This window comes from Ammodytes marinus (genome assembly GCF_949987685.1).
Source record: "Ammodytes marinus genome assembly, chromosome: 2".
In the NCBI taxonomy this organism is placed as follows: Eukaryota; Metazoa; Chordata; class Actinopteri; order Uranoscopiformes; family Ammodytidae; genus Ammodytes; species Ammodytes marinus.
This window is the reverse complement of record NC_137231.1, coordinates 24,001,527-24,145,342: the sequence shown is the minus strand read 5'-3', so window position 1 is coordinate 24,145,342 and position 143,816 is coordinate 24,001,527. Positions and strand designations below refer to the sequence as shown.

The window sequence follows — 143,816 nt, the reverse complement described above, 5'->3', positions numbered from 1 at the left end:
TACACTCAAAATCCACATCAGGTAAAATGGACGATCCATAATATCAGAGTGCAGCTTTAATTTGTGAATTTTTACAAAACTCTTTCTGTTTGCCAAGAAAATAAACATGCAAATCCTGCACCTGCTCCATTGACAGCGTGTTGTCTGTTGTACAGATTGTAAAGCACGCTGAGGAAAATGTGTTTGAAATGGCTTACCACTAGAATATAGGATGAGGTTTCTGATGGGCTTTTCATAGCAGGAAGCATTTCTTTCTTGATTAGAAAGCTTAAAGCCACACATATTTGGCATTTTAGCATGATAAATGACCTGAAGCAGGGACCAAAATAAAATGTAAATTAAAATTAGTTTCAGTCAAATTGTTATTTAAATTATGTAGCCCAAATTTACACATTTCCCCCCAAAAAAGGAGGAAACTTGAGAAAAGCGACAGAGAAGGAATCCTTCAGTTGGGACTATGGACAGAATAACATTCAAGAGACATTATCCATACAGAATCTACAGAAGTAGTCCTGTACAATAACAATATTGAGAATCAATAGTACATAAAGCTTGTTCATTGACTAATCACTTAAGTAACAAACAAGCTCTGTATTTAAAGATAATTCAATGTAGTATGATTCCTTTATTAATTTACCAAAGCTATGAAGCTTGTGCGTCTATCTTGGTTTAGGCGTTACTATGACTTCTGGGATAGGTGTTTGCTTATTGTCAAAGTGTGTAAGAATATGACATGACCATTTAACCCTTTTGAATCCAGACGTAGGAGAACACGGCACCTGAGAAAATAACTCACTGGCAAAGTTAAAATGGGCAGCACAGTGAATGTGATAGGTGGAGTAGAACACACCCAGAAACTGTGCTGTTGGGCCAGATTGATCAGCCACATTACAAAACATCCCTCCTCCTTCCTCTGCAACCCCTACTTTCTGCTCCCACCTCTTCTGATAAAAATGTATTGATCCCTGAACCAGTCGATGGGTTGCTTCTCTGTGATCTGGGCCGGGCCAATTACTTCAGTGAGTAATAGTGATTAGTTTGTGTCTAGATCAATCACCACTGATACAGGTAGAGGGGCTGCGGACGGGGGCCAGGGGAACCACTGACTATTCACATCAACAGCACATTTGCAAAACAACAATAGTGTCCTTGCAGGATCCTGTGCTTAGTATCTTGATTGGAATCGTTCTATCATGCCATCGAACCTCCACAGAGTACCTATTTACGTGCATGTAAATTCACAGCCTAAAGAGTGTTTTTTTATTATTTTTAATTTGCAACTTTTTCTCACAAAGAAATAGAGAAAGAGTGAACAGAGACAACAATACGTCCATTTCTTATAGCCCATACCAAAAACACACTTGCACAAACAGGTATCCGTCACGTATACAGTTAGTGCTAAAATCTCAGCCTGTGGCATTGGTTTGACATTGTACAGGTCATTAAAGGAAAACGCGTGCTAATGTCGAAGGCAAATCTATTTATGTTGATAGTATTCATGGGCAATCTTTCCATTACATTGATCAACACAGTTTGTCTAATAGGAAAATAATAAACAATTACTCCTACAGACGAGAAGGGTAATTGATTTTCTTCTGTAAATTACTACCGCCATCAGGCCTGCGTACACAGAAAGGTGATCATCTGCATAAAATCAATGGGATATGATCCTATCTGTATGATAATCATGGACTGTAACCAAGGAGCCTTCATTAGCTTCAGGGAGAGAAAGGAATGTGGAGGGTAAAACAAAGAGACGGACAACGCAAGCAGCAAGACTTCAAAAACAGATGTGAAGACAGCTGCCTCTTTCAAATATAGTCTAATGTCATTGCCGGTGAATAAATCTTCAACGTGTTTGCGCATCAGAAGTTAGAGGATGGTCTTAACTCTAGAATCAATGTTGTATGCATTGTATATGACATTTTACAAAATGGTTAAGCCGCTTTTGACCAAATCTAATCATCGTAATACTCTCATTTGTTGAGTTCTCTTGAAAACTGCACATTTCAGTCACACAGTCACACTCCAGCAAATGTAATGCTTGTAAGAATAATGTGAGAACCATACCGAATCCTGAAATAGCAGTGACTAAGGCTGCATGAATCTCTACTGATTCATTTTCAATGGGTGCTAACACCACCCCTGGTGTTCCCAGCAAGACACTGACTTATGGTGATGTGTAAGCCCACCACCAGACAGCTGTATGTATGACTGTGTGCAGGCCTCCTAATCGATATCACCAGCGATATTAATATCGCCCCACACTTCAGCAGGCGTGTATCTGCCTGACACGAGGACAAATAATTAATGGAATGGATATGACTTACTAACGCCATCAGTGACTTGATTCACAACAAGACCAGGACAATCATTTTATATGTGGCTGTCTTTCTCAAAAGAAGTCACTAGAAAAATGACAGCATTGGTAATTTGTTAAAACGTTTAAAAAAGGCTTGTGTATAACGCAAACTTTGATTTTTTGTGTTAGTATTGCACTGTAATAATAATATGACAGGATTATATTTCACCTAGAGAACAGGTAAACAAGTACAACGTACTAGGCATGGGCTGATAACCGGTTTCCAGGTATACCGTGGTTTGAAAAGTCAAAGTTTGAAAACCGCATACAGTTTAATGGTATTAAAATAAATAATACAATTATTTATTGTATCATGTTATCATGCAAGTTTATTTATGGTCAGATTCAGAATATTCTATATGTTGTTTAGAGAAAAAAAGATTGTGTTCAGCCGATTTTTTATTTTTTTTACCCAGACTTTTCAAAATAACACATTTGAGAGCTGTAATCGCAATGCTGTGATATTTTTCTGCTCAGAATATCATACCGGCACATACCTGCTGTATTTTTATGTCCTTTACGCTAAAGACATTAAAATACTTGAATTATATGTTTTATATAGTACTTTCATCGATGGAAATAATTGTCCAAGAAATTGGTTGTTTTAAACTTGACCTTGACTCAGGCAATGATTTAAGACTCATCCCCACTAAAAAACAAATGATAAACAGTGAACATAGGGCTTACCTTGGATTTTTAAACCAGTATTCAGCCAGTCCAGTCCACAAGGTCTGAAACTACAATATGGTTTGAACAGACTACAAGACAACTGACCGAGGAAATGATGGGTGCCACAATGGAGCCAAACCTGCAGCAAGACAGAAGGCTTTTAGTGTGATTACTTTACTCTACCTCCCTGTCTCTGTGCATGAATCACCGTCAGTACCTCCTTTCTATTTAGAAGCCAAACACAGGCATACTGTATAATGAATACATGTTAGGCACCCGCAGCACTCAAACCCTTTTCATTCTGTGTTCACAGAGGAAAATCTGGATCACAATTTTTTTACGTACCCTAAAACCGAATAGAGACCTTTTCAATAATAATGGGTATGGGCTTTTAGAGCTGAAAGAATGAGGAGCTGGAGACATAGCAGGAAGAGGCTTTCAGTATATTAGCTTCTCAAATCAAATCACTGTGAAGGGAAGACAGAACCAGCATTTAACATAGTAAGGAGCCATGGACACAGTCGAATAAAGTGAATGCTCTGTTTGAATCTGTCCTCCCTTCATAGATTTTAATGGCCCATGGTAAAGTGAAGTGCGTTAACACTTGATAACTGCATTAGCCAGGGACTATCTTTTAAAAGTACAAAGAGGGCTTAGCCCATTTACCAATTCCATTTGCATTACTGCTGTAAATTCAAAAATTGAAATCAAAACCTAAGGCACCAAGGTCTGTAGCCTATTATCAAATTATATTGATTTATTAAAACTAGTTAATTTGAGACACTAAGTGCAAATAAAAGCCAACGACTGATATGTAGCCGCCAGTATGCATAGCCAAACCGTTACATCACACTGAGGGCAAGTTTGGAGGTTTTGTTATAGCAAATGTACAGCTGAATTATAGTTGTTGAAGAAGTAGCTTTGCTCAGATTGATGTCCTGTTTCCGTCATGACCGGCTGGAAGGCTGGGATCACTCAATACTTATCAACAGGCTGGACACGAGCTGGTCTTTATCACTTTGTCCCCTTTATATGACTCCCAACCTTGGCTATGCGACCAGTTGCCTGATTTCTCATTTTGTTGCACTGCGACTGACAGTGAGCGGCCCTGATTGAGGGGATCCATTAGGGATCAGCCTAAGGAAAGCCTGTTTGATGGATGAGACCAGCAGTCACCTTCAGAGCTTGCTAACAACACCTGTATCCTCTCTGTCACACACACACACACACACACACACACACACACACACACACACACACACACACACACACACACACACACACACACACACACACACACACTTTTGCTGACATACAGCAATTCACATATAATGTACTGTGAAGGGAGTAAGCAACACAGAGAGATTTAAATAGATGAAAATCTATATTGTCATATCAGCAGGGACTGTCAGTTCAACTACACAAAGCTACTTTGGAGCAAAAAATCTAAACACAAAGCCTGATTTACATATTACAGATCCCTTAAAGATTTTTTTTTCTATTTATTAAATTTTAAACAGAAGTCCAACAAGAGCAAATAATATTTAAGACCTTTTAGTGAATTCGAAGAAGGTAAGATGAGTTTTCCGTGTAAATATTTCCTCATCATCTCAAAAATTAGGTTTGAGGGATTTCTACAACAATCAAATTTTCCTGTGCTACTACACACTACATACTACATATTTCAGAGACGTAGGGGAGAACGGGGGAATCTGAGGCATCGGGTAATGTGAGCCACCTCCTGTATCTAGGCAACGGTGTGGTCATGTGAGATATATGTTTTCAAGCCCCTCTCATTTCCCCATGGCCCTGAAAGAGAGGACCTCATGGTGCTGTGGTAAGCATGTTTTTTTCACCAAAATAGGTATTTTGCATGTAAAAGTAAATTTTCTTGCTGTCAACTTAATCAACTGTTGTGCCAAAGCAAATGTATTCACGTAGAAAAACTTCTATCATACGTGTTGATGAACTACCAACATATAAAAACCATGTGATGATATTAGCTAAAGATTAGCCTGAAATGCTAAGAGAGGTAGTTTTTTCTCAAATTGTGGTGGTGGGGGGAAAGTGAGCCAAATGCTGTGGGGGAAAGTGAGCCACTGTCTCACCATGAGGCACAAGTTAAGTTTAGTCTTAAACATATTTTAATGTAATATTAGGTAACACTTTACAATAAGGTACACACAATTGTAGTACCTACTACATAGATATGTGTTACCTACTACATAGGTTTTTTTTGTGTTACCTACTACATAGGGTTTTGTTGTTGTTGTTGTGCTACCTAACACATAGGTTTTTTTTTTTGGTGTGTTACCTACTACATAAGTTTTTTTTGTGCTACCTAACACATAGGGTTTTTTTTGTTTGCTACCTAACACATAGGGTTTTTTTTGTGCTACCAAACACACAAGGTTTTTTTTGGTGTGTTACCTACTACATACGTTTTTTTTTGTTGTGCTACCTAACACATAAGTCAGGATGGTGAATCTTATGTTCATCTTGTGTTAGGTAGCACACAAAAAAAACCCTATGTAGTAGGTAACACAAAAAAATAAACCTATGTAGTAGGTAACACATATCTGTGTAGTAGGTATACTACAATTTTGTGTACCTTATTGTAAAGTGTTACCTAATGTTACATAACATATGTTTTATTTTAATGTCATACACATTGTAGAAAAGCCATCATGCCAAGGAAATACACCAGGAAGACGACCTGGGGCAACCACACAGAAAAAGCACCTTCTCTTCTTTCCCTGTAACCTTCAGGGCTGGAAAGTAGAGTAGGTTGACAGGCTGATGTTATAATCCAGTTGGGATTCTTCTCCTGTGTTCTGAGTCCCAGGCTGTTCTCGCTGGTTCTGATTTTCCTATGCTTTGACCCCCAGACACAAGCTGGCTCTAAGGGTCCTGTGTTCTGACCCCCAGACTGTGTTCTAATCTAACTGGTTCTATCTTTCATTTGAATCTTATTAAAACCTTTTGAATTATAATATGTTGTATTTGATTTTGTTCAGAGTTACTTTCAAGTGTTTAGAAAATTTGCTTTGCTTAATTGACCAAACCCCATCATTCTTTTACTAGTCCGACATTAGTTCTGGAATGTGTGGCTAGCTTTCAGGATTCTAACTGTTACAATATGTGTTGTTATGGTAGTTTCAGAGTGGGAAAAGTAAGTGGATCAGTTTACCCCTAGCTGGTTCACTTTACCCCCTTGATTTTTCTGGTCCGTCTCAGTTTACCCCACAGCTGGGGTAAAGTGAGCCACATGACAACTTTTTTTTAAACAATCGTATTTTCACTGCCCTTTGTCTTGAAAGAATTCTGCTAATGCCCATTTCTAGGAAACATCCTGAATTAATGGGAAATGTGTAAATTTGAGTGATAAATCATTTTAGCTCGCTTAGAGGGGAGCAAATGTAAAAAGTGGCTCAGATTACCCCGTTCTCCCCTACAGTACGTCTCATAAACATAGACACTGGAAACTTTCAACTTATCCGATGAGGACTGAACACATACTTGTAAACAGCCATGCCCTAAAGATGCTGTACTTCCAACAACAACAAAAGACGTATTACCTCAAAGCTTTAAATTAGGAAGTCAACGGAATCAACAACAACAACAACAACAAGAAAACATCACAATCCTGTTGGGTTATAACTATAAAAACTAAATGTCAAATCCCTGACCACATTCAGTAACAGATTCAGGTTACCAAAATGCACCACAGGAAGTCCTTCCTCCCTGTGGCCATCAAACTGTACAACTCCTCCCTCATTAGACTGACCTGGACTGTTCACTTTCACCCTTCAGAATTATTATTCATAATCTACTTCCAAGTGCAGCATTTCTTCAGTGCAATAATTTAACTGTACACATCACTAATTATTATTACAGCGCCGCTGTTATGGTATTATGGATATCATGCTATATTTATACATAACACTTTCTGATGTCAATATGTGTACATAATATTACATATTTCATATGCTCTCTGGTCTAGATATTTCCAGTACTTACACTATAACACTTTAATGATGTCAATATTTGTATATAACATATCTCATATACTCAAGTTATTTCCAGTACTTACATTGTGTACATATTGTAGAATAATGTTCATACTTATTTACTTCTTATTTTTATATTATATAGTAAGCGTTTTATTGTTGGTTAAACCTTGTGGCCTTAAGCATATCTTTTTTACACGTTTCTCTCTATGTGTGTTTTTATTCTTAATTGGAGCAACTGTAATAAAGCGAATTTCCCCCTGGGAATCAATAAAGTATTTCTGATTCTGATTGGATTGATTAAAGGATAAAAACTTCTAACACAATATCAAACAACAAGCACAAATATGTTTCACTAACTGTTCATGTGCCATGTCTTTGAGCTTAATTTGGTATCATTTAGAATAGTCCAATCCTTGCAGCGCCCTATAGAAAGAGGCCGGAATGTGAGGGGAAATGTTCCATTTACTCCAGACAAAAAGTGCAAAAAAGAGGTCAAAGCCGAAAACTATTATATACTGTATGTTGAAGACGGATAATAAACCAGAACAGGTTTGTTTTAGTTTCTGTGGTGGTGGAGGGAGAACTCCCAACAGCCTGTGACAGCAGCAAATAGCAGGTGGGAGTAGGCATACAAAGAGATGTGATGTGTAAACTGCTTAAAACTGGTTAATAGTATTTTGAGTTGTTAACATTGTTGGAAAATGTTTCCTTCTAGTCTTTGCAGCACTAAACTACCACAATGTTTATGCAATAACAACATATTGTAACAGGTTGAAAAAGAAGACAATTGAATTATCACTTCACATTTTAAAAGCAATCTTTCTTTTCTCTGTTAGTTGCAGTTGTTTTCTACAGTTAGCAATTTACCGTACAGTATGTATATGAGTTTACAATTGTCTGTACGTATACACCTGCTGTATGTGTGCAATCTACTTGAATTGATGTGAATAATCTTCTCTAAATCTAGCGGCCTAATTGCTTTCAGCAGTATTATCTCATTAGGGCCAATCAGCATGACATTTAAATACACAATTGCTAAAAGCCTCTCTGCTTATTTAATATTAAAATGACCATCCATCACATTCTCCTGAGAGGGAGAGCAGGCGCAGGCCTTAGTCTTGTTAGCTCCCTTTTCTCCTGACTCCCAGCTTTTGAAGCCCCTATGTAATTTGTTTTCTTAAATCAACAATTGATGCATTTAATAAGCATAATGTTGTTAATAGCTACAGTGCACAAGCAGCATAAAGGGAATAGAGCACAATCATATCGCATGTGCAGTCAATGGACAAACATGAGAAAAAAAGGGGGAGGGGGGTAAAAGGAGGGAATGATGTGATGAGTGAAGGTAAGCAGAAAGGTGATATGGAGGATGAGAAAAGAGGAATGGGAGAGGGTGAAAGAGAGGGAGGAAGGTCAGAAGAGAACCGCTACAGAGGGAAGGGAGAGCCTGATGGGCACCAAATGAACAAATTATGACGGGCTCCATTTTGCAAGATGGGGTCACCCCCCACCTCCACCCCACCCTTCTCCTCTCTCCTCCACTCCTCCTCCTCCTCTCTTCTCTCTCTGACAGTTCAATTTCCCCCGCTCGCCTCCCTGCTCCTGCCTGCTAATTGTGAGTGAAGCCTTATCATTGGGCCCCCCATCCACCCCGCAGCCAGAGGTATCACAGAGTCAGAGAGGAGACTGGAATGTCAAAATGTTATCTGAGACAGCAAACAGTCAGAGAGACGGAGGTCACAAAATAAGACCGGACGTTCATCTGAATGCACAAGCACAGGGAGCGCCTCCTTTCGAGGTGTGCACAGAAGAAAAGACAAGGAGACGCTGTGGAACAATTCTGTGTGGAAGACATAATTCAATAAAAATTCAGGGTTTGAATTCTCTATTTTTTTATTCTTTCAATTTATGAAAGGAATTACCTCCACGTAATGTTTGTAGTGTTCAGTGCCATGAAGTGATTAGTTGCAGTATAGGATAACTGAGTGTCAGGTGTCAGTCAAATAGGCTACAATCATTAGAAAACAACTCCATCACAGTAGGCCCTAGTGACTAGGGGTAATAAGAAAAATGTGATCTGATAGATTTATTTCGAAAACATCTGAGAAATCAAACTCACGCATTCGCGGCAGGAGCAAAATTCTTTGAGCTGGACTGATTCATCTGCTGGACAGCGGTGGATGTACTGGTGTCTCATTTGGTAAAAACTCACACAATCATATACACACACTCCTCTCACTCCAATCTAGGATGAGAGCACTTGACTCCTGTGTGCAAAGTGGAGCTAAGGCAAGTTATTTACAGAACAGAGAAGGACAGGTTTAAATGATACCTTAGGATAAAGCTCATCTCACACCAGTGCTCAGCTCTATGTCTCTACTTTGTCATTTGAAATTGAAGCATTGCCGAAGAGCATTTTACTCATGGTTCCATTTTTTCCCCCTCTTGAGCACTTTCCCTCTTTTCATAAGAAAGAAAGACAGACCGACAAAACAAGCTGAGAGATACAAGGCAATCTTTGCTGTGAGGGAGCAGCTGGCTGTCAGATAGGTTGGGGCTTGAAGTGCTTTAGTGGTCAGCTGATAGGGCTGATCTAAGGTCAGAATAATCTGAATGCAGGAGGAACTATCAGGGGCTACACGGGACAGAATCACTGACCCCAGACGTCCCCCATCACAGGAAGCGAGATGGAGGGTGAGAATTAAATAGAGGGGAGAAGATTCAGAGCAAGAGTGGGAGAAAGAGCGCTCGTCTATATTCCAACGCTGGTAATGAGGGTTAATTCATTGGTTAAGGATTAACACGGTGCAAGAGTATGATAGGCAAGCAGTTGCCTTCTCGAATATAAGTTTAAATCAACCCCATTAGGCCTGATGTAATTTCAGCTCCAGAGCCCCGCCTAGTGGGAAAGTAATTATGCCCAGACTTCAGGGACTCTTCTTAAAGTTAAACCTGAAATGCACTGGCGCAAAGGCGAGGTGGTCCATTCATAAGTCAATGATTTTCATTTTCTCTTTCCTAAAGGAAATCACTTCCTTCATTCTTCAAATCACACAACATCTCAAAATGAAGTCAGAGTGAAGGCTGTTTAACACTACAATTTCTTTTTTACTGCATGAGGGAATGAGATGCACTCATCTTTACATATTACATTTTAATCTCTACTGTATATGTGTGCGTACCTAATATAAGGGGAACATATCACCAGCATCATTACATTACAATATATATTTTTTTTTTCTTATGTGCTTTACCGGATCATCTTGGCAGGACACAGTATAGACGATCCAGGATGGCTTGCAGCTAATATGCAGACAAGTAACATTTGTGATCTACAATCAGTAAGTTTTAAAACTGTAGTCCAGTGTTTTCTTCAGTTCTTTGTTTTTTAATATTATGAGAATTAAATAATGAGTTTTTAATGTTATATTGATTATTGATTGCAAATGAATGTAACGTTTCAGTAATGTAATCTACAGAAGAGTATTAGGGCCATGGGAGAGACAGAAAATCACGAGGAAGTTTATTAGATTATGCACTTTCAGAATAGTCGAAATACAATATCAAGAAGAAGAAAAAATAAATTCTAATTTTAGAATATGGACAAAATACAATATCGAAAAAAAAATATGAGAATAAAGACGAAGCTGAACAGCAGTTAAGGGAAAAGTTAAGGGGGAACTTAACTTACAGGAGTGACTGATTCTCCAAGTTGTAAGTTAAAGATAAAGTAAGCGATTTATTTATGTTAATATAAGTGTGAAATCGCTCTTTATTTGCACAGTGATCACTTATATAGTGTGCGTGTTTCATAAAGCCGATCTCTCAGTCACTCACTCTGCATGTAATCAGCAAATAAACTTTTCGTGGATCCCAAAACTGGTATTCAATCAGAAGAAAGAAAGCTACGGGTGCCGGTGCACGTGCAGAGCGACAGATGGGTGAATGTGTATGCGCCTGCAATGGTGGAACAGGTAAAACTCCTTCCCAATGTCTGTTTTGATGGTTTTTATCATGTTTTATCACACTTATGAGCTAGATAACTCACTGCTTGAAGACCGCATTGCATTAATGTGGTGACGTAGGGACGAGGGAGGGGACCGCTAACTGCAGTAACTGACAGGAAGTTAGCTAAACTGAAAATTCCGCTAACTGAACCTTTAAGTTTCCCCAAACGTTTAAAGAAAAAAACTCTCCCATGGCCATAATGTTCTTCTGTAGTAATCAATACATCAGTCATTAATATCAATATTAGTTTTAGACATACAGTATATAGTATATTTGACTGTTGAAAGTGATGTGACACAAAACTTTAATAAAAAAAACATATATGTTGTATAATTTTTTGTATATAATACTTTTAAACTTATATAATCATGAATATATTAGTATGGTTTAGTAGGATAAAAATATATAAATAAAAATACGTTTTGTTGGCTCAACATTTCAAATATTCTATAAAATTAAAGTTTAACAGTTGAGTCCATCCTCAACTGTTTTTTTTACTGTGTCTCACTTTTGTTGTAAAAACGTCAAAGACATTTAAACATAATACCAATTACAATGTTACAAGTGTCATATTAAACCATCAAACCCTGTTAGTTCTTGTAATTAAAGACAAGTGTTATTTAGGATAGCCTACCGTTTCTGAGTGACAAATCATTATTTTTACAATATTATCTATGTTTGCATCCATTAAAAATTATATCCCAAAGATAAACAAAATAACACAAAATACATTTTTTAAGTTTTATCAATTTAATTACTGTGAGTAATAAGATTACATTAATATCAGGTTGTAATGTGCATTACAGTAAAGAACTGTAATGTGCTTGATTTGATTTTAGTACCTTTGTTGCATGTCATTATTTTTTTTTAACCTTTATTTATACAGGTAAATCCCATTGAGACCGAAGACTCTTTTTCAAGGGAGACCTGTTTTCCTTTCCCACGTTACCATTCACACACACATTCATACACCGATAGCAGGCTAACTATCGACATTCACACGAGGCAAGGTGGGTGAAGTGTCTTGCCCAAGGACACAACAACCATGACACAGGTGGCAGGGCGGGGATCAAACCTCCAACCCTTTGATCATCAGCCGACCCGCTCTACCAACTGAGCCACAGTCGCCCCTATGTCATGTCCCTGTTCTCTAGATATGTTTTCGGTCCATCTCCACACCGTTAACTATAATAAAGGCAAAAAAGGAATGCATGAGGATTATCCAAGCATATAAAAGAAAACAAGAAATGCTCCATTTAAACAACAAAAATAAAGCAATGTGTTAACATTAAAACCAGTCGATCTTAGCAGAAGCAGTCTTCTTCAGGTCAAAACATGCATTTTTACAATCTGCACAAAATTAAGAAATGTCTGTGTACATTTAGGCAATAACTGGGGTTTTATCTCCGTGTGTGAGAAATACGATGGACCTGACCTCTAAGGCAAACCCAGACTAACTAATGACAGCCTTGGCTAAGCTAATATTTCATCATCAGCTATCCGGTGTTGGAATGATCTGGATGCTATTAGCTGACTAATGGCTAAATACTCCGGCGCTACTAAAGAGGAGCCAGCCACTGACACACATAGCATCCGTTGGCTCGCTTAGCATGGACAAATGAACATGTGAAATGGAGACATGAGAAGGATGGGCACCCCAGTGACCCCTACATGCACATATACAGACACATACACAAGCACGGACATGGTGACCCCTACACAGTTGATGAGACGGGAGCTGATATGCGAGTCAGACTGAGCCACATTTGTAAAAAGCGATAGCCAATTACGGCCGCCCGGGCTGGGGGATAATAGCCTGCCTGTCAGTCTCTGTGTGCAGTATGCGAGTGCATGTATGTGTGTGTATGCCTGAGCCTGAGCACGTAGTACCCAAGAGTGAATATCGGGTTCCTATTCTCATTTATTTGCCCTATATCTCCATTCCTTTAGATATTAATTTCAGAGCAGTGCTGCAGAGCAGGGCCCAGGTCGTTAATGTGATTCATCTGGGCGTCATCCACAATGGGCATGAAAAAGGCAGAAAGGAGTAAGCCATGTCTACCAAAATGGGAGGCATATTTCAGTAAGACCATGGAATAATGTGGAGTTTTTAAGCCATAATGTCGTCCGTCTGTGCTATAGCAAATGTTGTAGAAATGAGGATCTTCTCCAATACTGGTTGAAGCAGAGCATACAGACGAACAAAAAAAATTTTGAAAATGAAGAAAGGGTTAAAAAAGCAACATATTTCCGAGCCTTAAAAAGAACAAGTGAAATATTAATAATGGTATATTATCAGAGGTGGGTCGTAACGCGCTACATTTACTCCGTTACAAATACTTGAGTAACTTTTTGAATAAATTGTAATTTTAGGAGTAGTTTTATTGCAACATACTTTTACTTTTACTTGAGTAAATATTTGAAGAAAGAACGGTACTTTTACGCCGTTCCATTTGGCTACGTGACGGTCGTTACCTTATTTTTTTATATATTTTATTTATTACATGCGAGAGCTATTTCTCTCATGATTTCTCTCCCCGGGGACGTCTTCAGCCAACATCTCTATCACGTGACTATTTCAACCAATAAAAACCACATTACAAAAGCTTGCCAATCAAATGCAGCCACTTCAGTCACATGACAAGTGTTGTCATGTTGTCACCATGGGCTCAACAATGTCCGCGGACTTTTTTAAAGGCTGCGGTTCTGCACCGATGTTGTGTCCGTGGCCGTGCCATGTAGGTTAAACGCATATAACGCAGACTCCCACACACTCGCAATTACAGAGAAACTGTTCTTTTTTGACACATGTCCTGTTCTCCCTGTAGCCTACCCACTTCGCATGCCCCAGTCTGGCTGTGTGAGAGTCTGAGAGTGGTCTCTTTGTTCAGCCACTCTGTAGTTTCATACGTTAAGTGAGTGTGCCAGCAGGTTTTGATGTGTAACGAAGTTTAATTTTGTGTGTTTTATATTTTTGGGGCTAAACACAACCTAGATCATTTTCTCAGGGCCAGTGACATATTGTAGGAATTTGTTTTAAAATGTGTATGTGCAAAACAATTGCAACAGTGTTATAAGTGTATTGGTTTTAATTAATATAATTTTGGACAAGCCTAATTTATTATCATTTTATTTGAAGGGTGATGTATTTAATTTGGCAGATAATTAATGTATTATTGTTTGAGTTCAAGGGTTATTCATTTGATTTTTAAATACCTTATTTATTGTTTTATTTAAAATGATGTTATTTAACATATCTTTATTTGAACATTGCTGTTTTATATTATGTTCGTGTCTATTCTGTACCGTTTGTGTTGCTCTGTATATTTCAAAAATAAATCTGGAGTCATTCAGTAGGCCTACTTGTACTCTTGAGTACTTGAGTAGTCTTTTCACTGCATACTTTTTTACTCTTACTCGAGTAATAATTTTTATGAGTACTTTTACTTCTACTTGAGTAATTATAATCTTAAAGTAACTTACTTTTACTTGAGTACATTTTTTGGCTACTCTGCCCACCTCTGTATATTATCACCTACTACGACTTCAAAAGCCTTACAGCAATGCAAAACCATGTATCACTGTTTTTACAAAGCCATGGAACTCTACTGTCAAGACATTGGGAATGAAACACAGCAGATGGACAGGGGAAACAACAAGGGACACTGGTTTGAAAGCTCAAACATCAGTGCTTGTCCTGTACTTTCCACAGACACATGATCTCCTCAAGGACTCGGCGCTGTCAGCCACAGTGTCCAGCCACCTGAAACAGAGGAATGATAGACTATCAGAGGAAGGGAAACTGTTCAAGGGAATTGTGTGGATTTAGTGGTCTAGTGCTGACACATGGCTTTGAGCGTGGAAGAAAAGCACTTTAACTCTTCAGTGCTTTTATCGCACGTACACACTCCATAAAACATGGGTATATGTGGTGGCGTGGCTCACAAGTACAGTAACACACACACACAATGCATACCTAACGCTTGGCCCCGACACAGCAAGGTTGTCAAAAGGAACCAAAATCTTTGTGTCCCCTGTTGTGCCCTCATCTCCACTGAAGGAAATCGATAAGAAGAGGTTGACAGCAGACTGGGACAGACATTCATAAATAAAAAAGCTTGTTATAATGTTGGAACTGTTTAACGCTCAGAGCTCAGCCACTTCAATAGGTTTACACTTTCCAAAATGTCTGTAGAAAGGTTCAAGCTGTCATTTGTTCCTGGTGTAATGCGAGTGTGGATTGAAGATAATGGAGTTTTACCTGACTGTTTCTTCAAGTGTTTTTGTTTTTCTGCGAGCAGCAAACCCGACTGGTATTTCAACTCTAGAACAATTTCGAAGGGTGAGACTTGCTCACACAGAGATTGAGCTGCACAGACACAAAACCAGGCTCCTATATTTTTAGATGCATTGTCCCTGCAGTTGCCGTCAAATAATTTCCATAAAATCTAATCACACTGTAGGTGGAAAAAAAGAAACCCTACAGAATAGATACATAGCCTACTAAAAGCAAAATAAATGTTGCGGTCCTTCTTTTTTATAGCATTATCTGATTGACTTTAATGTAGTTCTCTATAAATATTGATTATCTGAAAATAAGAAAAAAAAATTCAAGGGCTGACACCATACAAACACACAAATTTTGAATCTATTCTGAGGCTGCAAATACTTTGCTCTTGTTCATATTTACTTGAATTGTGACACTGGAGAAAAATGGAGCTACTTTGATGACATGGTGGATTTTAAAGCGTTTGGGGGATATTATTTTTTATCAGCAAGCCCTCTCCTTGTATGTTTATATCCATAATTCATATGTGCTTAAAGAAATCCCAGATTGGGATTTTACTGCAGAAAACAAACAATGAAGTTAGACCGTATCCTATGTGATATTCCCCTCTCTACTATTCATCTCTGTAATAGAGATGCAAGCTCTGTAATGCTCGCTGGGAGCCAAGCATGAGATTGAGGATTTCTCACACACCATGCATTATTCATAGTCCGGAGCAACAGAGTGTGTAAGATGAGAATTACACAGCATGAAGAGAACAGGGGAGAGGGGGGAGAGGGGAAAGAGGGGAGGAGAGGGGGAGAGGTTGGGGAAGGAGAGGGGAGCAAAGGTGAGAGACCGCGTGGAGGAGGAAGAGATAAAAGGAGAAGAGAAGAGGGAAAGATAGTGGACAATGTCAGACCTCCATTTCCTATCCCTTTTAGGTTAACCCCGGGATTGTTTTTTTGGAGTTTGAGAACAGTGGGGCGGAGGAAATGAATATGGAACTGGGAACCCAGTGGCTCCACCAGATTGGCTCGCAATTTGCATTTGTTAAATGTGTGTCTTGTGACTTGGTTTGTATTCCGAGCACAAACTGTGTAGTGAGCAGGAAATTTCAGGGTTCTGTTATGATTCGTGTCCGGCCTTCGTTCTTGATAATGAAAAACAATGGGAAGTAAGTCAGGGTTGGAATTGATTTGTTTAACAATGGAAATGAAACAAAGTAGGAGGCATGGACCAAAATAGGAGGCATGCTTTCTCAAATGAAAGCCCGGGACCAAGAAATTGCAAGATTGCGGCTCATGCAATTTGACAAATGACTTGTACAGAATGATATGGAACATTTTTCATCACAATAATTGGTAGATGGATATAAAAAAAATATTTCATGTCCATTACAGTGTACAATGATCCCTGTGCTGACAAACCTGAGGCTGGCCAATAAACTCTCAGTGCAATTTACAGCACAAAAAGTTATTAGAAAAAAAATTATACAATTTGTTAAAGTAATTTACGAGAACCCATTTTCTGATTGCAATTATTAAATCAAAGCAGGATATGGAATATGAAATAGTATCAATAAAATTGTAAGTATTTCTCTGACGAGCCCATTTGATTAGTCTGAAAGCCTTTCTCAGCAGAAGACTATTCTTATGAGTTTGCCAAGTTAATGGAATATCAAATAATATATTTATTTCTTCCTACTTAAATACATATGAGTGTGTGTGTGTGTGTGTGTGTGTGTGTGTGTGTGTGTGTGTGTGTGTGTGTGTGTGTGTGTGTGCATGTATCCTCACACGGAGCCCTAATGACAAGAATGTGATGGTTACTGGCTTTTTAACTTCTCAGTGATGAAAAGCCAGTATTAATTTAGCCTACAGATTTCATTTGTTCCGAACAGGAAAAACAATATAAATCACTTTTAGAGTGATTAGAATGAGGGTTAGATTAATCCAGGCCTGATTAGGGCATTATGCTGGCTTGTTATGGACACACAGGGTGACTGACGGTAATTACTGTCTGTAATAGGAGAGCACACACTCAGTCAAGGCATGAGCCACGGCATGGTGTGTGTGAATTTATGTGTGTGTGTGTGGTTATGTACGGAGCGCTAGTTTGACTGAAACTAGGGTTGATAATGTTTGCTTTTCACCAATTACACATTGAAATATGTAGACCGTGTGCAATCAGAACACGAGCTGGGAGCAGCCTTGTGTGAGAGAAAAAGCCGGGGATATTGAGAGAGGCTTGCAGAGGGAGAGGTGAAAGAGGCATGGCTTTGTTTATGATTATTGATATCCTTAGACAAACATATTCACCCGGATAATAAAAACAGATGGCACCAGGTAAAGCAAATATAACCCTGCGGAAAATTAGAGGGGTGCTAAATCAGCAAATCGAAACCTCAATGTGCGCATCAGACACACACACACACAAACTCATGCACAAACACCTGAGTCTAATCCATACACACAATATAGGCAACAACTGAATGGAAGTTCTACCTCTACACATATTGTGGCGCCTAAATTAAGGGATATTCTGGTTGGTCTCCCTTTTTTTTTTTTTTTTTTTTTTTTTACAACTTCCACCCTAAAAATAAAAGTCAAATCAAGCACTAGAGGAATACGTTATAGTATTTTCAAGCTGCATTAATACTATAGGTGTCTTGACAGCACTAGAGAGCATGTAGCAGATTCAGCTAAGACTCTATATGCCAATATTGCCATTATTATGGGGAGTTGCAGGTGTTAAAGCTAAATATCTTTTACAGTTTGGCAGCAGACATAAGGCACCCAATGAGATGTGTCCCATTAAAAAGGCATGGAAAATAAGTATGCATATTTAGCAGAACACTGCACATCTATCCTCCTACTGCACTCTGAGTACTCTGTCTCTCCTCCATCCTCCTATTTCTTTTTCTCCCCCTCTCCTCTTTTCTTTCTTTATGGCCGCAATTGTTCCTATTCCTCACATCATTGGTTGAAAGAGAACTTTAACACGCCGTTGGCTCAGCAAGAGCTCTACATGATTTGATAGGATGAGAGGCTCCCCATCGGTCCCTTTGGGCTGTATAACAACGGTCTCCTAGCTTATTTTATGAGTGCACGCCTCTGCTCTTTGCATGTTTATGTCAAACATTTGGAACAAATGGCATCCATTGGCTGGAACAACACAGATAAATCTAGAAAACTCACAGGCAAGGAGAGCAACACAAGCCACTGAGAAAGTGGCCCACTTGATGGCTGACAAGAGGAGTGCTTGCATTATTCAATTAATACCTGAAAGGGGTACATTTTATGCAGCATTTGCTAAAGCATCCACTCGTCACTGTACACATGGCACACACAAATACACAAACACACACACATACTCCCACACAAACAGGGACTTGTGTTTGCATTCTGGGAAAAGACTGGACTCCCCTTCCATTTTGCCAAATCAAATATACAGTGAGAGCAAGCTAAAAGGCACTTTCAATCAGGCGCTCTGGGTCTGTCTGTCAATCTGGGAACAACAACAATCTAGCCTACTTGGAGTGGTCTAGTCAACATCCATTCCCCAATAAATTCAATCAGTGATGCTTTGTGTACGTGTGTTTGTGTGGCCGAGTGTGTCTCAGTGCAAGTGTTTATTAGAGAGCCAGAGTCAAAGACAGAGACTCTTTCTGACAGGGTTGCTTTAAAACAAGAAAGGATCATGTTAAAGTGACGGCTATGTATGGAGGATGTTGAATATTCAAGAGAAACATAGATAGACATCCAGGTTGGGGAAACGTAAAATACATAAGTGAAAGATATTTACTCTGATAATCCTATTCCAATATTCAAAGTGACAATAAGAATATCTAGCTCACCAAATAACCTTAGAAAGCCAAGTAGCAGCGTTAACAGGCCTGAGCTAATGACATTGATGTGGAGGGCTGCACGCTGGAGTGATTGTCTGACTGTTTGAGACCCAAAAGCAGCACTAGCAGGCTCATCATGGACCCGCACTCTCATTATATGGCCACAAATGGAAATGCAAATCGCTCGCTTTGCTGCGGACGCCTCAAATTTATTAAACTAAAAGGTTTAATTTCCATTTTTCTCTGCATCAGCTTTATTTATAAATGTCGTGCCCTATGAAGACCCTGTTTTTTTCTCCCTCTCCTGCAGGCTCTTAACAAATCTGCTCATTAATATGGAAATGGAGAATCAATCGCTTTTTTCCGGCGACAGCGGGCTGTTCCTCTCAGCGGTGTGTAATGTGCTCTGACTGGTCAACAGCACAAACAGAACCCCCCACACACACAATATATAAAGCTATACCTAAATATATACATATATCTGCATCTCCATCCATTTATCTTTTACTTATCTATTTATTTATCTATAAAGAATGAAACGTCTGTGTGTCTGTGGCTCGCATATCTATCCGACTTTAAGTCAGATCGGCCTGAGCTTCCGGATATGGCTTGCACACAGCACAAAGGTGTGCATTTTGAAGTTTTTTGGACCAAATATGTAGAAGTTATCATATTTATATCATGCTGGTGGCGAATACGTGCACACACTGAAGGCCACATTAAGGACGGAACATGAAATAATCCACGCCTAAACCCCTCCCTCTGATTTGATTGGCTGCTGCGACCAAAACTTTCATTGACGAGCAGGACGGCGGGACACACACAGCCTGTTGTTACTTCCTCATTCAATGCACCCAACTTTCCAAACAAAACATTCTTAAACCTTTCCACAGACATCACCAACTCCTCAAACCTGTCTGTTTTAGTGTTAAAGATCGAACGTTACGCTATTTTCATTGTTATACAGTTAATATTTAAACACTTCCGCGACAGTGATGCGAATTTAGCGTAACAATAGCGTTTTCCATTTAAATTAGCACTGTCTCAGATAGCTCTGCTACCGGTGAATGTAAACACGATCGCTTCCACAAAATGTTTTAAATCCGTTAGAAACTAACACCTAAACAAGCTAAAGACTAACTAAGATGCAAAAATGCCATTCAATTTGGTTGCAAAAATAAATGCTGCTGCCTTCAAGCTGCTATTACCAATAAAAAAAAATTTCACCTGATTTGCGAATAAAGAATAGAGGAATATGGCGCAAAAAATATTAAAGAAAGACCAAAAGTGACATTGACGAGTGATGCAACAGCCATTTCAATGACTGTGACACTGCCTATGTGTAGGCTACATCTGTTTCAGTCACCCACTTTCATAGATGGGTTACATTTAAGCATGCATAAGCTACCTGCTTCCTACGGGCACTGCACCGGTTTAATTAAATATGGATAATACATTCTACAGTGTTTTTTACTATGTGGTCGTAACATCAGTTCATTGCTGAATTTTTCAGCCCATGCAGACTACTATCAGACTTTTGCCAGAATGGCACCAGATGTTGCAGCATTAATAACCCATAATATCAAGTCCTGCTTATCCAACCTTTTCGGAGCCCTAAAATAACACTCATAGACCCTAATGAGATCTAATTATGCACAAGGTTCTTATTCGGGGCAATATGATGATAATTGCATCTGCGGCTTTTAACACTTGGTCGTCATGCTGGCCAGTAAATTGCTTTTCTTCTCCTCTCCACCTGTCTGTCTGCCCCCTCTCTCTATCTACTCTGTCTCTTTTCCTGTCTTTCTACAGTCAACAGTGGGGAGTGAACTATCACACATATCCTCTCTGGTCCGCGACCTAATGAACATTTCTAAATGGCCATGACCAGCTGGTTAAGAGACTAATGTTGCAGCTATTAACCAAAGCGGTTGTTTCCACACAGAGACTGTGTGGAAAGCAGCACAAGAAAGGCAGGGGAGAGTGGACAAGGACAAGACAAGGCCCTGTTTTCACACTATTCCTCTCCATACGTTCACACACTCAGACAGTTCATACATCGTACAAGCACGCACACACTGCACAACCTGGCACAGCATGTTTATCTTTCACATTCTGCAGCAAACAAACCATGTGACGTATTGTCAACCCACAGCGCATTAGTGCTTATTAGGTGTGAGTGTATGTGTGTGTCTTATTAGGAAAATTCAGTTTCACTCAAGGTCTTAGCACTGTGGTTGCAGACCACTGGCCATTGATTATTCATAGAGTCTGTGATTGGGTCCATTAATACAAGATTAGGGAAGGAACCGATGCTCATTTTGTGTGTGTTTGTGAGTGAGTGTGTGTTTGTGCGTGTTTGAGTGAGTGAGTGTGTGTTTGTGCATGTTTGAGTGAGTGAGTGAGTGTGCGTGAGCATTTGTGGACAGGAGTTGAATCGCAATGAATACACAGTTTGTGTTTATCTGGAGTCTATCAACATAAAACAGTATATAGGTACACCACAATATTTCAGAAGTAGGAGCGCATTAGCAGGGTAACAAGGTATTTAGTTATTTATTAACTAAATAATATTAATATAAGTTAAAGGCATTAGGTTGTACTGTAAAATCAAAGTAATACAGTGCCTTGGTTTTAAAATTAGCAATAGGATTAAAACAATAAAAGGGAATATTTTAACCTCCACCATTCACCACACTGTTAGATTTCCACCTAATAGCATTTGTTCTTCAATTGAAACTTAATCTGGGTAAATGGTGCTTAAATGTTTAAATCACATTTACAGGCTGTCAACTGATGTGATGTTCTTCACATGGTCACCCTTTGTTTGAATGAAAATAAATTGATGGCAAATGAGAAAGGATTTCGCAAAATGGGTTGAGGAGACCTATTGGATCATAGCTCCCCCAAGTGGCCATTTGGGGAAACTAACAGAGACTCAAAGCCAATGAGGAAAAGCACACACATCTCCGGAGCTCTCAGGGGGTATGATACCTCTTAAAGGGACGAGTGAAATAAAATGATTTCCAACAAATTGTCTGGGATTGCTGCAGCGAAAGAGGTCACTGTTACACACCATGAAATGGGCAGTCTGGGTTTGCCTCTTCAGCTCTTTCTCACAGGCATTAGAGACCAAGCGAGCACCAGACACTTTCATAAATCATCATCCTCATCATCATTAACATTATCATCAAGTGGAGGAGATTGCTGTTGTATTTGACCTACAAGAGCTCAAACACTGTGTCACTGTGGATACAGTTTATGTACAGATTCGAACACAAGGATGATGTAAAAATCAGCCGAGTGAATATTTAGGCGAGTCTCATCCTTGTCTTATTTTGATCATTACAGCCCAAGTAGGGAAAGTTTGCTTTTTAGGTTAAGTTGTGCTTTGAGGGTTTGAGTTGTAAATGTGTATATTTCCTTCAGTGTGCAGTGGATTTGATCCTTGAATAATTTCAGGGTGTGTCTGAGCAACAAATACAGATATAATAAAAGCCGCTATACATTTTGGTTGATATGGCATTCAATTTTAATTCATGGTACCATTGACTTGAAGCTCCAACTACACTGCACGAAAAAATTCTGCAAACAAAATTTCAAGTGAGTGTCATAAGGAAAATGTATTTAAAAAGGATAAAAAGGCAACAAAACGATCCCATCGGAGTGCATTGTATTTTTGGATAATATATTATAATGCCGGATTACTTTGGAAGCAACAAAGCATTGACTGGTCAAAGTAGGCCTTATTGTAACTAAACTTAACAATTGTTTACATATCTTTATAAAGCAAAGTAGGCTATCATTTTGTAAGCTCATATTCTATATCTAAACACTTAACTCTGTTGTGTGGATATTGTATATACCTTTAAATTATGTACGTTTTACAATATTTTGACAAACAGAAAGACACAGAAAACTTGGGGCCAGGCAGTACTAGCCTAGTGTTTCATCATATAGAAGCACTGGCTGATTTCTCAGCCTCATGGGTAAAAATGGATGCTGCCATGTAGTGTGCATTGTGCTTAATGGAAACTTGGTGGCAAGTTAGACATATACAATGTACAGGAGGTGGGAGATGGATGTCAATTGGGGCCCCAGCATCATATTTCTACCCCCAAGGCCCACCAAGTGTAAAATGATGAGTGAATGAGCCAGAGGAGTATCTATTTTTTTTTTTATTCATTTGGAATGCTCGTCATAAATATGTATTTTTTTTAAAGAACTTCCAGCAGAGACTTACAGGGGAGTCCCAGCACACTGTGTCCAGATGTGATGTACCTGTCCGGATGTTATGCTGTCCGCGGTGCTGAAGCAGTGACGTAGCGGACGCCGCTCATCACGCATCCTCTGCTCTCCTACCATTTATGTGCTGCTGGCTAACTTGCTAAGCGAGGGGTCTCCATCAGCAGGAGGCGTAGAAGACTGCGGGCAGCAGAGAGAGGCAGTCAAAACAAGAATCTGTGAACTTTCCCTGGAGAACTGGGGAGCTTTTCCACAGAGGAAATCGTTATTTAAAAGGCTGTATAATGTCGGATTTTGACAGCAACCCGTTTGCAGACCCGGACTTCAGCAATCCCTTTCAGGTAGCTAACTTAGCCAGCTAGCTAGCTAACGTACGATTCAAAGCCCCCAATGAGGCCAGTCTCACTTAGCACCGCTGCTAACTGGCTTAGCTAGTAGCCTGACAGCTGGCTAGACGTCCCTTGGGTCGCAGGACGAGCTATACATTATGCATACATCATATAGCTGTTCACTTTGTTAAAGAAGATATGGAGGCCCGGTTATGCTGCACGTTGCTGCTGGGAATATTTGTTTGTTTTCACGTTGTAATAGCGGTGAGAACAAAGACATGATGTTAGCTAGCTAGCTCTGCCAACCGCCAGTAAACATTTGCTGCCACCTGCTAGCTTGTTTAATAGCTAACCGCCTGGTCAATATCAGTTTGTGTTCACATCAATTTGTTACTACATTTACGCAAGGACAAACGTCTTATGGTGTCATTTATTCCTCGCGTAAACATTGCAGAACACTGTGGTGGAAATAGAAGTCCACCACAACACATAAAATGTACACCAAATGTGTCCTAAAGCATACTTAGTGTGGATTGAAACAGAAACCCAAGTCCCCTTGTTAAACGCACATAACAACACAAACTGATATTAATGTTAGTTTGCTTAACATATTTCATTGCTGTCGTTATTTTGTGTGATTGTTGTGTCCAGCTGGAATACATTCCCCCTCATAAGCCACCCTACCTTTCACCTAGGTCAGACGCTGCCAACAGTCTGCAGTTTCATCCCAAATGAACACCTGCGCGGGTTATTTAAACGTGTAGCCCCTCCCCTAGCAGGTGTGTTAATCAGTGGGTGGAGTCTCGACTTGAATAAAAACCTGCACACTGTTGCACTGTTGACACATGGTCGACAACCCTACCTCCACTCACCTCTTGGTTGAGTAATGATTCAGAAGACAGAATCTTCTATATCACTGTTTTTAAATAGTATGCCTTTTCAGTCCACCTACTAGGAAGTTAGCTACAAAAATTTAAATCATTGCATGTGGATTAGTTTATTCCCAGACATATTATCCCATTGAGCCCTGGGACCATTGATACGCTCCCTTGTTACATATTCATCTTGCCCTTTGTTTCCACCTAACATGTCATCAACACATCAGTAATAACTTGCCAGAACTTGAGGATTGATAGACTCAGTGAATGTGTGGTCAGCTTTGGTTTTTCAGAAAAATTGGACATTGGTTGACAACATTAATAGATGATGATGTGGTAGAGGTTTTTAACCCCCATGATCCTCTCCGTCCTGTAGGATCCCTCGGTGACGCAGGTGACCCAGTCTGTCCCTCCTGGTGGTCTTGAGGAGTATAACCCCTTCACAGACGCCAGAACGGTCAGCCTAAACTAGTATCGCTATTGATGAGTGTGGCATGAATGTGTTGAGTGTCAGTGAGCTCATTTCATTCACTGCTCTCTTTCTCTCTCTCTCTCTCTCTCTCTCTCTCTCTCTCTTTCTTCACCCCTCATTCAGAGGATTTCACTGACAAAATATGACTCTGATTCCACAAATATTAACATAGCTGGTCAATGCTTGCTTACAGGCGGACCCTGGAAATGCCCCCAAACCTACTCCTGCTGCCCCATCCCAGAACACACAACCTGCCATCATGAAGCCGACAGAAGAACCACCGGCTTACTCACAGCAACAGACTCAGGTATGACATACAGAAACATGTTTATATCCATTGGATCACATCTGCTTTTCTTCTGATTTGATAAACTCTCAACATTTCTATTCACAATATAAATACGATATTCGTCTTTGCTTCTGGTTCACATTTCCTCTTGTCCTTCATATACTGTTTTCTGATGGCCACACAGCGGCGTAAGGAGGTACGGTCTTTCATCTGATGTTTTCAGTACCCTTTCCTGTGGCTGTGGCTTGAGTAGTATGAATACATTAAATGCCTTTTCCCCCACTTGTAGCTTTCCTCTTGCAGTGCAATTTTAGAGCTAATTTATTACTGAAAAAGACAAGAGAGTGAACAACAGCTGATTGCTTTTCCAATCGTGACCTTTTTTCCACCCTTCTAAAACTAACACACCTAAGCTGACCTGAGTGGAAGAAAACCTATATAACCTACCTGATTGAATATCATAATTAAAATGTCAGATGTTGGGCAGTGAATTTTGAAGAACATTTCTTCTGTGTCTGTGTTAGGACCAAGCACGCGTTCAGGCAGAGTTGTTGAAAAGGCAGGAGGAGTTGGAGAAGAAGGCAGCCGAGCTCGATCGCCGGGAGAGAGAGTTACAGACCCAAGGAATCGGTTAGTCAGTCAGTCCGTCAGTCTCTCTGCTCATTGGTTAACTCACTTTATTCACTCACTGATCTTGTTAACCTCAGGGTCTAAAGGCTCAGTCAAAATTAAAACATCTGAAATTCATGACAGTGTGAATTTATGATGAATACTTTACCCCTCGTGGTCATAGTTTACATACACACGAAACAATGTTCATTTATGTATTAAGCAGTCTATGGAAGCACCATTATATATTCTGAAGCACTCTACCTATCCAAGTATGTTATTTACTATGCACTGTGCCTAAAAGATTTACAACACTGTGTATTTTAAAATGATTGGTTACAATTTAAACAAGTTTATTTTATAATCAGAATCAGAATCAGCTTTATTGGCCAGGTTTGCGTAAACAAACAAGGAATTTGACTTCGGCAACCATTTGCTCTCCCAAGTACAACATTCACTAAAAACTAAAACATTAAAAATACTGTTAAGTAAACAATATTACAAATGAACAAAAACGAATACACAACAACAATTCAAGAGATGGAAGAAATGGTGCAATCAGTCAGTTAGTGATTAAGAATTAAATAAAAATATAAATGTATATATATACGGTATATATACACGGTCAGATTTAAGAATTACAATATAAATATAAAAATATAAGTACAGTGCAAGGCAGATCAGTGCAGATCAGTGCAGAGGTAGTGTTAACAATATTTGAATTGTAAGTTTGAAAATATACATGAGGTACATCACAATTGTTAATGGACCCAATGGACCTTATTCAGCGACAGGATGTGGGAGTTCTGAGAGTTCAACAGAGTGACTGCTTGGGGAAGGACTGAGGTAACTTAGGGTGAAAACTCTGGTGCCTAATCATCCAAACACTTGCCTTTGTCCACACAGGGCGTAAGAACAACTGGCCTCCACTGCCGGAGAAGTTCCCTGTTGGCCCATGTTTCTACCATGATATTGCAGTGGACATTCCCATAGAGTTCCAAAAGACTGTCAAGATCATGTACAACCTTTGGATGTGTAAGTGGGTCTTTTGACACCGCCCCCACCCCACCCCCCCAAATGTGCACTATTGCCTCCATTGCCAGTCAATATAATCAATGTCACACATTTTAAATCTCTCACACACTGCTTATAAAATGTGGGTTTATAAGATGAACTCAGGTGTGGCCCTGCAACATATCTCACTTTAGAATCATCATCAATTTAGCAGGAACTTCAGTCAGTTTTTTATCAAACACATTTGCCAGCCTTGGTGTGTCTGAAGACTGCAAGAATGTGGATGGGTGCTTATTTGCTTATTTTACTGAGAAAATGTAGGAAATGATTTACTATTACTATAAATTGATTTGCAATCTGTTCAATCTTCTTTTTTTGTGTTGCTCCTCTTAAAAAGATTTAGGATGGTTAAATTAACAGGTGTTTAATGATCTTTCAGTATCGCTTGAAACAATTAAATGAGTTTCTTAATCATCTTGCCTTTTCTTCAGACACTGCAATCAGTAAATATTATTTATAGCTGCTTGATTAATCTGTTCCTTTGACAGAGGGAAATCTGTCCCCAAAGTCACAGGGACTGAACAAATCCGGTACCAGAGTTGATAAACACTACCAACTAACTACTACACTACTTCTTTAATCGTATATGAAGAATGCATTTTAGTTTATCATTAGAAACTTACATTTGAATATATAGCCAGTGCCATACGAGTTGAATTGACTTGATAAGGGGCACAGGGATGTATCAAGTCATCAGTCTATAAAACTAAACTAAAAACACATGATAGCACTAAAGGTCCTCATTTAATTATTTTTCTACCAGTCCATACAGGCACGCTATTTGTGAACATGTTCGGCTGCCTGGCCTGGTTTTGTGTGGATGCGTCACGTGGTGTGGATTTCGGCCTGGCCATGTTATGGTTTCTGCTGTTCACCCCCTGTTCTTTTGTCTGCTGGTACAGACCGCTTTATGGGGCTTTCAGGTAAGCAGATGCATGGAAACTGCCTGCCCTCCTTCCCTTTTCCAATCCTGCACTTACTTATTCCCAAGAATATTTTTCTGTATCGGAAGTGAAACTAGATAAAGATAAAGGCAGATCTTCACAAACTGAGGGAAGTGGGGAAGAAAAGTAAAGCATTAATGTTTATGGAGGCAGAATCAGAAGCAGAGTCTTTATTTCCATTGTATTGCCTCTAATGTTGATCTCTCACTTCCTTGTTCTCTGTCTTCACTACAGGAGTGACAGTTCATTCCGCTTCTTTGTCTTCTTCTTCGTCTACATCTGTCAGTTTGGAGTTCACATTCTACAATCTATTGGCATCACTGGCTGGGGAACATGGTGAGAGTTTTTTTGCGCATTCACCGATCCTCTTACTCTATGAGCGTTTGCCGCAGTTCACTCACATTCTTGTTGTTTTGTTTTTTTGCCAGCGGTTGGATCGCGGCTTTAACTGGTCTGAACACCAGTATCCCAGTAGGCATCATGATGTTACTGATTGCAGCTCTGTTCACTGCATTGTCTGCGGGCTCGCTATGTATGTTCAAAAAGGTAAGCACAATCATAATTACTCCAGTTGCCAGAAGCTGTCCATCTCATTATTGTATTATTGAGACAGCCAATGAAAATATGGTTAGGTAAATTATGCAAATTATTTGAACACAATCAATCAAAATGTTTTATTATTTGAATAACTGAGAGTGGAAAGATGTTCTTAGAGTATCATACTGAAATTGAAATGGCATTTTGCAGGCATTAGCAAATGCCATTATAATTCACAAATTATGTTGAGCCACTCGTCAATGTTGTGATCAACCAGGAAGTGAAACACCTGCCTGAATGCATCATTCAATGCATAACAAAGGCCTTGAGTGAAAATTTAAATGACTTGACTTTATTCAAACCAATTTTTCTTGTCTGTTCTTTCCAGGTGCACGCGCTGTATCGTACCACTGGTGCTAGTTTTGAGAAAGCTCAGCAAGAGTTTGCAACTGGGGTCATGTCTAACAAGACCGTTCAGACTGCAGCCGCCAACGCTGCAGCCAATGCTGCAACCAATGCTGCTCGCGGGGCTTTCAAGGCTCAGCCATAAACTGACACGCACGTACATGCACACATGTTCACACACATCCTAGCATATACACAAACACTCAAAACTTGGAGGTGCACAACTCTGGCTGTACAGGCTCTAAGATCAAATAGATTTTTATTAATGTTGTTGTGCTAAGATTGCCCTGCACACTTTGCTTAAAAAGTGAAAAGTGTCAGAGGACAGAAATAATAAAGAGGTCAGTCAGATAAAATGACCAGAGTTGTCCACCTTCACTCAAAAGACAAGTTTTCAGTAAAAACTCTCCTACATTCTTCCTCTGCTTTTCGGTCAGATGACTTGTCTGCTCACATACCTTGAAACATCCACTGAGTGACTGAAGGCGTGCTCTGAGTGTGTGGGGTTTTCATCTCACACTCTCTTGCTCACTCCTTTGTTTTCTCTGTTCTTTGTCACCTTGTGGTGATCCTAGGTCAGGCAGAGGTTGCATTTCTAGCATACCTTATTTTTGTCATGGTGATGACCCCCCCCCCCCAAACAGCTCCTTGTCCCGGTTAAAGACAGTATAGACTCAGAAAAAAGTGATAATCCTATCATGGTGTTTTTTGCACATAGTTCTGTGTTTTTATCTTGGTCACATACTGAAAGTACAGTGTATGTTTGAATGTCTGGGTCTGTGTGTGAATGTGTACTTCACTTTAAGGTAATTGTGGCTCCGACCTGTTTCTTTTAAATTCTAGTGCTTGGTCATTGAGATTTGAAAGTTAAATTGTACCTTGTCCCCTATCTGTGCTTCTATTCTGAGATTCCTGACAAATATCATCTTGGAAATGTATGCATATAAATTGGAATATGTCGGTGTGTTCTTATGTGAAGGACCCCCAACAGTGATCCACTGACACCTGACACTTGAATAATTATTCCAACATTGTGTGCTACTTTTGATTGGCAGCAGGGCTGGGTCAGCTTTTCTGCGAAATAACCAATATTGGACAGCATGATAAAGACATGCATGTTAAGCAGACTCAAATTAGCTGTTTCTTTTTGGCAAAGTCATTCTGTCCACTATTTTCCCTCGGGTTTTTTGAGAAATGAGCTGTAAAGTTACTGCATGACCTGTTGGCTGTTTGACTGATTGATGATGTTTGGATCTATTTTTGAACACAACCTGAAGACCCAGGTCAGCTGGTCACCAGTCTACCCCAAAACCTACAAGAGGTTCAGTCGGATGCTCATATGGCCTTGTGCATTTTCTGTTACGTATGTGTGACATTAAATGAGTGTGGCTCTCCCTCCGTTGTTATTTGTAGCCCTACACACTTAATTTAAAAACAAACGCTGCTATGAATTGCTTGGTCGTGCCCTCCTGCTGCCATTTTTCCTGTTGAGGAAGGGGGGCGCACAGTACCATACGTAATAGGAAGAAGTGACAGAAGATGACCTGAACAGTGATGAAGCTATGATGTCTCACGAGATTAATCTGCATATATAAAATAGTAAAAACACTGATACTGTGTATATGTGAACTACATAGACTAATAGTCTGTTTTGCATTTTTGAAGACAAAACAAGTGAGTCCATTGATTTTTATCTTTAAGTACTGGACCAAATTCTCTGGCATTAGAGATTTTGAGTTTTCAGAGCAAAATGAACATTAAGATAACAGAGGATTAGATTTGATGTACATTAAATTATATCACTAAGATACATAATTATATACTAAAATAACAGTGTTTATCAACACATATTTGTAATGACTACTGTCAGTGAAGTGAAATTATGGACGTGGGTTATTTTTGTGTCATGCTTTAGCACCTGTGTCTGAAGATATGCATGGTAGATGACTGAAGACTGGTACTGCTGGTATTACAACATGAACATTATAGTGGACAAAATACTTGCGAGTGTTACAACATTGAAGGTCAATCATTTGTGGTGAAATAATGAGCCAACATCTTGGCAGTATTGTTTTTGTTTGGAAATATTTTTGTTTTTAAATTCATTGCACATTTCTTGTTTTACATTGAGCTTAGAGCAAACCTGTTTTTATTTATGGTGTAATTTAAGTTGTTTGCATTTCAATTTGTTTGGTTTGATTTGATGTTAAGTTTTTTGTTGTGTGGTTTTGTAATGACATGATCATAGCATTGGCTAGATTTAAAAAGTAACTTGACCCTGCTAGAGGTGTGCTGGTCTGGAGAGGATGAGTGTATGATTGGTATGAAAGGAACAAAAATGAAATCTCCCTCAAGTGTTATTCTATGTCCTGAAAAGCTGTGAGAAATCTACCAAATGTCAATATAGATTTGTTTTTAAATCTTGGTTTGTGATGTGTCCCCTTTCCATGTTTTACTTTAAGATATAACATAACCTTTCTTTGCTGCAAACACCCTCATGTATCAATAGTGTTAAGCAGTAGTTTCATTATACGAAGCCATTCCACAGTGGGTCATTTCTTTATGTATTTGGAGAGCTGGTCTGCAGTGTAGAAAAATGTCTGCTGAAAAAGAAAACTGTGTTTTTGACCATTGCCCATGTTATTTCACTGAATCAGAGAAAAAAAACTCATTCAAAAAGGGACACTTGTATATTTTGTAAAGTTGAAAAAAAATTGAAACCCATTACCAATCACATGTAAAAAGAAAATGTAATGCACTCTTGTCTGGCCTTTGTTGCATGTGAAATAGTTTGAGTTTTGTATATTTATGGTATTAACATGAAATAAAATTTTAAAATAAATATTTGTGGATTTTCAGAAAACCATTATAACATTACATTTGTCTGCTCTGTAGCTGTGTCAATTAATGTTAAATAAGTTCACCATTTCCTCATCATTTTCAACTTCTGACCCTTAAAAATTGGCAAATTCTACTTAACATCCTCCGCAACAGTTTTAACCAATAGGAGTTGAAAAAAAATTACATTTACTGGTTAAACTCTCTGATGTAAACAGTTTGAAAGGATTGACAAACTTAACTTAACATTATTTAATGCCACTGTTCTGTGTTGTCTACTTTCCACCACTAGGTGTCAGTGTACCCTTAGGAAGTATGGCTTCTACAGAGAAGGAACATGAAAGTATGAATTTATGCAGATCAGAGTAAAATAACTTTCCCAAACTTTAGTTAAGGCCTGGTTTATTTGAGTACAAAATACACCCTCTCCTCATTCATCACTTTTTCATACATCTCACAATGTGCCACAAATGCTGTTCTATCTTTATTGTTAATGTAACAAAAACAGCTAACAGTAAAATTATTAATTGAAGCACAGACAGACTAGAATTGCTTTTTGTGATAAAATCTCATGATTTCACTCTTCAGTCTCACCCTATCAGTCGACACACACTCTTACAGCTAACATACTATGGTTGAATTATTGCACATCTTATCTACAACGAATAAAAGCAAATACACAATTTTACATTTACAGCAAATTGAACTTAGCCTGGCTCCGCCTGCCTATACCTACTTCTGGACAAATTTCATTTTCCCAAATGAATTGAAGTATGATGGTCTGGTTGGACTAGGCACAATTTAACTGGCAATTGCTGGGGGAAAAATATGGAGCTATGTGAAATAAATGAGTGACAAAGCACAAAAAAACAACAGCAGGGGATCTTTAGGAATACCTTGAAAGTACCAAAACAAAAAGGTCTGCCTCAATGAGCTTTGAAGAATTATCTAAGTCACACTGGTGACCCATCAGGAGTTTTTTTGCATTAGTCCAGCAAAGCCTCAATAAAGGCTTTTGGAATTTTTACTTGCTGCTTTTTTGTCTTGTGTCTATACTGTGCCATAAGGTGGCTCGAGATAAGCTATGGAGCAGCTCACTTTATCTCGCTGTGAGCAAACATCCTCTCATGAAAGCTCTCCCCAGTAGAAACATATGGCAAGTCTTTTTTTCTGTACACACTCTGCTAGTTAATAAACTGCCATGACCTCGCAAACAATCCATTTAACGGGGAAACTTTATTTCAGGTATGAAAATGTGGCTAAAAATTTAAAGTGAACAATCCCTTAAGTGGCATATGTAAAACTTAGCTAGAGAAGTCACTTCAAACACACACACACACACACACACACACACACACACATAACCTTTGCAAGCTGTTGTTGGGTATTTTGGTAGACACATCTGCAAGTATTCAGCGGTTTGTTGAGGTGTTGCAGGTGAACTGTAGGAATGAACATTACAATGACTTTACAGAAACAGTAACAACGTATCCACTACCAGTTTTTTTAACTAATCTCCCGCTGTTCCATTACAGTAGCTTGTTTAAGGCTAGAATGATGAAGACATAAACAGTATGTTGGTCAAAAACACTGGATAACTGACTGTACAGGAAACGTTCCTTACCAGAGCCTTCTTGGCAGTTTACCTGCAGCTGTAGAAGGGAATAATACATATTTTTCTTTTCATCTTGGTAAACTTACCTATTGGTAAACTTCAGCAAGAAGAAAGCACCATGCCTAAGTATTTACAAAGATCTTGTCATGGCTACCATCTTTTCAATCAGCTGGTTTTAAGAAAATCTTTTAGAGAAATGTCCCTCCATCTACTGAGACGTACAGGTGTCCATATGAGACAAATGAATGACACCACGGGGGACTTCCTGGGGTTCAAAGCAGGCAGATCAGACTCTTCCCCTCCTCAATCTCCTCCTGAACCTTATCGCTGGAGGTGGCGATCTCAGCCTGCGCGGACAGAACAGCACAAAGGAAGGTTGCCAGCGTTCCACCTATCGCTGTGTAGAATGCCCAGCCGAGAGAGCACAGAGCCGGCCTGAAGGACAAGGCCTCGGACCCACAGTAGCCAATAACCTTCTCTGAACCCCAACCAGCAGGAAACAGCATGAGGCCCACCATCAGCAACAGGCCTGGGGGGGAGGGGGAGAAGAGCAAACGATGAGACCAGAGGGTTTAGTCACATACTAAAGCACAAACAGATCCCAGTGCAGCTGGGAACATGGTGACTCAACTCTGGTGAAGAATACATCTTTTTTTCAGCTGACAAGCCTTTGATTTGCGATGAGAGGAGGGACCCCATTTGACTGATTACCTGCATGACAGAAAGTCTGCTTAAACACACCTGTGGGAGAGCCCATTGTTGAAAGAAACAGAAAAAAACAAGGTTTGGTTGGAATTTCTAACCTAACTAGGAAACGTGCCATGGATGAACAGTGTTTTTTTGCCGGATTGTAAACTCAATGGCAAAACTATTTTCCTAAAGTCATGATTATAAAACATACAGTTTTATGATATTTGCTTCATTACCTTAAGTAGTAAGTGAGATGTATTTGTTCAACTTCAGGAGGGTCGTATTGTCTTGTGAGCTCAGTCACTTGAGCATATAAGTTAAGAGGGACTTTCAATTTCCTTCATTTTCAATTGGGAACTTTGAATGTGTGAACCCAGGATGAAATTATTGAATATGCTTTGTATGCAATGCACTTACACATTTCACTATCAACGCAAAATATTTTTTCATAATTCAGAAAAAGTGCAACACATTTTGATAAAGTCTGATTTGTCTAAATTTTTAAATGTAGTTTTGTTTCAGGACAACATTTTAATAGAGTCCTAAAAATATACTTTATTTATACAAGGATAGAAAAATAATTGTATTATTTTCCCTAGTGTTTTCACAGTTCACCAGCCTTTATTTAAGAAAAACGGCATCCATTGACTGACATTGATATATTAGAAAGTAAGAACTAAACGTTCACGGGAATTTTTTATTTGAAGATGTATGTGTAAGTTGTACACAAAATATATGATTAATATATACTAATAAACTTCATCCTTCTGACCTAGTCATTGGTTTGACTCCAGCTTTGATACATGTCAACTCTCTCACTCTCTTCCTGTGTTTCCTGATATCTGAGAGCTCAGCTTAAGTTTAAGATCTAGACGCAGGACTACTTTTTTTTTTTTTAAAGATTTTTTTTTGGCATTTTTATGCTTTATTGAAAGTGTAGAGACAGAGTTGAAATGGGGCAGAGAGGGGAGTGACATGCAGAGAACGACCGCGGGCTGGAATCGAACCCTTGTCCGCTGCTGGCCGAGGCCCATGGGGGGGACGCCCTACCAACTGAGCTAAGGGCACCCCCTGGACTACTTTTTCTGTTTCAGACATGTAGCAAACACACAATACAACCTTACTTATAGACACAGACAGAAAGTGGCCTCACTCACCTGCGATAGCCTGCAGCAGTCCACAGATGTTGAACAGACTCTTCTTTAGGATGCTCTGAAAGCACATGCTGAAGATGGAGATGCAGGCCACTCCTCCGAGCACTAACGTCCCTGCTGCCAGAAACAAAATGGCGCCCTGCCAGAAGCCACTGGCCACTTCGCCAAACGTGGTGGCGTAGGGCCCGCAGATCTCCACTCCCCGGGAGCCCACGCGAACGCAGCGACTGTAGAGACCCAGAGATGGCCTGTACGCGTCCAAGTCCACTCCCGCCCCATCTGCACTGTGGTCTGACCGAGGGGATCCTATCAACCAATCAGGGCTCATGAAGGCAATGAGCTCAGCAAAGGCCACTACGATACTGAGCAGGGTCCAGAGCAAGGAGCGGCACGTTACAATAACATGACACATGGCGTTAAGTCTTTCTGAATTGGTAACAACCAATGATGATGAATGGTTTTGTGAAAGCCCCTTAAAGAGCACTGATGTTTGGGAGTTTAAATTCCTTTCCTTACAGAGAAAAGTGTAGAGTAGGTCCCTATTCAGATCCAGATGGGCTGCTGATCTTATCCTCTCTTGAGTAGATGTTGTTCGTCCTCTCACGGCTCTTTCTTCTTGTTTCTGCCCATCCCAAACAGCTACAACGCACCAAAGCAGCTTCCCTCAGCCATGGTCCAATCTGAAAAGCACACCTTCAGGCACAGAGGAAGACACAAGAGGTTCAGACACTTTAGAATCTGTATACAGTACATATGACACAGGGGAGACTGACGTGCATAATGGGGGAGCGGGGGTAAAAGAGGGAAACTGTGATTAAAAGGAGGGACAGCAACTGATTTTCCCACCCACTATGAATCATCAAGTTCTCTTGTGCTCCCTTTCACCATTCTCATCAAATAGATCAGCCCTCACCCACTATCTTCCCACAGAGTACTACTTGGAATTTACTTTTTAGCCAGCTGTGAGTGTACCATGAGCAACACTTCCAGATGTCATTCGGAACAGTCAAGATGAGTCACATACACAATACCGCTAGAAACAACAATTCACCACAGAGAGCTGGCACGTCATTTTTACATGATTACTAGACTTTTCTATGTTTGATTTAATCTGCAAAATAACTGGAGCCTTGTGTGTTTTGCCACTGAGCAGCTGTCAACACTGACGATTGCAGAGCTCTGTTACAACATGCCACATCTGACAATATAACGTGCAAAATCCTCCCACTGCTGTTGCAAGCACACAATCTACAGTGTGAATAAATGCAATACATTGAAAGGAGTGGTTATTGGCTTTTATATTGCATTTTATTATGTTAATCTGCAACAAAAAAAATATTTCTTTGTTCTTTATTCAACAGCAATCAAACATTGATTACAAATAACTTGTAACCTGATACAGATTCCAAGAGGAATCCTCTCGATCCTGTCTGTGCCTATTTACAAGTGACTCTGTGTTTAAGTATGGTTTTGTGAGCAAGCATGCATCAGTCCTAATCAAGGTAATAGGGATACTCTTGCTATGTTGTGATTGTAGTTGCTATGGCCACACTGGCTTCGACACAGCCGTTGTCTCATGGGAGCACAGGGGTTTCTCAGAAGCACTCTGATGTCATCATCCAGCTTTATGATACACACCGGGAAATATTTAGGACATGGTTTAACTACAGCAAGGTCAACTGTCTAAGTGGATGACTGGATGTTACTGGTGGAATAATGACATTCAAAGGCTATGTATCTGTAAACTAGGTTATGAGAATATTAAAGGGTCTATTCACCCAAATTACAATACACAATTTCCAATTTATCTCCAATGGTATCTGCCCATGGAAGTAGTGTTGGTTTGATATGTCCAGGTTTTAAGATCTGTTGTTGGATCAGGTATGAAAATGTGGCTTTACCTCACTCCAACAGATTTATAGTACATTTCAAATAGAAAGGGACAGGAGGCATGTTAAACTGAAAGTGTACTATTTGATCACATTATCGCTCTAATTCTTGCTGACTATGCATTTTGTTGGTGATGAAAAGTTCAGAATACAAACATTCCTTTTAAACGCTATCAGTCAATCTGAAGCCCTGAGGGGGAATACATGTGGGTTTAGGTTATACATTACCTCCCTGCATTTAAGATGGTAAATCAGCTCACAACATCTGAAGGAATGAACACTTATGCTATATTGTATGTCTAATATGATCTGAGTCAGTGCGAGGCAAAACACTTCAGAAATGTTCCAGGCCTCAAAATAAGAGTTTCAACCCATTGCAGCTGAAAGGACTGGCTGATTCATCTGAATGCAAGGGGGGTTGACAAGAAAACCGGCAGAAGTGGGTCACAATAACAAAGTCAGAGGCATGACAATATCTGAGGAGCGGGTAAGTGGTTTGAAACACTTCAGATGCGGGTGTGTGATTCAGTTCAGCGGGATTCAGTCGTGTCTCCAGTTGGCTGTTGTTGTGTTTTCATGTCGTTCTGCTGAAGTTATGATCGGTATGAAGGATTGTTTGCTTCTAGCTTGGTGCACAGGTCTCCTTTGTCTTTGTTCGACAGCGATACCTATCTCTGCGACGCTCTCAGTCAAGTTCATCTTGTACCGTTTACTCTGTTTGGTCAGAATTTCAGGGGCACGTGGCAAATTGCTTTATTCTCATTCCACAATCTTGCACCCTAATTAGAGATTTCAAGAACCGGCAAAACATATAAAGTCTTCACATAATCACCCAGCTTGAATATAAACTGAGGGAGCGCATTTTCAGTTACAACGGAGCTGAGGGAAATGACAGCAACAGGATAAAGACGCGACAGCAACGTTACTATTCATTATCAGCCAAAAAGGAAAGGGCAGAAATAAACAGGAAGCAACAGTGTCTGTCCGGCAGTGTCTAAGGCATGGTGAGGATGATGTCAACCTATCAACTTTCGATCTAAACCGTCGTTCCCCTCACTCACGTTTCTGCAAAACTAAAGGAATGTCTCTATTTGTGAGTCTATTTCCAGGGAATTCTAAGCACAAGGGAAGGGGAGAGTACAATATAAATCAGGTATTTGAAGTCTGTTTATGTGCTTGAGGATGATGTGAGTAACGCCCTGCTCTATTATAGACCTTGAGTTTATTCCAGGCCTGCTCACAAACCATGGCTCTCTCCCTATTGTTATCAAGGTTTCCATTCTGCAGTGGTTACAGTGGTTTCACAGCAAAGCACTCACTCAGCCTCACTCACCACAGTGTTTCAGCACTATTTACAGCAACCATTATGATCGAGAAATGTACGTGTGTAGGAGCCATATTCATTTATTGTGTTATGTTCATGTTGTTGTGCTCCATAACACTAAGGGGCTGTATTTGGTGTGGCTGAGGTTACGTGGGTCAGCCCAAGGAGGTAACAGGGAAACAGGTGTTGTTTGATTGGGAAGCAAACAGTTTTTCGACTGTGCCCTTTGTGCCCTTTACGTGTATAGTTATCGGCAATTTGTTTTGTTATTTTGGTTTCTAAGTGTATTATGAGTTAACGTATATTGCCGGTGAATGGATTCATAAAGTAAAATAAACCTGCCGTACTATTGTCAAACTTTTCTCCTGTTTATTATTTACTGAGCGCACTGGGCGCACATCGGAACTATTATTATTATTATTATTATTATTATTATTATTATTATTATTATTCTTCCGGACAATTACACATAATACATAATTTTCTCATTGCATATTCATACATATTACTTTGTGTTATCGTCCGAAGGGAAGCAGGAGAAGCCAAAGGCTTATCGGGTCCCGCCCCCACTGCCATAAGATTCAGATACACAGATACACAGCTACTACAGTAAGAAATTTTTTTTTTCTTTTTTTTTAAGAAGATTCATTCTAATACACAGATAATTTTAGGTCTCTATTTTCCTCTCTGCCTGTGACAATGCAGATATGGCCTTGTCCATTTCTTCTCTAGTAGTCTAAACACATCTGCAACAGTATTCAAAACAGTCAGTGTGTCTGCTGACCTCGACTACAGTCCCATAACATGCAGTGTATTTACAAATTCTTCAGTCAGAGAAAGTCTTCCAATGCATATTAAACAACCCAGTAGTGGCTTCGAACAGGGCTTAGCCGCTACAACGTGTGTATTCTGTATGTGGTTGTCTTAAGTGTGAACACACAGTATGTAAGTATGTCTGCTTGTGTAGGTTTGGTTTCTGTGTGGACTTTGAGTCTTCTGTTTACAGCTGATTATAGTAGTCCATCCAGACAGGGCATGGTGCTGTCTGTTAAGACTACAATGCCCTCAAATAAGCAGCTCTGCATCATTAAACTACAGGGATGGAGCCTAAACATACGGTACCTTGTCGAGGCAGTCAGCGGACACCTTAAGTGATCTCCTCTCGGTTCTTACAGGAAATCCCCTCACTCAAAGCTCATCATGGCTCCCTCTATTCTCACTTAGGACTGCACTCACAGGAAGATGAAACTTAAAGTATATTTCTATAGTTGAGTAAAGAGCAGAGTATTGTATGAGTAAGTGTGTGATAGGGCTTTCTCGCCTTTTTACTATGTTTTTATGTCATGACATTTGGGTTTACAGCTTCATCTGCTAGCAGAGGGTTTTGTGCATAACACTGAATTTAAAGAGACAACAAGAAGCTTTTAAATGTTTAAGAAAACTCAAAGTTCCTCGTAGTCACTTTAAACACCCTCAAATAACAATGTTACATCTTTAACACTTAAAAATTAAGTGTTCCAATCATATAAACATCTGGTCATTTGTTAAGATCCTAATCTGCACATATGGGGATTTGTGTGTGTGTGTGTGTGTGTGTGTGTGTGTGTGTGTGTGTGTGTGTGTGTGTGTGTGTGTGTGTGTGTGTGTGTGTGTGTGTGTGTGTGTGTGTGTGTGCATGTATACTGTCTGCCTGTGTGAGAGTGCAGTGCAGAAAGGTCACTACATCCTGAAACTGATGAATACTTTCCGCTTGTTTACTGGTTCTTGGACAGACTTCTGGGAAAGTGCTTGAACAGCGATTCCTTGGCAAGGTCAAGGTTTTCTGTGTGTTTATGTGAGTGCTGAGGGAGGAGAATTTTACACTTCAAGGAGCATCAGACACTCCGAATTATGACTTATTCATATAACCCGGCAATCATGACACTGTGGGTGAGAGGTCTCTTCCTCCCAGTTGCTTTGGAAAGATATGTATCTCCAAACTGTCAGATATTTCTCTCTGTGTGCTTGTGGAGTACTGCCATGGATAACCTTCATCACCAACACTGACAGATCACGGGGTCTTGTGCTTCTTTCATGAATCCTCCATGATGCAGAGTTTGGCGGATGATACTGTAGATACGCTGCAAGAAAGCAGTAATGTGGTTGCTTCTTCTTTATCTGGAACCACTCATTCCCACATTGCACTCCTGTCCTGACAGAAACCAAGCCTGCCACACAGGGTTATATGTGTACAGTGGAGGCCTGAAGCCAACTTACACACAGATTTCCAATCCTTCATTCAGCGAGCCAACATGAACAGACTCCTTGCTGCTATGAGACAAACTTTCTTTGATGGAATTTACAGAAAATACAATCCACGGGCCAACATCCAGCCATGTGGACTACAAGTTTGGCTGTGAAAACCTTTTGGCCAAGCAGCCTGTATGCTTAATAAAATGTCTACTAATGAAGCGTGTAACATCAGTTTGAGCCCCTTCAAAGTCCCAGACAAAGCAGTGGATATGCAGAATATGTGGGTCAGTCAGTTTGGCGGTTATTTAGAGGAGGCGGCAGGGTTGTAAATCTAGAGTAATTGGTCTGAGATATCAGCAAAGGCTCTGGTAGCATGCCAAGGTGCTGAGGTAATGAGTTCTGGTCACTGTAGTCTGTTGTAGAGGGTAAAAGTGAATGAGTACTGAGGGTGGGTGGTTGGTTGAAAGATCTCAAACACGGTTGACCCAGATTGTTCTATAAAGAGGAGGTTTGATACAGCCATTAGAGTTAACAAGAAACAGTTCCATTCGTGGACATGAATTTACAGATAGTGAACAATGAAAAGGAAATGCTTTTGTTTCTTTGTAATGTCGCTGTGAGCTGATGGATCACCCACTCAGACCAGATGACCCCATATTAATCTGCACTGGGATGATTCTTTTTTTTTTAACTCACAGATCCTGAACCAGAAACCTCAAATCAAGGCAATCTGTTCCCTAATCTGCTGTGCGTGGTCTGGTCTGGTCATTCATCTGTACCAGCCAGGAGGAAGTCCCTCAAACCAAAACCACATAAGAGGCAGTTTTGCCATCTTCAGGGCTACACAGCTACTCAAACAAGATGTGGACAATGGGGGGAAATCGCAGGCCGCTGATTGCCATCTGCATCTCCAAGAATCAGGAAACTAAAAGAAACCCCAAGAGATACGAAACTAGTATGATACCAGTCAGAGCTGGGCAGGACCAAACATATCCCTCATCCATAAAAGAATGCAAGCAACTGAGCTCCAGGTGAAATGGAGGAGAATGAAGCAATGTAGCCTGAATACTGAACATACACTGCCTACACACCCTCAACTCTCTCAATTACCCAATACATTTCTTGAATTCCATATTTCTGTGCTTGATCAAGACGCTCCCTGGGTATGGCATATTGGGTAATGTAAGGACAGCAGGCAAGCTATAACAATAGCCAGAATAGAGACACCCATGCCCTGCAGTGTTGGCTCCTAACTTTTCATCAGAGCTCATTTTTATCTGCTGAGCAACAACAGATCAAAACTGAGCTCCCTTTGCCCCCAGCGGCATGAAAGGCCGATTGGGAACTTTTGAAATCCAACCCATGTCTCCCTTCAGAGTATGAGAGAGAACAAAGCCTTTCAAACAAAAAAAGGGATGACAGTACACACAACACTAATGAGTTGTACATTATGACTCCCTTTGATTGTCACACCTAAAACTGTAGCCTAGGGAGGCACACATCTACCTGCTTACACAGCATGTGTCGTACCACAGACAGCACAGAGAAAGCTAAAGAGTCATGAGAAACATACAAAGAAAGCACCACAGGGAACAAAGATGAGTTCTGTTACTTTAGTCTATGTAAGGCTTTCTTAACCCTCTCTGACATTATAAAACAACCCTGAGCTACTTTCTTAACAAACTATTTCTTACTACTAGCCATAACCATGTGAGCAACTGCTTATGTAGCCCTCCATCCATGGACAGCGAAAAAAAAGAGAAAATGTTTCCCACGGAGAGGCATTTACCACAACTTGTGTCTCGTAACTCCAGCCAGTGAGTGATGGCGGTCATCAACTGCATGTTTAGTGCTGCAGAGTTAGTTTGTATTTATTTTACAGGCCCAGATTAAACACGACAAAACAATTCAAACTGTAAAAGAGCCATTCAATGTTATTCCCCCTGGCTGAGCATGAAGAGTGAAGAAACACCAGCAGTTCTAGCTTTCAAATACAACCAGGGTGACTGAGGTATAGATGACAATAAGAGGCCCCAAATGTAAACAAGTCAACAGCGAGAGGCCCTCCAACAGTGCGCCGAGACAATGCAGTCCGCTTGATTGAAACACAAAAATAAATACACACCCGTAAACTGTGGAAGGTGCAAGCCTGTGCTCACTCGTCCAGTGTTTAATTGCATCAGAACGCATGACTTCCCCAGAGAAAGCCATGCTCGTTTGTGTGCGTGCATGGGTGTGTGCCAGTAAAGCTTGAATTAAAAACCGGCCCGCTTCAAGTGCCGCGACTCAACTCAACAAAAGGCTGCACAAAGAAGTGCCGACACCGTCCCCCCTCACTCACTCACTCACTCACTCTTTAGCTCTCAAAGACATGCCACCGTCGGCCCAGAATGCCCTGGCCCCTTACCTATTCAATCTGTGCAACACCCCGGCCCCTCGCTCCCCACGCTGACTCTGTAGTGGCCCCGCGGTCTCTGACGCACAAAGCCCCTTAGTGACCTCACATTTCACTTCCACAAAAGACTTGGCTTCGTTCGGCTCCCTCCTCCCATCTTCAGCTGTCTCAAAAGATGATGAATGCACAAACAAAATGTTCCTTTCTCCTTTTTCTTAGGAACTCTACACTGTCCCCTTGACAGTGATGTTTGAAAGACCAAATGTTTTTGTTTTTTTCACATGTCAATCAATACAAATAAGCTTTCTATAATATAATTGTTTAACATTGGATTAGGGATTTCTACCTTGGAAGCAGCTACTGGTTTCCATCAATTCCCCTACAAAATGAAACTTTGCAGAGCTAATCCATCACAACAAACCACTGACAGGTAACAAGTTTAAACTCGTCATCAGGGAGTTGTCAAAACTCCCTCTGGTAAAAGGAGGCAGGTTAGGGCAATCACACTAAAGTTAATTACAGAATAACTGCATCATTAAGCATTTATTAAACTATTCTTTTTTTTTTAAACCTGATACACTAAAAGTTTCTGAGCCCACTGGTGGGAAGCCCTTTCTGGTGATTCCCTCCTCTCATTACTACAGCGGTTTGTCCTTGAACTCAGCTAGAATAAACACTGAACGTTTTCCTGGTTTTGTTTAGTTTATGATGTAGTACCACTTCCCCTCTCGATGCAGTGTGTATCAGGGCCGAGAGCTCCATGGGTGGCTTTCACACACACGGACCTCTGCACAAGGACATGGTGGTGGAAAGACAAGGAGGAGACATGCAGTGGTTTCTGTGTGGACAGCTGATTAGGAAATAACAATATAAAAGCTCTGCATAATAAGTGGCCTAGTTGGGTGGAGGTGGAGGTCCAACTGCTACCAGATGTTTTACCTGAACACACAGAGTGGTCAGAGTAACTGTAGATAGTCTATCCCACTCTCTATTTGGAGAAATACCACTACTTCGCCCAATCCACAAACCCTTTGCAATATATTAAAATGTTACCATTGATATTGCCTTCAGGTGGCTGCTTCTGTGTTATCTCCATGAGCGTAGAATCAATGAAGCATGCAAATTTCAATTCCCTAATAACATCTGTCATAAGCGATGCTACTGTATGCAAATAAAGGGCATGATTCTGAGATAAGAGCTTGAAATGGAGAAGTTTCTGACAGTTAGACGAACGTGTGTGCGCGTGCCTGCGTGTGTGTGTAGCTGTAAATCAACCGAAATAAGCACAGTTTAGATTATGACACTCTCAGCAATCAGCATTCGTATCAGCCAAATAAGTCACGTGTGTGCAATCAAGTGCCTACTAAAACGTCTACATTATGCCTCGTTGTTGCATTGTTTTCTACTCACGGGAAGTCAAAGTGGAGAGATTTCTGCGGGCGAAAGTGAAGAAGCTGTCCCGTCTTTTTGTTTAGAAACGCTGCTTTCTCCTTTCCAAGCATTCACTCATTCACTGAGTCTCCTTCCAGGAATCAGGACGCTAGCCTATTCTCTTTCCTTCTTCCTCACATGAAAAGCATATAAGCTATCCCACTGCCATCTGACGTCTTCCTCTCTCTCTCTCTCTCTCTCTCTCTCTCTCTCTCTCTCTCTCTCTCTCTCTCTCTCTCTCCTCCCTCCCCCTCTTCCCCTTCCCCTTCCCCCACTCCTTTTGCCAAAGAGAGAGAGGAAGATGTGTAAGATGATGACGAGCTAGCTCCACTTCTCTTCCCAGAAACTTTCTCCAATTAACATGTTCAATGTTTGGAAAATAAATGACAAGTTCTCCTCTGTTGAGTAACGCTAACTCTTTAATTTTAAAATCATTAAATATCCAGAATTGTAACAGTGTGGTTTGGAAAAGAATGACAGTGTATCAAGAGCATATTCATAATTTAAAATTAAATAGATATTTATTTTTTATATACATAATTTAACCATTTTTTTTTTTTTTTTTTGCTGATTTGTTTAAGTGGTGGAAAGTAGAAAAGTACATTTACTCAAGGTCTGTACTTTTTCAGTACAATTCTGAGGAAGGCTACCTATTCTCTTCTTAATGTCTAATGTTATGATACTTCTACACCACTACACTTTTTTACTTCACTGTACTAATTTGTGGCTTAACTTCATGGTGAGAATGCTTTGGACTTAACTATGATTACTTGTTGCAATATCATAGTTGATTTGAAGGCTCCAGAAAACAAAAGAATGGGATCTGTTCTTTTCCTTGCTTCTCGCTGAGGGAGCTAAGCTGGAGACATACAACCACACTTATTACACTGTGGTCTGTGACAACTCAGGGAAGACTGTCGCCCTGGGACCATGATGTGAAATTTTTTAGCGAGGGCAGATATACTGTAGCCAGGAACAGGGAATGACACGGGGCCCCATACTGCATGTTTTGAAGGATTGTGTGGCTTGTTAAGCAATGTTAAAGGGTGACGGTGATAAATTGTTTGAGGAAGTCCATATAGATTCAGGCCTTGTACAGTTCTGTTGAGAGTCTCAACACAGCAAGTATCAGAGGTATCATTTACAGACAGGTTTGTAAAAAAAACATGTTCATGCTTTTTATATTATGCAGAATGGAAACCAAGTCTTTTTCTCATATATTCTGCTCTGGTTCCTGGTGTGTCTTGGATGAATGTTTAAAATATTCCTCCTTGTCATCAGGATACATATGAGCAGGAAACATCTGATATCTTGATTATCTCCTGATAACAGTGTCATATAGTCATGTCCCAGTGGGCCAACAGTTTCAAAAGAGCCCAAACTAAACATGAATAAGCAGCGTTACTAAATATGGTCCACATGCTGAAGCTGACTAACCTTCAGAACTATTGCAAAATGCTTGGCATAATTTCTCATCCTGGTGGAGTGATCCCCAAGCCTTGACTATATGAGGTCTTTCACACAATCAGCTCCTTGTCTTTAGTCTCTTTTTGAAGATATTTCCACCGAAAATATGCATTGAAAATCAAATAGACAAGCCTCTTTCACAGTTGGTGTGAGCAGGGCAACAGAGATGGGACCCAAATGCAGAGGCCGATGGATACAGTTAAGTCAAAATTAACGTAGAAGGCCTACAGAATGGTTCGGCAGGCATGGGTCAAAGCTGGGAGGTAGCATCTTTCAGATTCAATTTTTTTCACATAAGAGATTGTAGAAAACAGAGACTATAAATCAAAGGCAACAAGTATTTAGCGGCTTTGAAGATCTGGTACATGACCGGAGTGTAAGGGCCGGGGTATGTGCTGCAGGGCTGATAAGGGAAAATGGAAACAGGTGAGCAGGGAAGGTTAGATAAATAGGACGAAGGGAAAGGGATGACTAATGGAGTGGCTGGATGTGGGAGTGAGGAGACTTGCCCTGCGTTCCCAATTGCATACTTTATTTTTTACTATACTACATGTGTCCGCTGCCTTTAAAAGGTATTTATGCTGCATGCAGTATGCATACTGTACAATTGAACCTTTTGCTTATAACCACGGTTGTGCTCTCTTGAAAGCTCAGACGATGTGACATAATTACCGTTGTCCAGAGGATTGTGGGTCAGAATAGCCCTTAAAGCATGCTGGCTTGCATACTGTAATGTGCAAAGGGATGTTATACATCCGAGTATTTTTAGCATACTGCATTTGACATGCATGCACTTTGACGTACTCTTTTCTGGCATACTAAATAGAATGGAAGTATCAGTATAGTATGGGAACGCACCCTGGGACTTGAGAAACAGTCCAAGGGAATCTGGTGCTCAAGTAAAGAATGAAAATGAACAGATTTGGGAGTGAGATAGTGAGAAAATGTCTGAGGTGAGGGACAGAGGCAGAATGTGACAGTTTAGTGAATGACAAAACTGTTAGGTTGAAAAAAACTTAAACAAAGTTTGAGTAAATGCAGCTTGTTTTTTTTCTTCCACACACCCATAATTCCTGACTGACTAAATGGTATATGTCTCCATTTTCAGCATAAATGACTAAAATATCACAGTTTTTTTAGACAATAAAATATGAATTTAAGCGACGATCCCATAATGTGTCAGTATTGTTAACCACTCATCTGAATCACTTTGTACTGTATGTGTTTGACATGCGTCATCATCACCATTACTGGCTTTTCACCCAATAGTTTGCAGCGTTTGTGACTGTGAAACTCCAAAATTATGAGTTGCAGCACATTGGTGTTGTTTACTGCTGTATTCTCAATGAGGTTTCTGTTATTTTCTACAAGTGTTATATAAAACCTAAAAAAACAACAGCAACTTATCTCCCCAGCCTGTTCACACGTGCTCTTATTTCCTCTCTGGGATGCTGCAGTGGGAGTTTGTTAAGTGCAGGGCTTCACGCCGCCCTCCTGACATTCTTCACAGCCTCAAACTTCATACTCCACAGTTTGTCTCCTCACTCACACGGCGCCTCACTTCTCCACTGTGTCATTTGGTTGAGGCCTGCCTGCAGGACTTCCTCTTTACACACCAGATCTGTCTGTCTGTGTGTGTGTGTGTGTGTGTGTGTGTGTGTGTGTGTGTGTGTGTGTGTGTGTGTGTGTGTGTGCGTCGTCCTGGTGAGAACACTATGGGAGGCAGAGTGCTCTGTAAATAGCTGTGTGTGGTCAGGAGGATAGCGCTCTGGTCGCAGAGGCAAGAAGATGTTCTTAGCTTCAGGGCAACTCCATGGGAAACGCAGGCCGGACTTATGAGACACTGGAAGACAGGATTTGGGTTTGCTGGTTAGTGGCTTTGGGGAGGGAGTTATGCTCTATGCAGTAATGCCATGATGCCATTCTTGGTGCATGTGTGTGAAGAAATGGGCTGGGTACAATTGCGTTAATTGCAGTGCAGGGCATTCAAATCATAGTTGATTTAAAACTATCAATAAATTGATGTCAGCTTTTTGAAACAAAGCTGCATTGGTATTTAAAATTGCAAAAAGATGGCTTTTGTGGTCATTTCATAAGCGTCCTGATTTTTCAGGACATAAGTCAAACACAAACCATACTCGGAAATTATTTTGTCACTGATGCAAACTTAAGCAGATGCCTAAAATTTTCCACACAAACAAATGATAAATTTAAAGCAGTGGTTCCAAACTTAAGGCTGGGGACCCCTCCAGTGGGTCAATCGGCATGTCTGAGGGGTCACAAGATGATTCATAGGGACGGAAAAAGAAAGACAGAAAGAAAAAGTTTGATAAAAAAATGTTGTGTTCATTTGTTTGGACTTTTCTTTACTGTTACATTTGTTATGAAGTTGGATCAGTGTTCGTAGTTAATGACTCAATCTTCAGGGTCACTTGCCAAAAAGGTCAGGACCAATAGGTAATGTATAAAGGCAAAAGACAAACATACATGTGAGGAAATTCACCTGTTGGGTTTTACAGACTAACAGAGATTCGTCCACTTTTGAAATCCACTATCAGATGAGGCAGGAAGTCCTCTAGAACTGACAGTATGACCTGACGGACAACATTAGCGACTAGCTTGTCAACATATTGGGGCTAGCTGCTCTCAGGCCCCATACTCTCGTCAGGGGTTAGTAGACCAAATGTTTTCAAATGTTTCTCCCCATCTCCTGGATTAAGCAAGTGTTTGCTAACAAAGTCACTGTATCAACTCAAAAGTTAGTCATATGAAAGGCAGATCAATATTGGAACCTTTTACAAAGGATCAATGTTCAAACATTTTTCTCTATGGCCGGAGAGATGGTGAAAAATATGGGTGTCACAACATTTCAAACTGAAGAAACATTTGGTTAAATAGGTGAATGTTTATCACTTGATTCAAGGGCTTTGCACTCTGTAAAGCTTTACCTTGATTGCACAACAGATTCATCTGCCTACAGCAAACCTAAATAGAACTTTATTTTCCCTTAGAAATACCTTGAGCTCCTGTCGTTCTCACTCACACGTAATGCCAGCCTTTTGAGAAAGAATGCAGTTAATTGGGGGTTAAAATGCCCCAGTCCAGTGAGGTAAACATAAACATACAGTAGGCAGCAGCGTGGTCACAGAAATGGCATTCAGAAGAAGAAGAAAAAATAAGAATCTATCTATCTTTTCCTTTTTTTCGGGATTTCCCAGCAGTAAACAGTTTTTTGAAATAAGGTCACGCCAGGACACACTTGAGACATAAATAAGGTATGACATGGAGGTGACACAAGACTTCAGAGCACAAAAACACAGCAAAGGAAAACATAACCAATGATTTAGGTCACATGAACAGAGCAAGAATACCCTGGTGGGACAAGCCATCAAAAGCTTTCCCCATGATGGGTGATGTAGTTGTATGTCACTTCATCTAAAAAACAAACATGAGGGCTATTCAATCTGCGTCTGACTCATTAGTGTACACACACAAATATAAACCGCACATCATCTTATATGGTGATCTTGAAGCACACTTTGGGTACTTTGGCTCACCATTAGCTTTACAAATATTTGGACTCTTTGCTTATCCAAATGTGATTCGTCTGACAACCTTTCCACCAATCTCAACATATTAATCAACCTGCAAACATGAGGAATGAACTCAAATACTGGAGCATCTCCTGACTCATTCCTGTAAAATCTCAATAGGCCTAAGCGTTGAAACCTTACTAGCATCAACAGTGTTACCCCGCAGTCCCTTTTGCCAAAACAAGCCTGACTCTTTGGATGCGGGTGACTTCATGAATTGGGTTTGGACGACATGCATGCGGTTGCTAACAAACAAAAGAGAAACAACACACACCAGGTAACTCAGTCTGATATACAGTATGAAGGGGCTCATTTCTCAGGCATGCTTTTTCATAATCCTACAGCTGCTGTGCACAGTTCCTTTATGTATTTAGGTGATATATTTAAGTTCAGGATTTTATGGGACCCACCTGGCCAATACTTGATGATATATTCTCCTGTACTGATTATTTCGTGGCAGGCTATACATAACTGTTGAGTGTTCTTGTACAGTCATGCTCTGGAACTTTTACTGTGAGATTGGAAGGAGCACTTAGAAGATGAGTTAGGCTAGTTTAAACATTCGACACAGTTCTACATATTTACCGTGTCTTACTGGCAAGAGGCAATGGAAAGAAAAAGGTAATGATAAGCCCCGCAGCTGCTTTATTACAGTGAACTACAAGTTGGTTGGTTCGAACCATCCCACTCTTTGCTTTGAGCGCGTCATAAAATGTATGATCGCCTGTTGTGAGGCATCTACTGTAGATGTACCCAACAAAATAATCTGCATGCTCTACGCAATAATGCTAGGAACGTTTAGTATTAATAAAAAGGTTTCTTAAAGATGTTTGTTATTTGTTATTTACAAATCTGTAGGAGTGAAAAATTAAAGAGCAAAGGCATTAAAAACATAGAAGAAACACATTTTTTATATTTTGTGCACAAATGCAGACATAGATCCTTCAAGCTTCGCTCCTGAAAAGGGCCAAGCTTGAAACGCTGCCTGTCCACGCCTTTTTCTGTTTCCCTTTTAGTGTCTGCGCTTACTAAGCATTATTAAAAACATTTTGGGACTTCTCTCCTCCATTTGATATTGTTGATATAAGGGAGGCCAATTCGTCACAGAATCTTTTTTTCAATGTATTTTAATATGAATAATTTTTTTCTAAAATACGTTCTTTCATTTGATGTTTAGAAGATGGAGATGGATGTGCGGAGGCATCTGAAATGTTGTCTCTTCCCTCAATATTCCAGAGAGAAGATCTACTGCATTTACTGTAGAAAGTGTACCACTATGCCATCTAGTGTCTCAAAATAGTATAATATTATATCGCTTTAACTAGTTTCTTTTTGTTTATAACTATTTAAAAAATTATTTCAAAACAGAGAGGAAGTGGGTCATGATGACTTCTTTGCAGCTGGACGCTAATTCTTACAACCAGCGTCTTTATGCGGAAAAAAAGGTGGATAAGAAACGAGCCCACAAAGCCAACAATTAATTTAATAGGTCACAGACTAGTGTCTCTCTCTCTCTCTCTCTCTCTCTCTCTCTCTCTCAAACACAAAACACACACACGCACGCACACACACACAATGACACACACACACACACACACACACACACACACACACACACACACACACACACACACACACACAGCCACACACTCACTCACTCACTCACTCACTCACTCACTCACTCACTCACTCACTCACTCACTCACTCACTCACTCACTCACTCACTCAATATTTCTCTCCCTAGTTATCTTTCTGTGGCCTACAAAGAATGGACGGCTTTAGCAGAATATTTTTTTCAACTCTAGCTGTGATTGGACCAGAGGAAGGGGTGGAGGTAAACAGGGGCTGTAGTTACACAGAGAGTCCTCTATAACAGGAGAGGAGAGAGTGAGGCCACACAGAACATTTGAGAAGTTAATAGGGAAAGAAACACATTAAGAACAGGTGGGTTAGTGTTGGCTCTGCAGGTCAGAAAGTTTAGGTCAGAAAGATACATGTGCAATCATATATGGTTGCAGGCCGACGGAATTAGGAAACATCAACAATAAACAACATAACAGCATTGCAATTACTTGCAATCCAGTGTACAATGCAAAAACTTTGATCTTCTCTATTTCAGTTGCCATCTGGCCAAAAGAGTATGTGACCAGTGCAACATGTTATCAGCTTGTTAGGAGCTAATAGTTAACCACAACTTTATCAGTGTCAGCCCAGGTCATTTTAAATGTGTCGCCACACAGAAAGAACTGGCCTTGCATCATTTGTGCACGCGCTTCCTCCATTCTCATGCCTGAAATGTGGCCTTTTTCCCAGCCAGTCTTCGCTGCCGGTCCTCACCATTTAACCATCCAGCTCCAGCCCGCCCTGAGGAGCCTCCCCCCCATCAATCTCATTGACTTTTCACCTTCTGCTGCAACTTTGGGTCCTGTTGCTACTGCACATGGCCTCCGTTTCCAGACACAGCCTGTGCAAACCAGTTGTGACTACAAAGATAAAGTGTCACTCAGTACAGCTGCTGTTCAACGACTGGTGCTCCAGGCATAGCTGGAATAACTCAGAAGAAACGGGATATAGTAGAAGTACATGTAAACAGATTTAGGAGAACTCGTACTATGGCGCCACCTCACATGACTCTTCTGAGGTAGCACAGGAGGAGGAGAAAGAGAGGAGGAGAGATAAATCTTGTATCCAAAGAAGGTGATCACTTCAAGAAAATATCTCTATATAAAAAACTACTGATCATCCAAAAGTTGTTTGATCTCTTCATTGCGTGTTGCATAAGCCTTCAGTTCAGTCAACATGACGTAATGTGGACTGGGCAGTGGGCATGGTGAGCAGCGTTCACACAGGTGCATTTGCTCTTTGCTCAGAACAGGGTTGGTTCGGTGTGCACTTGGAATTCGGGGTCTCTTCCACCATTGAGATCTTCTGCCTCGCTCAGCACTTCACTGACACTTGACACTATTTCTGCTCTAAATACACATGCACGCACTGCAAACATGTGTTGCTCTCTTTAAAACATTTTTTTTTTAAACAGCCGCACCACACAAGTACATTTTAAACACTTGTGTCTGTGTGAAGGAGATCAAATTGCTCCTTTTGGTGCTGCCTTAGCAAGTAAAACTGCTTCACCTTATAGTAAACAGACCACTCATCTTTAAATACCTTTAAGATGCCTGTAAGGAGGATCCTTTTTTCTGTTTTATAAATAACTAGGGTAGTGTGAATCTAGTCTACACCTTCCTACCACCTGCTTTTAGTTTCTTAAGTGCTAAAGGACACAGACTCCCTGTCTTGTTTACCTTTATATTTCTCCTGTTTGTCTGATTTGGCTTATTTCATCCAAATGTGGAATATTACTATGAACATTTCATTGGGCTAAAAGCTGTGGTTGGACATTTAGGAAAATATGCATATTCACTTTCAAAATGATCGATAAAAAGATGCATACCACTCTTTTTTCTTACAAATTAAGAAACAGCTAGGAGGCAGTGTGAGACAGTTAACTTAGTTTAGCACAAAGCCTTGAAAATTGAGGGAACAAGTAGCTTGGCTCTGTCCAAAGTTCATTTATGCAAATATTATATCTGTTTCATCTGTACAGACACCTTAATGTAGAAAAAACAGTTTGAGGTTTTAATCCTTTTGGTTTGAACAATGCTTGGCTGTACAGCGCGAGTTTGCATCGATAACTTGAGACTAATTTATTGCAAAATGGACATGTTTGCAAACTAGTCACAGAATCCATTTTTGGGACTTTTTTAAGTAACAGAGTCCTTTTCAATTAGCAAATGGAAATTTGATCTGTGCAACTCCCATACAAGCTGAAGAAATCCTATGGTGAACTAAAGATTGGAGGCGTTTTTCTGAATTGATAAACACCTTTGGGAGGCATATCTTTAAAAAAAAATCCCCCTCAAACTGGATGGATCCAGAGCTGACAAAACAACACACCACCACTCTACTTAAGGTCAATATCCCCGTATCTGCGTGTGTATTTCAACCTGTTTGAATCTGTGTCTGCTGCAAAACATGGAAAGAAATAAGGACGGCAATGAAGGCTGTGGTCTGAGAGGAGATGTTACTTGTTATCTTGAATAAATAAGGTGATTTAAATGCAGCAATGGAAGTGGTTTTTAAAATCCAGAATACTGTTGGTTCCTGTCATACAAGACAAAAGGGCCCAGGAAGGCTCTGGTTCAATAAAACATACCTGTAACTAGCAGCTATTTTTTTTTTATCAATATATGTATTGGTTTTTCCTTTGTTCAACAAAAGAAAAAAAAATATATACAGTCATATGAAAAAGTTTGGGAACCCCTCTCAGCCGGCATTATAATTGACTCTGCTTTCACAAAAAAAACATAAAAGTGGTATGTCTTTAATTTACCAGGAACAGTTAAGTACTGGGATGTTTTCCAAACAAAGATTTTTTGAAAAGCAGTATTTGGTTGTATGAAATAAAATAAAATGTGAAAAACTGGCTGTGCAAAAATATGGGTACCCTTGTGGTTTTGTTGATTTTAATGCCTGTAACAGCATGTAAAACTGATGACTTTAAACACAAAGTTGGTTGGATTATGTTGTTAAGCCTTGAACCTCATATAATTGTCTGTTTAATCATGAAACAATTTATTTTAGGTGCCTAAATGCAAGTTACACTTCTCTTTGACTCTCTGCTGAAGTGAGACAGAATGGGATCATCAAAACAGCTCCCAAAAGATCTGAAAAACAAAGATTGTTCATTGTCATGGTTTAGGGGAAGGCTAGAAGAAGCTTTCCCAAAGGTTTCAATTGTCAATTTCGACTGTAGGGAACGTTGTCAGGAAATGGAAGGACACAGGCATAGTGGCAGTTAAACCCAGGCATGGCAGACCAAGAAAAAAACAGGAGCGGCATAGGTGGAGGATTGTGAGAATGGTTGCACACAACCCACAGATCACCTCCAAAGGCCTGCAAGAACATCTGGCTGCAGATGGTGCATCTGTACATCGTTCAACAATTCAGTGCAATTTGCACCAAAACATCTGCTTTTTATAAAGACCAAATAACTTAATTTTTGTCTCATCAGTCCAAAGCATTTTCTTCCAATATGAAGCTGGCTTGTCTAAATGAGCTTTTGCATACTCCATGCAACTGTATCTGTGGCGTGGGCGCAGAAAGGGCTTCCTTCTCATCACCCGGCCATACAGATGTTTTGGTGCAAATTGCACTGAATTGTAGAACCATGTACAGATACACAATCTGCAGCCAGATGTTCTTGCAGGTCTTTGGAGGTGATCTTTGGGTTGTGTGCAACCATTCTCACAATCCGCCGCATATGCCGCTCTTGTACTTTTCTTGGTCTGCTAGACCTGGATTTAACTGCAACTGTGCCTGTGTCCTTCCATTCCCTGACAACGTTCCTTACAGTAGAAATTGACAATTGAAACCTTTGGGAAAGCTTCTTGTAGCCTTCCCCTAAACCATGACAATGAATAATCTTTGTTTTTAAGATCTTTTGGGAGCTGTTTTGATGATCCCATTCTGTCTCACTTCAGCAGAGAGTCAAAGAGAAGTGCAACTTGCATTTAGGCACCTAAAATACATTTTCTCATGATTAAACATACAATTCTATGAGGTTCAAGGCTTAACAACATAATCCAACCAACTTTGTGTTTAAAATCATCAGTTTTACATGCTGTTACAGGCATTAAAATCAACAAAACCACAAGGGTACCCATATTTTTGCACAGCCAGTTTTTCACATTTTATTTTATTTCATACAACCAAATACTGCTTTTCAAAAAATCTTTGTTTGGAAAACATCCCAGTACTTAGCTGTTCCTGGTAAATTAAAGACATACCACTTTTATATTTTTTTTGTGAAAGCAGAGTCAATTATAATGCCGGCTGAGAGGGGTTCCCAAACTTTTTCATATGATTGTATATAGGCCTCCAATATATACAAACAAAACAGACAAACAAAAACAAATAAAATACAAAGTACAGGCAAAAAAACATTTCAAAAATAAAATAAAAAATAAGTAAATAAGTAAATAAATAAAGCGGGGTGGTAGTCCTGGGGCAGGGTCGATAAGGAATTAAAATAAATTATAAAAGAGTCCCATTTACGAAATAATTTGTTAGAACCTTTGACTGTTTGGGCTATTTTTTCTAATTTTAGGAAAACATGAGGTATTTTAGCCAGATTAAAATAGATGGGGGTTTTGGAGATTTCCACAAATGTAAAATGCGACGTCTTGCCAGAAGGGAAGCAAAGGCTAGTACCTCTGACTGCAAAGAGCCAACATGGAGTTGATCAGATGGGATCCCAAATATAGCAATGATGGGGTATGTTTTAACCAGCAGCTATTTTTATGCTGATTATTAAAAAATGTATTAACTTATCTTTTATTTGAATTTTCATTGCAGCTATAAGTCTATTATAGTCTGTCACACATGTCATAGCTTATTTGCAAAGCCTAATATTAAATTACCAAATATATATCAAAGCTTGAGTCAATCCCCACACAATGCACTTTGGCTTGAGTTTCAGGCATGTTTAGAATTGGAAAGGGTTGCATAATACAAGCAGATCTTAGGGCCTTTGAAAGGATTCAAACTGTGAGGACAGCCACACTTTGAAGGTTCCTAATGGTAATACAAGTTTTTTAAGATCACACAAAGATGACAACCGCCTGAATGATCAGGTTTTAATGTAACCAGGCTTGTCAATGGCCTACAATTTCCCAAACAATAGTTCACATCAAAGCACAAATGATCTGGGAACAGCTCTATCCCTCACACGTGCCCTTCTGACGTAAACCGACTGATACAACTCATGCCATCTCCATTGATCCATGGTTCAGACTATGTTACACAATTTCCAAACAGAGATTTGGCAATTTGATTAGAATTTGGCATGGAAATGAAATCCTCCCATATTCAGTCAGCAGTATAAAACTAGTAAGGAGCGTCTCTCCTGCACTCTTTCGACCAACCGAGGGGTTCGCTGTTACCAAGTGCTTAGTACTGCAACTGAAACTGGGAAAAAGACATGGCACCTGGCAAGAAGGTAAAATAAGCTCTGCAGACAATTCTGTGTGTATAGCGCATTATTTATGTTATTTTTCAGAGAACAGAGATGGTTTTGTTGCAAAATGCAATGCTTTATTATCAATTTTAGTACATAATGTTAGTCATTGTTGCCGTATTTGTTGATGAATGAAATGTTGTGGGTGCAGGTTTAATGTGTGTGTGTGTATTGGTGTATGCATGTTAATTGTGGAAAAAGCCAGATTAGAGCGGTTCAAGCTGGAAGATCTCAGCCTAAAAACTGCTGTTATCTTTGCACCTTTGTACCAACGCATACTTCTAAAAATGCACACATTGAAATTTGTCTCGTTGCAAACTACGACATACACTGCAATACACAATACACAAAATACACATCTGTGCTCTTATATTATCTTAAAATCACATTTCTGTCCATCTTCCTGATTTATTTCTAGAGGTATTAAGTAATCCTCAAAATATCAATAAGCTCAAGCCAATAAGTGTAATGCTTAGGTGAATGGATCTCTCTGCTCCAACAGAGTATCCTTGAGCGTATGAACGCCGGGGAGGTGATAATTGGCGATGGAGGCTTCGTGTTTGCCCTGGAGAAGAGAGGTTATGTGAAGGCCGGGCCATGGACTCCTGAGGCTGCCGTTACACACCCTGAGTCTGGTAAAACCGACAGCACAAACACACACACACACACACACACACACACACAGTCTTCAAAACTACATGAAGCCCATACGGAAGGTGCAAAGATGTAAAGGCAAATCTGTGTGTCTCTATCAGTGCGTCAGCTGCACAGGGAGTTCCTGAGGGCAGGATCTAATGTGATGCAGACCTTCACCTTCTACGCCAGTGATGACAAACTGGAGAACAGGGGTCAGAGCTTGAGACTTTCCGTGAGTACATGACCATAGAACTTTACCATCAACATTAGTGAGATTGTGCAGGTATCACAAATTCTACAGAGCATGATAAGCAACAAAGTCACCACCTGCCCAATTCTTTCAGGGGGCACAAATCAATGAGGCAGCCTGTGACCTTGCCAGAGAGGTCGCCAATGAGGGCGACGCTATGGTAGCTGGTGGAGTGTCTCAGACTCCCTCCTACCTGAGCTGCAAGAGTGAGACGGAGGTGAAGGCCATCTTCAAGAAACAGCTGGATGTGTTCATGAAGAAAAACGTGGATTTCCTGATTGCTGAGGTGGATTCACTTTTTAGCAAGTGCAAGTCATGTGACGTAAAACTTGCTTCAATCTGAAAAAGTGTTAGTAAAGCAAGTGAATGCCCAGTGGTGACTGTGTTGTTTCTCCCCATTGCAGTACTTTGAGCATGTGGAGGAGGCAGAGTGGGCCGTGCAGGTTATGAAGACCAGCGGGAAGCCTGTGGCCGCTTGTATGTGCATCGGACCAGAGGGGGACATGCATGGCGTCTCACCCGGAGATTGTGCTGTCAGGCTGGTGAAGGCCGGTGCGTATTTAACCTACCCTCCATGATCTCATGAACTACTGTCTTTTTGTTCCTTCACCTGCAAGTCACCTGTGTTACCATATGGCAACAAAAACCATTTCTCTGTGTTTTACCAGGTGCCCAGATAATTGGCATCAACTGCCACTTTGACCCCATGACCTGTGTTAAGGCTGTTAAGATGATGAAGGCAGGAGTGGAGAAGGCTGGGCTGAAGGCTCACTACATGGTGCAGCCTCTGGCATTCCACACCCCTGACTGCAGCTGCCAGGGATTCATCGACCTGCCCGAATTCCCCTTCGGTAATATGTTTTGCATGGATATTAAAGCCCCTAGCAACCCAAATCCTTCTAACTATGTAACCTGGGGAATGACAATAAGCATCTGAAAAGAGTCAGGCATATTTAGCAATCCAAATGAAATGTATTGTAATTTCAGTTTAATACACTTAACAGAAATTCAGGTTTAGATAAAGCAGGCTAAATGTAGGTTCTTATGACACAATAAGTATTTGAAACCAATAACAGCAGTTCTCCACCTGAACCCTCTATAAAAACACGACTATTGAGATGGATACCGTTTGATACAGCCATGCCCACACATTCCTGTCAGTGTCAAATGTTCTCGACTGTAACAATATTTATGAACATATATTATTAATCTGTTAATTGTAAAGGCTTATTAAGACACCCAACTTTGATATCATACCTATATTTTTACTATTTTAGACCAGGTCTCCAGAGACAATTACTTTGTGATAGTCGTGCAGGTAGCAGCTTCTCACAATGGTTTCCTTTTTCCTTTTGCTCTCAGCCCTTGAGCCCAGGATCCTGACCCGCTGGGACATGCACCATTACGCCAGAGAGGCCTACAATGCCGGCATCAAGTTCATTGGTGGCTGCTGTGGGTTTGAGCCTTATCACATCAGAGCCGTGGCAGAAGAGCTGGCCATCGAGAGAGGGATGAAACCCCCTGGCTCAGAGAAACATGGAATGTGGGGTGCTGGTCTGGAGATGCACACCAAACCTTGGGTCAGAGCCAGGTAAGCCATCTCAAATATTCAACACATGGACATTCTCACATTCTTTTTTGAAATGAGGGTGCAGCTTCTCTTCTGTGTCTAACATGGGTATTAATATCCTGCAGGGCCCGTCGTGACTACTGGGAGAATCTCCTGCCCGCGTCGGGTCGTCCCCTGTGCCCGTCCATGGCCACACCAGAAGGCTGGGGTGTGACCAAGGGCCACGCTGACCTGCTGCAGCACAAAGAGGCCACCAGCAGCCAGGAGATGAAGCACGTGCTGGAGATGCAGAAGAAGGCCAAGTCCACGGCTTGAGCAAAGAAGATTGAGAACACCGAGACAACCCTTTCTTCAGTCGGTCCACGAGGGATGAGGGAGAAGGAAAATAATTTCCCAGTTCAGTTTGGAGATTTTATAAAAGCACTTGTAACAGCGGTGCTCCATTTGTGGAGTATTACTTTGTAAACCCCAAAACAATAAATATGAGATTGTTACTTAATGCTATGGCTTTGTGTTTTAAGTGATATTGGACTGCTGCTACAGACACAAACTATTCAAAGGCGTGTGTAAAACTATGTCTTTAATTATAAATATATATAAATTATAGATATTCATATATGTACTTATTTAGAGGTGACCCAATTCTCTACCATTGAACCAACCATTTGGTAATGGATTGTGTGGTCAGAGCTAATTAAAGCAGATTGGACTTTTTGGAAGGCGGGGGAAAACAGAGCTTTTTAGACAGAGGATGAAAAGAGGAGATTCAGCAATGGCACTGCGAGAAAAATAAATGGTTTTCTGGACACTACACCATAATAGAAACCGAAATTACAATTTTGAACCTGAAAATTAGCTTAATATTTTACCTTTAAAAGCACCTGTATGTCGAATTGTCAAAATATTAAGGTCAACAGATTCCCACAAACTAACAGGAAGACACATCAACCACCCTAATTAACGCTGGACAAACTAGTAGCACACACTCACAATACTCTCATTCAGTAAGAGGGGAGGGGAAGCAGTAAACATTGCCATTGCCAATCGGAGCAGCTCTCTCTTCGTCCCCTCCCCTTCTTCAGATAGATTTAAAGTGGCGCTCTGCTCAACTCCAGTGTCATCCTCTCAGAGCGCGAGCTATCAGGGGTCCACACAACTTCAGGATTATGGCACCAGCAAAGAAGGTATTTGTGGATTTTTGTGGAAAGGCAGGGAATATTATCAGAACCTTGAGGAGAATATCTATGCAGGGAATTTAAATGGAAATATATGTGTAAAGTCTAAAACTAAAGGCTCTTTCGCACATAAACTAGAGTCAAATCAAGAATTTATTCTTAAAATAATTTAAATTTTAGCTTGTTGATTTTGATATATTGAAAAAAGTAAAAAATAATTTAAAAGGATCATCTCAAACTCTGGTTACTTTTCAAAATGTCCTTAATAAAGAAAGAAGGACTCTACAAAGAATTCATGTTTAATGTTTTTGAATATATTATTGTACACAATTTAGGATTTGTTTTTTTATATTTCCATTAACTGCAGGAACAGACTTCTACTAAAACCTCTCGAATTTGATTGTACAATAACCCTTAACCATCTGGCGAGGGTTCTTGACATGAGCGTTTGCACGACTTAGCGTTTCTTAGGTTGAAACACGTAAATTAAGTAATGAGTTAGTTTAGGCAGTTAGTTTCATTCAATAGTTAGTAAGTTAGTTAATTAGTTAGTTAGTTAGTAGGCTAGTTATAGTCAACTGTTTACACTTCATGACTACATTTGGAGGAAAATTTAATAGCAGACACAGAGTCCAAAGTGTAATAAATAGAGAGTATTTTCAGATTGGAGTGACTTAATTGATCACACAAAGTCAAAACTTTACTTGACAACCAAGCTTGTTTGAATCAAATTCAAACAAGCTTGGTTGAATGTGAGGATCCAGGTCTATCAGTCTTTGAGAGCAACGCAGCTGTTCTCAGACATGTGCTGCTTTCTTGATGACTCAGGATTAGTGAGAGAAGGGGGCATGTGGATTTGGGAATCCATAAACATATGACTCATGAGGCATATGTATTTTCTTTCTAATGTATATATTCACTTGGCCTAATTGGCATTCTAGTTTTTTTCTTTTAGAAATAATGTTTGTCTGTTTTGACCGTATCACTGTACAGGGCCTATACTAAAGTAGAAAGAAGTTTCCTGCTGTTAAGTGTTCTTTGAAGGTTCTGCATCCTTCTAAACTTATCCTGAACCTTTATCACAGGGAATCTTGGAGCGTCTCGACGCTGGGGAGACTGTGATCGGGGATGGAGGCTTCGTGTTTGCCCTGGAGAAGAGAGGCTACGTGAAGGCCGGTCCCTGGACCCCTGAAGCAGCCGCAGAACACCCTGAAGCAGGTGAGGACCGGCTATTTTAACAACTTTAAAACTTTTTCCAACTTGTGGATTTTTGGATTTCATTGATGGATTTTCCAGTATGTTTGCCTTTTGATACAATTGGTGTCTGTGTGTTTGGGGATTTTCAGTGCGACAGCTGCACAGAGAGTTCCTGAGGGCCGGGGCCAACGTTATGCAGACATTCACCTTCTATGCCAGTGATGATAAGCTGGAGAACAGGGGCAACAAAATCTCCTTCACTGTGAGTTAAAGAGGACATCACACTACTTTTATTCTCAATGGAAAGACTTGCTACATATTGTTTTGCATGTAGCAGGGGGTTTCTTTTTGAATATTGCCTTTGTTTTCACCATTGTTTGTCTTTGTTCTGCAGGGAGCTCAGGTCAACGAGGCCGCCTGCGATTTGGCCCGTGAGGTCGCCAATGAGGGGGACGCTTTGGTAGCTGGTGGAGTGTGTCAGACTCCCTCCTACCTGAGCTGCAAGAGTGAGACGGAGGTGAAGGCCATCTTCAAGAAACAGCTGGATGTGTTCATCAAGAAGGATGTGGACTTCCTGATTGCTGAGGTAGAGATCTTTTTTTGAAACATCAACTGTATAGGGACAACTGAATGTATTCCCTGTTTTTAAAGTGTTTTCTGGTGGATGATGTAACTGAGTGCTGATGTCTCTGTCCTGCAGTACTTTGAGCATGTTGAAGAGGCAGTGTGGGCTGTGGAGGCGCTGAAGGAGACCGGGAAGCCCGTGGCCGCTTGCATGTGTATTGGACCACAGGGAGACATGCACGGTGTCTCACCTGGAGATTGTGCTGTCAGGCTGGTCAAAGCCGGTAGGTTTCAGTGCTCTTTAATATAGCCTACCCGTAAGCATACATTATTATTGATCTATTTCGCCTTAAAAGGGAAAGCCTGCTTCTTTTTTAATGAATGAAAGCATCTGGGATTATACATAAATGTAATACTGGAAGTAAACTTGAGATGAAATCTGAAATTTAAATTCAAACCTAATCATATTTACTCATCTTGTCCTCACGTGACCTCTCCTTAGTGTGACAAGCTCTTTTATTTACAGTCTATGGTTACAAGGCAGTGTTTCTTAAGATGGCAAAGGAAAGACCTCTGACTGGAAGACATGAGATATGACCATTACAAAAATGTAAAAAAGTTCCAACCACATCTGCCAACAGCAGTTGGTGTTTTTTCTTCTACAAGTCTTTGCTTATCTATATCTGTACCAGTCAGCTTACACCAATGCATGATCTTCCATAGGTGCCCAGATAGTCGGAGTCAACTGCCACTTTGACCCCATGACCTGCGTGGAAGCTGTGAAGATGATGAAGGCAGGAGTGGAGAAGGCCGGGCTGAAGGCTCACTACATGGTGCAGCCCCTTGCATACCACACCCCTGACTGCAGCTGTCAGGGATTCATTGACCTGCCCGAATTCCCCTTCGGTAATAACATATGGAGTTGCCTAAAGATGTTGCAATCACGTATTAAATTGCATCGCTAAAAATAAGTGCATTCTCTATATGTGCATGCTGGGGTGCTGCATTACGTTGCAGCAGGGCCAACCATTCAAAACAGAAAGGCACCAAAAGCAACCAAAAGTGTTTTTAAAAGTGAATCTTTTTGTCAGGTCTGGAGCCCAGGATCCTGACCCGCTGGGACATGCACCATTACGCCAGAGAGGCCTACAATGCCGGCATCAAGTTCATTGGTGGCTGCTGTGGATTTGAGCCTTATCACATCAGAGCCGTGGCAGAAGAGCTGGCCACAGAGAGAGGCTGCCTCCCAGCCGCATCAGAGAAGCACGGCATCTGGGGAGCCGGTCTGGAGATGCACACCAAGCCCTGGGTCAGAGCCAGGTAAGAAATACATTATTAATCTGTTAATCTGTGGCTGGATACCATAAATATTATCCTGAACTCAAGTCAAATGTGCAATATCTGCTCTTCCATGCCAGTGAGTACTAACTGGAACAATTCTTCTTGGCCCTTTTGTCTCGTTTAGAGCCCGCCGTGACTACTGGGAGAACCTGAAGCCAGCATCTGGTCGTCCCAAGTGTCCCTCCATGGCTACCCCCGATAGCTGGGGTATTACCAAGGGCCACAGTGATCTCATGCAGCAGAAAGAGGCCACCACTCAGGATCAACTCAAGAATCTGTTCGACAGGTCAAAGAGCCAATGAGTTAGTCCTTCTGCTTCAGACCAAACAGCAGAGCAGCACCTATAGCTAACGTTATGTCAAGGGATGATTCTACACTTGAGACTGACACTGTTCTGTGCATTGGTTGATTGTAAAGCTGTTGTTTATGTGAAGCCACTGTGGTGGCTCAAGTCAAGATTCGGCCCGCGTCAAGTTCGGGACCTTTTTGCTTTCCATGGACCATTTTGTTTACAAAAATAAGATGTAATAAAATTTGAATTGGTGACTTAACTATTGAGATGCAGTTTCTATATGTGGGGTGTTTTCTTTCTGCTTCTGCTATGTGAAAAATATTTAATGATTGGGCCTATATTAGTGTGTAGCAGTGGTAGTGATTCTGATTTTCATTATTTATTGCTGGTTTTGATTGAAGTAAAATGAAAGAGATAGAGTTGCCATAGGATTGTTACTGACCTAACAAAGGCAACATTTAACAACATATATAGAATAACAACAGAGTGGCTCCCTCCCTGCTGTCTGCACAATGTAGTTTCAGAAAATGATATAAATGTTTGGAAAGCCAACAGTTCCGTGCTGTGCTTGAATGGTTGGAGATGGAATTTATTATCAATAGTATCCAGTATATTATTACATTTTATGAACTACTACAGATGAGTAAAGATAGATAGTTAATATCATGAGAGACTGGTGCAATGAATGATGAGTCCAGTAGATGGCGGAGTTGGCATATGTGCCATATGTGCGACATTGGCCACAAAGAGCCTCACAGGAAAGATGTTCCACCAGGGTATCAGTAACCGAAGCAAGTTGGATTTCTGTTATTTTATTTTGATGTTTTAAACCTTTTCCTTTTTGCATTGGAATTTGAGACTCCACAATCTATATGAAAGACATGCTTTACGATAAACAACAATGTAATGCAGTGCATAAACATAATACAACAATAGTAGGCTATATAGGCCTATATATATTAAATTTAAATCTTAGTGCATTTTGTTGTATTTGGTAGGGCTTAAGCTAAAATAATGAACAATATAAGAAGGAAAGTCGAGTAACTTGGAGAAATATTTTCACAAGCTATTTTGGACAGTTTGCAGCAAGTTAAACAAATGGTATTTGGAGGCCAGCTTAAGAAAGTGTATGATAATTATTATCATAATGCAGCAGCAGCACCATCTGTGATGTCCTCAGGTGCCTGTGGATCTTTCAATCAGTTTGGAATGAACTGTGTCACTAGTCACTACAAATTATTAGTCTTTACATGCTTTATTGTAGCCTCCATTATGTGTGCTTGAACCAATAGGTTCAGTGCCATTTTAAGTAGGAAGACGTTACAAAGCCCAATCCTGACCCCAAACAAGTTGGCCTTTGGCTACTTTTGAGTCCTGAATATAACGGCATACAGCAATATTAGCCTAAATAAGATATTTATTTAGATCCCGTATCCCTTATGCTGTTTTAATGGCCTATCATATAATGGGATAATTTAACGTCTATCTCGTTGTATTAGCCTACGTGAATACTTTTGCAATGCTGCATGGGAGAATCGTGGTTATCTTGAATAACGCACACTGCCAGTTTTCCCGCTGGTGACACATCTTGTTGCATGAAACATCTCTGTTGCTTTCCTCGTCTTCGATTGGACGAGCCGTTACCACCTGACCGGTTATCCTGTTTTTTTTCTCTTTTTTTCTCAAGGTGGAGTGAAATTAAATATAGGGTAAGCTATTTTCTTTTTCCTCTGCTCTGTTGCCTTGTATTGACATTTTCAGTTATTATACGGATAACATTCTTACTTTTTTGGTTATTTTATGGAGAATAAAGAGCCTTTAAAGTCCTTTAGAATCTAAACTGGTTTCGCTATACGGATTAAGGTGTTTTATTGGTCTATTTTTGAATGTCCTTTTGTTGACAGGAGGGGAATTTACAAAAAGGAGCGATATAGTTGAAGTATGGACTGAGGAATTTACCTAGTGGGACAATCGCTGGGACAACACATCTGTCGACTGAAGGTAAAATAGGCAGAGGCTTGCTGGAGGGAATGGTAGGCTATATAAAACATTATTAACTTACACTTATCTATTAATAACACCCGTTATAAATATGAATAGTCTTACTATATTGTCAAATGATCAAGCTGCAATTGATGCCATCCATCTGCAGGCTATGAGAGTTATCTTAACCCCCACTGCACCATTCCACTGCATCCTCTTATTTGCATCCACTGTGCGTTATGGTATAGACTGCACTGTTTATAATGACGGCAGCGCCATCTTGTGGTGTTTTTCAGCAGCTACAACAACTACCGGAAATAAACCTTGAGGTCGTCATGGGAAGCAAAGTCAGCTCCAAAATGGCAGCCCCTACCGCCCGAGTAATACAGGTAACGTTGCTCCTGATTACTTCTTTATCCAGTCTAGTGTGTGTTGAGCTCAGATACAAATTGTGAAGCTGAAATTTAGCTCTTCTCTTGGTGACTAGTTTTTGGTTATGTGTTTTTGTGTTGTTGACAAATAGCCTACCGTGGTACCCTTGTTGTTGTCCTTGCACTTTTAAACACTCCTGTACAATCTTTTGTTGCATGGCGTGGATACGACAGGAACAGAAAACGTCGTTTACTCACCTAATCAATATTAACGTTAATTGATCATCATCATTTTCGCAGCGCCCTTATTCCGGTCTGTCACGGCTGGTAGCTGATAGAGTTATCTATGTTCAGGAAGTAGGCTAACGCTATACATTTGTCCACAGCTGAAATGTACCTAATATAGCAGGAACAAATAGTTGTCAGAGATCTTCAGTCACTAACTACATTCTCAATCAAACTTGCTTTAGTCTATCTGACCGCCTGTTGGACACGGTTGTTGTACCCCATCAAACATGTCTGCAGGGCAATAATTATTTTCATAATCGATACATCTTTTGGTTGTTTATTAAATTAATTCTATGTTTCTAGTTATTTTTTTCTTCAAACCAAAATCCCCAACATAATCCATTAAGAATGATAGCCTTATGCTATTTAAATTATGTTATTATGCAATCATCAAACTCTAGTTTTAAAAGGACCAGGTCCTGGATGTTTTGCCACTTTTGATTTCTTTATGACTTCAACCATTTATTAATTATTAAAATAGCTGTCTGTAAATTGTTTTCCGACACTGTTTGTAGCCAGCCACAGCCACTTTGTAAATTGTACGTTAAAACTGCCCATTTGACTATCCTATGAAATAGCCACTGAAATACTGAATGTCCCAGTTATAAAATAAATGTTTTCCACCTCGGCTGTGTATGGTTTTTCAGTCTTATTTGCAGATACCTTAAAAATTCAGCACATAAAGCAGATAAAACAAAAACTATCTCTGCATTCCAATACTCAATGTCCATACGGTTTTGTACGCAAGAAAAGTAGTATTTATGATCTCGCAATGCATGCATGTCAAATGCAGTATGCTAAAAATACCCAGATTCGCTACTAGATCCAGTTGCAGTATGCACCAGCCTGCTTTTTGGCTATTCTGAGTTTCTGACCCACAATCCTCTGCACAGTGGAATTTACATCACATCAAGCTATAGAGAGAGAACAACCATGGACTGCAATATTCACATTTTATAAGCAGGACGGCCAAAATTCACAGTGCAATGTTATCATGAAATAGTATGTCCAAATATACATAGTAAAATAAAAGAGTACACGATTTGGAATGCAGGGTTAAGTTGTTTGGTTATATTTTTTGTTTGCAGGCTGTTCGGGCCCGTGCTCCTCTGATCAAGTTTCCCGATAGACATGACCTCCCCAGGCCCAATGGTGAGTAGGAATAACCTGAAGAATGGTCCTGATGACATAAAGGAAAAGCCCAGCCTATAAAATAAAATAAAAAATGCTCTTATGTGTTGTTAAGTTACTGGTACATCTTGACCTATTGTTACCTGGTGCATTTTCTCTTTCTGAGCCTCACTGGCAAGATGTGACTCTTGTGCTGTATGTGTAAAGCTGCAATGCAGTCTAAAATAATTGATTTTAATCTACACATTGGCCAGCATACATCCATGAAATGTTTAAATGTGTTTTTTCATTTCCCCTTTTTAGTCCAAGAGGCAATGAAATCGTTAGGAGTAAACTTCTCCCCACACAACGCTCCGGGTTCCCCTTCAGCTGCAGCGCCGCCCCCGTCAACAAGACCTCGAGTACCTTTGACCCCAATCCCAGGCACGCCAGACACCCTGGCCTCTATTCAGATACTCACTTCCCGCTTCCGCAGGAGACAGATGACAGTCGATGAAATGGAATACATTCAGGTGAGGGGGGGTCTAAGCCTTTTAGACTATAACCCACAACATTTGCTGACAGTGTGGCCTTTTGTAAAAGCAGCTGGAGTGGGTAGAAGTTGTGAAAATGGAGGGGAAAAGTCCAGCCTTGAACATTCATTGGGTTATCAGTTAGAACATAACCTTTGTCCTTGATTTAAGATAAACCTGAACAGTACCTTTTGGCCTTGAAACCCCTTAAGATTGTACTTGTCTGCCTTGTTACCACATGTATAGGAAGTGTGATGTTTCACCTCTTTAATGGATTAATAACAGGGAAGGAATTAAACAAATTTCCCGTTACTCATGTCATGTACAATATGGCTTAATATTATTTTTTTTAACAGATGTTTTCTATTCTCTTTCTTTGTCACAGCGCGGCGGACCAGAGTAACGTTAAGTGAATCGATCGCTGCTACCAAAGTCTTTATTTGTTGGAGATCAGTGTGTCTTTAATTCTGTTCCTCAGCACAAGAGAACTAAATGCCACATGAGACGTAGAATAAACTATTACATAAATCCTGTTAAAATGTACATATGTTTCTTTTTCAGATGTTTAAATCTCGATTGTATTTTAGGTTCAAAGTAAGGGACATCTTCATCGTATAACAAACTGCAAAGCCAGAAACAATAGCTTAGGTTTTCCTTATTTACCATACTGGCACTGCAAATATTCCTTACAGATTTTTTTTTGTCAAACTTTGGTTTTAACATCATACCAACTAAATGCAACCATTTTCAGATTTTAAATTTTGTCATATGATTTGTTTGAGGAAGATTTGCATCACCAACATACCCAAATCCAAGCAAAAGGGTCTGGTACACAAACATGCCGTTCTCTGCAATTAACTGTCTCTAAAAAAAAAAAAAAAAAAAGCTTAAGAGATGCTTGATAACAATTCTCAGTAGTAATGAGTGAAATGGTGTTGAGTTCATGTGAACCACTGAATTTAAATGATTAAAAGAATATTGTATTTTCATTGCGGCGTTCTTATTCTGATTTATGTAGATACGATTATGTAGACAAAACAAACAGAGATTGGGACATGACTAATAATGGGAATTCATTGTCTCCAACAGATAAATAACATCATATTTAGGATTCATTGTTTCAAATTTATTGTTGTTGCTGGCATGCTCTATATGGTAAACATTGACAACATTGAAAATTTCACAACAGTGCGGTGATGAGCGGCCACCATTAATGTGTTACTAGTTTTTCTAACTATGAGATCCAGTAGGCTGTTTATAACTGATGCATATTAGCACAAGTAGTACAGACATGACAGAAAGGCCAAAAGTGAATATACACTTCACCTGTCTGACTGGCAGATTGTCATCTTGGTCTCTACCGGAGCAGAGAAAAGCTTGCACAGCTTTATTTTCTTTTATTTTTCTCCTCTTGCCATGAATTAAAAAGTCACACCCAGGCATACACATGAAAGAAAACATTTCGGCGTTGGTAAGTACATGTCTTAGTTTTGGCAAAAACTATTTAACCAGCTGCTTAACACATGAATGCCATATAGAACAATTCATGGTTTTACAAAAATACCCTTGGATTCTCAAAACCCAATATCAAACACGAGCTATGAACGAGAGAAAGTGCAGAATATTCATATCTTAATATAAACACCTACAGCCAACAATGAATTGCCAAGTTACACATGGGCACAACACTAGAAGAAACACTGAGGTATGCACTGATTAGTCTGCTTATTTGGGGGAGAATATTCTGTTCTACTCGTGTGTTGGTCACAACATAAACAGCGCCTTGTTTGTTGAGGAGCATTCATGGTTGTTGATCATTTGTGCATTGGAACTTCTTTTTGTTTGTTGCAAATGCCAGACTAAATATTGCACTTGAAACGTAGTAGAAGCAACCTGGGCTCCTTACTGCTGGAGGCCAAAGGACTTGGTCAATTGCTCTGTTCGTCCAGTTCTTCAAAAGCCCCTAAAAAATCTGCGATGGTGTCCACCACGTAGTCGGGCACGAAGCTTTGATTGGTGGTCAGCTCGCTGTTCCTGTACTCCTGTGCATCCTCCATCTGAGACACGCCGGTGAGGGTGAGCATGGTGTCCAGGCCACAGTTTGACCCGAACAGCATGTCTGTCTCTAGGCGGTCCCCCACCATCAGGCACTGGGCCGGGTCTACCCCCCTGAACTGACTGGAGATGCACTCGAACATGAAGCGGCTGGGCTTGCCGATCACAGTGGCCTTGCGACCTGAGGCCACTTCCAGAGCTGCAATGAGGGAGCCAGAACCTGCCAGAGAAGGAGATAAGATAAGAGCCAGGTTAGAGTCAAGTCCATCTTGAGAAAAAACATCCTCCTCCCCTCTACCTCAATTACAAATGATATTTCGACGTGGCTTTTATAAAGGTGCTATAACTACAATAAATCAATAAATACAGTATAATGCTTGAATCGTTGCCAGTAGCTACTCTTTTTAGGTTTAGGTATACACAATTGACTTTTTCCAGAAAGTTGCAGGTTTCAATTAATGAAAGTAATTCAGTAAAAATTCACTCTTTGTCTATTGAAATTTAAGATGGACTGCTTTCACTCACTTTGTGTCAGTTATTTTGCAAAGTAATTCACACTAATAAATAAATATACACTTATAAATCTACCAGCATTTGGGCCGGTCCGTAATACTACCCAATCTTTTTTGGAGTATTTTTGTCTTTTTCGATATGGACAGCAGGGAGCTGGAAGAGATGGTATGAAGGGAGAGAGGAAGGATGAACTGCTGCAAAGGCCCCAGGTTGGACTTGAGTCATTGCAATAAATTATGATTGTCTTCAACCCAAAGAACAGCCCATTATCACCTAATCGTGTGAGGCCCTGTAAACAATTATTGAACATTACATCGTACAAGTTGGCAGGTTTGTCCCCATTTGTTCTGAAGTTATGTTGTTTGCTGAACTATTTTGTCTGCTGGACATGTAGAGAGGCAGTCTTATCACAGCAGATCCATGTGTATGTAAAATAATACATAATTAGACAAATATTATAGGAAACCATTAAAGGAAATGTGTGATATTTATGTTTATATTTTCTTTAAGCGGGCCATTTTGGGGCCAGAGCTCAATCAATAGGCCCTCTCAGAAATCTATGGTTATCATTAATACACATAGCCTTGGGAAAAATAGTTTTGTGTAGGCCTGAACCTTAATAAACGGAATTAAAGCATCACCACCACCATACCTGGCAGTACCCTTCCACTTGACAGAGGGTGCCAGGGGTCGTTGTCGGTGGCCAGGAACAGACAGTCCGGGTCCCTCAGGTAGCACGAGGCTTTGGCCAGTTTGAGAAAAGTCAGTTGGTCGTCGTGTCCCACCAGCACCGCCTTGACGTCAGGGGCCAGGGCGCAGTTGAAGATGGTGGCGTTGGGTTCGTCCACCTCCTCCACGCAGGGGATGTCCGCCTCCTGCAGCTCTCTGCGGAGCCCGTCGCAGCCGATGACGAACACCTGGCCGCGGACCTTGACGACGTCTCTCAGGTAGAGAGCCGAGCAGTACGACGAGCTGAAGATCTGCTCCAGCATCACGTCGGTGAAGCCCAGTCGGTAGAACTTTTTCACGTAATTCTCCCGTGGCCTGGTGCTGTTGTTGGTGACGAACACTACGTTTTTACCATGCCGGATCAGCGAACTCACCACTTTCGCCGCACCCGTGATCGCTTCCTCTCCGTGCCATATGACCCCGTCGCAGTCGAAGAGAATGAAGTCCTTCGCCTCGAGCAGAGTTCGAATCTGCGGACCTCGAATTTTCTGGCAGCCTTTGAAGGCAAAGGCGCCAGCCATCCCGGCGTTTTCCTCGGCTTCCTCCGTGTTTTCACCTGCTATTGTTTCCCCATGACAACGGCTGGTGCATAATGCGGTTGAAGACAGCGGATGAAACGGTGTGAAAACAAATCAACGTCAGGTAAATCACATTGCAGAGTCCTTGGTGCGGTTACATAGCCTACACGGACAGCGGGCTACATAAACATTGACGTTAAACCACGCCCACGTTGTCAACACTGACCAATCAAACGATAGCAGCTTAACCAATCAGGTTCGTGTGTGTCACAAGCCAAGTCCTCCATGAATTACATAGCGCCCTCATGGAAGCGCATGGACACTTTTTATAGACATTTAATTAGAACATTTAATCTCTCTAGAATTAATAACTACTAAATACACCATACACAAAAAAATAAGCTCAATCTGAAGTTTATTTCAATGAATGTATAGGCTATCCTATTTGACACTTCAATGTATAAAACTGCATCATATTGTAACAAGATAATATATACATCACCCATTATATTACATTTTGTATTAATAGTCTAGTTAGTTGAAATGTTTTTTGGTATTCTATAGCAACGGAGCATTATTCTTTACTCCATAATACACTTAGTTGCCTACACTTCTTCAATAAATCTGTGTTTCTAATGTTTATCCAACCATTCTTAATGAGGACAGACTAAATATTCTATAAGCACCTCTTGGTATTATGAAATACAGTCCCACCCCAAACTACATCCTCTATAATGACCTCTCTAAACAGTTTCAACAAGCACTTAACATTAAAACCTTCATGCTGATAGGATTTACTGCAGGGTTGACTGGCAGGGTCCATTTATTTGCAATCTCGCCCTATAACTTCGTATGTTATTGCATATTAAATCTTAATCTGCAAAGTTGCCGTCAGTACAGCAAAGAGTTTTTTTTTAACATTTGAAGTATTAACTTCCTGTAACGTAAGCTACACTTTTCAAATAAATGTAGTTATTAGTTATTTCATTTCACTACTGAGTATCTAGGCTTGATTGCTGTTCAGGAAGCCATGTTTTTCTGGGGCACAGGTCTCACTCTCAATAGTCCCTGTGTTCCAAATCACATACTTTTTTATTTTTACTACTCTACATAATAAAGTACAGAAGAGTTTAAGGGCCACAGGAGAGAAAAAAATCAGATAAGTATGTTTTTTTTTCATTATGTCGAGAAATGTCAAGAATAAATATGAATAGCCTACTATAATAGCCTATTGGTGTTAGTGGGGCATTTATGTATTTCCAGCATACTACAATTGACGTGCATGTATTGGGACATCCTACATCTTTTTCTGGCATACTAGTAGGGAAGTATGGGTATTGGAACGCAGGGAGTGTTTTTCTCAGGTCATTAGATGGCGCTCTAACCCAGCAGCTCCAACACCTAAAGTATATTCATGCAGACAAACGTATTACATCAGTTTACATAGAGCCTAGATCATATTTATTTTTAATTTCTTGTTTAGGAGCTGATAGCAAAGCTTTGTGCTGCATCCATTGTATTCTGCTGAAATTCAATGATTACAGCACGAAGCTTTGCTATCAGCTCCTAAACAACCACCTCCCAACTTCAATATGCCATTCATTATTATGAGACACAAATCATCAAGAAAGGAACTTGCTACTAGAACCATTTGGCAAACAAATACAACGTTTTTCACATGCTTTTACAATTCACACCAAAACTTAGATTCTTGTGCTATTCTTTCTTCCTTTTTGTATGTAGTTTTGTTGGAGGGAGCCAGAGATTTAAGAAATTCATTGCCAACGACTGCACCTGTATTTGTTGTGCATATGATGAATGAATAAAAAAACTTGAACTTAAACCTCCCACCACCTTGTCACTAATCAGCTCCCACTTGCTTTGGCTGCTTTGCCCTGCCAGTTTTGGATCGCGTGCAAGACAGAAGATGACTCACTGGCAACTGCAACTGCCACACACACACACACACACACAGACAAAACGGGGAATGAATTAAGGAATGGACAGCTGAACGGACAGAGAACAAGTGGAACTAGTCGTTATTTCCTTGCTCATCTACATTTCCCTGATGTGAGGAATGGGAGCGAAGACAAAACAGTGAGATGGGGCTCTTGCACGGCCTGGTCTGCTCTCACAAGTGGCTTGAGCGCTGACCGTGAACATTGCTGTGCGCTTTTGTGTCTTGATTTGGAAAGGGGAAGGGGACTCAGTGGAAACCAGCAGAGGAAGGAGTGGGGGGGTCAGAGTTGAGACTTGCAGGTGGTGCAGCTGGTTAATAACCGAAGAGCCAGCAGACCATAACGCTGCCCCAAACACACACACATGCATGCACACACAAACTTTGCGTGTTGAGCAGAATCAAGAGTATTCTGTGACTCTCAACAATCTTTGTTCACACATATGTACCCAAAACAGACGAGCAAAGCCGCACACAAAAACATTTTCAACATTCATTCATCTACACTAACATGGCTTGCAGCCATTTGGAAACAAGCAACAATACAAAAGCACCAGAAGCATTGCTTAGTTAGAGTGTATGTGCGTGATCGTACTGTAAGCCACCCCTGCCTGTAGCGCAGCCAGGTCAAAGCAGCAATGAGGTGTTGGACATTGTGGCGCTGCGGTACAAATGAGATGTCTGGTAGACATGGTGGCGCTGGCATGGCAGAGGGCAGGACACTTGGAATTATTTGTGGGGTTTTCAGTATAAAAAGACAAAAATAACCAATTTTTTTGTTATATTTCTGTCCTTAAGGGGAATATTTGGTGGGGATACAGAGGGAAAAGAAAGTTTGAGTTGTCCAACAGCAACATGCCATTCTCCTGTCACTTATTTGTCTACAGCATATATTTAAAGGAGAAATGCATGAATGAGTTACAACAAGCATGGTTTATTTATTAAACATCGGCAGTAAAATAAGGTGAACTGCATTTGTACAATAAGTTCAAGCTTAAACAAGATAACTCAAAGCTGAGGAATACATCTTAAGGGTCCCAGAAGAAACGCTTAGTGCTGCTTTTGTATTTTTTTGCGTTTAGCCCCGCTTTTCTTTTTCCTACAAAAAGTCCAGCAGAGAACTACAGGTCCAAGAAGCACTAGGGAGAGAAGAAACACCATGTCCAACAAGTATCTCTGGTACCATGGTTGCATCAGTCCAGCTGGCCTTAAATGAGTTCCACCTCCACTGTGCAGAATGTGCTCCACCCACTGGATGAGTCGAAGGGCCGGAGGGATGGGATTGGATTTGTGGATCCTGCTCAGGGACAAAGCTGAAGACTTGAACCTATAAAAAATGAGAAATGGTGAGAAAAAAAGAAAGAAAGAGAAAGAGGGATTCCTTCCAGATGTCTCTGGGCTCCTCTGGTATTACAGTTCAAATGCTACCCAGCCATGCATCCCTGTACCTTATGTCCTGTATGAGCGTTTCAATGGTGGAGCTGAGCAGTTCCCTGGTGATGTGTGTGGGGTTGATGGTGAGTCCAAGTCCCTTTGCTTTAGCCCTCACCAAATTGTCAAACTGGTCTCCAAACAGAGGGATTCCCAGCACGGGGACAGCGTGGTACACTGCCTGCAGCATGCTGTTTTGTCCACCATGGGTGATAAAGAGGCGCACTTTTACGTGGCCTGGGTTGAACAGAAAAAAAGAAAATTCTTCATTACTGAGTGAAAGAAAGAGTGTTTGGATGTAGTACAGACTGATGAGAACTACAACTGAGAACAGGTTAGCGTTTCAATGTTGACAAAACCACTGCCAGCAGCGATTTTTGTATTTTATTTTATTTGCCAATAGGTGGGGAGGTACACTCATGAGGCAGGATAAAAACAAAGCAGGAATATTACACCACATAGAAACAATTAGATGGTAAATCCACGATTATTCTGTATTTGTATCTTACTCTGTTTATACTTTTATGAGAAAATGGCATACCCTATACTTTTATAGCAGGCAATTAGATCTTGCTGATATTTTTTATGTATTATAAGATTAATAAAGAATGGAGCTGCAATGCAGCAGTGACCCAGTCTCCTTTGTTGCTGTCTTGGTCCAGTTTCTGACATGAATGTTATTGTTTTGGTCTTCTTTTAATATAGTCCAATGAAACAACCTTTTGACTATCTGTATCCATATACTGTAACACACCTTTATGTTTGTAAAACAGGGTTAGTTACGGTAAGAGAGGCAGAATGTTCCTACCCAGCAGGTCATTCAGAGGCAGCCAGTCCACTAGCTTGAGATTGGGAGGTATGTCCAGGTGAGATGGCCATCGTTTGAGGTCATACCTGCAAGTAGAACACTGCAGTTTAAGAAATTCCTGTAACATCCTATCATTAACTTTTTTTTTTGGGGGGGGGACTTTATCTTTACATGATTAAAAAATGTTTGCCATATTCCCCTGTTTATATATAAAAATATTTGGAACTTAGAATGATAGAAATTATATATATTTTGTATGACTGTATTTATGTCATCTTCCTTTTACCTCCAGAGCACCCCCTGAGGAATCCTGGAAAAGCCAGCAACCATCTCAACAAGCAGAGCGTCCACAGAGACTGAAGAAACCATTGATCCCAGAGTCACCACAATGAAACCTGCCTCTCCATAGTTGGAGATCCACATCTTAAGATCCTGAGGGAACAAAGGGGAATTATCAGTATTAAGTAAGGCAAGATGAGAGAGAGATGGTTGTGCATAGGGAGGAGCAAGAGTTCAGAGGGAAGTGTGAGTGAGAAACGAGGAGAGACGGCTAGTTAATTCGAAAACCTCTCACAGTTTCACTGATGCATTTGAAAATGTCTATCAAGACAAGAGACCTGTTCTGGAGGCTGTGCAGGTTTGTTCAGCAGACCCCCCACCAGCACAGTGTAGGGCATGAGAGGCTGGGGGTACTCAAGAGAAAAGTCAGTGTTGAAGGCCCACAGTTCAGCTCCATGATGTAGCTCCTCCAGACCACCAGGGGGAGAGCCTGACTCAAGGTGGCGCTCAGCTACTTCCCTAAATGTCGACCACACGAGTTCCTGGCCTACCATATATAAGACAGAAGACACAATCAAAAAGCACGAACACTGTATGCCTATGCCCAATATGTAAGAAAAAAAGAAAAAAGGGCTAATGGCTATTATCTAAACCAATTACTGGCCATTCACAAACACAGTGTGATGCAATGAAGATGTGAGTTATTATGCAAGAAGGATAATACCACAGACAATGACTTACCTACAGGAGCCAGCAAAGTATAAATGAGGTTCTTGGCACGACCCCAGAGGTTCATGTGGTCAGACAGCTGGGAGTTGAAGGCTGGGATGTAGGAGACTGGGCTGGGGAGAGCGATGGACAGAGGGCCGTTCAGAGGGCCCGGATAGAAAGCCACGTAGTTCACACCTGGAGTAAATCAAGAGTAAAGGACATGGAGCTTCTGTTGTTTATGCATAGCTGTGGATAAGAACAATGTTAACTTTATCAATCTGGCTAGAAATTTGTTTGAATTTTCGCACATTTAAATTCACCTGCAATTTGCGAATAATGTGAATGGCAATGTATTGGATATTTTATATTAAGAGTTAAAGGATGAAAAAGTTATTATGACATAAACTAAAGTGATATGAACACCAGATGTACCAAGTTTGTGTGCCAGGATGAAGGAACAGGGGTTAAAGGCATCAAGGATGGCGATGTCGTAGCGTTCCCTCTGGAGAAACGGTATGATCACTTTGTCCCCTAACAGCTTGTCACACTGAAAGGACAGGTGGCCCATGAAGTTTAGAAAGTTATTAAAGTTATCCCTGGGAAAAAGAGAGGATGGGGGAAAAGGAAAGAGAACGAGTCAGAAAGAGGAGTGAGAAAGAATATTTAAAAACATTTTTTTATCATTTACATTAAATCAAGAGGATTCAGACGCCTAAACAAGGACATATTGGGCTGCAGTTTGAAATCATTTCAAGAGACTTTTTCTCAGAACCTGAAACAGAATTATCAAGGTAATGAAGTCTCCTATTCTCTGTGATACCTTCCCAGCAAAAACTGTGTTTGTTGCTCCAGGAACCAGCCATTGTATTCCTTGATATATTTATCTCCTAAGGACCAAGTGGTCTTCTGGTAACTGTCTGCATGGCCTTCATAAGAAAAACCTGAGTGCAAAATTAAAAAATTTAACAGAAAATTGAACAGAGGTGCAATTTACATGGAAAAACAGTGACCATATCCGAGAAAGGATGGGAGCGAAGGCCATTTGTGTGTGTAAATTTACCTGTAATTTCAGGGTTGCCCAGTTGCAGGAGCATGCGGACCTCATGGCCATGCTGCTGTAAGTTATGAGAAATTTCATCTAATAACAAGTAGTGGCTACCTCCTAGACAAGAGAAGGACAGAAAAGAAGTCTGGCAATTCTACTCGTATTTCTAAATATATTTACCATTTATATCTATGTTACAACTAATGAACTTTCACAAGCTGTGCTCCATTACTCACCAATTAGACACACAGTCAGGATCTTGGCAGACTCAAGTACTGGAAGAGCCAGGAGAGAAAATGTCCAAAATACAAACCTCATGTTGTTATTATAGTACAACACACTGCCCTGCAGCCAAAGTCCTCCTAAAATAGTCGTAGCACTCAAAAATAAATAGTGATGTAAACCTTCCTGCGCGAACAATCCATCTTTTGCTCCCTTTTATTTCAGATTACAACAAAAAAGTTAGATCCAGTGAGTGATAGGGGCAGATCGGTCCTAAAACCAGAGTTGTGATCTAGACAAACTGGACCTTTTTCCGCAACAAATGGGTAGGGAAAAAAAAAAACGCAGGATTACCAATTTAAAGCTGAAAAAAGTAATCCCTCTTCATAAAATCATCTTTTCAGAGTATAGGTCCTGAAAGTCTTCTTTTAAATCTCATGTCCGTTTTGAGCCAAGAGTAAAGATGACAGACTCTATGACAAGTTGATAACGGGGATAATCCCAACTCTTCTCGTTTACCTAGAATGAGTCCAGTATGCTTTATCTTGCAAAAAAATTTAAAAGTTCCGACATTATTCTGGTTTATAATGCAAGTCTGCGAGAATGATGGTGCCTAAATGACACATGTCAGTTGCTCTGTTGTCTCTAAAAAGTCAGACACTGAGAAGTCCAAGCCCTGGACCTGCAGCGATAATGAAAGGGAGGGAAAGAGAGAAAGGGCGTTCAGGGAAGTGGGGGTTCCCAAAGCCCTCATTGTAACAAATTAGACAACTGGAAATGATAACAGGAGCTACATTTTCTCAAGACTGCAGACAAATGTACCTCCCTGTATCAAAAAAATGCTAATTGATAGTAATGATGTTTGTCGTGACATCCAGGCTGTATTTAGACTACCTATGCTCAATGTCTTTAGTAACAAGAAAAGCTAGGTGACAACACTGACAAATTTATTTATATAGGCTATGTCCCAATTATTTTTTTATTTTTAATGATCACCATATTTTGTTTAAAACAGCATTCCAGCATGGTAGACAGGCACCAGTGACTGTGAAATACTGTTGAATGAACTGTGATAAGGTTGTGGGTGCTCTAGCAGGCAGTTGCTGGCAAGTCAGGCTTGACATGTAGGTTGATTCTGAACAATGCACTCATTGTAGCCACAACCAATGATTTTCTGTGTCAGGGAGGTCATTAGAAAAGCAAGTCAGTCAGAAAAACTGCTGGAGTGTATCGTTGAGAAAAAAAAGCAAGTAAGAGGGGTCAATCCTGCCATTATTGATGTTATTGTTGTCATTTCAATTATGTTGTCATTCGGACATTCATCAGTTACAGACATTTCTTTAGACTGAAACAAGTTTCAGATGCACATCTATTTATTTTACAATTAAGTAAGCAAAACAAATTTAGCCAACTTTTCAAACATAGAATAATGAATACTTAGAAAATAACATATTTTGCATTTCCTAAGTGAAAAATATATTTGGGGCACATGCAGCATTATGTAGATGTACTGTATGTGTCATATCCTTTAGGAAACTGTCAAGCCCCTCCTTCATCCAGATGGGCGAGTAGACCTCTATGGATGTTCTGAGAGACAAAGAGAGAGAGAAAGAGAGACATTAAAGAGATAAGTAAAGGTTCAAATAAGAGACAAAGGAAACAAATGGTGGGGAGGGAGAGATAGAGAGAGGGGGGAATGTGAGCACACAATCTCTCCTGAAAGACATATTGTATGTACAGGCAAAATAGAATTATTTGGTTTCAGCATTGGCCTATTTGAATGAATACATGTATACAATGTAATGCACCTATGGATCTTGATGTACAGTATAAGGAAAACTGTTTCCTCCATGTCTTGAAATATAAACCAATGTGTTGGCTTGTATATCTGTAATGAGCAAGAAAAAAAAAAAAAAGAGAGAGAGAGAGAGAGAGAGAGAGAGAGAAAGAGAGAGGGGGAAATTAAAGTGAGGGTGGTTGGTCTGTCTGCATGCAGGGACGCATCGAGGTGGAAATTCTGCAAAATAAGACCGATTGCAGCAGCAGAGAACAAGTGGTTTTGCTCATTTAGGTTCCCGTGTAACAGTCATTGTAGTGGGCGGACATAAAACCCAAAAAACATATGAGTCTTGATAGAGACTTACTACAAGCTGGTGGTGTGTTGTTGTCTCCATCAGGCTCTGGATGAGAGGATGCTGAGAGAGAACGGAGAATGGGATGCAGTCCTCAGGATTGTAGCCCAGCTCTTCGAATATTTGCAGCAGGTGCTAGAGGCAAGTAGAGATAAACCGTATTATGATGAGTGAATAGTTTTAATTATGCAAAAAAAAAATGTTAAGGTTAAGATCCCTCAGCCTCTAAAATGCATATATGCTGCAAACGCACAGAATACGCATGTTTTCTAATATATTTAGTCAATAATTTATTCCCTGAATTTTTTAACCATTAATTTATGTATTTCCTTAAAATCCGAGTTGGAACTTTCATAGGGCCATACCTCAGCATGCTCCTCCTCACTCAAGCAGCCTGGGGGAAGGGGATTGTGGTCTTTGGTCTTTGCAGCTTTGTGGCAGATGACAGCAAGGAGAGCAGGTATGGACACTTCCTGTTCCCTAAACAAACTGCTGGATGCACACAGAGCGTCTTCTTCCATGTACTCTCCATCCAGGTCTGCTGGGCTGACCTCTATAGCGTCTTCTAGACTGGGCATGGACTGCATACACAACAGTACATTACATACAAACATTAATACTCACTCATGTTTCATTCTAAAACCAATCATCAACTACTAGAAGACCTCACACATACTGTCACAAAATCATTGTTGGCGTTATTGGAAAATAATAGCACAGTTTTCTGTAATAATCATGTGCAATCTGAACGCATTAGTGACAGAAAATAATACATTTTCAGGTGAAAACTTTATTCTATTTTAATATATTTTGTACACACCTTAACAAGATGGCCCGTTAAAGGGAGCTTGAGATGTTGTCCCAGCACTACACTTAGTGCTCTAATGAAACCCTGTCTGGGGTTAGGGTCAGCTGCAAAATACTGCAACATGGACACATAGTCCAGTCGAGATGGAGAGAAAGAGTGGTCCGCAAACAACTTGAAAAAGAACTAAAAAGAAAGAACAGAGGAAAATTTTATTATTAATGTATTATTTTTAATTAAGTGCTAGGATTCATTTCAGAAAACATAACAGACTTTGAGGTTTGAACCCATTATAATGACCTTTTAGGTTAATTTCTTGAAATTAGCTGAAAAATCCATATGGTTCTATCGTATCTTTGTGTTCCTTGAGGAATGACAAAAGTTTAGCTTGACTAGGAATTCAGTGGTCATTATTGCAGGTAGTTTACCTTGCGTAGATTGGCTAGACGGTCATAAGGTATAGGCTCAGACGGATCCTCGGGGACGGGCTGGACGCTCTCATTGGAAAACCACAACTTTGTCTGGTGAGTGAAGAAATAACTTGTAAAGGTTTATCCAGAGTAGGACTCAATGTGATTTAAAACACAGTTAGAAGTCTGACCAACAAATCAGTATCTGAATTTAACGTGTACATCTGAGTTTGTGTGTGTGTGTAGAGACTTACATGTAGGTACTGTTCCTCGTTTACATAGCCGCTGTCCTCAGGATCTGCGACCTTGAACCGTTGTAGCGTGACCAGCAGCTGTGTTAAGGAAGGAAATGGCCAGGGGAGCGCAGCACTGAGCAGAAACCGACGCCAGTCTATTAGCTCAAAGGTGTCCGTTAGTAGAGATACAATCTCCAACAGCTGGAGAGAGGCAGAGAAAAAATGCATGCATGTTTGCTGACTTGCAAGATGATCTTTGATTATGTAGTTAATTGATTTTAAAACTTTTTTGTCAGTTGACCTAAATTATTCATCCATTTTCTACCTAATGGATTTGTTGTATTATTTTATTCTATGAGGTGAAAAGAAAATTAACCAAATTTTTTTTTCTTTCTATAGAATACTTTGAAGTGTACCTGTGTTTCATTCTTTTCAAGCCAGGGATCGGGTAAAGTGTTTCTGCCCATGTTAACAGAGATGACGTCCCTGAGTAAACTGTTAAACTCAGAACTGAACAAAAGGCCTGAAATTTAGAAAGGATGCAACATGTTCAATGGATGGATGGATAGCTTGATAGCTTATGAGAATGATTATAGACCCAATCACACCACAACTTGTCTCCCTGGCATGCACCTGTTGGAGCAACAGCGCACAGCTGTTGGTGGAGGGACTCCAGCTGAGTGATGGTCAGTGTGGACCGTGTGGGTTTCTCTGAAGGAGGTGGACGGGGAGGGGGAGGCGGGCTGGCAACCATTCGACAGTCTCCATTCAGGTAGAAGTCATTCAATTCCTGGTGAAGAGATTCTTAAAATGAGAAGAGTGAGGTAAAGGAGACAGCAGCCCACTTTGTTCTAATTCAATTACGATATAATTACATACCAATACTAGCTCATTCTGTAACTTAGCACTGGTCTCTATGTGGTGGCGAGCCACTTCTGATAGATGCTCAATACTAAGGAGAAGACAGATACAGAAACAAAAATGTCAAACATGTCCTCTCTGTACGTATAATTAATTACACAAACTCTCCCCGATTGAGCCTGGTCTGTTTAAATGTGTAAGAATATTCTTGTTCTTAGTAAACAACAACATTCAATTGGATGAGTTTCATATTCTGTGACTCTTCTGATAATACATATATACAGTACATTAAAAGAGTAACACACTAGTCCAACAATTCAATTCTGGGGCTTAGATAGATGCACACCTACAGAATTAAGAGACATAATCTTTGGATAAAATACAGATAGCATTTATCACACAAAAAAACAACAACACTAATAAAACAAGGCCAGCAATGCAGTGCTACTCTATTGCTGCTTTACTATATGTACGTACACGTCATGCGTGAACAAAGACTCATACTATAACATACCTCTTCATTTCTGCAAGATACTGTGCTTCCAACCACTTCTGTATGCTGCTAAAAGTCTGTTCTGCCCTGCTTTGCAGGAAGTCCAGCATCAACAGACCATGACTTTTCACAAGGGCAATGTGCACCTTTGCTGAATTTTCTGGAAACACAGAGGAACACAACCATATAAGCATATTAATATGTACACACACACACACTTGTGTATATATTTGAAAATACACAAATGGTTATACAGTAGACTCACCTGCATGTACATATACATTAGTTCATATTCCACAGTCCTTAGAATACATGACAACTTAGAAAAGTGACAATCTGTAATGGGGTGGATAAAATAATATAAAGAAACCACTGAATATCTTCATTAATGTGGATGCCTACCCTCGTGAACCAGTGCTGCTGCATATTCTTGCTGTATTTTGTTTCTGAGTTCTTCCTCACGAATCTGCTCTGGGGTTTTTTCCTCAGGGCTTGGTGGTGGGGATGGTGGAGCTGGAGGGACAAGACAAGGAGGAAGATAATTATAAAGAATACATTTCCATGGACACATTCAAAGATCTGTTACATGATCTTGACGCAGAGGGATGTAATTGTGTTGTATAGGTTTTAATATTTTGTCTTTTAATTGGAATTATCTTAGGCCTGATATGCTTCTATTGTTGTTGGGTGTCTTTTTAGTGGTTGATGTTTTATTGTTTTAAGTGCTCTCTCTTTTTAGTTTTTATTGTTATATTATTATTATAAATTAACTGTATGTAACCAGGGTGCCATCAAAAATGAGATCTTGGTCTCAATGGATAGGTCTAAATAAAGGTTAATAGTGATGTAGAGACATACAGTACATGCTCAAGAGCTCCATAGCTAATATTCTACAACAGACATGCCTTTCTGTTTTGATGACTGTTTTCCTTTTTTGCTTGCAGAGGTTTTTGGCCTCTCCTTGTCTGGTTTCTTCTCTTTTGCCTCCCTCTGCTGGAGTTCTGCTGACACCTACACACAGGTATAACACATCAGGAGTGAAAAGCAATTCTTTGTCCGTAACATGCTCATTAAAATTCTCATCCCCAAAGCTTTACCGAATTTCTGATGGCTGAGAGTGCCTCCACGTAGTCTGCGATCAGTTTCTCATGGGATGGCTGAAGCAAACAATGAAAAAGGGTCATTATATCTAACTATGTGTATATCAGCATATCTCCATTAAAACCACCCAAGTGTTTCTGCAGGTTTTGACGTACAATTCCGCAAACTACATGTAAATGAATTACAATTCAACCAAAAAGAATAGCCTTAATAGGTAGTAGAACGTGAAGCTAAAATTAACAAAGATAGCAGGGTATAAGATACTATCTATGACAATCTTCTTGAGAAGATATAATATTAAGATATTGTAAAATAACAATATCAGTTACAGACCTTGAGAAAGACTAACATATTCAATGTGAATGAAAGGTACATAAAGATGAGACATTTGAAATGACCTTGACAGGTTCTGTCTGAATCTGGTCTTTCGCCTTGGGGACCTCTACCGAAGCGTCAGGACGTCTGGGTAGGAAGGGAATACTGGAGACGAGGAGATTGTATATGTGTGTAAGCATTTGTGCTGGCTGAGTATTTGAGCGGTTAAGAAATGATAACGTATATTTTTATCTTTCAAACAGACTGCCGAAAGGAAACACTGTGTGTGCTGGTGCTTCTCCCTTACAACTTAGTTCCCCTCTTGTCCTCTCCGTTATCCGCCTGACTAGACACAGTTGTCCCTGTTGGCTCAGTTCTGGTAGAACAAAATAAATATTTTACTTTGTGCACTTGTGACCCATAAACTATTCACAATTTCATTACATTTGATTATTATCTGTCAACATGTTTCTTGCCTCTCATCTGGATCCTTGTTCAGTAATGGGATACAGACAAACTTGGATGGTATTTCAGGCAGCACCTGAGTTTGCATGCTCAAATAGTACACCTTTAGAATATAGAGCGTGTCCTGAAAACGATCAAACTCCACCTGTACAATTCAAACAATCCAATATTAGTAAAGCAATGAAACAGCTATGAAACACACAGAATAAGGGAAATAATCTTCAACACGAGCATTGACACAACATCATTTAAATGGCCCAAAGATTACGATTTTCTTTTTCTTCCTGTAAATGTTACCTGCATGAGTACAGAGTGGTGGTTGATGAGGACGGCACTGTGCTCTTCTATCCAGCCTTCACCCAGAGCAGCACGCTCTTGCTCATCCTCCTCCTTACGTTTCTCACTAATGTCCCACAAGCGTTCACACAGTTCCTGCAGACATATCACAACATCTCCATATATTCGCTATTTTAGGCAGGTTTTTACACTGTTTTTGTGTAAAGTAAAACAAATACTTCTATAAATTCTTCTTACATCCAGTCTCAGATGTAGCTCTGCTTTGGTCTCCTCATCTTCTCTCATATCATCAGGTATGGTGTTGAAGTCCTTCTGCCACTGAGTCACTAACTCCTGCTTCAAGTTTGGACGCCCCAGATAATGTCTGAATTCCTCTCTACAAATACACAGAAACGGCTGATAAATAAGTAATAAATAAATAAATAAATGTATTACTTTCAAAATTCATAATATTTTCATGAAAAAAATCTAGTATAAAAAACATATTAATAAATATTATGCAAATGCTTAGTAATGTGCTCAAGTGTACAACATGCAATAAACCATGTTCACACCACTTCAAAGGCCTGTAAGAATACCTGATGTTGTATAGGTGATGGTCAATAACAGTGCATTGTGAGCGCAGCTTCTGCATCACTGTTTTTACACTGTTCACATAAGAATCACACATTGCATCCCAATGGGGGCACAGGTACTCTGATATGTCCTAGAGATGCAGATTAGGGGAGGAAGAACAGTGTAATGCAACAATTTTCAGAAAGGTGTCACAGGAGAGGTATTTTCATTTAAATAACAGAACACAGACTTTCTGAAAGGCAATCTTTGTAGGAAACCAAGAGACCACAGGCTAAATCATGCTTAACGGGCTACCATGTTTGCACCTCAATGTCATCGACAAAACCTTATTTTGTCAGGAAACAAAGAGAATAGAGAGTGCACTTGCAACCCTCATTAGCAAAGCAAAGAACTTGTATCCTACTGGAGGGAAGGGTTGATCCACATAGACCCAGCTTGATGAGCCTGGGAGGGGAGAGTCCAACTCAGTTGTGTTCTTAGGGTCTTCATTGGTCGCTGAGGAAGTTAATTCCATCCCAGAGGGCTCTTATGATTAGTTAGAATAAAAGTACACAGACAATCACTATATCAAAGTTAAATTAAATATTGCATAGATAAATAATGACTATCATAGTATCATAAATGTAAACATATACCCTGATAATGACAAATTTTCTTTAAATAGCCACCCTTTGTATCCAAATACCTACTACGTGTCTGTGTATTTTAGGTAAAAAAGTACATTCACAAAGTTAGTAAAACACGTCTAAAAACACTTCATGGTCAAAAGAGATAATTTATGAATCATCTCTTTAAAGCAGAATTTCTTGAGCAGGAGTGACTTTGAAATAACAAGTCAAATGTAAAATTGAATTCCCATCAAATCACCTTTGGGGGACTGTGTGTTTGATTTGGAAAGTGACTTCACACTTTCCTCATCAAGGCTGGCATAGGACTCAGCAGGGCCTGGGTCTTGACCTGTGAGGGCTAGAGGTTGGTCTTCAGGTGGAGGTGTGCCTGAAGAAGTGGAGTCTGGAGCTTTACCACTGTCCAATTCTACATCTTCAACAGGAGCTGATGAAGGAATATATCAGAATAGTTTGAGTAAGCAAAGTGTTTATTTCAGGGAAGACATTGCCGTATAAACATTATTTACTGTGGAAAGAGAAAGAATCTCATCAATCAGTGTCTGTTAAAAATGTCAGACCGCATATTTATTACCCAATATTTTGGAACAGTGAAGAAATTCATTCTGGGAGTGGGACTGTGAAAACACCAAGAATAATCTAATATTTACTTAATACAAAAATGACAACCAGTTACCGTACCTTTCTGTATTTGCAACATAACTTGCTGCAAAACAGACTCCACCCGCCTGCAAAGCTCCTCATTGTCTACATCTGCATCAACACGGGCCAAAATGTTTAGCTTTTCACCAAACCATTTCTCTAGGTTTGGCCAGGTGTCCTGAAACGCTGTGATCCTTGAGGGAGGGAAAAAGGATGTGAGATATTAGACCATCCCTTTGATTATTTTTATTTTATCTTTCTATTTTATTTTCTTACCTGTGTGGAACCTGTGCCAGATACAAACTCCTGTCTGTAGGATGGGAGGTTGTAGCATCAGCAGTGTCCGCATCTGCACAGAGTTTGGGAGAACCACATAGAAACACAAATATACATTTCACACTTGATTTGTTACTACTTGTATGTATACAGCCACACACCATTTAACAGACAATGCATGAAAGCACAAGGATACTTAGTGTGACTACCTGTCTGAGTGAATGCACGTCTGACCACACACTCATCAGGGATATCCAGCAGCAGAGCCAGGTCCAGTACAGGAACTGCAGGTGGGGGAGGTTTGGGTGGATTAGGATCAGCAGCAAGGTTGGTCCTGCTGCTTACAACTGCATCCTCTACATCTACAGAGCCACCCAGGGCTTCCTCTAGCAGGTAGGCCTGGCAGATGTCCACTGGAAAGCCATCCAGGATCCAACCTGACTGAGCAGGAACCCGTCTAGTGAGGACAAAACATATGCTTCACTGTCTCTAGAGTGCTTGTGTGTTGTTGATTGTTCGTTGTGTCTCAAATGTATACAAAAATAAGATGGTATTTCTCTGAAAGACCATTACGAATGGAAATGAACATTATATGTTAACATAGATATAACACAATTAACTTTTATAAAAATTCAGGTTTTGTGCTTACCTGATAGCCTCTACAATAATGTCAACTAACAGCTCATTAGAGATGTGGTTTCCTTTCCTCAGCTCTCCTTCTGCAGCTGCTCCCTGCATTGCCCGGGCAGACAGCTGAAAAATAAAAAAAATTGTTGATTACTCAAGATATAAAATAACTACATTCATTCTCTATGCATACTGGTACAACACACAGGTGACATTATGTTTAAGTCAATACAAAATAGAGTTCGCAAATGCAACGTATACACAAATACTAATACTAAAAGGTAACAATACCGCTACACATCTTACTAACCTCTCCATTCTGGAAAGCATTCAGTGCCTCCTCAATAAGTGTGTCAGCTGATAGGACACTGATGCCATGAGCTAAAGTGGAAAACAACACATATAGTCAGCAACAAATAAGGCATACAATCTAAAGGGGTGTGAAATTGCGTTTCTGTGTATGGTGGTATCTGTATTCGGGTTTAATCCCATGTACCTTTTGCAATCTTGGCCATGAAGGTGGTCTTGCCAGAACAAAACTTTCCCAGTACACAGGCCTTGAGGGTAAAGTGAGGAAATGAAGGTGTGGAGGGTTTCATGATGATGGGTTGATGAAGAATGTTCCTCAGTCGACAGACAACATGTCCAAGAATGTTGTTGTTGGTCAGGGGTAATTTGGCCTCTTCTACTTCCTCTAGCCATGCCCACTCACCTACCATGTTCTGACAAACATGGACAAACAGGATATTTAGCATCCAGAAAGTTCCGGGCTTCAGGCTAGGGACAATGCTAACTTCATTGTCCAAAAATATAGCTTGGTTCAGTTTCCCTACTTCGCTACTAGCAGGGATATTAGCTTTCTATTAAAATGATGGGTTTGATCAACAAGTAATTCAGTCTACACAGACAAGATACATGCAAGCGTGTGGGCAAACACATGCGTTCAAACTTTGTATTTTATTAACACACTCAACTCAGGTTTAAAAACTTACAGTGTATTCATCATAGTCCTGGTTTTTGAGTATCTCCTGCTTCTCAAGCTCTACGGGATCTAGTAGGGTGGAGAATTCAAACCCTGGCTGCTGGTCATTTATCGGCTCATAGAGAGGCAGACCAATGAGCAGCAATTCCTTCCACCCTCTCATCGCCTTCTCTGGAATCAGACTGGGCATGACAATAGAAAAACTTAGTAAGTGGAACTGTTGTTAAACCTGTTAAATTGTGGAATTGTAAAATGGAATCTGGACCACACAATCTGTAAACTGTTTGACCTGTTGGAACAATATACTTCATAACAGCTAATTGTACATTATGTTTTAATGCCTAATATATTTAAAAATAAATCAAATAGAGCTTATGTAGTGGATATGTAAAACCTTTGCTAGCAGGATACATATACAAGCAGAGTTGTGTGGGCAGTGCATTACTGTGGAAATGATGTATTGGATCACGAGAAGAAGCAGACAGGATGTCGACATCTCCTGATTTTATTTGACCTCTTGTCAGTTATACAAAACTGTTTTCAAGCTGAGTAATAGTTTTACAGTTGTTTTGACACACTGCACCACAATGCTTTACACAACATTGCACAAAACATTTCAATCTTCAGTCAGATTTAAGATTGACAATTCTTTCCTAAAATACCTTTCAACGTTTTACTTTAGAAATAAAGATACATTAAAACAATGGAAATATATGGAAAACCAATACTTTAAGGGCATATTTCAACGTATTTCCTCTGTTGCTCCTGTTCTAATTAACCTTATTTTACCCGCTCTCGAGTCTGTCTCTCTTTCTGTGCCTGAATGTGAGCGTTGTTCAAGGATAAATAAATAGATAAATAGGATAGTTTGACATAGCAGAGGACTTGTCCTATTACTTTAAACATCATAGAAAGCAACTGTGTTACGTACTTCCCAGTGACCAGTCGATATTCTCCGACCTTGGTGGACAAGTCCACTATCTGCTCCACAATCTCCTTGCAGCTGGTAAAGTGCTTCTTGTATCTGCTCTGCGCTCGCTCAGCAGCAATCCTGTTACAGAACTCAAGTTCCTTTCTGATCTCTTCTGCGCCTTCCAACTTAGCCTGCTGAGCCAAAGCCTATACCAGGCCCCGGCCAAAACAAATGGAATGATTGGAGAAGGCATGACATAAATGTTCCTGCTAATCACCACTGTTATAAGTAATTAAGGAAGACAAAACACATTACATAGGTAATTTATTGTGTAAAACATAAGTAGGGGATTTTGTGGGAAATGACTTGAAAGGAACAAAAACTAACAGATGTCATCTTTAATAATCAGTATATTACTGATATATTGATTTTGGGAAACAATGAGTTCAGCTTCCTAGTTAAGTTTGTCAATAGACACAGCATCAATAATACCCATTTAAAGCCTTCATACATATACACTCACCGGTCACTTTATTAGGTACAGCGGTTCATTTTCTTGTTAACACATATAACTAATCAGCCAATCACATGTCAGCAACTCAATGCATTTAGGCATGTAGACCTGGACGGGAGAACTTATTGAGGTTGAAACCGAGCAACAGAATAGGGAAGAAAGGGGTTTTAAGTGACTTTGAACATGGCAATGTTGAGGGTACCAGGAGGGCTGGTATGAGTATTTCAGAAACTGCCTATCTACTGGGATTTTCATTCTAAACCATCTCTAGGGTTTACAGAGAATGGTCCGAAAAAGAAAAAATATCCAGTGAGCGGCATTTGTGTGGACGTAAAATGCCTTGTTGAAGTCAGATGTCAGTGGAGGATGGGCATACTGGTTCGAGATGATAGAAAGGCAACAGTAACTCAAATAACCACTCGTTACAACCAGGGTATGCAGAATCTCTGAATGCAAAACACGACCAACATTGAAGCAGATGGGCTACAGCAACATAAGACCCCAACAGGTGCCACTCCTGTCAGCTAAAAACAGGAAACCAAGGCAACAATTCTCACAGGATCGCCAATATTGGACAATAGAAGATTGAAAAATCATGCCTGGTCTGATAAGTCTCGATTTCAGTTGCGACATTCAGATGGCAGGTTCAGAATTTGGCGTAAACAACATGAACGTATGGATCCATCCTGCCGTGCACCATCAACCATGCCACGTTCAAAGTCACTTTAACCCCCTTTCTTCCCCATTTTGATGCTCGGTTTGACTTCAGTACATTGACTTGACCATGTCTAAATGCATTAAATTGCTGCCATGTGATTGGCTGATTAGCTTTATATATATATATATTAGTGCTGTCAAACGATTAAAATATTTAATGGCGATTAATTGCTTTAATGTCATAGTTAACTCGCGATTAATCGCACATTTTTATCTATTCTAGCCTAAATGTCCCTTGATTTCTTTTTGTCCCATTTTTTTTTTCTCATTTTAATGCTCTTATCACACCCATTCTCTACACCCTAGTACTTCAGTGTATTTCTTCTAAAATATCGTAATTTGCAATTTGGTGAAAATAGCCCACCCCCTGGAACAGCATTCACAAACATAATTGGAACTTCCTTTTTTATTTAAAAATCAAACCATAAAACAACAAATTAGTATTAAGGCTAAATTAAACTGGTTGCTGCCTAAATGTTTTGGGAGTCGTTCATCCACGACTTATTTCAGACTGTTTGTGGAGTGGACACACCATACACTTGTGTGCTGGTATGCCCCTGCTGCAGCCGAGGCTCAGTCGCCCTTCGTAGCGAAAATTAAAGTGAAAATGAATGACTGGCGGCTGCCACTAACGTTCATGGAGGTTTTGGTGGGGGCGCAGGGTTATAAGTAGGACTTTTGCAAATGACAAGCTTTCTTTTCTGTTCTTTTTCCGCGTAGTCCCCGAGTCACACACGGAAGACTAGTGAAGGTCGCGCAGCTGAGCTAGGAAGTGCTAGGTTCCAGTTTCTGCTTCAAAATAAAAATCAGAATTGACTTGACGTTTAGCCGTTTTGCCAGTTAAATGATTTTAATGTGAAGTTACGCTGTAGGACATGTTCCGGCTGACTTAACAGTAACTTAATGGTGAGCCATATGAATAGTTTGTGGTGTTTCAGTTGTTCTAATATTACTAGTTGATACAACAGCATGTGAAAAAACCACAACGTTTGCTAGGCCATGAAGAGCGTTAATCGCGCAATAAAAAAATTGACGCCGTTAAAATGGGTTTGCGTTAACGCCGTTAATAACGCGTTAAACTGACAGCACTAATATATATATATATTTATCTCCTAAAAATAACTTTATACTATGGCGTAAATGGCATATAATCGCAGACCCTGAAAACTTTATCACACGACAATCTGCCCTATGATTGCCTGACATCATCGGGCAGATGAACGCCACTGCACCATGACCACATTACACTTTAACATACTGAGTATGTAACACTTTATAATACCACACTGCTGAGGGCATTTTTTGAGGCATTTATCCAACTACCTGTACCCTTTTTGTCAGCTAAATCAGTCATCAGTATAATACAGAACAGATAAACATATAGTGGTTTATGTCATGATTCATAAGGTCTTACTTTAGCATTTGGGTTCTCTGACTCTCTCTCCTCCTAACACCCAATACCCTGTTGATAATACACAAACTTCCAGCATCAACCCAATCCTCTCTCTCTTTCCCTACGACACTATTCATACTAGCACTAATACAACGGGACAAAAGAGAGGATAAGTCTTCATCCTTATTCAGCCTAATCTCACCGCCTCCCTCTCCAGAGCCTCCTGGAAGTCCCTCTGTCTGCGCTGCTGGTACTGCTGCTCCCTGAACAGGCGGTTGTCCTGGATGACTTCCTTCTGCATGCGGATGTGAAGGAGCTGAGCGGCCAGACGCTCCTCCTGCTGGGTCTGACGGGTCAGACGCTTGACCAGATGCTCCTCTCGCCGTGCCTCCTGCAGGGTGAGGACCAGGGGGACTGATCAGATCATTGATTAAAATGGCCGATGTTGAATTATTTTGTGTGAAGCCAAAGAGAATGTGAAGAGTAAGATGTATTTAAAAAATAGTGTCCATAAGAGTCTACAAAAACACATGAATATATGACTAGATATGAAGAAATACACTATAAGGGATGCAATCTTTTCTTTTATTGTTTTGCTTTGTTTAACTATCTACTGTTTGCTGTTTTGTGAAATCAGGTTTTTGCAACTATTCTTGTTTTGATATATAAATGAAACGTTAAAAGGTTAGGCATAATAAGAGTCGGCTTCAGCCTACACCTTTTCGGCCATTGTTTTTATTGATTGTGTATGTACTATGCTTTGCTGTCATGTACCGAAATAAAATATTACTACTATTACTACTACTACTTCATTCTCAGTTCTCCTCAGTGGATATTTATCTCTTGGTTGTTGAGGTTTGATACACAACATTATTGAATGAGAGGAGAGAAGAGGAGAGGCAAAGTGACACCTCTTGAGCTTCATGAGCCCTGAGCTGCTCCACCAGGAAACGGTCTCGTCTTTTCTCCCTCTGCTCACGAGCTGCAGCGTTTTCCTCCAGCCTCTGTCGTATGTCCTGTATGTACTTGCTACTGGTTTGTAATATCAGTTTAGTTCCATTTCCAGGGACCTCACAGCCCTGGCTGCTGCTGCCACCAAGGGGAAATTCTCCAGAGATGGGCTGACCACTAGATTAGAAAAGGTACAAATCATATATGAAGTTACTGTTCTACTGTATGATAATGACTCAGGTCGCTCTAAAAATATATTAATCCAAACATAGAAAAAAATAAAATAAAAAATGCAAGTACAACAGTATTAGTTTAGTGAATGTTTACTTTTCTCTCACCTTGAAGAGGAAGCAACACCATAAGGAACAAGTTTCTTCCTGTTCATCTCAAACTGAGTTATTGCAGTTTGCATTGTCTGCATGGATGAAATTAACGGAAATTGTAATTACACCAGCAAGACAAACAAACTCATGTCACTCCGTTTTCCATTTGAACACGTATAACTACATTGTGCAGTGAGAAATCAATTGCTGTTGTACATGTGGCATGGCAAAAGCCTTGGAGGAAGTATTGTAAACAGAGGGTTGCACAGTTTAAATTATACTAGTAGTAGCTCCCAGGGAATACCTTGGCAGAGACTATGAACCAGAAGCAAATATCCGCTCTGTACACAATGATAGGTGTTCAGCAATAACAATCCATTGGTTTGGAAAAGACCTGGAAACATCTGGTGAACATAAGAAAAAATACAAGGATCTTGGGCCTGAATTTTTATTATTTTATAAGGATTTCACAATTTAGACTCAACAGACTCTGATGGCAGATGTGAGCTTTTGAAATGAACATTTATGTAACCTTAAGGTCTATTCTAAGCAAGCATATGCCCTGCAGATACCATTTTAGAGCTGACCCTCTGTGTCAACAAGCCTTACATGTGTTTTCCTCTGTGGGTCAGTTAATTATCACATTTAATCTGGATTGCACCTGTGCTTGTTGTTCCTTGCGTTGCTTTTGACGTTGTCTCTTCTTTAGGTTGAGCTGTGAAGTGTAGGGAGGTGGCTTGGGCACCTGGGCAATAGCTGCCTGGTTACCATTAATGATGCCATTGTGCTTCTGATTATACATCCCAAGCTGCAACATACACAATTTCATCATCAAGGAGTGAAGATTTATAACTCAGTACAGTTAGTTAATGCAGCATTAACTAAGCATTTATTAACGGTTAGTTCATGATGAGTTAATGCTTAGTATGCATTAACTTAGCATTAACTAACAGTTCATTCATGTACCCTTATTATAAAGTATTACTGCCAAGTTGATAAATAATTAAACTGTATGACTTCCTTACCTGTTTTACCTCATGTTAGATACAGTATATACAAGGTAAGTATATCACAGTACTGTGTTTTAATTCCCATGATCTATGGTACCTTCTCAATATTCTTCATTCTCTTATCATCCTGGACTTTCAGTTGTCTCCTTTGCTGGATGGGATCGGTCATCACAGACTGGTCATTCCATTTCTTGATTTTCTCCTGATAGTGCTGAGTAATTTGCTGCAGCTTCAGCTCAGCGTCACGTTTCACCACTCGATGCAGTCGCTTAATAAGAAAAAGAGAGTAGATCATTGTTGATTATGTGACATTAAAATAATAATCGTAACTTCAAACATAAAACAATATTTGACTGAAAGACTTAAAGACAGAGTTGCCATACTTCACCATACACTTTTTCAGAGCAAGACAACTTATCAAATATATCTTTCTGCCGAAAAAAAACTCTTTCCCAAAGACACATGCTCTTACATGTAATTACTACCAATACACCTAAACAGCCCCTCTTACATCAGAGTAAATCTCATGCCCTTTTTTATGCAGACCAGCACTGGCTGCGGGCTGCATGATTTCCATCACTGTCCCGCTGATTTCCGCTTTCTTCTTCTTTTCAAGTGAGACGTAGAGTTGGTACATGAGGCGTGTGGCAACACCCTGCTTCTCCTGAATCAGTTCCTGGGCTGTGTTTAAGTCGAAGGAGATCCCCAGTAACTGAAGAGTAGGCTCAAGGCGTGTAAAGTTATTCAGTTTGGAGACAGAGGTGCTATGAAAAATTGTGAAAATATAAGAATTAAGCAATGGTGAGCAATTTTTCTAGCAATAAAAAGCAAAGGAGCATAGATAACTAAAAACATATAGAGATGCATTGCCAACTTACTCTTTCTTCATAAACAGACTGAAATCATTCTGCAACTGATATTTATGCAGAACCTCCCCAATTAGGTAACCACTGCAGAAAGTCTTGGCAAAGGTTTTTGGCTCTGTGAAGAAGAACATGAAACATTTCCAACACTTTGGTCCAGTGGGAAAAAAAAGCTAGATATACTTTAAATGCTGAAAAAATATGTTATTCAATTGGTATGTTCTTATGGCGATTAAAAAAATAGTAAGCAGCAACCAATTAATATCAGTTTATAAATTGCAACGTCGGAAAAAAGATTGCTAAAATCCTAGTCCCCATGTCTTAGCAACTTTTAACCCCCTTTTTAAGGATCTGTAGTAGGCCTACCTGACTGGACAATTTTAAGATTGCTAACTTTACCTTCCAAAAATGCTTTTGGTGTTGGCCTACTTTTTAAAATGACCTTGCTCATAATATATCCCTATATGGCCACCCAACAAAACCCCTTACCTTGCTTTTGTTGACAACTGGTCGATAACTTGTTCACATGACTTTTGTCTTGAAGTGTGCAAAAGCACAACCAGTAAACGTAACTAACGAACCAAATTAGGATAAGTAAGCTAGTAGGCAGTTACACAGGATGGTACTTCACACACTTACCAACAGCTTTTGACAGCCGGAGCTCCTCGTTCAGCCACTTGCACAATATATCCGACATATTTCTATAAAGTTAAAACCAAGACGATATTCCACCTAATAAATGACATGTTACTGGGTAATAATATGAATCTTTAGCACGCCAACAACGACTGAAAAACGTCGTGAGATAGAAGGAAATCCCAGCGGCGCACTGTTACCATGGTGAAACGTCAACTGTGTTGCACAGGGGGCTCATGGGAATGGGCGGGCCCAGCTGACCCTGAATCAGTCTTTTTTATTTCTGCTCCCCTTTTAAACACAGCGGTCATGATTACAGTCGTGACTACAAGCTGACACAGAACCTGTAGGCTATAATATCACACTTTACAAGGTCAGCAGGGACGACTGTATTTTTAGCCACACTTGACTGCAGCCAGCCTTCACCAATTAGGAAGCAAAATAAGAAAAATTGCTTCTATTCATTGGACTGAAAGATGAACTCTTCAGTAGGCCTAATCTTGAGCACATTGATTAAGGAAAAAGGGCAACAGACAGTTAAGTGTGGAGATGATAACCTTTTAGACATAGGCTACAGACAATACACATACAACTGACATGTAGCCACACAGATAACTTTATTGCATTTAAACAAGTAGCATTTCAGTTTTCGTTGTTAGTGTTAACATATATTTATTCAATAAAAGCACTTCACTGTGTCTTTTCATTCAATCAATAGTAAAATATTCTGCAAAATATCATTAGGCTAAATGTAGAGGAGATTTTCAGAAATGAAAGGCTTTTTCAGGTGCACGATACTTCAGTAATGTTGCCATGCACAACATTATTCAGTGTTAACGTTAAAGCCATAGGACAACTTAAAAATGGAGTTTAAAGGATAAACAAACCATTGATTTATAGTAATAGTTTATACAGCATGCATTGATTTTGCAAAATACCGCCTAGGTCCAGAGATGCTTTATAAACCACTAAAACCTAATGTTCAACTGAGTAAAGATAGGGTCGAAGTAAAAATGTGGATTGACAATGGAGAAAAATTGGAACACTTAACGTCAGCATTTGCTATGTATGAGTCTGCATGTGGAGAAGTTTTGCCCTATTAACAAAATGTCTGCTGTGACAAGAAGAATTAAAAGCAGGGTAAACTACTGTAAGAAGACATGATAACAATTGTAATTCATTTAACATGACTTAATTTGAGACACACATTAAGAGGGTTTCCATGTGTTTAAGCACACAACAAATATACAGTTCAAGTGTGATGCCTCTATATTTCCTAATACTTTATATATTTGGTGTCATCCACACACACACACATTTGCATTTATTCTCTCATGGAAGCTAACATTAACTCTGCCTGGTGTAGTAAAGGGAATATAATCTTAATGTAAAACAAACATTTTCAATGTAAGATGGAAACACCTTAAATATTACTATTATGTACAGTTATAAAAACAAAGATTTAGAAGAAAGAAGAAAAAAGGTGTCATTTTGTTGATCCAAATCAACATAAAAGCAGATAACAGATAGCATTCATAGGTTAGTCTCCAAAGCCCTGCTTGTTTTAGAAAGCAGACTTCAAAGGAAAAACAATCTGCAGAAACATTAACATTTAAAAAAGTATTTCCAGCCTTTACCACTGCCATCAATGACCACTCATTTCACAGAATGCTCAATCACCCCTTACTCTATTTGACTGGTACAAGGTTTGCCTTGCAAGCTCTTTAACCATTTCTCCCATTAATAGAAGTTACAATTCAGATCAGTGTTACAAGACAAACATAAAGAGGGTACGCATTTTTCTTAGTAGTCAAAGTGAACTGTCTGCCTGTTATCAGTGAAGCCATCGATTATACTCAATTTAAGTCATCATTCCTGTCACAGTAGTTTTACTTAAAGCTTGTCGGCTGGAGGCACTGAGAAACAGTAGAGCACTGGCTGCCACGCAGGCAAGCCAGCGCCTGACTAGAAGATTAGAATAAAATAAACATACTGATAAGCACTGGATTCCAATGTCAAAGGATAATGTTTGCATAATGATGCTATATTGGAATCAGAGTCAGTGGTGAATCCTTAACGCCCACATTCTACACACGAGTGGAGAGCAAATGGAGTATGTGAAGGGTACTTTGTGCATTTAGTGGCCTCTGTTTGACACCATCATGAAGATGTCAAAGTACTGTCAAGCTACCAATATCCGCAAGGTCATTTCCCCCCATTTTTGTCAGCAAAATTGAAATGATCACTGCTGGAAATTCCATGTCAGACTCATTTCTCAAACATGCTTCCCCCTTGGTCCCTTTTTTCCAATTACACAATTTACAAGGTGTCAGGAAAATGTGTCAATGATAAATATATGTATAAAAAAGTAACTCTACATGTATTGTTGACATAGATCCCTCTAAAAATAAACAACCTTCAAAGCACAGCAAATCATCATGAAATAAATTATTGACAATCTGCCTGGGTTTGAAAACAAAGCAGCAAAAGAAAAATAATTCCTTACATCCACATAAAATAAACAGTGCTGAGAGTAACACAATCACATTTATAATCTAACCAAAGTTTAGAAATGTCAGCACAATCTGAAATCAATTGCCAAAATGCAAATACTTTGTGAATTATGCTTAGTGTCATCTGTCGAAAAAAAAAAAATTCTGATCAGTTCTGAACTGCATTGTTGCAAGATCATTTTTCATTATGCATACCATTTAAGATCAAGGCAGTGTGTGATATTGTGCAAATCACTGGAAGCATTGTTAATTAATCAAGGCCATTTAAAACACTGTAATAACTAATCCACCTTAATTCTGATCATTTGTCCAATACCAATCATCATCTTGAGAATAATACTCGACTTACAAGAAAAATAAAAACACTGGCCTTATTGTGAAATGCATTAAACAAAGTAACAAACAAACAAAAAAACAAAAGGAAGACAAAGAACAACAACAAAAACGCTCAGAAGTAACATAATAGTGTGTTGGTTCATTAAATCACATCAGTTTGTATTTATGTTCTAGCTTATATCAGTGTATACCCACCAGGCTCATCACCCACACCATTCCAGACCATAGTAGAAAGCACCACTCAGGTATCTGTGTAAAAGAATGACTGTTCTCATTCATAAGTGCAACCTTTCACTTAACTCACTGTTCAGACAGTAATTTGTGAAAAATAGATCATTCTGTAAGGTTGGGAGCCACCTTAACAGTTTAACATAACTTTAAAATTGTATAATTGTTTCATTCTATCAGCTGTGATAAAACAGGCAAGACCAGCAGCAGACATTTAGACCACTTAGCTACCTTCGATGCAAACTGTTCTTTTGTAGTGTTCTTTAAAAAAAAAAGTGCCATCATTTGGTTGGAAACTTTGTTGCTTTCAGTTTTCATCCGTAGTGTAGTCAAGTTCAAATCTCAAAATAATTCAAACCGAAAATCCAAAATGCTAGCTGAAAAACTGGATATACTTAACTAAAACACAGGATATGCCATTGCTAAATGCTCATTAAAGGGTGTCACAGAAAAGGCAGTGAGGGGACGTAACAACCACCAGTTTGCCAGGGCCCAGGGGGTGCAATAAATACGGTTGATAAGTGATATGAAGAAACCTTTTGTGGTGTTGGAATAGAAATGTTACTTTTGACATATTAATATACAGGTTTTGAAACTTGCGTGGAAGTGAAAATGAACTATAGATGTATTTCTGTATGTTTGGAATAAACACTTAAATAGCATTATTCACTTGCTGCCAAAGAGCAACTGTAAGATTGTAGTGCTACATCAAAGGGGATATTTACCTCAAGCATATTCACTAGGCTTATTTGATGCATGAAATTGGTAACATTAATGACAGTTTCATGTTAACCCCCCCTGGTCTGGCTGCTAGTAGAGAGAAAGAAAGAGAGATGATATCACGGTTTTGTAGATGACAGCAGGTTGGTAAACCAGGATGCTGCCGAAGATGACGGCTGCCGTTTGTCCTCTACGTGTCCTTCTTCGTCGGGGAGGAGGAACTGAGTGGAAGCAACAGAGGTGGGGGATCCTAGGCAGGGTGCCAGACCGCCACTATCCGCGGCATCCTCGGGGGAGTCCAAATGCCAGGCCCTCTGGGGTTTGTAGCCCCCGGCGCTGGCAGCCTCTGGCTCTAGCAAAGGCTCGAGTGAAGCTGGGCCCATGTCATCACTCTGGGCTCTAGCTTGCATCTGTGGCCGGTAAGCTCCACCCCCAGCTCCACAGCTGACTGACAGGTCGGCCTGGGGTTGGTGTCCCTGAGAGGAGCCGGGTGGATCCAGCTGGAAGACCAAAGAAGACCCCGAGGTCTGAATCCCCGTGTATGTCACATCGGTGCGCCCTGAATCCAAAGACGACGCAGAGGAAGAAGAGGAGTCTGGGTAACGCGGTCTTATGGGCCGCTCATCTACTTGGTTGTAGTAGCGCAATGACGTTGGCTCATCCATGTCGACCGGCTCATCTCCGATCATCCCCTGCCCTTCGTCATCCTCGTCTTCTTCAGGAATGACGACAAGCGCTTCTTTACTAGAGTCCCACTCAGGCTTTTCTACAATATGGACCATGTTGTGCGGAGATGGCTTCACATCCAATGGCCCCTAAAAGACATACAGAGTTGTTAAACGATGTACTGAGTCAGTTAAAACAGGGGGGGGAACCTCAGGCATGATCAAATACTTGACTATAAATCCCATATGCTGTATACAATTAGCAACACAATGATTTTCTTCTCATTGGATTAGGCTGATACTTTACCTGTGTCCTTGACCAATCACCAGTCAGCTTGGGCTCAGGAATGTCAGGGTAGAATGCCGTTTTCACCCTGCCGAAAAAAAAAAAAACATCAATTGAATAATACAGCTCCTCTACCATACGGTGTAGAGAATAAGCTTCAGCATACACAGGGTTTTCACAGATGTGATTGATATCTTTAGAAATTTTGTTTTGCATATACTTTACTGTTGCACTATTTATGGAACATGCAGGCATGAGAAACACACAGAACAAGAGCATGACAGTCATACCATTTCCTTTTCTTGTAGCAAACAAAGGTGACAAGGACCAGGAATAAAGCGGTGACTCCCAGAGAAGCCAAGATTTCCAGGATCAGCCAATCAGCTGTCAGAACATGACAGTAGACATATTAGCTATATTGCACTTCTTTACACAAGAGAATCCTTTGTACACGTATTACTTTATTTCAACATACCGTATGGCTCCAGCGTTATGGAGGCGGGGTCGCCCGTGTCTTCCCCTGCTGAGGTGTAGGCCTTGATAATAAACCTGTAGGAGCCCTCGGAGAGACCTTTTACTGTGTAGTTCCTGCTTCCTGGGTCTGACACATTGGCTGTTCAAAGGATAGGGCGAAAAGCCATAAGGGTGAGGCGAGAAAGTAATTGAGTTTAACAGGATTCAAAATTCACTTTTTACTATAATGTTTTGATTTTGAGGTTTTTAGGCACTCTAGTGACTCTACTGTGACAGAGGAACTGTTTACAGAGGAGGCTCTTCACATCATAATATTTACCTAGAAGTGTGAGCTGGGAACCATTACTGATGTAAATGTTGTAGCCCAGGAGGAAGCCTCTTGTCTTGACCAGCGGGATGTCTCCCCACGTAAGGAGAACATTGGAGCCCTGCTGAGTGACCGACAGAGAGACAGGCCTGGAAGGGACTGTGCAATGGAGGGAGGAAAGAAAACAGAGAACGGTGAAAGGAGTCGTGAGACTAAGAATGGGTATAAAGAATCAGCTATTAAAGATGTGAGAGTTTGAATGAATGAATCAATGTTTTATTCTCGTGTCTGGACATTTACATGACCCATCCCACATAGAAATATTCAGACACATTAACTAACATCATACTTCACTTTCCGGCCTGTCATCCCGCCATCATATAACAACACAATACATCTACAGCAACCAAACATACTTATTTAAAGTAGAAACATCATTTAAACAAACAGACTTTACAACAAATATATGATTTCTGAAGTCATTAATGCTTCTGAAAGGATGAGGTTTTTTTCCGCATGCTTTCCCTTACCCAGCTCCTGCATGTATCCCTGCCAGCGCTGCAGCAGCTCTGGGGCTTCAGAGGAGCAGCTGTATAGACCAAAATTGTACCTCACACCCGGCTGGAAGTTGGCTGATGGCAAATAAAGAGAGATGGTTATGCATTATACAGTATAATATCAAAGTCGGCAGTTGCGAGAGATTGAAGTTGTGTTTGAGTACATGGGAAGGTTAAATTACTACTACTGGCTAAAACATAGCCATCAACATCAGGGCACAATGGAGCTTGAAGGTATAAAGGCTGGCGTACCCGATTCAATAGAAACATTAGTGTTTCCTGTGGCCACCTTGATCCACTCTACAGGGCAGTCCCGCGTGCAGGACGCATCATGCCAGTCTACCACATAACCACAGGTGGCGTTAGCGATTCTCTGCCAGAAAAGAGGGAAGCCGCTGTCCGTATAAACTGCCCTGGACACAGCAAGAGGGTCCACGTCTGGAAAAAAGACAATATGTTTACAGCAACGTACAAACTGCATATTCTCCTTTTACTGACTGATGCTCTAGTCTTTCAATACTATTAAACGTGTGCTGTTTACAATACCTGTCAAACGTATAGGTATGAGTACACTGGCAGGTTTAGATACCCCATCACTGTTCCTTGCCATGACGGTTGCTATGACATTATCACCGCTTAAGGCAGCGATCTGTGTGAGGTTGATTGGTGCAGTGGGAGTATCCGGAGAAACGATATCTGTGTGTTGTCGATTTTTTTCTTCAGAGCTCCAGAGGGTAACTTCATAACCTGTGATCTGACCGTGGCTCTGTCTCCGTGTCAGAGGCTAGAGGAAATCGTATGATAGGGAAGGAGGTAGAGAGAGGGAGAGAGACCATTTTAAAGAGCTTTTATTTAAAAAATGCATGATGTTTATTCACAACAGGTCAAGCTTCTTTAAAGGGGGAGAGTAAAAGGAGGACGGCCAGAGGCAAGGGACGAAGACTTAAACAGACGGACCATGACAGTAAGCTGATTGGGAGAGTGTGACTATGCTGTAAAGCTGTGCTCACCGCAGTTAAAAAAGGAAACTGTCAATTGTAAATCAACAACAATAATCTAAAACAATTAAATTCAAAGAAAAAAAAATTACCTTCCAAACGACTTGCCCAGTGTTGTCACCGTTCATCCACATCCACACATCAGGAGTCTCTGGAACTGAGTGAAGACAAAACAATAGAAATGAAGAACAAAAATGGCAACTTCCGCTGCTTCATAGTTACAATTAAGTGACATTTCTAAAAATGTAATCAACAGAGCAAGAAAAATAGTTAATTATTGGTCTTGGCTAAAGCAGTTTGACAAAAAATGTAATTAGTATTTTTTTTAAGGTTAAGTTAGTATGTACAATATTATCTTGCTACAAGTCATTGCACACAAACTGCAGGGCTTTCAAAAAATTAAAAAGAAAAATACTGAACATAGAATAAAATAAAATAAATTCCTTATTCCTAGCCCTAATTCGCTAAAATAAAGATATGCCACACTTAAAGCCCCTACCGGTTGTGTTGGTTTTGAAGGAAAATGGTTCGCTCCAGTTTCCCCACTTCCAGAAATTCTGCTGGGCACCACAGCACACTTTGACAGTGTAATCCTCATTAGGATGCAAGTCTGATAGAACCACCAACTGCAGACCTACACCAGAAAAGGTACGCTGCACACATACAATGGACCTCATTACTCATACAGTACAGTTTATGGTAAAGTGATGTTCACACACACATGTGGAGAACATGCCCATACAAGTCTGCATTTAGATTAGTTTCGTAGGTTATGATTTATATTTCATAATAGAAATGTGATATAAGAATGAAAGTGATATTGTCAGACTGACAAACTGTATATGCCGAAAACAGAAACCACACCCAGGAACCTTACCTGTATTTTGTACCCATCGGAGGTAAGCTCTACCTGGCAGACAAGAGCCAGGGAGGAATAACTATTGTGCTTCCACTCCCACAGCAAAGTGGCATTCCAGGGATGGGCGACTAACTTTAGATCAGCTGGTGCTACTGGACGCACTGAGGAGAAAGTGTGAAACAACAATCAGCTAACTGAGAGGGGGGGAAACATTATTATGGGTGTATTTTGTGTCTATGTTTGCTTCTACTATAAAAATGTACTATTATAAATGTAATTACATTTTATGTGAATTCTTCTTTTTGGAGTGTATCCAGTCTTTGATTTTGATAAGGTCATTTGATTTGGACACCTACCTCTGTGCATGAGTTCAGCAGAGTCAGTGAGGCTGTACTGGCCGATAGGATTAACAGCTACCAGTGTCCAGTTACCCTCCCACTGGTCCACACTACACTGTTTCAGCTTCTGCTGGGGCCTGCCCCCACTACAGTCCCTAGAAAGAAGACACAACAGATTCAAAATAAAACAGCAGATTCGCTTAGAGCTTAAAAATCAAAACGATCTAATTCAATTCAAATAAAATACAATCACTTCAGATACACAATCTAACCAGAAACAGGCTCACAACAGCATCTTAATGTGACTTCTCTCCTGGCCAGTTTTCAGACAATTCCAGTAAAAGGTCTGGCTGACAGCCAACACACTATCAATGTTAAATGGATACACAGAAGCTGCAAGTGGTTACTTAGCCTAAGTGCTTTATATTTCTTGTCATATTCTCTCTCTCTTGGTTGTTTTTTTTTTCTGTCATGAAAACGCATTTTTAGAGAAGGGAAGGGGGAGCTATTATAAATGATGCAGGCATATTACATCTGAAAAAAAGTGACATAACCCTGCAACCTGGTCCTTGAATTGCTATTAATCCAGCCAAATAATTTTCCTTCCATCATTGCCACTTCTTTCTTGGACCATTACTTAACAATTCGGGTACATTTAGGTGGTTTGAAAGCTGTCAATTGAACTGTAGTGTGGGCTGCATAATAACCATACAGTAACTGCCTGGAAAGAAGGGTCTGGTTCCAACTAGATTACTGCTAGTACGGTTAGTTTGTGACGTGAAGGCAGACCGACCACAGGATCTTGGAGAAATCATATGAGATTGTTATATTTTTAAAGCTACAATACGTGTAAATCCCTTAGCTGATTGTAAAAAATTGTGTGGGGGTGTCTTTAAATGGTGTCCTGCTCCAACTCAAGCCATACAGTTTCCTACAAAGTATCAGGTTTCCGGGGTCGGGTAACAGCTATTTTGTCACGTGTGTGTGTGTGTGTGTGTGTGTGTGTGTGTGTGTGTGTGTGTGTGTGTGTGTGTGTGTGTGTGTGTGTGTGTGTGTGTGTGTGTGTGTGTGTGTGTGTGTGTGTGTGTGTGTGTGTGTGTGTGTGTGTGTGTGTGTGTGTTGGTTTTCAATTATAAGTAATTAGGAAAATTTGCGATAGAGACAGTGGTACCTTTTGTTCAGCGTGTAGCGTGTTTTTCGTTTGCCATACAAGTGTGTGTCTCGTCCTTCGTTCCACTGGCACACAGTGGAAGTCAAGTCATGAGTCTCGCACACAAAATCGCTGGGCAGTGGTGGATCTGGGGAAGGAGACAAGTAGAAACTTACTTACAGTCTGTTGTAGGTCAAGATTCCATCTCAATGTCTCAATGGCTTATTTACTTTGTGCTGCCTTTCCCTGCCACTCCAACTACATTCACACACATTAGCAATGACAATGATCACAATTTCAGTTCTTATCCATCTAGTTATTGGTCTTACATCCAACAAACACCACTGCTCCAGTAAGTAGGCTTGGTGGTCTCAGGTTGTCATTACAGATGAGGTTGCTTCCCGTACTGCCAGACGCTCTCTGATTCACTAATGTAGCGGCGTAACTTCGCCTACTCAGTCGTTTTGTATTCATGGCTGTGAGGCCGTAGGAGATGTTGCCAAACAACCTCCCCTCTCCCACAATGCAGCAGAAGGTGGTGTTGCCCCCCACAGGTACAACTCTATCCTGAGGGAACATCTGGGATTTCTCATTGCTCGGGAGGTCGCTTCCTGTAAGACCAAGCGGAAAGAATAACATTTAAAATTGGAAAACATAAATGATAAAAAAGGGGGAGAAAGACTAAAATAATATCTATATATGTAGGTACAAAAAGCATTTGAATTAGAAACATCTACACAAAAGTGACAGTTTAGGAAAATCAGATATTTCTCTGACTATAATAAATACAGGTGTAATGATTTCCCCCCTAACCTTGAAGAATCTGAGTGTCGCTCCATTCACTTGCTGTCTGTCCATCTCTTGAGCGGATTTTGATGGACAGTGAGGTACACTCCAGAGGTTCCACTGAGGTCCAGTTCCACTGCTGCCGACCACTCGCCTGATTCACTGCCACAGACACCGTCTCCTACAGGAAGAGGATCACAATTGTTAAAATAATCATAAAAGGATCAATATAAGCTGATATATCATTAGCATCCATATCAAATTCTTACAATGTCAATATCCGTAATTCCCTCAAAATGTCCTGTATCGTTCGGGTTTTTTTCCTTTAGCTTTTAGAATGAAACCAACTTGTAGTATAAACTGTACAATAACAAAAGCATGATCGACAAAATACCAAACAAAAAATGATCTTACGTAGAGGGCAGTTTCATTTAGCTCAGTTCGTAGGATCATGAGGTCAAAGGTTGTGGCTGCTCCACCCAGCCAGGAGATGGAAAGCTGCTGTGAATCCATGTTGGCTGACAGGCTCACCTGCTGGGGCACAGGAAGGACTGGAGAGAGAGGAAACAAGATTGAGACAGGAGAATGCATGGATTTAAAGTCACATTTTAAGTAATAAGGCTCGATGAAACTTTTAAATCAGTGAACTCTAAATCGACAAACATGATTTCAGTGTCAGCCACAAGGGTCAACATGGTGTGCATTGATCATCGCATAATGTTATTGATTTATAATAAAGTCGAGGGAGGATTTTCCCCTTAATGTGGTCTGTTTTTTCTTACCATCTTTGGCATGAGTGTGTAGAGCCGAGAGTCCAAGGAGAACACAGGTGAGCCAGACAGGGTTACAGTTTGTTAGCAGCATTGACCTGGCGCAGACGCTCGAGCGAAGCATGGTGATGGACTGGCCGATCTGTCCCGTTGTGCAGATCCTACAGTGGCGGTCCCTCTCCACTAGAGCGACACCATGCTAGACGTGCTGAGAGGCAAGATGCAGACAGACCTGTGGGAAAGAAGAAGACACAGGAACAAATGGTAAATGTACGATGAACGATGGAGATTTGCTAAAACATTTAAGCTTCAGCCTGCCAGCAAGGTCAACCAAATTCATTGTAAAAAAAGGTCAAACCTTTGTTGTTTAAATAGAACTCCCCGACTCTCAACTGAGCTATGATGAAATAGGAGTCATGAAAACATACTGTTCTTATTCATGGAATATTCTGGCCAGTAATTTCATAAAATCTCTCTCGGGATCAGCCTTCTTTTCTTTGATCCATACACCCAAAGCTTCTGGGGAGGATCTTTAATCTAATTCACCGAATTCCTGCAATAATTCCTCCCCAACTGTGTTTGTTGCATGAACACATCCCAAAGCCAAAAACCAGAAGAACCACAGTCAGGGAAAGCCACATTTCTGACATCCATGCGTGAAAACACACCTCTCTCTACAGCTGCTTTCAGGGCTACATGATGTGAGAGAATGGCGTTTATAATAATACAGCTCGCCCTTGTTGCTTATCCAGTTCACCTTCCCTCTTCTTGACATGTGTATAAGTTTTGAATGTCGAAGGCTTGGTCTTCCAGCTGACATACGAACAATGCAACTATCTATTAGTATTGTGGGTAGCCAGACAGTAAAGCAGGAGAGAAAGAGTGGATCTTACCTTGCCTTACTATGCTTTCCAGCACAATTAACTACTACTTTCAGTCTCATCACAGGACCTGTGATGAGAAATTATACTGAACCTGAGGTTCAGTATAATTTCACCGGATACTGTATATGAAGCCAAATGTGTGTACCATGATACCAAACAAGAGAAATAAACAGTTTGCTTAAACTCTCCTAAGAAAACTATCAACAGCTACAATCAAAAAACCAGGCGGCTTATATTTGTGCTACATACATGACGGACCCTAATAATTCAGAAAATAATTTAGATACTACGCAAAAGCATGTTAGGTGTGTGGAATACAAGGTCAAACCTAAGGCGGTACATTGTGTGACCTTGTTATGGGCCTTGGCCTTTCTGTTCTTTGTGTGTTTAACCGTCAGCGAAACGCTGCAGTGCAGTTCTTCTGGTTTCCCTTGAGGCAGGCTGGGACAGGCCGCCAACACCTTGGTAACTTCATCAAAACAATGATCTCAACTATACTGCTAAGCCATTTCTGATGAAAGACATCAGAGTCACCAATGCTCACCATAGTATATAATCTTAGCGGGTTATTTCACTCGATTTACAATTTGACAATTGGAAAAGGTTTAGATATGTTCTGTTCTGCTTTCAGAACTTATCATTGATTGCAAATAGATAATATGATCAGAAATAGTTTTATAAAAGATTTAAAAATATATAGATATCAATTTTTTCAACAGCATCTATTTCTCCTACCGGCTCTCAAATCCCTCCCCCCCTCCAAAAAAAAAGAAAAAAACCCTGTTTGATGATACATTTTTGTTTTCCTTTCACATTACAGGGAGCATTACATGCTGTTAAAGGTGCTAAAACACACTGGTTCCAGGTAAGGGGAAAGCTTTCTTTTATGGGAGGACAGGAACACTTTTTTTTAACCTGCTTATCTAACTGCCAGCCTATTGCCTGATGTTTCATTCCAGGTAGTTTCATTTTTGCTTTAAAAGATATAATGCATTGCAGATAAGAAAATACCTGTGTAGGTCAGATATAAAACAAATATCCCATGGGGCTCTTTAAAACCTTTTAGCAGGGGAAGACAATAAAATTAAAATAAATGCAATATTTAAATTGAAATGGCAAAAAGGAGTTGTTTGTTGAGTCTCAAGGAATCTATATAGAACGTCTTGAAAAGCTTTTGTCTGGTACACTGACCATTAGTAAGAGAGGAATTTCATGTCTTGGATGTGTTTCTACTGATGCCTCCTAAATGTCTTTCACATATGGTTTTTAAAAAGAGTTTTTTTCAGACATGAAGCCTGCATGGATGAACTTTAAGACCACATCCATCCAGTTGTTTGTTTTTCCATGCACAGTAGTAACATAACTGGAGGCCTGCTAAATCAATATGAAGTGAATAGAATCTATATCCAGCAGCATTTCCTGAAGTAAAAAACACACACTAAACAATCACTACTCTTTCTGAGTATCCTAAGTTTGAATAACAAATCAAATGTGTTTTTGTTAACCCATATGTGTTCAGCTGAGTCTAGGATGTAAAAAAAAAGGCTTCCAGTGAAAAAAAAACCCTCACCTCCCGATGAAATTCAGAGCTGTGGCTCAACACAAATACAGCTGTGTGGAGTCAACGCTTCGCACACCTATGTGCCCACACCAAAAAGGATTTCTGAGCCTGTTGCAGGATGAGTGGGTCCCCACATGAAAAGAACAGTTAAGTGGTCCCTGGTTACCAAATCTAACTGCAACATAAGGGTGAAACATTTGACAATTTTACCATCTGACCGCTGAAAAAAAAAAGAGTGCACTCACTGATGGGAAGCAGAGAAAAACAACCATGGATTCTGGGAAATCTCACCAAGAAACCGATAGCCTCAAATCCACAACAGCACACAGATCAATACTGCTCTGCTGCGCGCCCGGTCCTTGTCCTTGCAGCAGTAATACATATATGACCACAAAGTACCAAAAGCCGAGCGTGTTGCTTATAAACCAAGCCTATACTTCATCTGGTGTGCCTGCACTAGTCTTATTTCAGGAGAGACAAAGCCTCACCTGACAGACAGCGTCAAGATATTTGAATCCTCTCCACCACACTGACTGGACTTTGCCACTGCTCTGTTTGACTATTCAGCTGTGTAAAGTTAGTCCTTATGGAGTCAGCCGTGGAAAAGAAGTCCAACCCGCACACAAGATAATATACATACTGTATGTGTACGACTGACTACCCTGTGACTGTGATGCAACCATTTCTCAGAATCAGAATGCACTCAAAGGCCTCATTTGTCCCCAGTTCAGTATTTTTAACAGGAGTTAGTGCTAAAAATATTGGAGCAAACTCAGTCAATATGTAACATGTAGGTTTCTAATATATTGTTTGTGAGTGACTGGGGCACTTTTCTTCCCATAAAAAAACATCTTGAGTTTTAGCAAACGTTGCCCTGGAATTAATAGTCATAAAAAACAAATACATTAGTTTGTGAATTGTCTTCAATTGGATTGTTTTAAGCTTAGACTATTTTTGTAGTCAGAAAATTTTAATTGGTATATTTATACTTGATAAATTAAGTGTTTTAAAGGTGACGAGAGAAAAAAGTAAATGGTTCATAACTATTCAATCTACTTAATGATCGAGCGATTTTGTCAACACTAGTTTCAGTCTAAAGAGACATCCTTAAGTATAGAGTGGAAGGTCAGGAGCCAAAGCTAAAATTACTCTAGATTAAGACTGCTTGAAGAGAAAAAATAAATCGACCCATGAATAACACAACAACAATCTTTAAGTTTTATAAATAGACAACAGATTGGGATGACACCTTTTGATATCTTAAGTGTTCTCCATATGTATTTCTATTTTTCATCTTTATCCATATAGCCACCAACCTTAAACAAACCAAATTCAAACCTCTTATTGTAGTTTATTTTTAAAGATTTTTTTTTAACTAAAAGTGTGTGGGATGGAAGCTGAAGCCAAACCCAGGGAAAATGTGCGAATCTGCTCTCAGCTTACACTCAGCAACGCTGTCATTACGCTGTCATACGTTGGCCACAGGGACCAAAGGAATAAGCAGTGCCTTCATTCTACTATCTTAGAGTGGCGACATTTTGAAACACGAGCTAAGTTTGCTGCTAATCATGCCTGACCTTTCAATGGGACCGGAGGAAGACCGGATGTTAGGGAGGGAGAGTTAACAGAGTGAGAGCGCCTGTGTTAAAATGTCGGTGCTCTGACCCCAGCGCAGAGAGGACATTCAGTCCTGTGTGTGTGGAGCTTCTGGACCTCCACCAAACATTGTTTCCTTCCTTCCTTCCTTCCTTTTCCCTGTTAATCCTCAATGAATATAAATGTAATTATCAGAAGCAATGGTAAGTGATTTAAAAAACAAGCCTCTTTAAAAACACACAATTTCCTTTAAGATGGTTGCTTCTTAAATTACAGGGCAGGCTTAAGACAGTTAAACACACACACTGAAAGTCAAAAACATGGCAATCAAAAAAAACATCTTTTTTTAAACACAAACACAGCCAAGTGACTGGTCATAGAGAAAACACACAAACTGGGCAGCTATTGTCCTGCAAGGTACGGGTATGGCGCCTCACACTCATCCAGTTTGTTATTGTGACTAATGCTCAGGGTCTCACCGTATTGGCTAATATAATAGGATGGCAGTTACGTACTGTAGCATGAAAATTAACCACCTGCTTGTCCAAATCACCCTCGTATAGAACTTCAGCATATTTAATCCTTTTGAACAGTAGGAACAGATGCAGCACAAACAACTCTGCTTCCTTATCCCTGAACAAAAGAGGGGGAAACTGCATCATTGGGAGGAGGAGGATTGATGAATTAAAAGTATTTAAGCTAATTGATCTGTTGGACATTAATGGCATAAATGCAAGTAAAGGTTAACACCGTATAAATAGGCCTCCTTCTCCAAACACCGCCTCCTTTTCTGTATTTTCTTTACGGATATATTCATTTGTATTACAATTAAGCAATTGTCTCAATAAAATAAATTATGATAACTCTTAACCTTCATAGTAACTAACCACACTGGGTATGTTATTACGCCCCAATTAAAAAGTAATATGAAACAATATCCACGTCCTCTTTTATATACAGTCTATGATACATACACACACCCATTTTTTTGTCAGTGAGATGTTTGAGTAATTGTTTAAAAGAGTAAAACAGACATTTTTGTACAACACACAACATTAGTTGAGTGTGGTGTAAAATTGAACATGGTTCTTATCTCTTTAAGATCAGGAGAAGAAGAAAAAAACAGCCTGTGATGCAGATCCATAGTTTTTGCCTATGTTCTGTGTAAGAATATTATTAATTTAATTTTAATTTTATTAGGATAACCCCTTGAGATGAAACCATCTCGTTTTCAAGAGGGTCCTTACAAACAAAAAATACAGTAAAACATAGTCTTAACATACAAAACTGAAAATATATATAATACAAATAACATACCACACACACACACACACACACACACACACACACACACACACACACACACACACACATGCATATTATGAGCAGTTGTGAATTATTAATTGGCTATCTTGTTTTTTTTTAATCTGGTTCCGCTCCTCGTAGGAAAGTGGCTAAGAAGAGACATCCCTGTCTACATTATCCCAGGACTGTTTGCATCATTAGCATTAGCAGCTGGGCAGCATGAGCGGTTCATCACAACAAGAGGATTCATAAACAACATGCAGACGCTGACTACACTTTAAAAACGTACCTAATATTGTTGACAACGTTCTTAACAAGGGAGACAGTGAACTTGGAAACGGACAAGCTGAGTTTAATGACATTTTAAATTCACATCACGGTCACACACAGCCAGCACCCCAGCACACACACGCAGCCAGGCCACTGATGTTTGGAAAAAACACTGCTAGCTCCACTAGCTGCCCCATCTACGAACTAACATTTAAACGATTAATACAAAAATAACAAAAACAATAATTACCTCTGATGTAGGAAAAGGTCCTTTTCGGTAATATTTAGGTCTTGTATCCACTTATCCAGTTTATTTTAAATAAATCCTGCTCCCGTGTTTGGTTGTTAGTTACACCATTCCCAATTTCAGAATAGGTTGGGATTACTGGAATACAGCGGACCAGGCGCTTGATTGACGCATGCGCCGACCAATGGGCTTCGACGAAAACGCCTTTGCAACAGTGGGAGAGGGCGTTGTCGTGAGGCGTTAAAGTCACACAGGAAACCCCGGTAAAGTCAGTGTCACGTTACCCCCAGTGGAGGGCCTATTTCTTTATAGGTCCATGGTGTAGGTATGGAGAAATGTTGGAGCAGATTTGTCCATTTTCCTGCAACTCGTTACCGGAGTCGACAGATGTGAAGTGGAACTAAATGGGGTGATGTGCTCCATTTCAAAAAGAAAAAACACCTGTATTAATTTCAGCGTGTGATGAAAACTTGTCTATGCTATAAAATATTATGCTTAAATAAAATGAATTGAAATAAATTCAAGCAGTAATAGCCTAAACGAAAAAGACATACATTAATATTTATTTTTTATGTAGGCATATTATCACCTTCGTATGTGTTGACCGCAAAGCCTTTAAGACCATTTTTTGACTACTTGTAAAACCTGATAACGTAATACATCCAGGGCTGTACGCTTATTTTTTTAGGTGGTAGCACTGGTGCTAGCAAGCAAAAATAATCAGTAGCACAAAAATAAATTCAGTAGCACACAAAGTATGATCGAAAACTTGCATAACCTTAACCCATGCATTTCGCTCTAATTACCTTTTGAGCATGTCATCTTGGTCTCATTTGAAATTCTCAATTAATATGATATCCTAGTGTGTGCAGTAATAATTGTAGAAAAATTAATAGGGGTGCACTGATTGCAATTTAGACAAAATAATCTAACCTGCCAATTGCAATTTTTTGCTGATTCAGAATAATTTCTCCCCATGAAATTAATATATATATATATTTTGTACATTTTTGGTAAATGTCTTTCTGTTATTTAAAACCAAACTTTAAAACATATAGCCTATTAAATAAATAAGTATACATATTGGTACAATTTAGGATAAGTTAAATAGGTTGTTGTGAATGTGTTGGGAGTAGTTCTTGAGTGGCTTATTTCAAACTTTGTTTTTAGACTACTGTTGACTTTTCTCTGCAGCTGAATGAGTTGCCTTTCTAGCTAGAGCACTGCAGGGCTGTGAAGCGCTAACTTCCTGTTCTTACCGGCTTCAAAATAAAAGTCAACTCACGTTTGGCTAGTAACAGGCTTTTAATGTGAAGGCGCACAGGAAATGTTCTGTTTGCACTCGCGCTAACTTAACTGCGGTAATCTCCTTCCGGTTATTACCGTTGATGAAGTGTATTACAAGCTGGAATCTCCGCACAAGTACCAGCCAAAGTGGAGGGTGGACTCAATAACTTACTTGCCTTAGACCGCATTTGGAGAGTGTTAATGTCGACTACTGTTGACTTTAGTGTTGCGCAGTGTTGTGCATCTCTCCTCTGTGTCTCAGACGGACAGCATCTGCTCATTAGCAAGCTGTCGCACTAGTGCTAGTGGACTTGTATTCATCATCGCACGTCATCAATTTCAGTAGCAAATGCGATCAAAACTGTCGCACTGTACAGCCCTGACATCTATTACACAATGTCAAATTGTGCGCTACTTAATTGATGATATGTAAAAGTTACATACATAGTATTAAAAAAAAGATGTTGAAAGAAAGGTAGGCCTAGTTTGTGCCACTTTTCATGCCGTTAACCTTCCTCTCGTGTTAGGGTCGCCACCGACCCGTTTTGGTTTTCAAATGCATAAAAGAACCACTTACATTTTGTTCATTGCTTCAAGATTTCTTGACTTTGTCAGGAACCTCTATTTCAACAAAATAAAAAAAATAAAAAATGTTTCACTTAATTATAAATTGCTCTGGTGGAAATTATAACACTGGTGGTGTTAGGGTCGTTTTCGACCCGGTTATAGAATAAGATGTAAAAAACAATAACTAGAGCCAAAATTGAAATCATAAGTGCACTGTCAGCCAACACAATGACAGTCAGCTCCTCTCCCAATCATGTGAGCTCTGGGGGGGGGTTCTCATTTTGACTTTTTTTGCCCTTATACCTGCATAAAAGCGAAACAAACAGAAGGGCATATCCAGACATGTGAGGTCAATTCAGTATAGAGTTGGTGACTTGCAGAGTGCACATCTCCTATTTGCAGTATTAAAAAAATAGGAGATATACAGTGAGTCAAGTTCTGGATCATGTTTTTGGTGAAAATGGCCACCTGATTCTAAAAATAAGAGGTGTCAGGTCTGCCTATGGAAGAGTTTATTAGACTTTAATATCTGTGAAAGCAAAACAGTTTTGTAAAAGCACAGAAGACAATTGACAAGTGTGTATCATGATTCACACGTATTTCACTATCCACAAACCTGTAATTTTTGACTTGCAAATATGTAGAACTTACTCTGAAAATACAAAGTCATATTTACGCATTTACGGATCTGTTTCTGCTTGTGAAAAGGGGTTTGCATATTTGTGGATTGCCTCCTGTGAGTTTGTGAGCCACATTACATTTTTACATAATTTTGTCCAACTTCTACCACCGAGATCTGTAGAACAAGCGTTACAAATGTGAAGTGCAATAATTTGTATGTGTGTAATTGTGTTTTGTAAAGTTATATCCACACAAAGAAAAAGCGATTTGCAAATATGTAGAATTTAGTCTGTAAATGTGTATTTTAATTTTGCATAATTTTTTATTTTTTTTTTAATGCAAATAGTTTCACCACAAAAAAAGACATGTCAACTCTTATTTACACATTTACAGAACCATTTCTACATGTGAAACTGGCTCTGCGCATTTGTGGATCGCTTCCTGTGCGCTCACGGAATATTGTCCCATTCGTGCCGCAGGGATCTGCAAAACGCCACCTGTAAAATGAGACCTGTATTTTGAATTCTGTACTTTAGGTGCAGTTAGACAGGTCCACCAGCAGATGGCGCACTCGCGGCGCAGCCTTTATCTATCGGCGAACCACATGGTCCCCTTGACCAATCAAAAGAGCTTGTTTAGGGGCGGCCACCTCATTGGTTCATTTGGAGGCCTGTCACACGAACAGAGGAGGGAAAAAAAGCTGTCCACAGCTCAAGCTCATTCTCGAGTTCGTCGGACATTATTCCTCGTTAGTGAGCAGGAAAGCAGCTGGCTGCAGACTAGCGGAGCTGAGTATCGGTGATAAGAGAGGTATGTTGTTATGCTGACCCACCATTATACTATCATACAGTAGTTTGTGCGCTGGTCACCTGCGAGGGTAATCAGCATTTCTTGCTAGGCTATTTAGCGAGCTAGCTGACATGTTACACACTAAGCATGATTATTTGAGTTTGTCGCCATCATTTTTAGCACACAGACATGCCGCGACCCGCGACAGGCAAAGCTTCTCCCTTTCATATAATATTTCAATTGTAATACAACAATATGCCAACTAATTAGATGGTCATTTAAATGCAGGCTATACATGTGTGGGGCACAGTGTTGGGAACGTTACTTTGAAAAAGTAACTAGTTATAGTTACTCACTACTTGTTCCAAAAAGTAACTGAGTTAGTAACTGAATTACTTTACAATAGAAGTAATTAGTTACCAGGGAAAGTAACTATTTGCGTTAGCCTAGTGTAAAAAAAAAAAAAAAAAAAATTGTCAATTTGGATTTTTCTGAGCAGTTTTCACAAGTCAGTTGAAATGAGTAGAACAGACAGGTAGGCCTACTTGTAGGCTACATAACCTTCAATATTTATTGCACATCAACAGACAGCAAGAGGTTTAGGCCTATCCTGCACTTCAAGTAGGCCTATTTTGTTCTCAACAAAAGTAGTAGAGGAAACTGCTGGATGTACCGTGCTGATCTGCTAATATCACTGGATTCACTTCAGGGGTGTCGGCTAAAACAGCCAAAAACGTCAGACTATGAAGCATGAGACGATGAGAGGAGGAGAGGATTTATCCTGTTTATTTCCTTCTTTAACATGCACAGCAGCATACAGATCCCAGGAAAAGAACAATAGCAATATTCGGCTCGTGATGACACGCTAAACAGCTGATGCAACCGGCGAATCGCGGCCGTTTAATAACGTGCATAAATTACAATTTATAGAGATCGGGAAACTCCATGCACTTACTCACAAGGGCGATGCAAACAAACTCAGGGAGAGCACGTTTCAACCGTGGATTGATAGGTGGTTAGTGCGGCAACGTGCAAGCTCACACAACAGAGAGAGAAAGAAAAAGAAACTTCACTTAACAGGCGCTCCGGCTGACTGACGTGACGGCGCTAACTGACAGTTATAATGTCATCCACACTGAATAAAACACACCGGTCTCCTCACTAGCAGTTTGTGTAGTATGGAGCCAGGGGTGCGTTCGGATTACACAGTTTATTCAATCAATTCATAGTAACGCACCGCATTTAACGTTCAGTAACGATAACGGCGTTGTAACGACGGAAAAAGTAATTAGTTAGATTACCCCGTTACTGAAAAAAGAACGGCGTTACCTAACGCCGTTATTTTAAACGGCGTTATTCCCAACACTGGTGGGGCATACCTCTAAAAAAAATTAACGTTTTACTCTTAGTAATATGTGTGTTGGTCACCTCCTGTGTATCTAGTAAATGGTGTTACAGGGTTAAAGTGATAGTATTGTGAGCTTGGTGTAGTTAAAGAATTGCAGTAACATTGCCAAAGTATTGTGATCAGATGAGTTTCATAATTATGCACTTCAGGGGAGATTGCCATTATAAGAATTTAGCATGGTAAAACATGATTAGCATCACCTTGTTTATTTTTATATTATCCATAGTTTACAACGTAACACATGCTGTCAAAGAAAGGTACTACAAGCCTCCCCCTGACTGTTATGGTGCTTTCAGCTAGACCTGATTTAAAATAAAATAATGCTAAGAATACCAAGAGCCAGTAGAAGTGTAATGAGATTGTTATTAAAACATGTATATTCGTGTCACATGATTGTGTAACCTATAAGGTTACTGTCATTCTTGTAACATATGGTATTTTTCCTCCTTTAGGAAATGCTGCTGAATCATTGACTGACTGCACTACGGACCAGCAAAGCTGTCACCATGGTGCACCTGTGGACCTAGACCATCTCCAGTTTATACTGTTACGGGACCAAACCAACTTCAGATCCCACATGCAAATCATTGGTTATGTGAAGGGTCATCTCTCTCATATCCCGGTTAAAATTACCCTATAGATATCACACTCAAGGACTAAAGGCAGTGCATTAACCCAATGCTCATTACTTGGTTACCCATGTACATTTTGCATTAGTCCATTGTATACAAGTTGGAAAATTACAGAAATAAAATAAACAAGTGAATGTATTTGAGCATATGGTTTCATGTTTTGCATGTTGATGAAGTGGGATGTTCCACTTGCTTCCACTCATGTCAGCCCTGGGAATCTCCCAGCCAATCCAGAATTTGACCATTTTAAAGCTTGTGGAAGTGCAAACGACTAAAGGACTGTACTAACAATTACCAAAGAACTGGAAACGGAGATAATTGAGTAACTGCATGCTTGACACAGACACATACGGCTAGTTTGAAAATGGTTAAGGGGTGAAAATATTGTATTTATACTGTACACATTTTATTTGTTTTAGGGGGTAATTGTTTTTTGCTGCTTGCCCTGTTCACAGGCGTTACATTGCTATGCTCGGGCACTCCTGCCTGCTTGTACAAACTGTGTGATGTCGACCACAATCTACTACAGCTAAAACACAATGACTATGGATAACCAAATTCTGCAAATAATCTGAACTGAATCCAAACACTGTATCCTGAGGATGTATGTTTATTTGACATGTTTCTTTACTTTTTATGCATCGCTATGGACCCATTTGTGAATCTGAAATAAATTATGGATATCCCTTGAATGGCCACATAGTGTGTTGCTGTGAGTTCACTTTGTCCATGGGCCAGACCAGAAATCGGTACAATCTTGGTGCTCATGTGCACCTCTCGAATATGTATTGATGCGATATACCTTTTATATTTTAAGCTTTATGGTGGTTTTCCCCTCTTACAGCAAAAGTAAGAGCTAGTCATTGAAGGTGAGACACTGCAGGGGAATAGGATATGTTATATTTGTAGATATCATCTTGAAACTTTTCCAGTTGATTACTAGCATTAAAACAATTCGTTTTTGTGTTACCATTTGTTCAGAAATGCTTTATAAATATTCTATTCTGACTGCAGAGATGCTAATTCACGGAAAGGGGTGCATAAAGGGCAACTAGTGAGCTCTTGTAAAGCTGTTGGGAAAGTCCTAAGCCCTCAATTAATTAACATGCTGAAAATTGCTTTTAATTTAAAGGCTCTATCCATCCTGGCTTTATCCAACATCTATATTTTGGTTTGATTTTGCTTTTGCAAATGTTCACAAAATAAGTCACTGTATCCTGAGGATGGATGTTTATTTGACATGTTTCTTTACTTTTTGGCATTGCTATGGACCTATTTGTGAATCTGAAATAAAGAATGATTGGTAGGGTGAGTTGCCCTAATGTGGGACACTGCCTAATGTGGGACACCTAAGGTCTAGAGCATTTATCTTTTATTTCTAACACATGTAAATAGATAATATTGTTGTCAAATCCAAGCAGGGGTTCCCTGTGATTGAAATCACATGAATTTACAATTTTGATTTTAAAGATAAGGGAGTCAAAAAGGAAGTAAACCATGTGAAGTCCAGACAAAGGACAGTGACATGGTTTGAGAGGAACTCAATGCTAAGGCTATACATTTTTCATTAACAAAACAATGTTGCCATTTGTTATCAGATTATGTTTATGATACAACTATGCATCAAAGTATGCAATGATATTGGGAAAATGTTTTAAGTTGTTTTTCATCTTCAATCAATCTGTAGCTGTCCCACATTCGGAAAGGTGTTTCCAAGAGTGGGACAGCATGATTTGCCTAATCTGGGACAGTCATTTAAATTGGGGAAATACACATGCAGGGAAATCAAATGTGCAATATGAATTTTATTCAAGGTTTACAGGTCTAATACTCTTATAAAGAAAGCATCCCTGAAGCAAATAGAAATTAACTAAACCCTGTGCCTAGGAAATAGTAATTTTCTCATGTCCTATGTTAACTCAATGCAATGTATTACAGGTCAGGCTATAATGGCAAAGCGCAGAGTTGGGACATGAAGCCAGTGCAAGAAAAGTATTGTTCAAATTGAAACCATCAAACCTGAGTAATGTACCTAAGACCATGAGTGTTAGCAGATACGTTTGATTTGAATTAGTTAAGGGGATATTGTTTTTTTCTGCATAATACAGACTGTCCCAGATTAGAGCGACACACTGTCCCAGATTAAAGCAAACACCTTTTCTTGAGCAATTTTGCACATGGACCACTAATATACGTGCCATCACTTCTCTGAGTATGATATCTGAATTTTTTCTTCTCTTTTAATTAGCCAACATCTTGGGGATTTCAGAATGGTATCATGTATGGGTCAAATATATTGGCTTCATATGTTAATATCGTACATAAATTGAAATTGCAAAAAGTGTCCCACATTAGGGCAACTCACCCTACCAATCATTCTTTATTTCAGATTCACAAATAGGTCCATAGCAATGCCAAAAAGTAAAGAAACATGTCAAATAAACATCCATCCTCAGGATACAGTGACTTATTTTGTGAACATTTGCAAAAGCAAAATCAAACCAAAATATAGATGTTGGATAAAGCCAGGATGGATAGAGCCTTTAAATTAAAAGCAATTTTCAGCATGTTAATTAATTGAGGGCTTAGGACTTTCCCAACAGCTTTACAAGAGCTCACTAGTTGCCCTTTATGCACCCCTTTCCGTGAATTAGCATCTCTGCAGTCAGAATAGAATATTTATAAAGCATTTCTGAACAAATGGTAACACAAAAACGAATTGTTTTAATGCTAGTAATCAACTGGAAAAGTTTCAAGATGATATCTACAAATATAACATATCCTATTCCCCTGCAGTGTCTCACCTTCAATGACTAGCTCTTACTTTTGCTGTAAGAGGGGAAATGAGTGGAAGCAAGTGGAACATCCCACTTCATCAACATGCAAAACATGAAACCATATGCTCAAATACATTCACTTGTTTATTTTATTTCTGTAATTTTCCAACTTGTATACAATGGACTAATGCAAAATGTACATGGGTAACCAAGTAATGAGCATTGGGTTAATGCACTGCCTTTAGTCCTCGAGTGTGATATCTATAGGGTAATTTTAACCGGGATATGAGAGAGATGACCCTTCACATAACCAATGATTTGCATGTGGGATCTGAAGTTGGTTTGGTCCCGTAACAGTATAAACTGGAGATGGTCTAGGTCCACAGGTGCACCATGGTGACAGCTTTGCTGGTCCGTAGTGCAGTCAGTCAATGATTCAGCAGCATTTCCTAAAGGAGGAAAAATACCATATGTTACAAGAATGACAGAAACCTTATAGGTTACACAATCATGTGACACGAATATACATGTTTTAATAACAATCTCATTACACTTCTACTGGCTCTTGGTATTCTTAGCATTATTTTATTTTAAATCAGGTCTAGCTGAAAGCACCATAACAGTCAGGGGGAGGCTTGTAGTACCTTTCTTTGACAGCATGTGTTACGTTGTAAACTATGGATAATATAAAAATAAACAAGGTGATGCTAATCATGTTTTACCATGCTAAATTCTTATAATGGCAATCTCCCCTGAAGTGCATAATTATGAAACTCATCTGATCACAATACTTTGGCAATGTTACTGCAATTCTTTAACTACACCAAGCTCACAATACTATCACTTTAACCCTGTAACACCATTTACTAGATACACAGGAGGTGACCAACACACATATTACTAAGAGTAAAACGTTAATTTTTTTTAGAGGTATGCCCCACACATGTATAGCCTGCATTTAAATGACCATCTAATTAGTTGGCATTTTGTTGTATTACAATTGAAATATTATATGAAAGGGAGAAGCTTTGCCTGTCGCGGGTCGCGGCATGTCTGTGTGCTAAAAATGATGGCGACAAACTCAAATAATCATGCTTAGTGTGTAACATGTCAGCTAGCTCGCTAAATAGCCTAGCAAGAAATGCTGATTACCCTCGCAGGTGACCAGCGCACAAACTACTGTATGATAGTATAATGGTGGGTCAGCATAACAACATACCTCTCTTATCACCGATACTCAGCTCCGCTAGTCTGCAGCCAGCTGCTTTCTTGCTCACTAACGAGGAATAATGTCCGACGAACTCGAGAATGAGCTTGAGCTGTGGACAGCTTTTTTTCCCTCCTCTGTTCGTGTGACAGGCCTCCAAATGAACCAATGAGGTGGCCGCCCCTAAACAAGCTCTTTTGATTGGTCAAGGGGACCATGTGGTTCGCCGATAGATAAAGGCTGCGCCGCGAGTGCGCCATCTGCTGGTGGACCTGTCTAACTGCACCTAAAGTACAGAATTCAAAATACAGGTCTCATTTTACAGGTGGCGTTTTGCAGATCCCTGCGGCACGAATGGGACAATATTCCGTGAGCGCACAGGAAGCGATCCACAAATGCGCAGAGCCAGTTTCACATGTAGAAATGGTTCTGTAAATGTGTAAATAAGAGTTGACATGTCTTTTTTTGTGGTGAAACTATTTGCATTAAAAAAAAAATAAAAAATTATGCAAAATTAAAATACACATTTACAGACTAAATTCTACATATTTGCAAATCGCTTTTTCTTTGTGTGGATATAACTTTACAAAACACAATTACACACATACAAATTATTGCACTTCACATTTGTAACGCTTGTTCTACAGATCTCGGTGGTAGAAGTTGGACAAAATTATGTAAAAATGTAATGTGGCTCACAAACTCACAGGAGGCAATCCACAAATATGCAAACCCCTTTTCACAAGCAGAAACAGATCCGTAAATGCGTAAATATGACTTTGTATTTTCAGAGTAAGTTCTACATATTTGCAAGTCAAAAATTACAGGTTTGTGGATAGTGAAATACGTGTGAATCATGATACACACTTGTCAATTGTCTTCTGTGCTTTTACAAAACTGTTTTGCTTTCACAGATATTAAAGTCTAATAAACTCTTCCATATCTGCCGAAGCACTAAGGACAGAAAGATAAACATATTGTGCTTTACCTGCAAGAAATATTTCTGCAAAGAACACTAAAAGTGTTGCTCTTTGCCACACATCTGTACACACACACATACACATGCACACAGAGACTTTTACTCTGTTTTTTTTACTAGTTTTGGAGCTAGTCATTAATTTCGATTGGTTTGATTTGTTGATTGGTTGTTGTTTATTTGACCTTACAAATCTATATTTTGTGTTGTGACTTGTTCTGGTTTTCATTATATGTTTGTATAATACTGAAATAGAAGTTTTTTTGCTGTTTTCTGAAATAAATATATATGGGTCGTAATTGACCAGTAACACCATAGATGTTAAAAAGGTCAATACTATTAATATGAAACAATAAATTAAACAAATTTTGTTAAGAAATGTGTTCTCATACCCCTCAGTAATAATCAGGTAACACAACAACCAAATATTTATTTATATGATTCTCTTAAGGTTAATTTTCCCATTTTTTTTAATTGAAATTGAGGCGCATACTGACAAGAAAAAGGCCCAGCCGCCTACACCAAAAATATTAAAAACAATATTTTCATGGATAAGGAAGCCTAACAAGGTAACCAAGAGATGAGAAACAAACTGGATGATAGATAATTGTTTTTAGTGTTTTTTGCAGCTGATTTCAGACACGGGTCGAAACCGACCCGCTAACACCATGGATGGTAGCAGAAAGTTAACACAGGAGGAAGGTTAAGATAGCCTAGGTCTTTATGATATCCTGGGTGGAAATACACAGGTCACAGCAGCACAAAAACAGACTGTGACAAAGAACTATTTCTAAAGCAAGAAATGTAGGCTCATAAAAATATAAATCTAATAACTGAAATTCAAAGGCAAATACTGTGTATACATCTCAATGCTTTTAGCAACATAGATTAGTTAAGTTATGGAAATATGTGAAAAAATTACTCCAGGTCCAATGGTGTAGCGATAGGCTACGTATAGATTATATATATGATGATGTTAAATGATTATACCATATCAGGAGGATATCATTCAACTAAAAGGTGATAACGACAATACATGCCATTATGATTAGGGGTTTCTTTATATGTCCATGGTTAGAACTCAGTACAAAATCTTCCTCTTCACTTATACATGAGGCTTTGAATGGTCTTGCTCCAGAGTAGGATATTGGTAAACTAGTGCCATTTACCTCTGATAGGCCCCTCAGCTCCTCTGAACAAGGCCAGCATGTTGTACCTTGCTCTAGAATACAAGGACAGCAAATACAAAATGGCCTTCATGTTTACCATAGAAGCTTGATGGTAAACATGAGGTGGGGGGGTGTGTTTGCTGTCCTTGGTCCTATGTTTTGGAACAGTCTCACCTGGGATTAAGGTCGGCTATCTGGTGTTTTAAAGGTGCACTATACAGTTTCAGGGGAGGGAGATTTGTTTACAATTGCATAGCCTATAGTTTTAAAACATATTTTCTCTACATGTAATTCTTAGTATTGAATAATTATATCATCAAAAATTAAAACTTATTAGTAAACTAAATTATTTTGATGCACCTGGAAGTTCGAACCAAACGTATAACCTAAGACTTGAATATGATTCTTAAACCAAACTCTGGGCCCTGCTGCTGTAAAAAAAAAGTGAAACAGTAACTTGTCTGGCAGCTTTCTAACTTCAACAGTGTTCCAGGAATCACATTTTCCTGTGAGGAAAGTTTGTTTATACAGTTATGGGAATATACCACAGAAAATGGTTAATTTCTCTGACATCCAAAGTAAGATAGTGCTGAAGACCTTTGTTTTTCCAAAAAAAGTATTGATGAATTTGTATGTATTTTTTTTTAAAGTGACGCATTTGACTGTTGCTTTGTTTTTTGTAAAGTTGTTGAATGTTTTTGTCTTCTCCTTTAACATTTTTTTGTATATGTATTTGTAAAGCATGTTGTAGAACTAATCTAGGTTTTGAAAGATGCTATATCATTAAACTTTACTTATGTACTTACTAATTGCTCTGTTTTTTGTTCTTTTGTGTTACTATATATCAATCAAATAATTAATCAGCATGTAAAATCCATTGGCTACACTTTCTAGTCTACTGCATAGGGAATTGGAACCATGATCAGAATCAGAAATAGGCTACTTTATTAATCCATGGGGGGACATTTGGTTTCAGTACAGTTGATTCCATTTCAGAATATACTGTAAATGAAGTATGTATAAAGCTTAATATGTAGAATTATTTGCAACAATGACTACAATATCAGAATCAGAACCGGACTTATTGTCATGTACGGTCACACATACAAGGAATTTTCTGTGGTCAAATGGTGCAAACAATACAATTAACATAAATATAGAGAACATAAGTAAAAGCATGTCAAATAAGATATACAATTTACAATAAAATGTTATATGAGATAAAAATGTGCAACTGTCCATTTAAAAAAATAAGATCTGTACAATTGTGGGAAACGATGTGCAATGAAACACAGTGAAACTACATTTGAGATAACAACACCTATCTGTATCAATCATACTGTACAGTAAACAGCAATGTACAGCCAGTCTACTTTTAGAGGATGTATTAGTGTCTCCGCTCCGGTAGGGGGCAGCAGAGTACCGGGTGGACTCACACAGGCCGTGGTGACGAACGGAGGAGGCGCGCAAAGCGTCACCGACACAACAGCGCCACTTTTGAGCGGTCGTTCACATCATCAACAATAACAAACAGACCGTAGAAGTTGTCACACAGTGGTCGAGGAGGGCCAGGACTAACACTGTCACGACGGTAGAGCGTACATTTACATGTGGAAGGTATATTACATTTTTTAAACAGATTAAATGTGTCTTTATAATGCATGCAAGTGCAGCTAAATACGTGGCCGTCGTTGAGCCTAATGCCCGTTGCTAGGAGATTAGCTCGCTGACTAGCAACTCCCATTGACACCTATATGAATTAACATCAAATGGTGCAGGAATAAACAATGCACTGTATCTAGTAAACTAGCTTTTAAGTCACACATCGTTGACATTCAGGTGTGAAATCTTTTACGGGGGATAACTTTGTAGTAAAGGCTGAATTGTTCACCAAACAGTGACAGGTGATGTGTTTTCTCTACAGAGAGAGCTAATACAGGGTCCCTGCAGATCCTTCTGAAGTATTGTGAGGCATTGAATTAACAAATCCAAAAGTTCATCTTACTTTTTCACTGGACCAAAAAAAGTCATCATTGGTGCCGTTTTTTCAAGTTTTGGTTTCTACAAAATTGATCCTTATTTTCATTTTGAATGGCATTAAAAATATATCTCAAATCTAATTACTGGCCACTTCCCTATGTCCATTCAACTTTTTTGGTAAAAGATATAAGAATATAATATAATATAACCAGACAAACCTTTCATGTCAAATCAATGCCTGTGACCAGATGTGTCGACTTGCAAGGACCTAAAAATGCTGCACATTATTGATCACTTGTAATCACTAATCATTTTATGTATGACATTATGATCCACACATACCTAGAGGTGCAATCAAGAAAGGGCCGAAACGTTGTTTGTTTAAGTATGTACAAGTGATCCACTGTGTGTTTGACTTTGTTGAACAGCTTGGTTTCCAATTTGGGATCCTTTCCTTATCTGCAAATACATGTTTAAAAATGCTGAAAACGAGAATTGGACCAAATATATATATTTTCTTTTCAGGTCAAAGATGGTTCAAGACAGTGCTCGCATGCGGCGGCTGGGTGCACAGGACTTTATGGTGTACTATGACTTTACCTGTGCCAGACAGGAGTCAGTCCCTCTTCCTGCTGTCAAGATTAACCTTGACAGAGGGCTGCTGGACTTTAGTGGAGACAGGGTCAAACTACCAGACTGGCCACCCATTCTCAACTCTATCTGCATCAACAAACACCTGCACCACATTGCAATAAGTAGCACATACCAAGCTTGCCTGGGTTCCGGAGACACAGGTAAGGCAGACAATTATGCCCTCTGAATTACATGAGTTATTGAAACATGCACAGGATAAATTGAATTGGAAAATGTAATGACTTAAAAATGTTGCGTATGCATTTGAATCATTTTACCACCAATTTCAGATAGAAGGCACTTTAAGTCTAGCCTCAGGAGGAAGATTCCAGCCATTCGCTCTAAGGACATGACGTTTAAGTTGTGCAAGGCCCTTAGAGAGTGCCTGACCATCTCTCCAAACCTCAAGACACTTCAGCTTAATGGTCTTCCACTGAGAGAGAGAGACCTAATCACCTTGACAAAGGTAAAAACTACTCTATGTTTATTTTATACATTTATAATTTAGTAAAAAGTATACTTCTTAAGAGAGACTGGCATAGTATCAGAAACTCATTTGCATCTACTTCCCACTTTTTTCTTAACTCACTATTACGGAAGTAATTTCTGAGCTGCGAGTGTTGTGAAAAATCCCCACTTTAAAATATATCTTTTTGGATGTGTGTGACATATTGATCCTATAGCTGGTCTGTATAAGCAAGACACTTGGTAAATAACTAAAAACAATTAGCCTGCATTCTTCTCCAGGGTGTGGCAAAAAGTGTTTCCTTGGAAAATCTGTCTCTGGCTAACTGTCCAATTGCTGATGAAGGCTTGGAAGGTATGTATTTATATTATTATTATTATATTATATTCACAATATATATTTTTAAAGCCTTTACAAGATTGCTCTGTATGACAGCATGGCGTCTTTGTAACTGCCATTTACCTCTGTTTCAGTCATTTGCCAAAGTGTTAAGTATTCTACACACATCAAGACGGTAGATTTCACAGGATGTAATCTAACTTGGAGAGGGGCAGAGCATATGGCTAACATCATCAAGGTGTAGTATAGAAATAGTTTAATTTACTGGGCATACTATTTATTATGTGTTAAGGGCTCTTTCTGCTCTGGTGACTTAGAATAAATAATTCATTTTAAACCCAGACCCTTTTCCTATATTCAAAAATGACTTTTGTTCTTCTCTCAGCATCAGGGAATGCAGAGGCATGGTAACGCATGGGCAGAGTCTCTGAGATATCGCCAGCCACAGTTTGAGGGAATGGGAGGTCTCCGCCGTGTCACCCTGAACTGTAACACCTTGATTGGGGATCGGGGTGCTGCTGCTCTGGCACATGAACTGACCGAGGATCTCTGGGTTAAAGGTTAGTGAGGTGTGTGCATTTGAGAAATACAATCTGAGAAACAGAGCAAACTGTTTTTTCCTTCTTTATTTTTTTGTTGTTGATATTTTTGACTATTTGTAGGAATTTTGCTCAGGTTTTCTGTTGTCTGTTTTATGTGACTTGTTGAACAGCTGTGGACCTACAGAGGATTGGTCTCTCCAATGAAGGGGCTCGACGTTTACTGGAAGCCTTGAAAACAAATTCTGCTCTTTGTGTACTGGATATTCGTAGCAACCCTTTAGTTGGTAAGAAGCTGCATCAAACAAAGGCTCTGTCATGCTGCGTGATAAATTATTGGTTGGTTGTTGGTTCCATTAAACCCTTTTCTATTGTGAGTGTGGTAAACATTGCACCCTCTAGGTGCAGCTAGCCCATTGCACTGCAGTTTTATGGAGCTCTGTCCCCATTGCATACTGATTCTAGCCAAGTTTTAATGTGCAGTGCTTTTATATAAGCAAAATGCTATAATTGCGATATTACCCCTTAATTACTGTATACTGTAATTTCAGAAATGTCTTTGAAAACAAAAAACACAAATCTAATAAAATAAACCTTTTGACTTACTGTGTGTTTTTAATCCTCTACAGATAAGGTCCTAATTAAAACTGTTATAGAGAAAGTACTGATGAATGCTGACGGGCAGTCAACAGAGGTGAGTTTCTAGGAGCTAATATCATCATTGGAATTCTAAGAAAAAATTATTTAAATCATTTTTAATGAGTGGTGTATGTGCATGCATGCGTCATATCATTTACCATGCTGTATCTTGCTAATGCTGTACTGCAGTACTGCTGGATCAAGCCTTCTGCAACAGAGCCACTGAGAGCTTCTGGACCAAAGAGGCGAGCACTGCCCAGTACAGTCAGAGGAAAGGCTACATTTAGGATAGGTATGTGTATGCATTCATCTAGTTTATTACAATTTAAAATTAAACATAGGAACCTATCTGGGATTTCAATCATTTAAGGTCACTGTATCTCCAGTCAGGCAAAACATATTACTTGCTACAAATGTTTGCGTGGGATCACACAGTCAGAAATATCTTTGATCTATTTTCAGGTTCATGAAATGGTATTGACTAAAAAAAGTAAATTTTTCCATGCTGACTTTATTTGTCTTAGTGGCGGCTATTTTCAGCAAGTCCGTGATATTTCGGTATTCAAACATAATTGAAATACTAGTGTGAAAGTCTTCAGCCTGTGCAAAAACAAGCCCAACCTTCAGTGTGTGATCTCTTTGTATTTTCCTGAGATAGCATCTCATGCTCATATTGTCTCTTTCTGACTTCTCACCTTTTGGCATTTAAGTCATCTGGAGACATGGTAAGAACTGAAAAAATTGTCTTCCTGTTCTCCCTTTTACCAAAAGAAAGGTGAAAAATGCTCTGTAAGCGTTGCCAAACATGTTTTTAACATCAAGTCTACCTTTTATTTATACGACTAATTTGTGTAGAAAGTCGGCAGCTTTAAATACTGTTAGTTTTGAAACTCTGTAGTAAATATCAAAAGCAAAAGATGAAAGCTGCCATGCGGTGTCATAATTGTTCACTGAAATTGTCAACAGTCTTTATTCTCTTTTGCTTGTGATGTTTAGAACCTGCTTTTTTAGCTGTGAAGCACCTCATTGACACACACTATAACAACCCCTCATTGATGGTGTTTCCTGCATTAATTAACTAATGGTGAGAAAGGATGTACATTGAACTCTTTAGGGGCCTTTGCCCCAATGACCGTGTTAAATCTTAGCCCATTTTCTAAGGCTCCCAGTACAAATATTTGGCTTAAAGCTCTGTTTCAGATTTATTTTTTATTATTTTTTTTTTCACATGGAGCAGCGCAGCGTAAAGGAGCATCTTGTGCAGGTTGGAGTTCCAGCGTTGCTCAGACACAGAAGCCCTATTCTCCATCCAGTTATGTGCCTTGGCGTACTGCGCAACGAGCTGGACGCCAGAGGTGAGGAGATGTTTACTCTTAGTAGCTGTTAGTCTTAGTTGACTTTCAGTACCAAAGAAAACACTGTATTCCATTCATACACTCAAGACTATTTATTCATACAAAGCATTCATAAAACAAAATGATCATATCAGAAAATTTTGTTTGGGCTTGGTTAGGTGTCTGTTTGAAAGGTATTGGAAATGTTGATGTACAGGTTTTTTTTAATGCATTTATCTCTTAAATGAATTCCTCGTCAAGCAACCATGATAGAGCATACTGAATTTTACGTAAAATAATGACACCTCATATTTACAAAACTGTTATCAGTGAATTAAAGACTAATAACATGTTGGATGTCTTTGTCGCAGTGGTATGCCGCCTGGAGTGAGTGTGATAAACCAAAGCTTTCAGGTGAGTTGTACAGTATGTCTCAAGTATGGGTTGGATTACACTTAAATAATTTTACTGTATCTTCCATCAACTTTCTTCTGTTTAAAATAAAATAAAACCCTGTCAAAAACAGTCCGGTTGTGCTTCTTCATGTGTTTTAAATTAGGGTGCAGCTACTGTGAAGGTTACCATGGAGTCTGATTCGGAAGGTGATGAGGAAGTGGTGGTGGAAGTGGAGCAGAGACCATCTTCTCTCAGTCTCCAGGACAGGATGACTGGACGGCAGCTTGATCATATGCAGGTAGGTCATAACAGGCTATTTCCCCAAACTGCAACTTTTTCTGTTTTGTACACTAGACGCTGAAGGTTTTTGCTCTATATCAGTTTACCTGGGAAACACTCTATGCTGTGTCTGTGTGTGTGTGTGTGTCTGTCTGTCTGTCTGTCTGTCTGTCTGTCTGTCTGTCTGTTCATTCATATGCATGGCCTGCAGATGGAGCTAAAAGAGTGTCGTCTGAGGCTGGCAGAGGAGCGCAGAGCCAGACTGAAAGCTGAGTCGAGGCTCATGGAGGTAATGATAATGTCAAAAATACTTACATAAGATTTATTTTTTTACTTCTGTATTCCTAACCGGTCACCTCTCTGTGCAGCAGAATTCCACTAACAGTATAACACTTGATAGTCGGTATTGAAGCCATATTGAAGTAGGCTTGAGATGATTATGGAGGTTATATCTCCAAATGAAATGTTTTTAAGTCTAAAATCGGGTGTATGCTTTTTTGATAGTAGGTGAAATTGGTGACTTAACTCAGTTGTGTAATGTCTCAAATCCAACAGAGTCACACATATATTCATTTACATGGTTTTGTTGAAGAGAGCTGGTTTCAATATGCCCTTTTTTCTGATTTCTTTTCAGTTTGAGTTGGAGAATGCTCGTCTTCGTGACAACAACCTCTCCCTGTCTGAGGCACTTGCAGCCTCTGGCTCTGCATCAGCACCACCACATGCCTTCAGTACTGCTCTGGAAGATGAGGAAGTCCTCGAGAGCATTGAGAGTTCATTCACCAAGTTCCATGCTTTCCTGGATCTCCTCAAGGATGCTGGGTAGGTTTTTCGGTAAACCAGACAGTACAACGTTTGTCTTTCACTTGGACTGTGCCAATAGGGGGTTATACAAACGTCTTTGTTTAAATACAGAACGTTCAGTTTCGTTATGTCTCTCACTGGTCATTCCAGGATTTTTCCGTTATTTGTTGAAGTCGTGTTGCCCTTTACTACCTTTGCCTGGTACTATCTCTTACACACCCTTGGTCAAGTTTCATTCTCACATCAAGTTCCCATCAAGAGTAGATTGGGTTAAAATTAACTAATGATTCCCCTTGTCATATCTTTATTTGTTCTCTTTAGATTTCGGTGTATTCAATTTAGGACCACACTAACAATTTTTATCGTTATTATCAAATTTAGTGTTTCAGTTCAAATTAACGTAAGCGCTGAAGATGCTTACTTAAAATAGCTTATTATGTCACCCAGCAGTATGTGATTTACAATCACAGGGCTTTTTTGCATAAGATTTTTTTTAGGATGTATTACAAATGTGACTCCAAATAGCTCTACCTAAACTCCCACTTTAAAACCATAGAAAGTTGTTTGAAGTAAACAAGCACAGACAAACCAAGTATGGAAGTTGTATGGATGCCACATGAGGCAAAGCAAAAGTAATTAAGAGTTAAACATTTAGAAAGATATTTAAATTTTTCAGGAGTTGGCCAAACCAGAACTAAAACACAAAGGTCTAGTCATTGATCCTACGGGTCCTTGTAATCCAACCAATCCTAATGTGTTTGAATGTCCATTGGGTCATTTAATATGAGGACAAAAAGGCCTGGAAAGTCCTAGAATTTGATCTTTTAGAAGGTTTGGCAACCGTGACTAGTGGACTTTTTAACATGGATATTTTACTCAACTGCAATAGGATACCTATGATACCCATGTTAACCTTAACCCGATATTAATGTCATTCAAGGTTGTTTTTTTTAAGCTGTTTGTTTTCTATCAACCTCTCTTGTGGACAAACTTTGGCCTCATGCATCTATAATATTTGTTAATTAACTACTTGATTTATCTAATTTATTAGATGGCTTAGTAGCAGTTTTTAAAGTACCACTGAGTGATATAGAAAGGGTTAATCTCCAGAAGAGCATCTGATATCGATGCGTCATAGAGTTACTCATGTATGGATAAACCAAATCATGTTTTGTTGTTGATGTCCATTAGACTGGACCGTGTGATAGTTAGAAGTCAGAGTGGAACAATTAATTATTCTTAGACCATTCGTTCTATAATCATAGGATGGAATGGGTACCATATCATGTGACTGAAGGTAGGATGGCAAAATGTCTTTCCTAAAATGTTGGTCTATTTCTTATAAATGTATTTTTTATTGTAGTTATGGTGTGACAGTTCAGTTTCGTTCTGAGAAGCCCTTTGACATCACATGGTGGGTTGCCGAATTTGGAAACTTGGCACTGTGAACAAAAGGGACTTTCATTCTGTGTGTTCTTTTTTAATGCATTTCTTTTACTTTTAGTTTTGTTCTGAATTTGACTATTTTTTTCGTTTACCTTGAGTCATACTCAAAGGACATTAATGGATGCCAAATAGTTTTTACGACTCGTAAGGTGCACAAGGTGGGGACCGAAATCCCCCCAGTATTATCCTCAAACATGGAATGTCTACAACATCAACTGAATTTACTTTAAACAGCTCTATTTGCTGAGTTTTGTACATTGACACATTATCACTCTATCAATCACTTTTGTCTTAGTCATTCCTCATCATAACAACTATTTTATCCTTTAAACCAGTAAAAAGTATCAAACGCAACAGCAATTATTTACTTAACATCACTTTCTTTTTTTTCTCTCCAATCTTACCTTGTGCTGACAACTTTTTGAAGACATGTTAAATATGTGGGTGTGATTTAGAAAATCCCTGCGTAAGTAAAATATTGCTTTATAATAGTGCAATATTACAGTTTGAGCAAGCCATTAGCATCGTATCGTGTCTACACTACACACGAAGATGATTGTTGCTATGGATGCCATTTAGTGCTTTTACCATTGCATCTAATACCAATCAATTACTATTATCTATAATTCAAGTAATAAATCTTTATGTATGCGGCCTCTTTTAATAATATTTGCTTAATCGAGCATACAAGTCATTATGTCTGAATGTAATGCATGTCTCAACTCAAGACCTTCAATTTGAATGAATTTAATCTTTTTTCAATTTTATTTTGTAGCCTCGGTCAGCTGGCTTCAATGGCTGGAATAGATAGGTCAGATTTCAACCCTTCAGGACGACCTCAGCTCTCCTCTACAATGGAGCCACCTTTTGTTGATGCAGCATCACTAATCAGAGGGGATTATCAGGATGTTCCTCTTTTGGTAAGGACATGCAAAGCAATGTATGTGGAAATGTTTGCCGATATGCGCAATGTGAAACCTGAGTGTTGTACCGCCACTGAGCGTTTCAGTTTCAAGTTGATGTGAAGTCTCAGGGTGTATTTTTAAAACCCCAGGACCGGAGAGTACTTGAATACTTCACAATATAATTATCTTAATGCCACTATTGCATTTTGGTTGAAGGATGAATTGTTAAACAGCACCACAGACTTGCCTTGGCTCTGAAGTAATTCAAACCCCTACATAACATAACACTGCTGAACCGTATCGGGTGAAAACTGTCCGTTTTGTCTCCATCTTCCTCCTCAAACCTTCACATTTGCGTTTTTAGGTAGACAGAGTACTGCCTGCTCCCTGTGGTAGAGCGGCTGACCCTCCCAGCCCTCCCAGGTCTCCAGCATCTTTCAGGGAAGACGTGCCACTAGATGAGACCTTCACTCAGGCCTCTGGACCGGCAGTAGACCATGGAGCAGGTGGAGAAAACGCACCAGAGAAACATATAAAGCCTGATGATACCCAGCAGGACGCAGGTTCTGACCACAGCTTTCGTAGCCAAAAATCCTTCGATAGGGTTTCCTTTGGTCAAACCTTTCAGACTCAACCAAGCCACACCAAGAGCAACAGCAACAGCAACTCTCACCGAAGCAACAGTTCCCATGGATACAGCTTCAAAAATAGCTACAAGTACAGTCATCCCCATTCCCATAGCAACGGGTCCCATGACGGATTGTCTGGACGTTCGAGTGCGAGTGACATTATGAGCGAGCAGGCAGAGTCTGTGAGGTCAGTAGAGTGGAGGGACAGGGCACAGGGAAGGCGAGTGACTGTAGGTCGCTCAGGTTCAGAAGGGTCAGAGGGGAAAGCCTATCCTGGGAGGGAGACTCTGGAGCAGATCAGGTCTCTGGGCCTTCTGGGAGGCCAGTCGGATCATGAATCCTTCTAGAGCAGCTGACCCGGAGAAATATGAAAAGCTCTCGGTGCTTGTTCACAGGGCTGTCTGCTTAAAATGTTTTCTGTTGCTTTTTTATACATATACAGGTGAAACTCGAAAAATTTGAATATCGTGCAAAAGTTCATTTGTTTCAGTCATTCAACCTAAATGGTGAAACTAATATATTATATAGACTCATTACATTCAAAGTGAGATATTTCAAGCCTTTATTTGTTATAATTGTGATTATTATGGTTTACAGCTTGTGAAAACCCCAAATTCAAAATCTCAGAAAATTAGAATATTACATAAAATCAATAAAAAAAGGTTTTTAAATACAAAAATGTCGGCCTTCTAGAAAGTATAATCATGCATATGTACTAAGTACTTGGTTTGGGCCCCTTTTGCACGAATTATTGCCTAAATGCGGCGTGGCATGGATGCTATCAGCCTGTGGCACTGCTGAGGTGTTATGGAAGCCCAGGTTGCTTTGATAGAGGCCTTCAGCTCGTCTGTAGTGTTGGGTCTGGTGTGTCTCATCTGCCTCTTGACAATACTCCATAGTTTCTCTATTGGGTTCAGGTCAGGAGAGTTGTCTGGCCAATCAACACAGTAATACCATGGTCAGTCAACCAGTTACCAGTGGCTTATGGTACTGTGGGCAGGTGCAAAGTCTAGCTGGAAATGGAAATTGTCATCACCATAAAGCTTGTCAAAAGACAGAGGCATGAAGTGCTCTAAAATCTCTTGGTAGACAGCTGTGGTGACTTTGGACTTGATAACACAGTGGACCAACACCAAGCTTTATGGTGATGACAATTTCCATTTTCAGCTAGACTTGGCACCTGCCCACAGTACCATAAGCCACTGGTAACTGGTTGACTGACCATGGTATTACTGTGCATGAATGGCCAGACAACTCTCCTGACCTGAACTCCATAGAGAAACTATGGACTATTGTCAAGAGGAAGATGATACACACCAGACCCAACAATACAGAGGAGCTGAAGGCCACTATCAAAGCAACCTGGGCTTCCATAACACCTCAGCAGTGCCACAGACTGATAGCATCCATGCCACACCGCATTGAGGCAAGAATTCATGCAAAAGGGGCCCAAACCAAGTACTTAGTACATATGCATGATTATACTTTCTAGAGGGCCGACATTTCTGTATTTAAAAACCTTTTTTTTAATGATTTGATGTAATATTCTAATTTTCTGAGATTTTGAATTTGGGGTTTTTATAAACTGTAAGTCATAATAATCACAATTATAACAAATAAAGGCTTCACATATCTCACTTTGCATGTAATGAGTCTGTATAAGATATTATTTTCACCTTTAAAGTTGAATTACTGAAATAAATGAACTTTTGCACGATATTCTAATTTTTCGAGTTTCACCTGTAGGGGAAGGTGGGGTGATTTGTGCATTTTGGAAGTTGCAAAACCCCTTGTTTCTAGAAAACCGTGGAAGAAATTGGAAATGTGACCACATATTTAAGAAGAGCCATCCATTTGACTCATCCTGTAAAGAAGGGAGACACAAGGAATAAGATATAAGCACATTTAAGCTCAAAAAACTGTGTTTTGCCTTTCAAAGTAAAATTTCCATGATCAAGGTTTTTTGATTATTGTGTCTGAACAATTATAGACACGTTTGAAAACATTTGACACATGTTTTAGTGCTTTGGTATGCTACACTTTGAGTCTATATAGTTAGCACAATGTCAAACCTAAATTGCTGCATCATGCCTATTATCCAAAATTCTGGGGATGGGGTGATTTGTGCGCAAGGGCCTGGGTGAGTTATAAGTAAGTAAGTAAGTAAAATGTATTTATAAAAGCACATTTATGACAGTTTGCACTGTCCAAAGTGCTGTACATAGTGCATTCAGTAGGTAAACAATGAAGGTAAAATAACAATAACCAAAATAAAAGACGTAAAGCCCATACATCCACATAAACACAGATAGTAGTGCAGAGGTAAGTAAGTAGTGCAGAGGTTAATGGGGAGGAAACACCAGGGTGTACATTGGTGTTTTGAGCCTTGATTTAAAGGCAGAAATGTAGGGGGAATCACATTTGTCAGGTGGCAGTTGGTTCCACAAGCACGGAGCAACTAGTGCAAAGTACATTTCTGAGAGTTGTGCCAGTGGCATGGCTGTATACGCTGGTCACCAAAAGAAAGTGATTGTCTACAGTAGCTCAGAAGAGAGTGACATCTCAATTCCACTTAACGACACCACTGATGAGAGTTCAGATGGCCAGAAAGATGATGATGGTGACTTTGTCATTGTGACACAATGACGCACAAATCACCCCACTACGTGGGGTGATTTGTGCGACAAGACAACTTTTTTTCCGAAAGCTATATTTCTTAAACAGTTTATTCCAGATCCAAAGTTTTTATTGCCAGGGATGCACAACATCCTGAAATATATGTACATATTTGAGTTGGAGACATAACTGTCAAGGCCTCACTTTAAAATCACTTTGAGTAAAAAGTTGCACAAATCACCCCACCTTCCCCTATATATATTTTTTTTTTTAAGATATTTTTTTTGCATTTTTATGCTTTATTGATAGTGTAGAGACAGAGTTGAAATGGGGCAGAGAGGGGAGTGACATGCAGAGAACGACCGCGGGCTGGAATCGAACCCGGGTCCGCTGCTGGCCGAGGCCCATGGGGGGGACGCCCTACCAACTGAGCTAAGGGCGCCCCATACATCTTTTTAAAAGTCTTAATGTATCTGTATACCTTTTTGGAAGATGAAGCATCATTCTTACATCTTCAAATTCATTAATTTCTTCTTAGAGCTTAACAAGTAAATGAAACATCTTGTTGCATTCAAGCCAAAGCAGAATTTCAGTTAAAGTTCCTATAAGAGGAACATATTAGTTACTGTGAAGAAAAAAAAAGCAATTCAGTGTGTTTATTTTTGTATTTACACTTTGCACTGTTTTTGTAAAGAGTTCATTCAGTATAGTTGGTATTTTAGGTTTAGGTTCAAGCTAACCCCAGCTGAATCAAGTCCCTATTCAAGTCTCCAAATCAAGTTCCTCCCAATGTGATCCTGTTTCGCATGAGAACGCATCAAACCTCAGAGGTAAATAAAAAATGTTTTAAATGTAAATGCAGATGTAGAGATGTTTGATAGATATTTAATGTGTACTAATTTCGATTCTGAATTGTCCCTTTTTATAAAACATTTTACAATGTGGAGCTCCTGTAAGGATATTTTGCACTACTCTTAAATGTATGTTTTTTAATAAACATGACAGTTTAAAAATGGGGTTCCGAGCCTCTTAATTCCAAATTGTCACTTCCACTATTGACCTGTACATTTCACATTTCATGAGCCCTGCATTGGGCCTGCTTATGCCATAAATGCATGCAGTATTGAGAACTAATGTTTTTTTTTTTATATATATATTTTTGGCATTTTTATGCTTTATTGATAGTGTAGAGACTGAGTTGAAATGGGGCAGAGAGGGGAGTGACATGCAGAGAACGACCGCAGGCTGGAATCAAACCCGGGTCCGCTGCTGGCCGAGGCCCATGGTAGGGACACCCTACCAACTGAGCTAAGGGCGCCCCCTAGAACTAATGCTTATTAAATTAATAAAAATCAATATGCCTTGACATGATGTGTTATACGAATATGCAGCCTGTCCATGGGTGCAATTGTGCCAGAAAATATTTTGGTCTACCAGCTTTCTAGATGAAGAAACCTTTTGTGTAAGTGTAAGCTCCCTTAGCAGCACCAAAACCTGTTTACTCAGTTGAATTGTTTATGGTTTATCTTGGTGCTGTATCCAGATCTCTCAAGGTAATGGGCCTAAATTATCATTTTTGTGGGTTACAGGAGGACATGGTGTTCTGTACACCAGGAAAAGGGCCAAAAGTACAGCTCTCCAAAGTTGACACGGAGAGGAAAAGGGTTTCATTTGTGATGTCTTTGAAGTGCCATTTGATTTTTAAGATTTTTTTTGTTTGTTAAGAATGTGCTCAGAGACTTCTTATTTAGAATGCTGTCATTTGGCACATCAATATTTTGATTCGCTTCTGTTTTTGTGTAGTTTATGTTCAACTGCCAGTAACATTAGAAAATGATTTGGACTGTAAAGCCTGCTTGATACAGTTAGCTGTTATATGCTCACTTGAGTTTATATCATTCGGAATCAGACTGTGTTGTTGTCCAGGGACAATATGTGAAGGCTGTCTCGTGATGTCCGAGGACAAACTATGTAACAATTTCACGGTTCAGGAACAGTTTCTCGAGTAAGCTACTGTAGCTCTACTTGTGTTCAGTTGAAGCAGTATTCCTTTTGCAAAAAGCAGGTAAAGCTACTGTTCACCTTTTCCAACGTCATGGTCAGTCCCAATGTTTTTGTTTTATGCATTCAATTTAAGTGGGACTGTGCAGTGCAACTATGGAATGAAAAATATATTAGTGCTCTCTTCCTCCTACAAATGAAACGTTGAATTCACAAAGAAGAAACAGACAGACCATTGCTCAATTCACTTACACTCTGGGATATTGCTTCTACAAGTTTGCTTGGTCTGGTATGACAACTAGCTTATGGTGACTTATCTTAGCAAACTTCCCATTGAAGTCTGTTAGTTTGAGCAATTACCAGTTAGAAGATGTAAAATGAACAAGATATAGAATCAGAGTGAAAGTGAAATTAACTTGAGAGTTCTGGAAAGGAGCAAGACTGCAGCTGGTTTACGGAAAGATAATAAAGAAGCCGAATTCATTTAAATGTTGCAAACAGGGTGTGACACTTGATATTTCCCAAGGTTCTGTAGAACAGGGCGTTAGGGAGATATTGTGATTTTGACCTTTGTGTTAGTAATGAATATCAAGGCCAGTTTGTAGTTGGTCAGTTCAGTGTTGGTTTGTTTTTAGGAGTAATCTAACCCTTTAATCTTAAGTTTGGATTGATTCACCATTGAAAACACACACATACACACCCCAATGGAAATATATGAAAAATCAAAAATAAATTATGTATAAAAATTTGAAATATGTAGTTAATAATAATATGAATTGAAATACTAGAAGATCCTGAATGTGCAGAGCAAGGGCTTTATCTCTGACGTAACAATGTTTTGTCATGCCACACAGTGATGATAGCACAACTATGCACCGTTCGCTCTATGAATGAGTGTAGTGCTATCAATGTACTGAGGCCCCTTGGATAAGTAAATTTATCAAAGCTCATCCGCCTCTATCGGTATATTAGAAGATTCTACAACGCTGTCTATAATTGTTATCATCACAGGACACTATGCCAGACTCTACTTTGTACTTTCAATTTTAGCACTGCCAGAACAAAGAAGAGGTTGGGTGGAAACGGTGGGAAAATTGCTACTATGGTTTATGATCTCCATTACGAGATATAGTTGCTCCACTGATAATGGAGACTTCTACAGCTAGGCCAACAGAGGACAGCGGGTTACTGGTGAGGAGAAAGTAACAAAGAGAATTTAAAAAAAAAATGCTTGTGGAGACACCGCTTAAATAGCAAAAGATACACTACATGAAAACTGACACTTCCAAATATTTCATTGAAACAAAATCTATGTAGCTTCTTCCATCTGGCCCAAGGTCATCCCACTGGGAAAATTACATGCATTCTGCTTTGTTTTTTTTTCAGTGACAGTTAGTGCATTCAAACTCCATATTAACAACAGGTAGACTGAAGAACCTTCACATGGAAAATAACACAAAAACTGCAACTTGCAATGGGTGAGTTATATTAGTAGTACGTAGTAGAGGCCTGAACTGACAACATCTGCTCAGAGTGTCTGTCCAATCTATTGGAGCACCAAAGGACGCAGGTGTTGAAACATTAAAGGAATACTTCACCCATACGGAACTGGCGTTCTATCATTATAAAATCACTATTATAATATAATGAATTAGGTTTTTCTTCCCTCAGTCTTCCCTTTAATCCTAACCTAACCCTAAAAAACCCTAAAAACCCTAACAATTTAGGGTTAGACAGTGAGACCATAAAACACTCTTTCTGCCTTTTCTCAGGCTAGGATGAACCAATTTCAATTTGTTTTGCACATTTATACTAAATGGGATCTCAGAGTTCAATACACCTTCATATTCCCACCGGTGAAGTAGGTTTTTAAGGATCAATAATCAACTTGTGTTAATTGACAACCACAAAAACAAATAAGTTGTTAAATGCAGCCAAACACAAGGTTAGCAATGTCAGCCACAAACCATGAATTCTGACTAGACATTAGCAAGTAAGCCCTTTTATAAGCCACCCGAGTGTCAAAAGTTAAAATCTGTTAAATGTTTAATCTTTTTCAAACATTTCCAAAAGCAATCTGTCTGAAAAAGTAAGTGGGAATTTGCAGTTGAAGGTAAGTTTATATGTTTGACATTGCCCTGTTAAATATAAGGCGTTAATTTAAAAAGGAAAATAGCAAATTCAACTTATCAAATTTCAGATACATCAGGAATAATTTAACTACAGAGGCCTCAAGGTTGTACCTTCATGCTATGATTTTCTCACATATGAATTACTGTCTTACCAGCTGGTCACAGGCAGGATGGAGCACATTACGCTCAGTTGAAACACGTTTCAAACAGGCCTTGAAAACGCTAGATAAAAAATCTAATTCATATCACCATTGTCAAATCTTGATAAAATATGATTTGTTAAACTGGGAAAACATGATTAAGTTTGCAGACATTCTACTTGTATAAAATCTTAAAAGTTATTTTGGGCAGTCAGCCTTTTCCTATCGAGCAGCACATACTTGGAATACCATACCCACATAACTAAGGAACATTACATCACTCAAATCCTTCTCAAAATCTATAAAAAACTGGTGACAAATCAAATATGTGTCCACAATAATCTGGGATAGTGTGTTTGTCTTTGTGTTTACTAATTGTGTTTGTGTCTGAGTTTATGCTCCTTGTTTGTATGCACTTGTTTGTGCTTATGTGTTTTGTCTGCATTCATGCCACTTGTGCTCCTTGTCTGTGCTTTTTGTCTTTCTTTAAATGCTTATTTGTTTTAATCGTGCCATATGTTCATGCACTTTTATCTGTCTGTATGCTACTTGTTTCATATTTTTCACACGTCACCAACCTGTTATGTGTTGGAAAAATTATTGTATAATTTTACTTGTCTGTGCTTGTGTCATTTTGTTTTTGTGTTTATGTGTTGTATTTTTGTATTTTTCTTTTCTTAATGTTTCTTTTAAGCTATCTACCTACAGGGACTACAGGTGAAAATTAGGCTGCATGGCTAAATCTGGCACATTTACATGTTGAACTTTGGTGCTCATGTTTATCAATGTGCGCTGTCCCTTCTAAATAAAGAAATATGATGTTATGTAAAAGAGCAGCAATTATGCAACTTTCTTGCATTGCAGAAATGATAAAGAATTTAGTGTTGTATGTATCATATAATAATTGCCTGTTACATTTAGTGGCATTTCTGGCATTCACAAATCTTTATCTGCAGAATCTGCAGAACAAGATGCTGAACCTGTATATTATTCCTGAAGATGAATCACCAAGCAATGTTCTGACTGTTATTTTTTTATTGCACCATGATCACTAAAAGGTCTCGCCAAATTTTGATCGGATGAAATTATGATCAGATGAAGATAAATGTAGTCTGGATGTGCCACTGCCAGACTGGCACACAGTAATCATGTCCTCACATAAAACAGGTTCCTCGTGGGAGCAATTAAGGCTGTTGCTTCATTTGTTACGTAACATTGGCCCTAAGCCACCTTGGCTACTTTCAGTAAAGGCAAATAATAGAATGTGACTTATGACGCATGTTTGTCATTTGATCAAACTGTCCTTTTTTGACGTAAGTGAACGAGAGATTGGGCAACAAATAAAGGCAGCGAAATCCAAGTTAGTACAGATTTTACATTTCAAATGCCACAGGGATGTATGAGTGCAATTTAGTTTGAATGGTTAAATATTGCCATTGTTTAGTTTGAATTGAACTCACTCAATTTCCAACAATGATCAAGGAGATCTAATGAGCAACCATTTTCACTGACTTTCCTTTCCACATGCTAGTTACTAACCCCAGACTACACTCTGTATTGTACCCATTTAGTCCAGGCAAAATAGCATTTTACGACAGACAAATTGTAAAAGATTTTTTTTTCAGCTCAGATAATTTCTATGAGGTGTCCAGAACAACATACTAAAAGTCCTTAGAAATCCTACTTGAGGAAATATGTTTAATTCTCATCAATCCAAGATGTGTGCCAATAAGGCGAGACACCAATAAATCCCAATAGGGCTATTTTTTTCCTTTAGTCCTATATCAAAATGAAACTTTACACGATGAAAGTATTCATGAAAATGAAAACATTTTGTATTGCAAGTTTCTTTGAAAAT

At 39.7% G+C, this 143,816-nt stretch overlaps 10 protein-coding genes across 13 annotated transcripts; 5 read left to right on the top strand and 5 right to left on the bottom strand.

Moving 5' to 3' along the window:
• Positions 1 to 23,561: 23,561 nt before the first annotated feature.
• Positions 23,562 to 31,967, top strand: LOC307260507 (secretory carrier-associated membrane protein 1-like). Of its 2 annotated transcripts, none has more exons than XM_080040767.1 (9): positions 23,562 to 23,755; positions 24,998 to 25,078; positions 25,287 to 25,400; positions 25,907 to 26,012; positions 26,898 to 27,026; positions 27,829 to 27,988; positions 28,244 to 28,345; positions 28,438 to 28,541; positions 28,967 to 31,967. In XM_080040767.1, the coding sequence occupies exons 1-9, from the start codon at positions 23,699 to 23,701 to the stop codon at positions 29,137 to 29,139; spliced, it is 1,026 nt and encodes a 341-aa protein (XP_079896893.1). In that variant the 5' UTR covers positions 23,562 to 23,698; the 3' UTR covers positions 29,140 to 31,967. The 2 variants fall into 2 exon arrangements, with proteins under 2 accessions (XP_079896893.1, XP_079896892.1); XM_080040766.1 differs by having other exon boundaries at positions 28,438 to 28,555; positions 28,935 to 31,967.
• A 213-nt stretch (positions 31,968 to 32,180) lies between these two features.
• LOC307262539 (LHFPL tetraspan subfamily member 2a protein-like) lies at positions 32,181 to 44,688 on the bottom strand. The gene is made up of 3 exons (XM_080043450.1): positions 44,499 to 44,688; positions 35,252 to 35,941; positions 32,181 to 33,933 (listed from the first exon to the last, which is right to left on the bottom strand). The coding sequence occupies exons 2-3, from the start codon at positions 35,658 to 35,660 to the stop codon at positions 33,677 to 33,679; spliced, it is 666 nt and encodes a 221-aa protein (XP_079899576.1). The 5' UTR covers positions 35,661 to 35,941; positions 44,499 to 44,688; the 3' UTR covers positions 32,181 to 33,676.
• An 11,931-nt stretch (positions 44,689 to 56,619) lies between these two features.
• On the top strand, positions 56,620 to 59,426 carry LOC307267748 (betaine--homocysteine S-methyltransferase 1-like; the record flags this gene model as incomplete). The annotated part of the gene is made up of 8 exons (XM_080050132.1): positions 56,620 to 56,637; positions 57,158 to 57,290; positions 57,411 to 57,523; positions 57,636 to 57,827; positions 57,946 to 58,093; positions 58,210 to 58,392; positions 58,904 to 59,132; positions 59,237 to 59,426. 8 exons carry the CDS (start codon positions 56,620 to 56,622, stop codon positions 59,424 to 59,426), a joined length of 1,206 nt encoding a protein of 401 aa, XP_079906258.1.
• An 851-nt stretch (positions 59,427 to 60,277) lies between these two features.
• On the top strand, positions 60,278 to 63,690 carry LOC307259569 (betaine--homocysteine S-methyltransferase 1; the record flags this gene model as incomplete). Its single annotated transcript, XM_080039509.1, has 8 exons — positions 60,278 to 60,295; positions 61,372 to 61,504; positions 61,633 to 61,745; positions 61,878 to 62,069; positions 62,184 to 62,331; positions 62,771 to 62,953; positions 63,139 to 63,367; positions 63,513 to 63,690. The coding sequence occupies 8 exons, from the start codon at positions 60,278 to 60,280 to the stop codon at positions 63,688 to 63,690; spliced, it is 1,194 nt and encodes a 397-aa protein (XP_079895635.1).
• Positions 63,691 to 65,372: 1,682 nt separating this feature from the next.
• kgd4 (alpha-ketoglutarate dehydrogenase subunit 4) lies at positions 65,373 to 68,954 on the top strand. Of its 3 annotated transcripts, none has more exons than XM_080037424.1 (6): positions 65,373 to 65,389; positions 65,585 to 65,681; positions 65,960 to 66,052; positions 67,411 to 67,474; positions 67,757 to 67,965; positions 68,351 to 68,954. In XM_080037424.1, exons 3-6 carry the CDS (start codon positions 65,999 to 66,001, stop codon positions 68,366 to 68,368), a joined length of 345 nt encoding a protein of 114 aa, XP_079893550.1. In that variant the 5' UTR covers positions 65,373 to 65,389; positions 65,585 to 65,681; positions 65,960 to 65,998; the 3' UTR covers positions 68,369 to 68,954. The 3 variants fall into 3 exon arrangements, with proteins under 3 accessions (XP_079893550.1, XP_079893549.1, XP_079893551.1); XM_080037423.1 differs by having other exon boundaries at positions 65,378 to 65,389; positions 65,585 to 65,713; XM_080037425.1 differs by lacking the exon at positions 65,373 to 65,389 and having other exon boundaries at positions 65,963 to 66,052.
• Positions 68,955 to 69,108: 154 nt separating this feature from the next.
• pdxp (pyridoxal (pyridoxine, vitamin B6) phosphatase) lies at positions 69,109 to 71,930 on the bottom strand. The gene is made up of 2 exons (XM_080048445.1): positions 71,186 to 71,930; positions 69,109 to 70,240 (listed from the first exon to the last, which is right to left on the bottom strand). The coding sequence occupies exons 1-2, from the start codon at positions 71,781 to 71,783 to the stop codon at positions 69,894 to 69,896; spliced, it is 945 nt and encodes a 314-aa protein (XP_079904571.1). The 5' UTR covers positions 71,784 to 71,930; the 3' UTR covers positions 69,109 to 69,893.
• A 2,857-nt stretch (positions 71,931 to 74,787) lies between these two features.
• On the bottom strand, positions 74,788 to 78,436 carry LOC307256453 (UDP-glucuronosyltransferase 3A1-like; the record flags this gene model as incomplete). Its single annotated transcript, XM_080035408.1, is given in 12 exon segments — positions 74,788 to 75,064; positions 75,186 to 75,405; positions 75,977 to 76,062; positions 76,263 to 76,408; positions 76,594 to 76,802; positions 76,997 to 77,161; positions 77,399 to 77,562; positions 77,787 to 77,907; positions 78,027 to 78,128; positions 78,248 to 78,338; positions 78,341 to 78,373; positions 78,416 to 78,436. Coding segments are annotated over 12 exon segments (1,635 nt in total).
• Positions 78,437 to 79,772: 1,336 nt separating this feature from the next.
• Positions 79,773 to 96,458, bottom strand: spef2 (sperm flagellar 2; the record flags this gene model as incomplete). The annotated part of the gene is made up of 37 exons (XM_080035397.1): positions 79,773 to 79,820; positions 80,378 to 80,500; positions 80,731 to 80,946; positions 81,186 to 81,356; positions 81,599 to 81,691; positions 81,835 to 82,017; positions 82,233 to 82,339; positions 82,450 to 82,606; positions 82,696 to 82,768; positions 83,192 to 83,330; positions 83,573 to 83,683; positions 84,076 to 84,181; positions 84,268 to 84,327; positions 84,670 to 84,733; positions 84,894 to 84,962; positions 85,063 to 85,196; positions 85,349 to 85,483; positions 85,586 to 85,724; positions 85,927 to 86,054; positions 86,328 to 86,449; positions 86,834 to 86,977; positions 87,232 to 87,386; positions 87,469 to 87,541; positions 87,678 to 87,925; positions 88,118 to 88,221; positions 88,382 to 88,476; positions 88,592 to 88,817; positions 89,088 to 89,259; positions 90,009 to 90,196; positions 92,817 to 93,005; positions 93,526 to 93,742; positions 93,904 to 93,980; positions 94,550 to 94,696; positions 94,996 to 95,166; positions 95,410 to 95,662; positions 95,777 to 95,879; positions 96,401 to 96,458. 37 exons carry the CDS (start codon positions 96,456 to 96,458, stop codon positions 79,773 to 79,775), a joined length of 4,998 nt encoding a protein of 1,665 aa, XP_079891523.1.
• Positions 96,459 to 97,003: 545 nt separating this feature from the next.
• On the bottom strand, positions 97,004 to 113,356 carry lifra (LIF receptor subunit alpha a). Its single transcript, XM_080037004.1, has 18 exons — positions 113,251 to 113,356; positions 107,397 to 107,616; positions 107,029 to 107,165; positions 106,642 to 106,795; positions 106,158 to 106,439; positions 105,850 to 105,976; positions 104,697 to 104,833; positions 104,359 to 104,501; positions 103,981 to 104,134; positions 103,574 to 103,638; positions 103,030 to 103,267; positions 102,736 to 102,921; positions 102,457 to 102,558; positions 101,939 to 102,085; positions 101,621 to 101,758; positions 101,436 to 101,529; positions 101,167 to 101,233; positions 97,004 to 101,009 (listed from the first exon to the last, which is right to left on the bottom strand). The coding sequence occupies exons 2-18, from the start codon at positions 107,506 to 107,508 to the stop codon at positions 100,314 to 100,316; spliced, it is 2,979 nt and encodes a 992-aa protein (XP_079893130.1). The 5' UTR covers positions 107,509 to 107,616; positions 113,251 to 113,356; the 3' UTR covers positions 97,004 to 100,313.
• A 12,810-nt stretch (positions 113,357 to 126,166) lies between these two features.
• cep78 (centrosomal protein 78) lies at positions 126,167 to 135,623 on the top strand. The gene is made up of 16 exons (XM_080035385.1): positions 126,167 to 126,297; positions 127,186 to 127,454; positions 127,584 to 127,759; positions 128,041 to 128,113; positions 128,233 to 128,336; positions 128,484 to 128,658; positions 128,811 to 128,924; positions 129,267 to 129,331; positions 129,466 to 129,568; positions 130,514 to 130,631; positions 130,982 to 131,024; positions 131,170 to 131,304; positions 131,497 to 131,574; positions 131,920 to 132,107; positions 134,311 to 134,455; positions 134,805 to 135,623. The coding sequence occupies exons 2-16, from the start codon at positions 127,193 to 127,195 to the stop codon at positions 135,414 to 135,416; spliced, it is 2,391 nt and encodes a 796-aa protein (XP_079891511.1). The 5' UTR covers positions 126,167 to 126,297; positions 127,186 to 127,192; the 3' UTR covers positions 135,417 to 135,623.
• Positions 135,624 to 143,816: the final 8,193 nt, after the last annotated feature.

Bases quoted from the DNA above. Each gene is read 5' to 3' on its own strand.
- LOC307260507 (XM_080040766.1), top strand. From the start codon at position 23,699: ATGTCGGATTTTGACAGCAACCCGTTTGCAGACCCGGACTTCAGCAAT. The intron at 25,079-25,286 runs GTCAGCCTAAAC...GCTTGCTTACAG, and splicing joins CCTTCACAGACGCCAGAACG to GCGGACCCTGGAAATGCCCC. The intron at 28,556-28,934 runs GTAAGCACAATC...TGTTCTTTCCAG, and splicing joins CGCTATGTATGTTCAAAAAG to GTGCACGCGCTGTATCGTAC.
- LOC307262539 (XM_080043450.1), bottom strand. From the start codon at position 35,660: ATGTGTCATGTTATTGTAACGTGCCGCTCCTTGCTCTGGACCCTGCTC. The intron at 33,934-35,251 runs GTGAGTGAGGCC...CCTCCCCCCCAG, and splicing joins ACTGCTGCAGGCTATCGCAG to GCCTGTTGCTGATGGTGGGC.
- kgd4 (XM_080037423.1), top strand. The intron at 66,053-67,410 runs GTAACGTTGCTC...TTTTGTTTGCAG, and splicing joins CTACCGCCCGAGTAATACAG to GCTGTTCGGGCCCGTGCTCC. The intron at 67,475-67,756 runs GTGAGTAGGAAT...TCCCCTTTTTAG, and splicing joins TGACCTCCCCAGGCCCAATG to TCCAAGAGGCAATGAAATCG.
- pdxp (XM_080048445.1), bottom strand. From the start codon at position 71,783: ATGGCTGGCGCCTTTGCCTTCAAAGGCTGCCAGAAAATTCGAGGTCCG. The intron at 70,241-71,185 runs GTATGGTGGTGG...CTTCTCTGGCAG, and splicing joins AAGTGGAAGGGTACTGCCAG to GTTCTGGCTCCCTCATTGCA.
- lifra (XM_080037004.1), bottom strand. From the start codon at position 107,508: ATGCTTCGCTCGAGCGTCTGCGCCAGGTCAATGCTGCTAACAAACTGT. The intron at 107,166-107,396 runs GTAAGAAAAAAC...CTCTCTCTCCAG, and splicing joins ACACACTCATGCCAAAGATG to TCCTTCCTGTGCCCCAGCAG. The intron at 106,440-106,641 runs GTTAGGGGGGAA...TTGGTCTTACAG, and splicing joins CGACACTCAGATTCTTCAAG to GAAGCGACCTCCCGAGCAAT.
- cep78 (XM_080035385.1), top strand. From the start codon at position 127,193: ATGGTTCAAGACAGTGCTCGCATGCGGCGGCTGGGTGCACAGGACTTT. The intron at 129,569-130,513 runs GTATGTGTATGC...CACATGGAGCAG, and splicing joins AAAGGCTACATTTAGGATAG to CGCAGCGTAAAGGAGCATCT. The intron at 134,456-134,804 runs GTAAGGACATGC...TTGCGTTTTTAG, and splicing joins ATCAGGATGTTCCTCTTTTG to GTAGACAGAGTACTGCCTGC.